This window comes from Notamacropus eugenii, chromosome 4 (assembly GCF_028372415.1).
Source record: "Notamacropus eugenii isolate mMacEug1 chromosome 4, mMacEug1.pri_v2, whole genome shotgun sequence".
NCBI lineage: Eukaryota > Metazoa > Chordata > Mammalia > Diprotodontia > Macropodidae > Notamacropus > Notamacropus eugenii.
Window position 1 is genome coordinate 298,872,521 of NC_092875.1, and position 144,179 is coordinate 299,016,699.

General features: G+C 36.4%; 3 long non-coding RNA genes across 3 annotated transcripts; all 3 read left to right on the forward strand.

Moving 5' to 3' along the window:
• Positions 1-1,412: 1,412 nt before the first annotated feature.
• On the forward strand, positions 1,413-5,745 carry LOC140501372 (uncharacterized). Its single transcript, XR_011966158.1, has 3 exons — positions 1,413-1,523; positions 3,244-3,404; positions 5,662-5,745. It is a non-coding gene; the product is annotated as an uncharacterized lncRNA (long non-coding RNA).
• Positions 5,746-18,361: 12,616 nt separating this feature from the next.
• LOC140501371 (uncharacterized) lies at positions 18,362-106,615 on the forward strand. Its single transcript, XR_011966157.1, has 4 exons — positions 18,362-18,452; positions 33,880-33,954; positions 34,127-34,398; positions 105,936-106,615. It is a non-coding gene; the product is annotated as an uncharacterized lncRNA (long non-coding RNA).
• An 8,097-nt stretch (positions 106,616-114,712) lies between these two features.
• LOC140501373 (uncharacterized) lies at positions 114,713-115,314 on the forward strand. The gene is made up of 3 exons (XR_011966159.1): positions 114,713-114,781; positions 114,886-115,013; positions 115,236-115,314. It is a non-coding gene; the product is annotated as an uncharacterized lncRNA (long non-coding RNA).
• Positions 115,315-144,179: the final 28,865 nt, after the last annotated feature.

Here is a 144,179-nt window from a genome sequence, read left to right on the forward strand (position 1 = left end):
TGTTTATAATTTAACAGTCACTTTCATTCATCTACCAAATATTTATTGAGTCCACTCTGTTTCGAGCATCCTTCTTAATGCTAGGTGGGATACCCAGTAAGAGTAAGACACTCTCTGCTCATCTAGCAGGAAATAGATACACAGCAAATGAATAGACTACAAAGCAGACAATGGTGGTCTCCATGCAAAAGGCCACAAAATTTCAGAAGGTAGAAGTGGATCTTGGTCTAGGAAAGTAGGGAAGGTTCCACAGAGGAGATGGAATTGGAGAGCTAATAGATGTAAATGTAGATAATAGGAGAAGAGATGCCAGGAGTAAAGACGAATGTAAACAAAGGTACAGAAGAAAGAATGCAGGTGATAAAAAGTAATCTGCTTTGGCTGGGGATTGTGGCTTGATAATATTTTTTAGCCTGGTAATTTGGGAATCAGATTAAGATTTATTCATTCAGAGATGTCAGTTTTGCTTTTACAATGAAATGTGTCACAGTTTGAAGTTTCTTAGGTCACTTGAATGGCTTTTGTCATGTTACTTTTTTTAAAAAGCAACTTAGTAGAGATATTTCTCCTTAAATTTGGATTACTATGTGAAAAATCATACAGTTACTTTTTTAAACATTCCTTTAAAAAGTTTGAGGAAAAATGGTGAGATTTATTTCCAGAAGGTATATACATGAAGACTCCTCATATCTTCTTAGCTCATCGATATCACAAAACAATGAACATGAAAGACTATGTAAAGTTCTTTCAGTTTACTGCCTTATATGAGAATTACACGGTAAACAATGTTTACTGTGACTTTAATATATATTTATGGAACATTTTAAACATTATAAGACAGATGACAAGAATTTAAACCTTCCCTATCATAATTGTTGCAATTTTTCTAGTGTGAAGGAGGAAAGTGATTAAAATTTGTCTTAAGATAGTGATATTACATGCACTGGTTCCAATCATTGGAATCTCTGAAGTTCAGAGAATAAGAAATGTAAGGAACTTGTCAAACTTTGTAGTCCTAATTCTGTCAATAAAATATGTCATTATGGGCTTTGTGTTAAACCACTGTCAATACAGTAAAATTATTTCAATTGACATAAAGTAACTTTTTTTGGGGGAGGAAGAATTTTTTATTTGCATGTTCCATTTTCATACATGATTCAAAGGGGTCATTCTTTGTGAGGTATCCTATGAGGGCATCTTTCCTTCTTTCCACAAGAACCTTTCTGGTACAGGATGGGGGGTTTTAAATTGATGTGGAAATTTAAAGATTCTTGTTGGAACACAGCACAAATTATTTATATGTTGAGATGTAGTTCATTTTCATCTTCAGTTGTCTCTGATGCAGCATATATGAAGCCATTGTTTTGTTAAATGAATATCACTCTCCAGCCTCTTTCCCCTCATAAAGCTAGGATGTTTCCATCGTCAGAGCCCAGGGGTTAGCATCAGCCTCACCCAAAATGCCCCTCAAGGCCCAGCATCATGGAATCTGTGCTGTGAGAGCAGACAAAGGAGAGAAGGAGGTAAATGTCTCATACCTCTTCATGGTCACATCCTCTTTATGAGTGTTGATGCCTAGGCCACAGTCAAGGTTGCAAGAAGAAGAGGGGGAGGGAGAGTAGTCTGGTAGCAGAGGGGGCCCAGACTATAGCTGTATGTTAAGATTAGGGGGAATTTTGCCTCTCCTCTCTAGGTCAGTCTTTCTGGTGGTAGCTTCCTACCTCTAAAAGTCTTCTCAACAGTGTCTGGTGTACTCTTTGACCTGCCCCTCTCAACAGAAGGAAAGAGTCATTGTAGAAGCAGTTCATATAGTCCCATTAGTAGAAGTGATTAGTAAAAAGAGAGTCCTAAGTACTTGAATTCCATCTTTGGTTCCCCAGATATAATAGTGAATCTTTGCCTTATCTTCTTGGCACCCAGTCCTCCATTACACTTTCCTTCTGTTTCTTCATCATGAGCTGATGGATTTTCCCAACCCGTCTTCTAGCACCCCTCTATGTATTGTTTGTCCTCATTAGAATATAAGGTCCTAGAGAGCAGGAACTTTTCTGCTTACTTATATTTGAATCCCTAATGCTTAGCCCAGAGCTAAATATTTAGCTAATATTTATCTAATCTAATCTAATCTATCTGTCTAATCGATGGTGTTAGGACTAAAGTTATTTTAAAAGCCATTAAGTAGAAGCAACCTATACCTTCATTATGGATTCTAACTATAGCTTATTTCCTTCCTACAGCTATGCTAATTTATGTATTTTCCAATTAGAGTTAATTTTGAGTCACTGTGCACACTGAAGGCCAATTCCTGGATGTGCTATCAGTAAAGTACTCTTTAGCATTCTTCTGGAATAGTGCTCATTTTCCTCAGAATAGCAGTTCTTCTTAGGAAAAAATTCATATAGATGATTTTAAAAATTATTTGAACTCCTAAGGGAGTTTTCCAATTGGCCAGACACTTTTGAAAATAAGTGCCAATTCTGGATTTTTGGCAGTCGTTAGCATGACATGGTCAGCTACAAGAGGCAGTTCAGGATAATATTTTAGCATTCAAATTTTATTTTGAGGTGAAATACCAGAATTATCACTTTTCTTTTGAGTGAAATCCAACACTTTTTTTCAATATGTGTAACACAAAGAAATGTATGTTACAGATTTTATATATATGTACATATATATATGAATATATATTAGAGATTCTTCTTAGGTTATGCTTGAGAGAAGGTGAGGCAGCTTTATGCATTGAAAATCCAAGTGAGAAGGTTCTTTGCTTTGTTCTTTTAATTCTCTAATTCATTCCTCTGAATGAACTGCCAGTCAAAGTTAATCAATGTTGTGGACCCAAGGTTTCTCTATTCTAGTTCATATACTGAAGTCCAAATGCTTCATTATTGCTTAAGTGATTTTCATTTGTATGTAAAATATTATGTACATAATATTTAGGAAAATTGAGGAAGGAATATATTTTTGTATATTAGTATGTAATGTATGTGTTTAAATTGCTTATTGATTAGATTTTTAAAAAAAGATAATAGTCAAAAGAAGTCTCAGTTTATGCAGCGCTCATTTTGAATTCTGCATTAAATTGATTAGATTTAGAAACTTAACAAGAAAAATTTGAGTTATTTTCAAATATTAAAATAACATATAAAGGTTTTAGTTAGGGATTACTTTTCTTATTATGTATAACAGAAGATACAATCAGTATTTTCCATTTCTTTGTTCCTGTATCTAAAATCTGATCAGCCGTCAAAGGAGAGAACAGAAAAGAAGAGGTGAAAAGTGACTGGAAGTTTGTTTCTACGTAAGATCTTCTCTCCGATAAGAACCAAGGCCAGCTACAGTTTGGATTAGGGCATTGGCAGGAATCTGCTAAATGCGAATCAAAGTCAATCTGGAGAAAAAAGGTAGGAAATCCCACTATAGGAAAAGTGAGAGGAGCCTCTGCTGACAAAACCCCTGGCACCACAAATAGGAAAGGTAGATAGGCAGTTTGCTGTGGCAGTTAGACTTGGAAATCAGTTGTGGAAGCTAAGAACAAAAGCAAAAGATAACATGGTAAATGTGGAGGGCAAGTGATTTTTTTCCAGGGGCATATAGAAAGTGTTCTATGTCTGTGTCCCATAAAATGTAAACTCCTTGGGGGAAGGGATTGTTTTATTTTTGCATTATCAGTGCCTAATACAGTGTCTGGCATATAGTAAGCAGATTATAAATACTGGAAGAATTTAATTACTTTTTTTTTTTTTTTGCTAGCATCAAGTAGCAATCGTGTACACACATTTATGATGGTCTCCTTACTAGAACAGAGAAAGAAAGGGCTTTTAATTCTCCATTTTATCTGAGAGATTAAGTATTTCTTAAAGACAAGAAAAAGCTTCTCCAATGGAAGGGACAAAGAGGAAGGTGAGAGCAAAAAAGTGACGCTTACATCACATTTGGCTTCAGGAGGTAACAACATGCACACTCAATTTGATATGAAAATCTATCTTACACTACAGGAAAGTAGGGGAGAAGGGTAGAAGTGGGGTGTGGGGAGATGATAGAAGGGAGGGCAAATGGGAAGAGGGAGTAATTAGAAGCAAACCCTTTTGGAGAGGGACAAGGTCAAATAAGAGGATAGAATAAATGAGGGGCAGTATAGGATGGAGGGAAATATAGTTAGTCTTTCACAACATGACTATTATGGAAGTCTTTTGCATAACTACACATGTATAGCCTATATTGAATTGCTTGCCTTCCCAATGGGAATGGGTGGGGAGGGAGGAAGTAGGAGAAGTTGGAACTCAAAGTTTTAGGAATGAATGTTGAGAATTGTTTTTGCATGCAACTGGGAAATAAGAAATACAAGGTAATGGGGTATAGAAATCTATCTTGCCCTACAAGAAAAGAGAGAAGATGGGGATAAGGGAAGGGAGGAGTGTGATAGAAGGGAGGACAGATTGGGGGAAGGGGTAATCAGAATGCATGGTGTCTTGGGGTGGCGGAAGGAAAGAGATGGGGAGAAAATTTGCAACTCAAAAATCTTGTGGAAATGAATGCTGAAAACTAAAAATAAACAAATAAATTCAAAATAAATAAATAAATAAATAAAGCCTTCCACTCAAAAAAACAAAGTGCTTCTTAAAATAAAAGAAGTTTTTCAATGAGAAAAATAAAGATGAAAAATTCTAGAGAGAAAGAAGGCAATTTAATCTTGTATCAAGATATCAGAGAGCAGAAGAAGAGGACAGATTAAAAGGCAGTCTGTTAGCAAACATTTATTGAGTGTTCACTATGAGCCAGGCACTATATATGCCAGCCAATGTGCTAAGCACTGTGCTAAGCAAAGAAAGGAAAATTTTTTTTAAATCAAACTTTTGGGTGCAGTAGTTGCTCTTGTCATATATATTGGCCAACATAATTTATAAATGATAGGGAAGCTCCAACTACATTGTCCCCCCAGGGATACTGTAGGATCTGTCAACTTCTTTTATTTCTTACTGGTGGGATATCCTAAGTTTATATTGACTAAAAATACCATCCATCAGCATCACTGGTGGTCAGAGTGACTTAAAGATGTCCAACATGTTTGCAAATATGATTATTGACAGTAAGAAAGGAGGCCTTAGAATAGTTTATAGAAATTCTGCAGTAATTAGTTGCTTTTCCATAACTATCATGCTATGTATCAGTGGACTCCTTAATTGATCCACTGCTATCCCAAGGATTCATCACTATATTTTTGGTAGTTTTTCAATTCTCCAGACTGCGTCACTTAATTTTCTGTCCTCAATTGCCATCAACCTCATAGTTTGCTTGGTATCTTTAAAGGAAAGTAATACAGTCCCATTAAGTTTCCAGCATATATTATTTTGTATTGGAAACTGCAACTTGATGGACAAATTGAATTGAGTGTCTGCAGTGGAAATCATGGATACAACTTTTACTTATTCATTAATTTATTTACTTGACACTTGCCAGGCAATCAGCAGCTAGGCAGAACAAAATGAAATAATGTCAAACAATTCCATTAATGTTATGTTGTACTCTCTCTCTCTATGAGTACAATATAACATATCCATCTATCTACCTATAGTCCTCTAGTAGACTAGACAAATAATTTTTTATGGAACTCACCGTTCATAGTTACTTGAATTTACATCCTCCATCTCTGCTTGACAGATGTGTTCAAGACCCAGTGGAAACCTGATTTGGTCAGCTAGAAGCATCTTCAGATCAAGGCTTCAACAACAAAGGAACAGGGTAAATGACTGGGAGACTGTAGTGCCAGTGCAATATTCATAGCACTTAGAGTGGCCATGGATATCCTGGTGTAATTCTGAATCCTGAAATACCACAGACTCTCCACGTGGAAGACAGTACCAAAACATTTATTCAGATACCAAAAAGCCAAATCCCAACACCAGGAAGCCAAATCCATCATAGTAACAAAAATCTATACACAATAACAATACAGATGATAACACCATCCCCAAGCCTCCCTGTGAGGCTTCCCACAAACAAGCTCCATTAAACAAAATCACAAGCAATTACTTTCACTCACACTAGCCAGCAGCCTGCATCCTTCCTAGCTCTAACTGACTGACCAATTTCCTCTCAGCTCTTCCCTAGCTTTGCCTCTTCCTGTTCCACCCTTCCTGTTCTACCCATTCAAATTCCTTCTACCACAGGCTCCATGTGACTCAGGCAGGTCTCATGGGCCTATTAATGAATGGGAAAGATGATGCTTTGATGCTCAACTCCTTCAGTACAAAATAGGTGAAGATAATGAATGGTAAGTATGAAAATATGAAAGAGGCCAATGTTTTATAGACTACATAGAAGCCACATGCCTACGTATCAATCAACCAATCAATATTTCCTAAGCATCCATCAAAGACTAATTTTTTTGTATTTCTTTGTATCCCTGACACTTACCACAATACCTGGCATATGAATGATTCTTAATAAATTCTTTTTCACTGACTGATATACTTATTATGTGCCAGGCATTGTGCTACTTGCTGGAGATAAAATTACAATGAATGAAACAATTCCTAACTACAAGGAGTGTATATCCTAATAAAGGAGACAATATGGTCATATGTAACCATATGAAGAATAAATGTAAGGGCAATAAATAGAAATACATATAAAATAGTTAAATACAAGTCAGTTTGTGAGGGAGGGCACTAGCAATTGAGGTCAGAAGAGGCTTCATACAGAAAGTAATGCTTGAACTATGTCTTAAAGGGAAAGAGGGAAGATGAAGAGAAGCTATATATTATCATTAAAATAAATTATATAATATCATTGTATTATATGTTATAATATATAGTAATGTATTTTATAGATACACATATAATATTATATATTAATTATTTACTATGTACCAGGCATTTTGATAGGCATTGGGGATTCAAATTCAAAAGAGAGAAAGTCTCTACCTTCAAGGAACTTATCATATTGTAATAGAGAGAAAGACAACATATATAAAGGAGTGGTGTCCAGGAAAGTCTAAAGTCATGGGAATGGCTAGTAGAGTCAGTTAAAGCAATTAAATGATGACCTCTTTCTAGAAGCAATGCATCAATAAGATGGTTATACCCAAAGTAAGAAGTGAAAGAGTACGGGGTGGGGATGGTGGTCAGTGGTATTGCATGGAAGTATAGCAGGACAATGGCATGGTTATGTGGTTAAGGTCAGCTAGATATATTTAACCTTACCAATCAGCAAGATCTCAGGTGAGTATTTGGCTTCATGGCGTCTGTTAAAAATGTTGCTCTCAAATTTTAGTGGATTAGTGTTACTTTAGGGAGTTTATGGGTAACACTTTTGTTTGTGATTATTGCCTAGTTTCAATATAGTTTATTTGTTGAATTTTTAATGATATTTTGACATTTGTATTTGTGATATTGTAATGGTAAGCAAAATAGGATCTTTTGCTGTTTTTGTTTTAGTATAATCAAGTGCCTGTGATTCAATAATGTGATCAAAGAAGATCTTCCCCACACATTAATGGGCCTGGGAAGATTTGTAGGATGGCTCACACCTTTTGTTAATGAGACACTAGTTCTCAAGGGCTGTGATGTGTTCTAGCTCTAAAAAGTGTATAAAGAAAGACTCTGAGATGAGGTTTTATTTTGGGACTTACTGACTGGAAGTGTTTGTTTCGCCAGACAACACTATGGGAAGCCACTAAGGAGCCCCTAGCCTTTGAAAACTCAGATGTTGGGTCTTTTCTCTCTTGTAACTATGTGTGTACGGTCAGACTGCTATCTGTCAATCTGTGATGTATGACAGACAATTGGAAGCCTGCCTGTTGATTTTGATTTCTTTTTATTTTTTCTGAAGTTTGGGGTGCAGATTTTTCCCCCAAACTAAGGGAATGATACATGTGCTTGATTAAAGTGATTGTTGACCCCTCAAAAGTTGCTTTTCTTTTAGAAAAAGATCAAAGAACGTATCAAAGAACCTGTGATAGCAGGCTATTACAGATACGAGAATTTGTAATATGTTAACTTAATGAAAAAATAGTATGCTTCTGATGTATGATTCTAGCTACAAGATTGTGTCTTTGTAGGTATTTGTTAGTTGCTAATTATTGCAACCTGCGGTGTGATTTATTGAACAATTTCCTCCTCTTTTTCTTGCATGATCTGCATTGATTAATAAGTCTGGGTACCTTAAAATCATCATCGCCATCATCTAAATCAGTCATGATTTCAGTTCCAATACTTCTTGCACTGGACCGTGCTACTGCTGGTATATGGCAAAAGAATAATTTTTGATTTTAGGTGACATTGTGAAAGAATACAAAGACAAACAAACAAAACAGAACAAAAAAGCTGAAAATTAGATCAGAAAGCCAAGGACTCTAATTATAAGTAAGTGGAGTGGTATCCAAGGGAGTAAGTAGAAGCATGGAGTAACTGTGTATAGTTTTGCACAATGTTCATCTTACAAAATTCTATTGTATGGGAATGCTAGAAATCCAGTATGTTCCCTTGTTTTCCAAATAAATGATTGTTTATTGTTTTCATAAAGGCAGAATGGTGTGTTAAGTAGAATACTTGATGTCAGGAAGACATGTTCAAATCCTACCTCCAATACGTTTTAGCTTTATGACCTTTAGCTCCAAAATGCTAAGGAATTCCATCATGGAAAATATATCTGTTCTTCTTTTGGTTGTTTGGGGATGAAGATTGTGAACCTGAGCTTGGGAGGTTGGCAATACTTGTCTGGGAAATACCCCCACCTTTTTGGAACCTCCTATCACCTAGCATTTAGATAAGTTTCAGAGGTGAGTTGGTTCCCTGTGCCTTATCAAATGATATTATTAAAGAAATTTGACAAGTATGTGTGTGTTATAATGGTAATTTTAAGTGTATTTGGGCACTGTCAAAGATAAGGAATGTAGAATATTAATGAAGTCTACCACTTAATTAGTATTAAAAGTTTAAAAATCCTAAAATTAATTAGTAAAATTCAGTAAAAAATAAATCGAACAATTTTACTTATTGATTTTACTGTTTTAGCCTAAATTAGGATTCTCTGAATTTCATCTCATTCTTCAGTGCTAAAGGTGACCCTTTCAGAGAGTCTATGAGATCAAAATTATTTTCATAAGAGCACTAAGATATTTTAATGTTTAACACGGCATATGTTAATAAATGGAACCCATATAAACAAAAGCCCTTTGTAGAGGGTTCTCAATAATTTTTAAGAGTATTGAGTGGTCATGAGTCCAAAGACTTAAAGAACTACTGAAACCATACCATTAAAGAGGAAGCAGCATCACCAAAGCAAGGGTGGTAACCATATCTGCTGGGGGTGAAACAAACTAACATAGATAGTCATATTATAATTTAACATATTCATTCTGAAATTTATTCCCTTTAGAATTAATATGTAGAATACTACATAGCCACAATGTCAGGTCTTCATTTTTTCATTATTTTTTATGCCAATTCAGTGTGTAATTACAAGAATTTATTTCTAAGCTTAATTGTACCATGTATTGTATTTCTACCAGTTGTGTTTTTATTGGCTTGTCTGTAGTTACTAAAGCATTTAATTAGGTAGAATTGATCAGAAAATGTTCAACAAAAAGTACTAGCTATCTTAAGGTTAAGAGTGAATAAATAGTATATCTGCCTAGGTTTCCATGTTTGTGAAAGCTTCTTGAAGGCTATTTTCCCCCCAAATTTGCTTTTAATATTAAAAGGTGAGAAAAAAAAGTAATGGTCTGACCTCTCAATCCAAAATTCATAAATATTTATAAATGCTTAGGCTCTTTTTTTCAGTGGTATTTACTGGACGTAACTAGGGCTGGATGAATAGTAATTTGAACTCTAATAGCATGTGGCTTTTTGACCTATGCTGTAATGTAATTGTACTCTGTTGCCTAAGACTTCTCCACAAACTGACTGCTTCATTGGGACCCTCTTTGAGGTGCTATTAAAGTTAAAAAAAAATCCCCACATAAATATAGCATACATAATGGATCCGCTGGCTTCTGAATCAGAGGGACTACTATCCGTCTACCTATGTCCATTTACCTTTAAGTGCCTGCAATTGGCTGGTGCTTCTTTCTTTTTAATGTATGAATGATGAATATATTTTATGTTTTCACATTTTCTATTTATATTATACAATTGATGGGTACTGAATTTTTCTCTACGTGATGGAGTCTATTATTTGACCCAATAATGAGTCTCTCGACAGTGGACACATTGCAATAGCACATCCCAGTGGTCTGAACAGTAAGGACTCAAGTTCTAATGTAGGCCCAGTTACTCTTTTGTGGCTGCAGAATAGCCATTTATTCTCTATTTATTTGCTCCTTGCTAATTCTTCAGGGTCTTAGTTGCACCAAATGCTATTGCTAAATATTTCCTTTTGTTTGTTCCTCCAAAGCAAAATGCAACTGTCTAGAAAAGAAAAGAAAAGAAAACAGCATCATTTTAAGGACAGGTTTCATGATGTAATTTGATACATGTGACAAATATTAAAATAATAATTTCCTTAAAATATTGTGAATTTTTAACCAGGAGTTCAACATTTCATTATGCCCTTTTCTAGATAGTTATTTGACCTCTAGCCCCCCAATGTTTTTGTTATTGATTAGTTAGTAGTGTGACTTTGGGCAAATGACAACCTCCTATTTTCAGTTTGTTCTTTCAATTCACTTCAATTCAATAATCTCATTAAAGGCTCAGTATCTGCAAGGTGTTAGGGTTACAAAGATAGAATCTTTATAGTCCCTGCCCTAAAGGAGGTTATATTCTACTGATGATACAGCACACACATACACAGACAAGTCAGTGCACATTTTAAACATAAATATTGTGCTAAGATGGATAAAACACCAGCATTTTTTGGGGGGGGGGGCACTAACAATGGTGGCGATTAGGAAAGGCCTCATGTAGGAGGTAGTGCTTGAGTTAAACCTTGAAGGAAGGTAGATTCTGGGAAATGTAGAGAATATTTCAAGCCTGAAGGACAGATGGCCCAGGGGTAGGAGCAGGAATATTATCCACAGAGTTGTTGTGAAGATCGAAAGGAGATAATGCATTATGCTTTGTCATGGTAAAGACTCAGATGTTATTTATTTTGCATATTGCTCATTGTGGCTTTATATAAGCATTATTAGGATTCTCTTATATAACGTGATGATCCTCTCGATTATGTGTCTGCTCATAGCAGGGGAAGTGCCAGATGAGCCATGGATCTATGAGCTGTAGTAATGAGTCTCAAACTGAAGGCTAAATATGTCACTGCTCTTTCATTGTAATTCAGTAATTAGTGGAATGAGAACTAGGATGTTAAGAGCTTCGGTTTGAATGCTGGCTCTGCCCCCTGCTACCTGTGCGACCTTGGGCAAGTCATGTGATATCTTGAGCTTCACTTTCCTTATTTATAAAATGAACAAGTTGGGCTAAATAGCCTCTGCAATCCCTTTCACTTCTAAATCTGTAATTCTGTAGTGCTTTATAAGTTCCTGTGTAAGATGCTGGATAAGGAGCTCATAATTGGATAGATACTAAGTGTGGGAAAGAGATGAGCCAAGTACACAAATAATTCAATTCCACAAGCTATGTGCAAACCACAGTTCAAAGCACAATGTGATCATTGTCATAAGAAAGTCATGAAATGCTATGGAGGTCCAGAGAAAGGAGAGATTACCTTTGGATAAATCAGGATGGCTTCTTTTCATCCCAATAGACCTTATGGAATCAATATTTGATATTGTCTATGAGCACAGAAATATTTAAATAATTTAAGGATCTATATTTTAATAGGGGAGGTACTTCCTACCCAGCACAGTGCTTGGCACATAATAAACACTAAGTAAATGGTTGTTACCTGACTTGACTTGTTAACTCCACTACTGCTGATCATAACTCCTTTATGCCTTAGTATATGCCATCTTTGTGAGTCACTATAGTTTAAAAAAATCCATGACTTAGTGGCCAAACTCAAAATGAGCCTTTGAATGTATCCAGGCTGGTTCTTAGGTAACATACAAACTATACTATTGGGCCTATGCTTGACACCCTTTCCTATTGGTACTTTAATGAAATAAACTTTGTGAATCAAAAGCTATCTCCATTCCAAAGTATCAGGAATAGTTAGTGGAGGGAGCATAAGAATACAGTGTTGAACTCAAATTTCTTAGCCAGTCAATAAACATTTATTAAATACTTCCTATATATTAAATACCTCTTGTGCTAAGAATTGGTGATACAAAGAAAGGAAAGACAATTCCTGCTCTCAGGGAGGTAACAATTTAATGGAGGAAAAAAGATGCAAATAACTATGTATAAACAAGCTATACACAAGATAAATTTTGAAACAACAAACAGGGCAAAGGAATCAGTAAAGGCTTTCTATAGAAGGTGGAATCTTAGTTGGGACTTGAAGGAAGCCAGAAGGCAAAGATGAGGAAGAAAGCATTCCATGCTTAAAGGACAGTCTGTGAAAATGCCCAGAGTTAGGAAATGAAGCATCTTGTTTGAGGAACAGCAAGAAGGCCAGTGTCATTGGATCACAACCTATGTGGTAGAGTGGAAATTGTAAGAAAATTAGAAAGGGGAAGGGAGGGCAGGTTATAAAGATCTCTAAACACCAATCAGAATATTTTGTATTTGATGATGGAGGTAATAGGGAACTACAGGAGTTTATTGAGCAGGGTAGTGATGTGATCAGGCTTGAACTTTAGGAAGATCATTTTGATAGTAGAGTGGGCAGAGATGTGGCAGGCAGAGCCACCAGCCAATTATTGCCAAAGGGTAGGCATGAAGAGATGAGAACCTATAGCAGAAAGCAGCAGTGTCAGAGAAGAGAATGGAGGGTATATGAGAGATGTTAGGAAGGGAAAATCCAGAGCCTTTGGCAACAGATTGGACATGTGATTTGAGAAAGAGTGAAGAGTTATGAAAGTCACCTAGGTTATGAGCCTGGGTGACTGAGAGGATGGTGTTGCCCTACACAACAATAGGGAAATTTGGTATGAGGCCGAGTTTCAGGGAAAGATAATGAATCCAGTTTTAAACATGCCAAGTTTAAGATGTCTACTTGACATCCAGTTGGAGATGTATTAAAGGCATTTGGAGATGTGAGATTGGAGGTCAGCAGAAAGGTTAGGGTTCGATAAGTAGTTTTGAGAATCATTAGCATAGAAATAATAATTGAATCCAGGGAGCTGATGAAATCACCAAATGAAATAATGTAAAAGGAGAAGAGGACAGAGCCCTGTGAGATAATTACAGTTAGCAGGCATGATCTGAATGAAGATCTCGCAAGGGAAACTGAGGAGAGGTCAGATTAGTAAAAGGAGAACCTGTAGGGAGTAGTTTCAGGAAAACCTAGACAAGACTATCAAGGAGAAAAGGGTGATCAATTGTGTCAAAGGCCGCAAGGAAGCAAAGAAGGATGAGTATTGAAAAACACCATTCAATTTGTTGATTATAGGACCATTGGTAGCTTTGAAGAGAAAAAGTTTCAGTTGATTGATGAGGTTGCAAGGCAAACTATGGAAGGTTAAGAACAGAATGAGAGGAAAAGAAGACATTTTGTAGACATTTTTTTCTCGAGGAATCCCTCAACAAGTTCTTCAGATTTTTCCTTGTAAATTCCTCTTATACCTATCCTTCTCTATTTCCATTTTCACTAGATTAGCATAGATAGAGCCTCATTGTTTTACACAGGAATTATGGTAATAGTGATGAAGTTGAATTCAGTTTCTCTTCCTTTTGGGTACTGCTGCCAGATCAATCTCCTTTAGATAAAAATTTCAAAATGTTGCTTCCCTATGACTTTACTTATGGCATTTCATAATGCCTGAAATTCAAACTTTTTTGTTTGATTTTATTTTTTAATTTAAATAGTATTTTATTTCCCCTTACTTACATGTCAAGAAAAATTTTAGCATTCATTTTTATAAGATTTTGAGTTCCAAATTTTTCTCCCTCCCTTTACAACCTCCCCTCTTCTGAAAATACTAGACGGTTTAATATAATTTGTCCACATATCATCGTGCAAAAACATTTCCATATTAGTCACAGTTGTGAAAGAAGAAACAGATCAAAAGGAAAAAAATAACATGAGAAAGAATAAAGTAAGTGAAAAAAACATATGCTTTGACCTGCATCCAGAGTCCATCAATTCTTTATCTGGATATGCATGGTACTTTTCTTCATGATTCCTTTGTACTGGTCTTAGATCATTTTGTTGATGAGAAGAGCTGACATTCGTAGTTGCTCATCACACAATGTTACTGAAACTGTGTACAATGTTTTCTTGGTTCTGCTCATTTGAGTTTGCATCAGTTTGTACAAGTCTTTCCAGGATTTTCTGAAATCTGCCTGTTTATTTCTAATTGCACAGTAATATTTCATCGCATTCATATACCACAGCTTGTTCAGCCATTTCCCCAATTGATAGGCATCCTCTCAATTTCCAATATTTTGCCACCACATAAAGGGCTGCCATAAATATTTTTGCACATGTAGTTCCTTTTCCCTTTTTTATAATCTATTTAGGATACAGACCTGGTAGTGGTATTTCTAGATCAAAGGATATGCACAATTTGGTTGTCCTTTAGGCATAGTTCCAAATTGTTCTCCAGAATGGTTGGATCAGTTCACCTGTTATATCTAAATCATGCACCCATTTTGACCTTATCTTGATTCACAGCATGAGATGTTGGTCTATACCTAGTTTGTATCTTTTTTTTTTCCCAGTTTTCCCAGCAGTCTTTGTCAAATAGTAAGTTCTTATCCCAAAAGCTGGGGTCTTTGGGTTTATCAAACACTAGATTACTATAGTTGTTGACTACTGTGTCTTGTGTACCTAATCAATTCCTTTGATCTACCACCCTATTTTTCAGTAACAGACAGTTTTGATTATTGCTGCTTAATAATGTAGTTTGAGATCTGATATTGCTAAGCCACCTTCCTTTGTGTTTTTTTAAAATATAATTCCCTTGATATTCTTGACCTCTGTTCTTCCTGATAAATTTTGTTATTTTTTTCTAGCTCTTTAAAATAATTTTTTGGTAGTTTGATTGCTATGGCACTGAATAGGTAAATTAGATTAGGCAGAATTGTCATTTTTATTACAGTAGCTTGGCCTACCCATGAGCAACTGATATTTTTCCAGGTATTTGCATCTGACTTTATTTGTGTGAAAAGTCTTTTGTAATTGTGTTCATATAGTTCCTGGGTTTGACGTGGCAAGTAAACTCCTAAGTATCTTATATTGTTTTCAGTTATCTTAAATGGAGTTTCTTTTTCTATCTCTTGCTGTTAGGCTTTATTGGTCATTTCTGTTTGGCTTTTAAGGATTTCTATAATCTTACACCACACTACTTATCCAGACTTATTTACTACTTTATTGAACATATACTTTCCACCTGTAAAAACCTTACCATTCTTCCAAAGCTCATTTTGAGTTTGCATTTTCCCTAAAGCCTTGCCTGACTATTATAACATTATTATCCATTTTTCTGAAGTGTATTTTATTGGGAAGGAATTAAGTTCGCTTGGTGTCTACCATGGTGGAAATATCAAGAATAATTTAGGCTTAAATATCAGAATTTGATTTGCCAAAATATTTTCTATTTGTAATCACCATCACTTAAGTGGTCAGCTTTTTAGAATGTCTAACAGACATTCTTCCCTTGGAAATATGTCTGGGTCTCTATCATCATTCCCATCTTTGATCTTCTTACTATTAGTGTTGTCATTTGTAAGTCATTCTTTAACTCCAAATACACATTTGTCCTCCACTGACATTCTTCAGATCTCCACAATCATCTTTTTGGCCCACACCTAGTACCATAACTATTCTGATTGACAGTAATTTGTATTATTAGTGCTTTGGTCAATTTGGGTCAGTAAATAACCTAGTCAAGTATGTAAAGGATCAGATGAGGTGAGGATTTATGGGAAAACTTCATAGGATGAAATGTAGAGGAGTTGTAATTTAATGTAGATAGAGAAAGTACCTATAATAGTGAAACCATGGGTTCATCAAAGTTCTAATGTAACAATCCTCTGCAAATCTTCTCTTATCTGCACTAACACATTTTAATATTAGCTGTGTTTTTAAACTGTTGTTGGATATTGATATGATATAGTATTGCTAAGTTAATTTGCAAAAGCAGGTTGACTTTTCACATTGCTTGAATGAAAAGAAATATATTTTCCCTGCTAAAAATGCTTGCCATTCTCCCACAGAAATTTTAAAGTTCTGAGATATGAAACTGAACTTTATAATTAACTGAATCACTGCCACAGACTATCCATTCTCTGTAATAGTTTAACTTCAGGGACAAAAATGACTGAAGAAATGATAAATAGCACACAAACAGTCTCTATTTGGATATATTTCTTCTTTCGTTCTGGTGTGCTAAATTGCTATTTCAGAGGACTTTGCTTGCTTTAACAATCTATCATTGATTTTCTTAAATGAAATGCATCACAGAAAGTGTGTCTGGTGCATAATTTCAGAAACCAGTAATACACATTATGGACCTGTCTTGAGACGAGCCGTCCTCTAACACTTATTTGCCCTTGAGATTTAGAAGAAATCATATCTCTAGTATTCACAATAAGGAACTAATTTAACTGAGTTCAAATTAGTTGTGAACAAATGGATTAACAAGCACCTTATTAAAATTTTAATTTACATTTCATTTATCACATTTAATAGAATCAACTTTGTTGTTTTGGGGTGGAGAGGATTAATTTCCAAGTGTAACTTTGAATCCCATTAATTTCACTTGTTTTTATTGATAGTTTACATATTTACCATAATTATGTAGTCTATGTAGCATAGAAATATGAGATGCATAGCTCAGAACTTTTGCTCATAATATAAGGAGGATTTAATTATCTAACAAATAAGAACTATTCATGTTTGTTCAGCTAGTGATTTTTCTTGCCCCTGTGAAAGTGCTTAATTAGTGTAATTTAAGACCTTTGAGCCATTCAGGCTGTACTCAGCCAGAAGCCTGTTTTGATTTCTTGAGGAGTGTCCTGGGTTCCATTGTCAGTGTTTTTTGACTTTAATTTTTTTTACTTATATGATTCAAAACAGTATTTTCCTTAGATTTCAATATTTCAACCTGTTTAATGGAAGTGTCAGTATTCTACCCATCTTACATGAATATTAGCAAAAGTTCCCATATTTTCATTTATAAAATGTTTTGGTGTCAGATTCCAAACTGCTATATGATTATGAAGGATTTATCCAAGGTGGGAGCATGTTTCCTGTTAAAATGTGCAAATGGTGGGTGTCAAAATGTTGTAATACTCTGGTGTTTAGCCTTATCACAGAGGGGAAAAAAAATCTGGAAATTAATCCTCTTTCAAATCAAAGCCCTTTTACATGAATGCTTGAACCTAAAACACTGCACTTGATGACTTGAATCGAAATGGGAAGAGACTCAGGCCTTTCACTTCTTGACATATCTTTAGGTTTGGCTTATAGTTGTAATGATGCTCAAACTGCTGGCTCATGTGAAATTAATGATTGGTTTTGATCCATTTTCAAATGCCTATCATGAGGCCTTGATGGGCATGAAGGCAGAACCTTAATCACTTTAGAGATTCCCTTTCTAGGAGCAGGTATATTGAAGGGTCTCTGTGCCATTTTGAGAGGTAGCAGACCGTTAAGACTTTTTTCTTATTATATTATCAAAATAGTAAAAGTGATATTTCATTAAAATGAGACAAGTGATCTAATTTTAATGGCAGCTACTGTTAATGTCAGGCACCCAGATATAGTTTATAATGCTTAGTAATTACAGCAATCTCTCTTCTTTTTTTTTCCCTAATTATTTCAGGGAAAAGAAGTAAAAGCATTAAGAAAGGGCACAAAAGGCAGCTCTATTGGATCTTTTTTGTAAAGCAAATAGCTTTCAAATCATTCCATTAGCTGTCATCAGAGTATAAAAAGAATTAATCAAAAATGACATCAATTTTAAGGGACTGCCAAAACCTCACTAGAAAAACAATTCCATCATAGAAAATAGAAAAATTAAGGGTACTGTCCTGATTCAGTTAAGTGATTTTACTTTTTTTTTCTGTTCACACATATTATTATTGCAGAATATTGTGTGCAAGACCAAGTGACTAAGATATAAAGCTCATATTAGACTTAAGGCAAGAATATCAAGTCTGCTGAGATGATTTTGCCATCAAATATACTATTCTCATTTAATTGAATCAGAAAAGTGTCCCTAATTTCTCTATTTTCCTGGATTGATTAATTTTTCATATGTTAGGTCATTTTTGTATCCAATTTAACTAGATTAATTAAGATTGTGTCTCATCTACTTTCTTCTCAATTTTAACTCTGTCCTTTATTGCAGATAATAGTTTCCCACTGAAGAAAATAAAGAGTCAGATAAATAAAGCTCAAGTCCTTACAAGCATAATGAAAATGGAAGGAGACAATGAAAGGTATTTTGTTGAATTTTGTCTGAATTTAATTGCCAATCTTATTTGATGCCAGCCTGTAATTTCATTCAACAAATATCTGTGAGCACTTGAGGCAATGTGGAATGGTGGATAGAGAGCTAGCTTCAAGTCCTTTGTCTGATAATTATTGATTATATGGCCCTGGGAAAGTCACTTCACTTCTCTATGCTTCAAATGACTTCAGACTTTAATAGTGGTTGGGGACTTGCCTCAATAGAGAGTGTTTTTAACTGGGAGTCAGGAAATCATAGTTCCAAAAATATCTAGCACCCAAATGGGCAAAGTATTGGGTGCTGAGGAGAGCACAAAGTGTGGGGTGCTAGGTGCCTCTTCTTAGGTAGCATGATATAGTGAAATGTCTTGGTTTGGATGTAAAAAGTCCTGACTTTGATAGTTCTGATAGCTCAATTCAGCAAACTTTAATTAAATGACTATCATATAGGGAACATTGTGCTAGCTATGTGACCATGGACTAATCACTTAAGCTAAACAGGTTTCTTCATTATAAAATGGCAATACCACCACCATTGCCACCACCAACTGGGTGGTTGTGAAGATCAGAAGAAATAATTTCTTTTAAGATTTTAATGAATATATACAGGTCACATATAATTTATTAATTTATTTCCTAAACTTTTGAACACTTCTTCTAACAAAATACTGTGTAACCACAAGAGATTTTATAATTTTCAGAGTACTTTCCATATATTAACATATACATTTTTCATATACGTTATCCTAATATCAGCAGGGGAGATCATTGTACTTTGAATCAGGAAAACCTGAGTTTAAGTTTTGCCTCAGATACAGTGGATGTGTGACCCTGGGCAAGTCTCTTAATCTCTATTTCAGTTTCCTTATCTGTAGGTGACAATATCAACCCCTACATCCTAGTTCTGTACCTGACTTTCTAGAATTAATCATGTCTCTGCTACTTCGACCTTCTCACAGAGTCTTGGACCTTTTTGCCCTGGAATATCTGACTATTTCTATAGCCCTGACTTTCCAGACTCCAAACCCATGCTATAAGACATTGGGTGTCTTATTCTACTTCGTTTTCAGCTTCTTTTTGTGTATTGTCTTCTTTCGAATGTATGCTTAGTGAGAACAGGGATTGTCTTTCTTTTTTATTTGTATATGTATCCCCAGTACTCAGCAGAGTGATTGGCACATGGTTAAGTGCTTAATAGATACTTCCTCCTGTCCTTCCTTGTGTCCATTCTTTCTTCCTTTGTTTCTTCCTTCATTCATTTGTTCCTCCCTCCTTCCCTCTATTGACTTGTAATGCCTTTCTCTCCTTCTTATACTTGAGCACTTGTATTTTTTAATCCAAGTTGAACTTGATAATTATCCTTATTAACTTTCATCTTAGTAGATTTGGCCCTTTGATCTATCCTGCTGGCATTTTTAAAATTCACGTTACTGTTGTCCCCCAACTTTGTGTTATCTATAAATATATGTCCATGTCTATATCCAGATGGATCCCCAGAGTGCTCCACTAAAGACCATTCTTTAAATTGGCAGCATTTCATTATTGACTACTCTTTGGGTCTAGTCATTAACTAGTTTTGAATATGCACAAATACATTCTAGTCTTGCCTACATCTTTCTGTCTTCTCTGTAAAGATGACATAAACAATTTTGTCAAATGCTTCACTAAAATCTGATATGCCATGTTTGTGAATTTCCCCAGATCTAGCTAATCATTTCAGAAAAAGAAATGTGGTTGTCCTTCCATGCTTTATTCTTGGTTAAGCTTTGTTGGCTTCTTATTCATGATGATACATCAAACTCAGCATGTTCAAAATGAAATTCTTCATCTTGCTTTTTTAAACAAACTCCTCAACCTCCCTGGTTCTGTTTATGGCAAATTAAAAGATCTTCCTTCTCCTTTACCTGCCACTCTGTTGATTCTATAACCATAATATTTCTTGAACCTGTCCCCTTCCTTCCACTCCCATTAACCTATCATCTCATGCCAGGGTATTCCATTTGCTTCCTACTTGCCCTTCCTGCTTCCAAATTTGTCTTCACTAGTTCATCATTCACAGAGCTGCTAAAATAATGCCACTTATGCATAAAATCTCATCTTAAAAATCTTTACTGACTCTCTGTCAAAAAGGGATTTCACCTCTTCTCCAATTCATGTTGGCCCAGAAAGCCTACAGACTTCAAAAAAGCATGAAGCCTCAGAACTCAGCTAAGGTCTACACAGAATCCTCTACAAGGGGAGAAATAGAACTTTAGATAGCTAGGAGTTATATAAAATATCAGTTTGCCACTTGTGTCTTCTGCATGTGTACCTCACTACCCTTTTTGCTTAAAATGTTTGCCCACTTTCCCCACAGACCCTGTGTGTATAAGTGAGAGAATATGCCTCAGAGTTTTTGGAGGGATGTTTTATAATTATAGTTTTTATCATACTATCTTAGTTAATACTTTTGCTAAAATCTAATTAAGTCTGACTAATTGAAGCATGATAGGAAGTAGATGAATGATAACACTAGGAAAGTAACTCCTCAAGGCTATCTCTAGGATTCTGAGAGTAGTACTCACCTGGCCTTTGGAGACCTGACTTGCTAATGTGAATGGAAGTTAGGAAAGTAATTCCAAAGTGGGTGCTGCATCGCTATTGTCTTAAAAATGAAATGCAAACTCCTTAGCTTGGTATTTACTGCCCTTTGCAATCTAACTTCATTTTTCCTTTCTGGCCTTATGTTACATTATTTTCTTTCTTTAACCCTCTATTCCAATGACATTGTACTACAAATTCTTTCCTATTCTCAATCTTCCATTTCCTATATCTGCAAGCACCCCTGCTCATCCTTACCTTTTGAAATCCTTCTTTTCTTTCCAGGATCCATTTGAGTCACATTTTCCATGAACCCTTTTATGATCCTCCAGCAGAAAGTATTCTCCTCATCTTCACATGTTGCAGGAGTACTGTACCTCATTCCTCCCTTTGCCCCTATCATGATCTCCTTGGCAATTACATACTGCTTTTGAATGACTGACCTTGGATACATGACTTTCTTTACTTAGGCAACCTATTTTTCCTGATTTTTATTTTATTTTTTTCAACAGCTCATACTGTGCCCTGAAAATGTTTCTGTATTTTACACATCAAATAATATTCTAATACCACTAACACATATTATAAAAAAAAAATCCCACCAAGGAAAAGATTTCACTTTCCTCTATCAAAGATAAATTACAGTGGTAGTCCAGTAGAGCACACCAATATAAGTACAGCGACAAAAATAATCACCAGCCCCATTTTGGGGTTTGCTGAGAGAATTCTGGGGAACTCTCTACACAAATACTTGATGACTAAGTTTCAGGCATTTAGAGGAAAGTGTCTTAAGACAGGAGCATCTGATTTTGGTTGAATAGCATGTAGGTAAATTAGTTTTAGATAAATGAACCTCAACTTGGCTTTAATTCCCTAAATCTCTTTGACCTTTAGCTAATAAATAGAAAGAGCAGTGGTTTTAGAATCAGGAGAGCAAAGTTCAGTTTCCCACTCTGTCACTTTCCATTTGTGTGCCTCTACTTTAACTGTACAATGCCAGGGCTGGAAAGGATCTCAAAAATCATCTAGTCCACTGCCAATTCATTTTACCACAGAGGAACCTAAGGCTCATAAGGATAAAGTGACTTGATAGAGATCACAGCTCACAAAGAGTCAATAACCAAATCACTTCACCTTAGTTTATCCATCTGTAAAATGAAGATAATACCAATACTACCAATTCCACAGCTAGGTTTAGTGTTTGCATTTTGCATGGTCACTCAGGGTAGAAAACCAACAGTTTAGTCACATGATTGACCTTTATTGCCTAGAGTCAATCATTGATTGTTCCTAGAAGAGTATACTAATCAATTTGTTGCCAATTTATCTCAGCAAATGCTTACAACGTGATTAGTATCTTTATGTTCTTAGAGAGTTTTTAAAAATTATAATTATGCATTTTTTGAACCAATATCCATTATATATTCTTACTGCAAGGATCTATGATGCCATCTACATGAGTATTTTTTCTTCTGCTGAAGACTTCCACCTTTTTATCCTCAGGAGCTGTTCTTTGTCGATGACTATTGCTGAAAACATATCCCTGTGATTCCCAACTTTCTGTCATAAGCCTTTCTAAATGTAATTAGTCTGGAATTCTGACAGTATTGCATCTTTGTATCTGTACTCAAGGCCTTTCTTGCTTTGGTAGGCCCTGCCTTGAGCTCATATTTTGTTGGGATAGCTTTTAAAATTTAAGATTGCTTTCCCATGAAGCACTGGAGTAGGACTTTAGTGGAAGACCCAGTTATGGGAAGTTTAGGCAAAATCAGGAAGTTTGTGGACAAGAAGGCATGTTCTGGAATAAGAATTCTTAACTTTTGAATTTTTTTCTGTCATGAACCCCTTTGGCAGTGTGATGAAGCATATGGCACCCTTCTCAGAAAAATGATTTTAAAAACATAAAACAAAATTCATAGAATTGCAAGGGAAATCAATTATATTAAAATTCTTTCTCTGCATCTCTGTCTGTCTGTCTGTCCATCTATCTATCTATCTATCTATCTATCTATCTATCTATCTATCTATCTATCTATCTATTTTTAAACTAAGTTTCTGGACCCCAGATTAAGAACCTCTATTCTAAAAAGAAGGTAAGAGTACAGATTCTGTTAATTGCTGTGATATTTCATTGTTCTTTGTTTAGTGGAAAGGTCCTGTACCAATTTTATGTCCAATGATAAGTGAACAGTACTGTCAGCTGTGCACTTCCACAGTTTCATTATAGATTTAGAACATAAAGAGATATAGCAAAAATGACTATCGACAGACATCCAAAACAGAGGGATGACCATTAAGATCTTTATGTTATATTCACTAACCTACTAGGATGTATCTGTACATAATCGGTTAGATCTGGGTTCTGGTTGCTGCTAAGCAAATGTAGACATTTTTCTGAGGAAGTAGCTCACCATAATTCTAAAGTTATCTGTAATGATGAGGCTTGGACAGCTAGGTGGCACAGTGGATAGAGTACCAGGCCAGAGTCAGAAAGACTCATCTCCCCCAGTTCAGATCTGTGACCCTGGGCAAGGCACTTAACCCTATTGGCTTCAATTTCCTCATTTGTAAAATGAGCTGGAGAAGCAAATGTCAAATCACTCCCATATCTTTGCCAAGAAAACCCCAGATAGGATCATAAAAGAGCAGGATATGACTGAAACAATTGAACAATAACAACAAAATTATTGTTTCCATTCTACAGATGAGGAAACAGGTTTAGAGAGCTAAAATGATTTGATCATGATCACATAGGGATTTATAAGCATTAAAAGCTGTATCCATGTGGATTAGAATTGGAACCCAGGTCTTGCTGATTCCACTGTTTCATTAGTTATGCTGTGTTGCCTCTTAGCTATCACAGCTGACTTTCCAAAGAGTTTAATTAATGACAAATGTAAGCCAAAGAGGGTGAAATGACAGTACAAGATCATGGATAATGAGTTTGGAATGTAGCCAATTAATCAGCACTGAAGTAGAATTTTTTCCCGCACAACTTCAAGTTTACATACAGAGCACTTGCAGATAATAGAAGTATCCCGAAGCCATAGATATTTGCTATTCAGTAAATTGTATGGAATACCCCTGAAGAGAGCCGAGATGATAAACATTTGAAAGTCAAAGTGAAACATGACTCCTCCAAGTCTCTGGTAGACTGCAGTGGGGAGTTTGAGGAGTGGGGGAAGTGGAGGAGAAATAAAGCAGCAATGACAAAATTAGAACACAAATTTCATTATTTCAGGTACTATTCATTGAAATATAAGTATGTTGCTGTACAAACCAAACTTATGACATGGAATTATAATGAAAGATTGAAAAGAAGCATATAAGTAGTCATGATTCTAAAGAATAAGAGGAATTAGAGGAAAAATACCTATTTTTAATTTAGAAGAAATGACTTCATGTCTGTAATAAATGCTGAATTATACATGGAACTGAAGTTTGCATCTATAAATTTTATCTAATAAATAAAACTGCCCTTGCTTTAAATTTCCAGGAGAAATATTTGAAATCATAAAGTTAGATAAGATAGAATCACAAAATCTTAGAATTTAAAGAACGCTAAGCTTGTCAAATATAATGTGTACCCGATCCATCCATCTCCCCTAATAATTGTTAGCTTTCAGATCTATAATGAGGGCAAGTAAGTATGGTACAGTGGAAAGTGGAATGAACTGAGAAGATCCTGGTTCAAATTCAACCTATTACTATTCACTACCTTTGTGACAATGAGAAATCCTCTAACTGCTCTGGGCACCAGTTTCCTTACCTGTTAAATGAGGGTATGGGATTCTATGACCTTTAAATTACCTTCCATCTCTAAATCTATGATCCTTTGTTCTCAGAAAACAACCCATTTAGCTTTTGTGTAACTAATTGTTTGGAGATGATTATTTACTAATTATTAATTTATCGTTACATTGTGAGTTTTTTAAGGGCATGAACTCAGTCAATAAACACTCATTAAGTGATCACTGTGTGCCAGGTACTAGGGACACAAAAAGAGGAAAAACATAGTCCCTATCCTCAAAGAGTCTGCTATCTAATGAGAAAGAAAACAAGTGAACAAACATGCAAAACAGGCTATATACAGGAAAAATAGGAAATAATTAAAGAAATAATTAGAAGAGAGATGGGAAAGGCTTCCAATAGAGGAATGGATTTTAGTTGGGACTTAAAGGAAAGTAGAGAAGCTAGTAGGCAGATATGAAGAGAGAGAGAGACAGAGAGAGCGTTCCAGGCATGGGGGGTAACCAGAGAAAATGCCTGCAGCTAGGGGACCAAATGTCTTGTTCATGTACAGCAAAGAGGCCAGTGTCACCAGACTGAGGAATATGTGGAGGGGGGAGCAAGGTAAAAGAAGACTAGAAAGGTAGGAGGGGGCTGGGCTAGGAAGGCCTTTGAATGCCAAATGGAAGAGTTTGTAATTGCTTCTCCTGGCAATAGGGAGCCACTGGAGTTTCTTGGGGTGGGGGGAGGGAGTGGTTAACATGGGTGGACCTACACTTTAGAAAAATCACTTTGGGGAGGAGGATGTGAATGGAGGATGAACTGGAGTAGAGAGAGACTTGGGGCAGGCAAGCTATTACAATAGTCTGGATGTAAAGTAATGAGAGCCTTTTCTAGAGTGATGCCAGTGGGAAAAAAGGGTCATATTCAAGAGACACTGCTGAGGTGAAAGAGACATGTTTTGGTAACAGATTGGATATGGGTATGTGTGAGAGATAGCAAGGAAGTGAAGATGATTCCTAGGTAGCAAGACTGAGGGACTGGGAGGATGGTGTTCCCTTTTATAGGAATAGGGAAGTTAGGAGGGAAGAGAGTTTTAAGGGGAAAAATCATGAGTTCAGTTTCGGACTTGGTGAGTTTAAGGTGTCTACTGGACATTCAGTATGATGTGTCTAAAAGGAATTTGGGAATATGAGACTGAAGGTCAGCAAAGAGGTTAGAGCTGCATAGGTAGATGTTAGAATCTTCAGCACAGAGGTGGTAATTAATTAAATCTATGGGACCTAATATAATCACCAAGTGAAGTAGTATTGAGAGAGAAGAGAAGAGGGCTCAAGACAGAACCTTGTGGAACACCTATGGTTAAAAGGTTTGATCTAGAATCAGCACTTCTTAAACTGTGGCAACAGTTTAAGTAAGGCTTCTGAACATACAACAACCAAAAATTAATTAAAAATCAAATGTAATGAATCTGAGGTGTTTCTGGCAGTACATGCCTGTGTTGCATCATGCAACTTCACTGTAGCCTTGGTTCTGAACACCGAGCATGTGCACTTTGCACTGTGCATGCCCTCATGCTATGCAGCGCCAACAAATGCTACTGAAATGGGAAAAGAGGTTATGGGTAGAACAAGTTCAAGAAACTCTGATCTAGATGAGGATCCAGCAAAGACTACTGAGAAGGCATGGTCTCATCTGTAGGAGGAGAACTATGAGAGAGCAGTGTCCTGAAAGCCTAGAGAGAAGAGAATATCACAAAGAGGTGATCAGCAGTGTCATAGGCTGCAGAGAGGTTGAAGAGAATGAAGACTGAGAAAAGAAGACTGGGTATGGCAGTTAATAGATCAATAGTAACTTTGAAGAGAGGAGTTTTGTTGCAATGATGAGGTTGGAAGCCAGATTTTAAGAGATTAAAAAGAGAGTGAGAAGAGAGAAAGTAGAGGGACCTGTTATAGATGGCCTTTTCAAGGAATTTAGCCTCAAAGGACAGAAGAGATATAGGACAATAGTTAGCAGGGATGAAAGAAGCAGTTAAGATTTTTTTTTTTCTTTTGAGGATGAGGGAGGCATAGACGTGTTTTAGGCAGTAGGGAATGAGCCAGTAGATGGGAAGAGATTGATATAACTGATAGAGTAAATATGGTCTATAGGGCAATCTTTTTTTTTCTTCATCTCCTTTATTTTTTTAAATTTCTTTAATTTCTTTATTTTAAGTTTTCAACATTCATTTCCACAACATTTTAAGTTCCAAATTTTCTCCTCATCTCTTCCCTCCCCCACCCCAAAATGCCAAGCATTCTAATTACCCCTACCACCAATCTGCCCTTCCTTCTAACATCCCTTCCTTCCTTTATTCTCATCTTCTGTTTTGTCCTATAGGGCAACATAAATTTCTATACCCCATTACCTGTACTTCTTGTTTCCCAGATATATGCAAGAACAGTATTCAACAGTTGTTCCTAAAACTTTGAGTTCCAACTTCTCCTACTTCCTCCCTCCTCACCCATTCCCATTGGGAAGGCAAGCAATTCAATATAGGCTATATATGTGTAATTTTGCAAATGACTTCCATAATAGTCATGTTGTGTAAGACTAACTATATTTCCCTCCATCTATCCTGCCCCCCATTTCTTCTTTCTTTTGACCTTATCCCTTCCCAAGAGTGTTGACTTCTAATTGCTCCCTCCTCCTATTGCCCTCCCTTCCATCATCCCTCCTACCTGCATATCCCCTTCTCCCCCACTTTCCTGTATTGTAAGATAGGTTTTCATACCAAAATGAGTGTGCATCTTATTCCTTCCTTGAGTCAAATGTGATAAGAATAAGCTTCATGTTTTCACTCTAACCTATCCCCTTTTCCCCCTCCATTCAAAAGTTTTTCTTTCCTCTTTTATGAGAGATAATTTGCCCCATTCCATTTCTCCCTTTCTCCTCCCTATATATTCCTCTCTGACCCCTTAATTTCATTTTTTTAGGTATGATCCCTTCCTATTCAACTCACCCTGTGCTCTCTGTCTCTCTGTCTCTATGTGTGTGTGTGTGTGTGTGTGTGTGTGTATAATCCCACTAATTACCCAGATACTGAAAAAAGTTTGAAGAGTTACAAATATTTTCTTTCCGTGTAGAAATGTAAACAGTTCAACTTCAGTAAGTTCGTTATGATTTCTTTTTTCCTGTTTACCTTTTCATGATTCTCTTGATTCTTGTGTTTGAAAGTCAAATTTTCTTTTCAGCTCTGGTCTTTTCATCAAGAATTCTTGAAAGTCCTCTATTTCATTGAAAGATCTTTTTTCCCCTGAAGTATTATGCTCAGTTTTGCTGGGTAGGTGTTTCTTGGTTTTAATCCTTTGACTTCTAGAATATCATATTCCACACCAAGCCATCACTGGGGGCTGAGATTCAAATCAGCTGCTCAGTTCCCTGAGGGGCTTTACCATCCAACCATCAATGTGGGCTGCTGTGGGAGGTGCTGCAGCCTGATGAGGCCTCTGCCACTGCCTGAGGCTGGAGGTAAGAGGAGATCCTGCTCCCTTCTCAACCAGCTGAAAAAACCCTCTCACTAACCTTTGGTGCCTGTGGGTTGAGGGATCTGTGAACCACTGCTAATGCTGCTAGGGATTCTGCCCCCAGGGCCTGCTTGAATCCTCCTCTCAGGGCCGTGCAGTTGGCCAACGCTGGACTGGGCTCCACGTCCAGTGCGACAGACCTTTCCTGTCAGCCTTTCAGGTCACCCTGGGCTAGAAATCTCCTCCACTCCGTTGTTCTGTGGCTTCTGCTAGTCTAGAATTTGTTGAGAGTCTTTACAGGTATTTTATGGGCTGTGGGGGAAGAGCTGGTGTATGTGCATCTTTATACTCTGCCATCTTGGCTCTGCCCCCACCTTTAAATATTTAAAGTCTACATTCATATTACCAAGGTCTCTTCTCCAGGCTAAACATCCTTAAGTTCATCCAACTGATTGACACATGACATGATTTTGATTCCCCTCAACTTCCTTGTTGCCTTTTTCTGGCCACATTGTAGCTTGTTAATTCTGTTCTAAAAGGGGATACCCCAAGCTAATGCATTACTCAAAATGTGGGTCAGAGTACAATGGGACTATAATCTCCATTGCTTTGGAGGCCATTTAAAAATTGACCCATTTTAGTATTTACACTCATAAATCTTGCATACTTTTATGTCTCGGACTTAGCACAGTGCCTGGCATGTAATCAGCACTTAAATGTTTTTCAACTGACATTCTTCATCAACTTAAAAAAAAATCTCATATACCTCGTAAGCAATTTCAAATTAATAACTAAATCCACAGACCTTATAAAGCTTAAGAAGTGGAATGAAGAAGCAGCAGGGCAAGATGGCTAGAGCCCACATATTTTGTATAGGGAGAACCAACAAATTCAAATTCTGTATCTCTAAAGAGTGAGGCAGTCTGGCACAGTAGGATGAGCATAGGTATTAGAGCTAGAGAACCTGAGCTGTTTGTCTTGGCCCTGTCCCTTACTAGATTGTGACACTGGGCAAATCATCAATTTCTTCATCTTAAAATAGGAAAAATTACCTAACTACCTCAGAGGATATTGGTGAGGAATATACATTTATTGAAAACTATGTATATAATTATTATTCTGGTTATAAAGTTTTATAAATCATATTCCTGGAAGGTAGTTTATCATAACTCTGTAAAGGATTCTGATATGATAGGGTGAGTCCCTAGAGAGTCCGTTGTTTATTCTCCGTGACTCTAGGGCCAGTGGAGATGGGTCTTCATCTGGGGAATTGATGGACTACAAGCCAGTTCTACGATGCATCCTTATGGTAGAGGAAAAGACTCCATCCCTCATAATCTGCAAAGGCCTTTTCTCCTCAGAACACACCATATCTTTTGGATATGAATATTTTATCCTACAGAATAAAAATTTCAATCCTTATAATACTGAATCCCCTAAATATTAATTCTTAATCAGTTGTTTTTGACCACTAGATTAAGTCTAGAAGCTTATATGGGTCCTAAATGATTTTCTACTACTAGTATTTGCTCTGGAACATTTTACAGAACAGACTTGTAGCTTAGGGTTTTTTGTCACCCAGATTGCCACTCAGCCTGCTCACACAGCATATTTTGATCTTAATATATGTTTTGGATGAGATTATCAAATGAATCATAAATACTGGTGTGACATGATCCCAGGTCTATCCCTACCTTAAAGTAAACGCAAAGGCTTTTTTTCTCATCAAAACCAAAAAAAAATAACATATAATTGCCCTTTAAAACTTCTGTGGGAAGACTAATTTAACAGTGGCATGTCACTTAAATACATGTCATTAAAGGCATGTGATGTTAAAAATATTCTATATACTCTTCTCAAAAGAAGCCAAGAAGTCTGCCACCCTTCTCAGTAAAATCAAAGTTTATGCAGCTGCATCAGCCTTCTCATATGTAAATTTGGCTTCTTGTCATGCAAACTAACTGGAACACATTGCAAAGACTTTAATTTAACTTTTAGAAAGTATAACTAGGTCATAATTTTTTAAAGTCTTTATGGAAATGTTAACAAGATAGAAATGTTTTAAGGGATGATAGTGGCCCTGAATGTTTGGCCAAATTAAGTTGAAATCAGATAGAAGGAAGGAAAAGTGATATATAAGAGAGGGAAAAATAGAAAATGTCTTGTAGCTGTTGAAAGACTTTCAGGGTTATGTAGTTTATACTACATTCCCTGACCAGTGATATCAATGGCTTTGTTAAATTAATAGTCTTGAGAAAATGGTATATACTTATGCTTAAACTTCATGTTTCTTTAGTTCTTGCTACAGTTTTATTTTTAGAGTAACTCATTTGTTTTGAGGAAATTATATTTCTTCATATGTTTTATAAAAATTATTAAAAATAGTTGGATTTCTGATCAGTTCAGCACAGTTATTAGCAATGCTAGATTATAGAACTGGGTTCTATACTTTAATGCACTTTTTCACTTGATAACAGTTAAGAGAACTGCATATGGTCTGAAAAAGAAAAATTTAAGTTAAATATGGTGTTCGTAGACAGTTCAACCTTATTTCACTGACAGATTTCATAGTTAGTTTTGGCTGTCAGAAATATATCTTGCGTTATGGAACTGACTGCCTTCTGTAATGCTGTTTTCTGCCCTGGATTCTCCCCCCATTCCCCAATCCCCAATTTTCTGAGTCCATGTCAATAGAGAACAAATTCTATGAGGTTCTAACAAGCTATATGTTTTTAAGTACAGTCTAGGTGATAAATTATTCCTTCCTCTGTGGAAATCAACTTATTTAAGTCCAGATAGGCTCATTACTACCAGTAGTCTGCCCACTAGGTGAAGAATTCTTTGGCTAGGAAAACCCATGAAATGAACAAAATTATAAAAATGCCCCTCAATCCCTTATGTCTCCCTTCTACTCTTTAGTGGTAGTATAAAGGGGGCAGGGGTTGTCAATTTTAATAATCAGTAACTTTTTTTTATGCTTCTCCAGTGTTTCAGAAGTGTTATTATTTTCCCCCCATGTCAACTCTATGAGCTAAAAAAAAGCAAGCATTAGTATTCTCATTTGGTAAATGAAATTATTGAGGCCCCCAAAGGAAAAGTGATTTCCCTATTGTTCCACAGTTAGTACATGGTTGAGACAGGACTTGAACACAAATATCTTGACTCTAAGGTTAGCCTTTATTCACTATGCAATGGAGTCTAAGAATAATACCTTTTAGATAATCTATAAATGACAATTTAGCTGTTGGTAATAAATATGAGATCTTTGTTCAAAAACCTACAATTATACATGCTATTGGAGGAGATGAGTTATATCAACATTATCATTCTTACTAAAAGTGAACCCAGAATATAATCAAAATGAAGTGGGCTGGTCAAGCACTGAGAGTACTAGATAACAGATGGATAGCCATAGAATTTAAAAAGCCCAGAAGAAAACCTATAGCACCTTGGATAGATGGTCTATGATGGATGTATAAAAGTATGTAGTCACAAATTAACTACAATGAGAAAGTATAGATGAATTGCAATCTGTACAACAGAAGAGTGTACTCTCTCCATATCTACTTTCTCCCACCTCTCCCCCACCAAAAAAAAAAAAATCACAGATCCGTTGATGTATTCAAATATGTAATGTTTTAGTGGAAACAATAAGATTACGCAGGGACATGTGTATATGTAAATCTTGTGATTTTACTTCTCTTTCCCTTAAATAAAAATTGATGGAGTTGGATTAAATGTCTAAGAATTTTCCAGTTCCCCAAAATGTTGATTCTACAGGTGAAGCATAGGATACATTCTATCACTCTGTAATAAGAACATACTAATCAATCAATTAATTAAAATTAATTACTTGCCGTGGGTCGGGCACGATGATAGGCATAGCATATCCATTCCTCCCCCTCTCCCTAGTCTTTAGGAGAAGAAGAATGAAGAGAGAATGGGAAATGATGACAGAGAGTTTAGAAATGTGGAAAAGGAGTTTTTTTGTTTGTTTGTTTGTTTTGGTAAAAGAATTAAGATGATGGTGTGGGAGACATGAAGCAAAAAGAGAAGATATGGAACAGCTCCTTTTGGGGAGAGTGATAGAATCAATTGGGGGGAAGGAAATGAATTGTCTTTATGCAGTTAATGCCCAGTTGGTATTAGTTAACATAAATTTATAGTGGAATGACTTTCATGGTTTCTTTCAGCTCTGTTCAGAAGCATGTGAATGGAAAAGGTGGATAGCGATAAACCAAGGTTGGAGTTTGAAAAGAAATAAGCAAGAATTAACCGAGGGCAAAATTTGAGAATAGAGGATCACGTATGATTTAATTGATTAGCTATAGAATATAGATTGGAAAAACATGGAGGTGAAGATAGACAGGGGTGATGACAGTATTGAGGGGTGGAGGGACTGAAGGTCACAAAAAGGATGATGAATATGTTTAGGGGGAGTAAGGCAAAGAGAGAGATGGATGTGTATTAAGTTATGGTCAGAAGAGCTTCAGAATTCTTGATCACAGAAGTGGGAGAAAAATTGTTGATGAAAAGATCAAGATTGTGACCATCCTGCAGAATGGCTAAGTTGACTATGAGAGTTAAGGATATTGAGGAACTGAAGAATAATGTGATAGAAGCACATCAATATATATGTTGTAGTTCCCTATTACAAGGGTAAAAATCATAGTGGAGAGGAAGACAGTGAGTTAGTCACTGAATTCTTTGATAAAGGAGGGAGAAAGAACAGGGGATTACAACATAACTTCCACCATGATTTGGAATGCATAGTATACTTGGACAGAGTTAATTTCAAATGAAGAAAATTAGAGTGATGTTGGCAGATAAAGCGTCTGCAATGGGGAGCATGGAGTATTTTAACTCCCTCTCCAGGACCAGTATTTTGGGTGTTATGAGATAGGATGTTGGTTACTGGTTGTCATCCTTCATTCTCAAAGAGAATCAAAATGACATCACTATGCTAGAGTCAAGTGTCAGTGTGTCCAGTTGTGGCTTATTACATCAATATAAGCTTGGAATGTTCTATCATAGGTTGAGCACAAACAGTTCATGTGAACATTTGGGGTGGATTCTCTAAATTTGCATATCTTGTATTTCTTTTGAGCTATTTCAATTCTATTTTGCTCATAGAGCACAGCTCTTTTTCTGATGTGTGCATGCCATGCTGAGCTGTCCTGTGCCAAAGTCTCCCATGTCACACAATCAATCCCAAAGTTCTTGAGAAATATCCTGAGAGTGTCCTTGTGTCATTTATTCTCACCACCATGTGAATGCTTGCCCTGTGTGAGTTCTTCATTTTGGCAAGCATATGTTTTGCATTTGAACAATGTGGCCAGCCCATTGGAGTTGTGCCCTCTGAAGTATAGTGCTTGGCAGTTTAGTTCAAGAAAGGACCTTTAAGAAAGGTACGTTTTCCTGCCAGGTGATCTTCAGAATCTTTCTAAGACAATTCAAATGGAAGTAATTCAATCTCCTGGCATGGTGCTGGTAGACACTCCAGATTTCCTAGGCGTACAGCAATAAATTCAGCACAATGGCTCCGTAGACCTTCAGTTTGGTAGTCAGTTTAATATCTCTTTTCTCCCACACTTTCTTTCAGAGCCTCTCAAACACTGAACTAGCATGAGTCAACTTCATTACTAATATGTACATCCCTGGAAAGTACACCACCAAGGTAAGTGAACTTATCCACAGCATTCGAAACTTCTCCATTTGTTGTAACTGATGGTTCCACATATGGATGGTGTGGTGGTGGCCGATGGAGCACCTGTGTTTTCTTGGTGTTGATTATTAGGCCAAAATAGCACAGGCAGCAGAGAATTGATCCATACTTTGTTGCATCTCAGCTTCAGAGGCTGCATTGAGTACACAATCATCGGCAAAGAGAAAATCATGCACCACCACTCCCTCCACTTTGGTCTTGGCTTGTAGCCTTTTCAAGATGAAGAATTTACCTCCACCTCAGTAGCTGGCCTTGATGCTGTGTTCAAGATGCTACCAGTGCGAAAAAGGATCACATGGATATCGTATTTGGTTCTATATCTGTGAGTTGTGAAGCACTACAGTCTTCAAAAGATTCAAGTTGAGAATTACCCAAAGGGCAGTGGAAAAGCATAAGGTAAGTGTAATCACGCAATACAAATAAAGAATTATGAAGAAATGGTGTAATAAAGAGGTGTCAAACTCCTCAGTGGCCTTGAGAACCAGATTAAAATGTAATTGGGAAATGACTAACAATATAAAAATGCAATAAAATAAAATTAATTTGTAGTTTTCTAAATCAATATGGAGGCAGCTAAGTGGCTCAGTGAATAGAGTGCCAAGCCTAGACTCAGGAAAATCTGAATTCAAATCTGGCTGTGTGAACCTGGGCAAGTCACTTAACTCTGTTTCCCTCCATTTTTCTCATCTTTAAATGGGGACAGAGAAGGAAATGGCAAACCATTCTAGTATCTTTGCCAAGAAAAACCCAAATGGGGTCACGAAGAGTCAGGCACAATTGAAACGACTAAACAGCAACAATAAAAATCGATATGATGCTCAGAGGGATTCATTTCTGTTTGAGTTTGGCACCAGTGTATTAAGGATGCCATCAAATATATGTGTAATTGAAAAGGAAGATATATTGGTCACATGTTAAGAGTAAAGGGTAACTGATGGACAGTCAGTATTTTCCATTTAGTATCCTGAAGAGTTCAAGGAGGCCCCTAGTCTGTTGGTGGTCCTCTTGTGATGAATTTCTGGGAGGCATATAGTCCAAGTTCTCCCTGGATGGGTGGGGATAATGAGTTATGATCAGCATTACTGAAGTGGGGGATTGCTTTTTTTTCTTTTAAGGCTTTTTATCATGTTCAATGTCTACTCTCCCTGAATTTTAGTTAGATTTGTCATGTTGGTACATGGGCAACATGGGACAAGAGAAGCTTAAAGATAAGGAGTTTAACTAAGCTGGAGGAATCTGTTAATCTAATATGATTGTGGGAGCTCAAAAAGAATATAAGATGCGCATGTTTAGAGACATCTCCATTCCAAATGATCAGGAAGACCATTTATGCTCAAAATGTGGTAGAGCCTTCTGAGCTCATATTGGTCTGATCAGTCTGCACTCTGTATGTTACCCTGATATAGTGATGTCATTTTGGTCTTCTTTGATTATGAAGCACAACAACTAATAGATCTATGAAGGCATAGTGTTAAGGTCAACAAATCAGTTAAGATTTAGAGGAGAAAACAAGACTAAAGGTCCAAATGAGTAAGTAAAATTTGCTGAGGAAGATGCATTATGTTTTTCTCACCACTAGGAAACATCTTTGTGGATGATATGCAGTTAGGTAAAGGGTACCGTAGCTGTCAGAAAAATGCTATGTTTTCCAAAGTGATTTATTTATTTATGTGGTAGTTGGATAGATTATATGCCCATATTATATTACCATGAGTTATTTTTTGGTAATAAAGTGTCAGGTTTCAAAATTTCTTTGAAACTACTGTAACTGATTCAGAAAGAATATTTCATAATAATATTCCCAATTCAAAGTTTTCTACAAGCATAGCCTTCATTTTTCATAGTCTTTTCCAAGGGCTAATATAACAATATTACCCCATGTAGTGTATTCTAATGTTTTGTGGGGGAAAAATGATTTCTAGTTCCTCCCTTAAGTGTATTTTTATCCATCTCCCTCTTGGGTTTTGACTTTCAACTTAGAGCATAAATTCATCTATCAGGGGTAAGTATAACTCTTAAGTACAGTTCCTAATATATTGTTGATGCCCGGTACATGTTAAATAATGATTATCGTAATCAGGGAAAAAAACTTAGTTCCCTGGAAACATTATTCCATTTCACTATGCTTCAGATTACATGTCATCCTAGTGGTATTACATGATAGCTCGATGATTTATGTGTTTTCAAATTTTTCAAGTATTCTACTATCTGACTTTATAGCTCTTTTGCCAGTTCCTCAGTACTTCCCAACAGTACAGATTTAATTTCTTCATTTTTCTCCTTAAAGACCAATATAGAATTGTTGTTCAACATCTCAGTCATTTTCAAGTAATCATAAATTTTGTGCCCCTTCTTGTTTATTAGGTCTACTTTCTCTCAATTATCTTTTCCCCAAATACTGTTCTTATAAAACTCCATGTTTTTTCTTTTTATCCCTTTGGCAAATGCTTTATTCTGCAGTATTTCCCTTTAGGGTTAAATTAATGCTGTGTATTCTCACTTGATACTATTTCCTCTGATTCTTTTTGTCTGGGGTTCTGTAAATCCAAACTTTAAAATCTGGCTTTTCCTGCATCTTTATCAAATGTTTTCTTTGTTTCTATTATTATGTAAGTTGTGCATGATTCACTCTGCTATAATTGTAAATTCTTGTCATTCATTTTCTAAACTCTTTGGTGTGAGTATTTCCTCTCAGTGGATTATTCAAGTCCTTCAAATTTTTGTTCTTGATGTCTAAAATTACAGTATGTTGTATTATGCTGTTAGAGGGTCATTCTTCCCTTATATCACCTTGAAAAGTTTGTATGCAGTATATCATATTGGAAGAAGAGAATTGTTCCCAGAGGTGGCTGGCTCTGGAAGTGAGTCTAACTTCAGGGCAGAGGGCAGAACAGAGAATCCAGCTTCAGGTGGACCTCTTCTTTGTCTGTAGGTGATGGGATTTAGCTATGGGTTGAAATACCTACATTTCCAAGTTTCAGAACAACTGATGACTATGGTACAAAAATTGATTCCCTCTTCTTTTCCATTTTGAGAATTGCATACTTCTAGCTCCCCTTTCTCTCAAAAGAGAGACTAGAACCCTATTAATACCTTTTCCAATATTTTAAATATTTTTTTGTTCTCCTGAACTTGAAATCAGCAAATATGAACATTTCTCTATATATAGAACAGAAAAAAGGAGATTGTATATGAAACAATGAATCTATTCCATATACCTCAACAGTTATCAAGAATTTTTCTCTTTTCCCCACTGTAAAAAAAAAAATTATCATAAAGGAAAAAAATAGTGGCAAAATTCTTGTAGCAAATAAGTATAGTCAAAACATATTCCCACATTGGCCATGTCCAAAAATCTATACTTCATTCTATATTTTAGTCTGTTATCTCTCTGTCAAGAGATAGGTAGCACTCTTTTTCTTTGATCTTCTGGTCTTCTGGATACATTATTGATTACTGTGTTGATCAGGGTTCTTTAAGTCTTTGAAAATTGTTCGTTTTTACAATGTTAGTGTTATATTATAAATCATTCTATTTCTATTCACTTCACTCTTTATCAGTTCATGCAAGTCATCCCCCGTTTCTCTAAAAGTTTCTATTTCTTAGAACACAATAACATCCAATTATATTCGTATATCAGAATTTGTTCAAAAATTTCCCTGATAAGGGGGTTGTGCCCCCACCTCCTTACTTTCCAGTCCTTTGCCACTGCAAAAAGCTTCTGAAAATATTTTTGTACATATTGAAACTTTTACTCTTTCTTGGTTCTTTTTGAAATATAGACCTTTTAGTGGTATTAGTAGGTCAGACAGTATGTACAATGGAAAGCATGTTTTATCCTTGGTCTTCATGATTGGAGTTCTCAAATCTTTCAAAGTTATATTTCTTTGCAATGTTGTAGACATTGTATCATTTTTATCCTAATTTTGCTCACTTCACTCTGTGTCAGGTTTCCCTGAATCTCTTTGAAGTCATCCCTTTAGTTATTTCTTATAGTTCAATAATATTCTATTACATCAATATACCATAATTTGTTCAGCCCTTTCTCATTTGGTGGCATTCCCTTACTTTCCAATCCTCTGCTATGACATAAAGTAATAGTATCAATATTTGTTCCTTTTTCCTTGATCTCCTTTGGGCATATGGCTGGTAGTGGCGTTCTGAACTCTATGTTTATTAAACATTTATATTTTTTAGAGGTTTTGGTGCCATAATCTTATAATAGTGCTTCTTTTTTATTTTCTAGCTCATCAAAAATATAATACTGTCTTAACAAATTTTTCATTTGCATTATTATGCTTCAGTTATTTCCCATATCTATTGCTGATATAGAATTCTATAGCTTTTTAAAAAAATATACTTATTTTAATGCTTTTAGATACTCATAACTTCCATTTTCAAGTTTTTGAGTCATTTTGATTTTCCTCAACTGGAAATCTTTTCTTGTTTTTCTGGGCTTCTCTTGCTATTATGGAAAGTACTTTAAAGAACTCTTTTCTAACATAAACCTTTACCATAACACTTCATTATGGCAGGAAACCTCTTAAGTTCTATAGAAAGACATAAAAGAATTTTAGAGGACTATAATTCTCACTTTGGTAGTGACTGACCTACTGTGTTAGCTTGTTGTATTTTCAGGTCCTACTGGCTTCTCATGTAGCTGAAATTCCTGTCTTTTTTTACTTCTTGAGATTGGTTTGGATCTTCCATTTATGTCATCTCACTTTTGACAATAAAGCAATGATTGATTGTTCAGTGATATAACTAATTCTGTTCTTAAAATTCACCACCCCTCCTAGCCACATCAGATCTAAAGCTGTATTATAAAGCAGTATTCATCAAAACTACAGGGTGCTGGCTAAGAAAGACTGGTGGATCAGTGCAATAGTTTAAGTACACAGGACATAGTAGTCAATGACAATAGTAATATAATGTTTGATAAATCCAAAGACTCTAGCTTCTGGGATAAGAACTCACTATTTGAAAATAACTGCTGGGAAAACTGGAAGATAGTATGGTATTAGTATTAGGCATAGACTTACACTGTATACTAAGTCAAGGTCAAAATGGGTACATGATTAGGCATAAGAGTTGATACAATAACCTGATGAAGAGAGCAAGGAATAGTCTACCTGTCAGATCTATGAATAATGGAAGAATTTATGACTAAACAAGACACAGGGAACAGTATGAAATGTAAAATGGATAATTTTGATTACATTAAATTTACTAAGTTTTTGCGCAAACAAAACCAGTGCAACCAAGATCAGAAGGGAAGCAGAAAAATGGGAAGCAATTTTTACAACCAGTATGTCTGATAAAGGCCTTATTTCTAAAATATATAGAGAATTGATTCAAGTTTGTCAGAATACAAGTCATTCCCTAATTGATAAATGATGAAAGGATATGAACAGGCAGTTTTCAGAGGAAGAAATTAAAGCTATCAATAGTCATATAAAAGTGCACTAAATCGCTGTTGATAGAGAAATGCAAATGAAAACAACTCTGAGGTACTACCTCACACCTCTCAGATTGCCTAACATGACAAAACAGGAAAATGATAAATGCTGGAGAAGATATGGGAAAATTGGAACACTACTGCATTGTTTGTAGAATTGTGAACTCATCCAACCATTCTGGAGAGCAATTTGGAACTATGCCTAAAGGGCTATTAAAAATGTGCATATCCTTTGATTCAGCCACTTTTAGGTTTGTATCCCAAAAGAATCATAAAAAAGGGGAAAGGACCCACATGTATAAAAATATGTATAGCAGCTCTTTTTGTGGTGGCAAAGAATTAGAAATTGAGGGAATGCCCATCAATTGGGGAATGGCTGAACAAGTTGTAATATGGTTGTTGTCCTTTGTCTTCAAAGAGGACCAAAATGACATCACTATTATAAAGTGAAATTTCAGTGTGTCTGACTATGGCTGGTCAGACCAATACAAGCTCAGAATGCTCTACTACAGGTTGGGCACAGATAGTCCACGTGAATATTTGGGATGGATAGCCCAAATTTATTCATCCTGCGTTTACTTTGTGCTGTCTCAGTTCTGCTTTGCTCAGAGAGTACAGTACCTTTTCTTATGTGGGCACACCATGCTAAGTGGTCCTGTGTCAGTGTCTCCCATGTTGCACAGTCAAATCCAAAGTTCTTGAGAGAGACCTTGAGAGTTCCCTTGTATTGTTTCTTCTGGCCACCAAGTGATCACCTGCCCCATGCAAGTTCTCCATAAAATAATCTTTTTCCAAGTGTACATTTTGCATCTGAACAATGTGGCCAGCCCATCAGAGCTGCGCTCTCACACCAAGGGGAGACAAGAAGGACTAATGTAACTCCTCTTCAATATTTAATAATCATCCCCAGACTAACTAGCTAAATCTCCATGGGGAGAATGTAGCATAGATTTCTGTGACAAAAAAAGGAAGTAGAATTCCATGAGTAAACATTGATTTGGCAAGGATTCCAGGCAAATACATCCATCCATAAAAATTGATATGTATCAATAGCATTCTTAACAATCCAACATTATTAAAGAAAAATAGAGTAAATACTCTGGCTACCAACAATTGCCAATATGTATTGGCTGCCCAGTAACCTAAAGAAGGTAAAAATACCTTATTTACTTCATTATGGGAGAGATTATACTGTCATTGGGGTTTGTAAATGAGCAGACAAGATCAGTCATCTACCTTTAGCAGTCATTGTAAAATTTCTGAAAGCGAAAATGAAAAGCAGAAGGTGGTGGATGTTAAGTAATAGAGGCATTAAAAATATAGGTGCAGGTGAGAGGACGAGGTACAAATGCTGTCACTGGTGTGATTGATAAGATGTAAGTCTGAACCTTCTGAATCATAGTCCATAAATTTCTTAAAGCTGGCCAAGAGTATAAAATGATGACAGCCTTTCACTTTTTTTAAAAGGACATTTGTTCTGACAGGATAGGGATGATTCTAACTTGAAATATCATCAGTAAAATTAGAGGGTTGGACTAGATGACCTCTAAAGTCCCTATTAGCTCAAAATATGATATATCATCCTACGTGCTTACAAATCTAGCAATGGAGGCTAAATCATAGACAATTACAAATGTAAAACCACTTGGGCAAAAAACTGGTAGTTGTTGTTGGAAAAAGTAATAGGATTGAGAAGCAATAGCGTTTTTCAATATGCTACTGTAACTATTATGTCTTTTTACTTGTATTGTTAATAGGAAGATGATTTTATTCCTCCTAAAATATATTATTTTCATATGTTACAAAAAAGGACATTGTTAAACTGAAATTGAGCTGGTGTTCTTGTCAACTTGGTCCTTGGGAAAAATGTCTGGATTCTAGTTTGAATCCTGTTTTTAGAAAATGAGTCCCTTTCCCTGTTTAGGAAAATCAGAGTTTTAAAAAGCTTATAACTGTGAGTTGCAATATTCCCATTTTTTTTGTTGGGACGGGGTTGAAAGGACCTGGATCTGTGGTTTCATTGGTGTAGGAAGTCTCCACTGTTGAAAAGAGCCATAGTAATTGTGATGGCCATAACCTATAAGAAGTATGATGTCAGTCTATAACATCCTGTAGAACTCTGGGTAAAGATTATCCATTCTTTGATCTAGTTCTATCTACTTTTCTTAGCCATCTCATCTACATTTAGGTTGTTTCCCCTTGCTTTTGGTCATAATATGATCTAGGAATATAAACTAATTGTATTTATAGTCTTGGCTAAGGAAGAGAACGGGACATTCCCCTCATTGAAGATCTTTAAGCAAGGTTACATGACCACTTATTGGGTATGTTGTAGATGGGGTTATTATTCACTGGACTAGATGTCTTAAGTCTATTTCCATGGTGTTATTCTGTTATTCTTCAGTAGATACTCTGTGGATGGGGAATTATGGGATTAGGGGTGTTTTTTATTTATTCACCAAATAACTTCGTGTATTGGACAGTTAATCTGTCGATGTTGCTTGTCTTTTATAAAAAGATACAGAGATTAAAAATTCTTTTTTCCTCCTGTGTTGTATAAAAAGAATTCAATATCCATACCCAAAATTTGTGACTAGATAAAAATTGAATTTTAACAAGATTTATTATAAATACGGAATTTTGGTTCTGAAGGCCAAATTCAGCATTGGCATTGTTAGGATTTTGAATCTGCTCAAATGTACCATGTACTTTCATTGTTTAATGTGTGATAGTTATTTTTAATTTTTCAGTGACTGTTACATTCTATGCTTCACTGCTATATAAAACCACCAATAAAATGTTGACATTAAAAAGGTGGACCTTTTTTCCAAGGGAAGTCTTGGATCATTAAAAAAAGTTTCACACCTTTATGTAGACAGTCCAGATCATTATCCTTTCCTGTTTAATTATGAGACCAATTGATTGTTTAAATGAACTGTATGTCTTAGATATACATACTAATAGATAATCTCTATTGGCTGTCCACCCAAATACATTAGAATTTATGCAATATACATTTTTTATTCATTTGGTCCTTTCTATAAGGTTGGTCAGGCCAAACTCTTGAGTTTGCAGATCTCGTTCATGAGGTTCTTCAATGTTTCAAGGCTTGACTTGATTCAACCCAGATTAGTGGATTCTGGGATGCTTGACCTCTATCACAGTGGTGGATACTTTTGGTGAATGCACATCTCCTTTGCCCAATGTTTTTGATCAGATGGCCATTGAAAAGTATTTATCTCGAATTATTTTGATGATTGGATAGGAGACACTTTTTTGAAAAAAAAATGTCTTCAAAACTTCTGGTAGCTACTGTCTAGTGGTCTCTAGAAGCTACCCCCTTGCCTTATACTATCTACACCATTCATTGAATTGAAAAATGGGAAATCTAAAGTGCATCACTGATATTATTTATATAAGCCTTCTTATTCTTTTCTAGTACCCTCAGTCATGTATAAATGGCTTCCATGATGATTTTGTAGAGGCAGGAAAATTGGCAGATTAATTGTTAGTTTTTGATGTTTATTAAGCTAACTTAAAAAAAAATTAAAGTGTATTATTCACACTCTCCCCCCTTCCCTCAGCTGGAGCTGATGCATTTGGTATTTTCATCAAATGATTTGCATATTGATCATGCAGCATCCTCACTATTGTGTGTTCTCTAGCATGGATCTCTTTATTTATTACCCAATATTACTTCTTTTCTGTTCTCTTTGTAACTGCTTCTACCTTCTCTGCTTTCTAACTTCACATCTGAGACTGTGATGTTAGGGTCCAAGTGTGATGGATCCATTGTCCTTGATGGTGAAAATATTTTATTGTAACCATCTTTATAGATAATTTCTATGTTCTTTTATTTATTGTCTTCCTTTTGTTTCCCTCCCTCTTATTCCCCTTTAAATGCACTTAGGGGGATTTTGTTTAGTTGGATCTAAGTATTTAAAACTTTGTTTAAATGATACAGAATAGATTGTGGTTACATATTTCTATTTTTATCAGTTACATCTTATGGTGCACAAAACATAGAATCTTAGAACTGTAAACACAGAAATCACCTAGTCCAACCTTATTTTACAGATGACAAGCATAAGTCACTCAGTTGAAAAACATTTTTAAAGCATTTAATAAATGAGCAGCTAGGTGGCACGGTGGATAGAGTGCTGTACTTGGAGTCAGGGAGAATCATTTTTTTGAGTTCAAATCTGGCCTTAGATACTTGTTAAGCTGTGTGACTCTGGGCAAGTCACTTAACCCTATTTGCCTAATAGGGATGGAGACAGAAGTGGCAAATTACTCCAGTATCTTTGCCAAGAAAACCAGCAATGGGGTCATGAAGAGTCAGACAAGACTGAAAAACAACTGAACAGTTACAAAATATGCCAGACATTGTGTTGAGCTCTGTAGTTACAGAGAAAGGCAAAAACACAATTCCTGTATTCAAGGTACTTATATTCTAATAAGGAAGACAACATATAAACCATTAGGTAGGTAGAAGATGTAAAGGGTAGATGGAAGTCGCTTTGAGAAGAGAAGGTATTGGTATCTGGGGGGAATCTAAAAAAAGTCTTCTGGGGTAGATGGGATTTGAGTTTAATGTATGAGGAAGTCAGGGAAATGAATAGATTGAGTCAAGGGGATAGAACATTCCAAGAGTAGGAGACGTGGATTTCAAAGGTGTGGAGACAAGAGATGGAACAACATGTCTGAGGAACTACAAACAGTTTAGTGAGCAGCAAGGTGACGCAGTGGATAGAGTACTGGGTTTCAAGTCAGTAAGACTCATCTTCTTGAGTTCAAATCCTTTCTCAGACACTTATTAGCAGTGTGACTCTGGGCACACTGTTTGCCTTAGGTTTTCATCTGTAAAATGAGCTGGAGAAAGAGATAGAAAGCCATTCAACTATCTTTGCCAAGAAAACCCCAAATGGGGTCACAAGGAACTGTACACAACTGAAAAACAGCACAACGAAGATCAGTACAGTATTTTCAGAATGGAGAGTGTATGTAAATATAAAGACATTAAAATGTAAAATATGAAGACAGTAAAATGTAAAGAAGACTAGAAGGATATAAAAGGGACATGTTTTAAATCAGGTTTTATATCTGAGTCATTGGAACTTAAAGAGCAGGAGGGTGATGAGTCAGACCTCTCTATACTTTAGAAAAATCTCCTTGGCAGCCAGGTAGAGGATAGCTTGCAGTGGGTAGAAGCTTATAGCAGGAAGACTTGTTAAAATGATCTTGCAATAGTTCTCATGGAAGGTGATGAGGACTTGTGCTAAGGTTGTGGCTGTGTGAGTGGAGAGAAGGAGAAACATATCAGAAATATCTGGAAGATAGAAACACTAACATCTGGCAGCATACTGAAAATGCAGAGCAAGAATGAAAATACCAAGATTGTAATGGGATGACTGGGAAGATGGTGGGGCTCATCAGTAGTAGGGAAGCTGAGTTATCCCTGAGATTTGTCTAAGGTTAAAGAGTTAGTTGGAGCATTACAGTTGGAGCCTCAATCCATTATTTCCCAGTTTTCTGTTTAGTGCTATCTAGGAGGATGCAGTTCAACTTTTTCACCTAATACTCATCTTTAATTCATTTGATTGTGCAAGTTTTCTTTTCAGTTTGCCAGTGCTTGCAACTTAAAACCAAAATAAACCAAGGCCATCTTTTACTAGTTAATAATTATTTCATTTTAGTGAATAAAAGATAGGTACACTGTGCAAAATGAAGCAGGTATACCTTCCTTAAAATTATTTCTGTTCCCTCCTCAATTTAGATGTAATATAATGGGTCTAGTGGTCACTCCCTGGCCTAATTATTTGTATTAAACAACTATATTTGTGCACTTAATGTAGTGCAGTTTTTGTTTAAAATCCGTGAATCTCTTCATTGGTAGGGATGAACATCTGTCATAGCTTTACAAAATTAACCCAAACATGTATAATGGTTATTATAACTACATGATCCTCTAAGAATTCTGATGAAACCTTTTCATATGATTAAACCAAACCATAGGATTATAAATTTTAGAAGCAGAAGTACTATTTGGTCCACAACCTTCATTTGAGGGTCAAAGAAACTGAGCCTCAAAGAAGTTGTGAATTATCCAAGTTACATTGCAAGTGACTGACAAGACCATGATTAGAAACCAATTCTGGGTCTTCCTACTCTTAAACTATTATTTTTTCCACTAAACCTTACTTCAAGTTTGGTTAAAGAGGGTAGTAGGGTGGGAAGGAAGTTATAGGAAAATCCTATTTTTCTCTTCATATCTCTCTTCTAGGAGGGGAACTAAAATATTAGGTAAGGTTCACCCCTAAAATAGTTTATGCCTTATTTGAAAAGCTGATTAGATTTATTGAAGAATACTTTTGAAGATTTTTTTAAAGCATTTCTGGGTAAAGGATGATGATTCAACAGTAGATATTTTTTTTAAAAAAGTTTTTATTTATTTATTTTTTTGTGAAGCAAACTTTTTTTGTTCTTTAACAGCTACTGGTCTATTTCCAAATAAGTACAAATAATTCCTATTGATTGACTCTGTAGCAAAGGCCTTGGTTACCCTCTGCTAGATCTTTATTACAGGAAATAGGCAGAGAGAAAGAACCTCTTAGTCTGTAAAAATCCTCATTCAATGCCCTAATTTTATAGACAAGGAAATGGAAGTCATGAGAAATGAGATGATTCATTTGAAGCTCCTAGCTAATAGGTAATATTAATCATAAACATACAAATAACACTTCGAGGCTTTCAACACGTTTAGTTTGACCTTCATAACTTTATGAAGTGGGTACTGTTATTCTGCACATTTTATAAATGAGGAAATCGACTCTGAGAGACGAAAAGTAACTTGCCCAAGGCCATTTAGCTATTAAATGCCTGAGTCAGGATTCAAATTCAGGTCCTCCTGACTCTAAGTCCAGAATGCTCTACACTGTACCACCCAGTTGCCTAGGTAATAGTGTTGGTATTTAAACTGAGATCTTCTAATGATAAAATTCAATTACTAGATATCAAAGCTCATTTTTATAAAAATAAGTTTTATTTTCCCTTTCCCACTTTTAGCAGGGAGAAAAATCATGCTTTTAAATGATGAAACATTTTTGAAAGAACATTTACATGTAAGGGAAAATTTCATAACAATTAGAGTTGTACAAAAGTTTAATGGACCGCTTTGGGGAGTAATAGGTTCCCTTAAGAGGAATTAAGATAGAAATCTTTGATCAAAGGCTGGATGACCACATCTCGGGGATGCTGTTGAAGGGATTTCTGAACGTGTAGGAGTTAGATTAGATGGTCTCAGAAGTCCTTTTAAACTCTAAGGTTCTGTAATTTCTATGTCACATAAACAGTAATTGTCAGGATCTAAAATAATCATTGTATCATATTAGTCACTTTCAGGAAAATATAAAATCCATCCTTTGGTATGCAAAAATACATATGCTTACTCTTTGATGTATAGTTTATTCAATTGTTGTTACCCAGAGAGGCATTTCTTTTGTAATTGCCATATGCCAGCTTGGTTCATCCAGAATTTTATCTTCCCCCAATGGTACTTGGCTGTGTTACATGATCAAAATTGTGCTAATATGCTACAATGATTTATTTTAGATCCTGACATGCTTTTAAATGATGAAATGTTTTTAAAAGCACATTTATATGTAAGGGAAAATTTCATATCAATTAGAGTTGTACAAAAGTTTAATGGACTGTTTTGGGGAATAATGGGTTCCCTCTTAGTAGAAGTCTTCAGTCTAAAACCCTTTGGTGAGACAGTGGGATGTCTATCCCAAGCATGTAAAGATTTCCCCCAGTGAAATGTGTGGATAAGAACAATTTGTTTCAATGGCCACGAAGGTGGCTGGAGCAGGTGCTGTGTTGTGCTTAGAGCTGTTCTAAAAAACACAAAACAGAACTGAATTTCATCATTCTTACTGAGCCAAGAATCCAGAGTGAATGACAGGCTCATGACAATGTGATGACCACTTGCAGGAAAGCACTATGCCAACATCATCAGTGTTGTCCCCAAAAGAGGACAAGATTATAATTCTGGGTGACCTTAATGCAAGATTAGGCAAAGACTACCAGAAATAGCAAGGATTGGGTGGAATAGAATCAGAAACAGCAACAGCAAAAGTCACTACCAAAGGCATATGTGTCTCATGACCTCTTCATTACCAATACTGTCTTCCATTTACCTAAACACAGTAAAACTTTGTGGATGCAACCTCACAGCAAACATTGTCATTTAATAGGCTATGTCGTTATAAGGAAAAGCGATAGCCAGAATGTGAGAGTGACAAAGGTCACTGGACTTATATACAATCTATATAAGCTAAATATTTCCATTCAACAAAAGTGGCAGCTCCAAGGCAAGATGATTACCAGAAGACTTAATGTCCACGGAATAGAGCACTTGTCCAGTTGGGAAGAGTTCATTGCTTACTTTGAGGGAAAGCTGAACCAACACATGATTGATAACAGTGGAGAAGTAAAGGAGTGGGCAGCTTTCAGAGATTTGTGTGCAGCACCACATTTGCTCATGTGGGTTGGAACACTTGCACATATCAAGGTTGGTCTGACAAAAATGGTGGGGAAATTCAGAAGCTGCTAATCAAAAAAACGAGAATTTCACATGGTTTACCAGCCAAAGAGGTCATCTGTCATTAAGATCTCATTTAACTTCATCAAAAATAAAGTGCAATTAAGGCTTAGAGGGCTGCAGATTCTTGGCTCAGTAAGAAGGCTGATAAAATTCAGTTTTATGCTGATAGTGACAACCCAAAACACTTTTATAATGCCTTGAAGGCTATTTATGGGTCAAAGACCTATGTCACTTCTCAATTACTCAGTGCTGATGGAGTGACATTGATTAGTGATAAGGACGTGATCCTGGAGAGATGGACTGAATGCACCCATAATATTCTCCATAGACCATCATCAATCAGTGCTGAAGCCACTGATTGTATATCTCAGGTTGAAGTTAATCTTTCTCTAGCCAAATTTTCAAATGAAGAAGTGGTTTTGAATGCTATTAGACTCCTCCTGTGTGATAAAGAGCCTGGCTCTGATTCTATTACAGCTGAAATTTACAAGGTAGGGGGTCCACTGCTCATACAAAAGATGATTGAAAATTTCTGGGATATATGGCAAGAGGAGATTATCACTCAGGAATTCAATGCCTCCATTGTCCCCTTCTATGAAGGTAAAGGAAATAGATTTTCTTGTGACCATCACGGCGGGGGGGGGGGGGGGGGTATTTCTCTCATAGTCATTACTGGCATGATTCTTGAGTCCTCTTTAATAGGCTAGTCTTCCTTAATAGGCTAATCCCTCACCTGGAAGATGGTCATTTACCTGAGAGCAATGTGATTTCTGGAATGGTTGTTACAGTGTTTACTGCCCAACAACTCTAGGAGAAATGTCAGGAGCAGAAGAGAGGTCTGTACACAACATTTGCCGATCTTTCACACTGTCAGTCATGAAAGCTTGTGGAAATTTATGGTAAAATTTGTTTGCCCAGAGCAATTCATCAGTATTGTGTACCAGTTTCATGATGGCATGTTTGCATGGGCATGGGAGAAAAAGGGCTGTGCTCTTGTTCCCATGCTTCTTAACATGCTTTCAGCAATGTTGTCAGAAGCCTTCAACATGGATGAAAATAACATTAATGTCAGTGTCCACACTGATGGTAAATTATTTAACTTGAAAAAGCTACAAGCTAAGAGTGGAGAGATGGTACATGATTTTTTGTTCTTAGATGATTGTGCACTCAGTGTAGTCTTTGAGGCTGAGATGCAACGAAGTATGGATTGATTCTCTGCTGATTGTGCTAATTTTGGCCAAATAGCACCAAGAAAACACAGGTGTTCCACCAGCCAGCACCACACCATCCATACATGGAACCATCAGTTATAGCTAGTGGAGAAATATTGATGCTGTGGATAAGTTCATTTCCTTTGGCAGTATACTTTACTGGGATGTACACATAGATGATGAGGCTGATGCATTCATTGCCAGAGCTAGCTCAGTTTTTGGGAGACTCTGAAGGAAAGCATGGGAAAGAAGACATATTAGACTGCCTACCAAACTGAAGGTCTAAAGAGCTGTTGATCTGACCTTATTGCTATATGCCTGTGAAGCCTGGACAGCATACCAGCGACATGCCAGGAAACTGGATTGCTTCCATTTGAATTGTCTTAGAAAGACTCTGAAGATCACCTGGCAAGATAAGATACTGGACACTGAGGTCTTTTCTTGCTCTAAACTGCCAAACATTCAAACTCTACTGCAGAGAGTGCAACTTCAATGGGTTGGGCACATTGTTCATTGTTTACCTAAAGACTACTTTATGGATAACTCAAACAAGTCAAGTGCTCAAATAGAGGTCAGAAAAAGCAATAACAGAACACTGTCCAGTTCCCTCTGAAGAACTTTGGAATCAATTGTGTGACAGGGGAGACGCTGGCACAGGGTTGCCCTGCATGGCATCCTGCATCAACGAAGGTGCTGTGTTCTAGGAGCGAAGCAGAGTTGCAGTAGCTCCAAAGAAACATTAAATGTTCAAATTTAGGGACATTTCCACTTCAGATGTTCATCTGTGCTATTTGTGTCCAACCTGTAGTAGAGCCTTAAGTACTCAGATTGGTCTGATCAGCCACAGATGGACACTGTTGGATACACTGTAACTCGACTCCAACATAGTGATGTCATTTTGGTCCTTTTTGAGAAAGAAGGACAACAACCAACCAATTCCATTAATGTCCACTTTTGCAGAGTGGGTTATAGTCATTGTTGTTTGTCCCTTGTTTCAAAGAGGATCAAATGATGTCATGAGGTGATATCTTTACTTGTGAGTGAATTGTGTTTAGGAGAGGAGGAGTTGTGCACAGTCAACAGCCTCACTCTTCCAGAACCATCAAAGTCCAGGGGCAAGACAAAAATCAGGACAATTAGAGATGGCCCAGGATGTAGTGGATGGCCTTGGAGCCTTCAATGTGTTCCCAAGCTTGAAGCACTCCATTCCAGCTTCAGCTTCCTTTATGGCTTTTGGATAAATTGTTCTCTTCCACTCATTCCTCTGGGGGATGTTTTCACATATTTGGAGTAGACATCCTACTAACTCACCAATGGATTTGAAGTCTATTGGTTATCCTCAACCTGGTGTAGCCTATCTACCAAGACAATTTTACTAGGATGTGGCTATTGCACATGTTACAGCTTCGTGGAGCCACGGGTGAAAGTTAGGTGAATCAGGTGGATACCAAAGATGGAAGAACAGCTCTGAAAAGGACTCAGCAAACCCTTATACAAAAGGTGCCAGTCCTCTTTGAACACTCCATACATCCTATGACTTGAATGTGGTTGACTCACTGACAACTAGAGTTTCTAAATATTGTCAATTAGTGATTCTATCTCACTATTGTAAGTGAAGCTTACATAAAGAAAGCACTGTTTTAGAAGATCACATGGAAAACTGTGATAGTTGAGTGGACTCTGGATAGTATTTAACTGAGACATAACAGTATTTGGATATTTTCAAGGGCCCTAGAAAGAACCCCGAGAATGTACTTTGTGTTGTAATGACATTTGGGATTAAAATACTTCATGTCACCAAACTGAAAACAAAGACATATTCTCACTACCTCCTCTTACGTTCTTCAAACACAGAAATCTCCCAGCAGGAGTTTGCCAATCAGCAGCCTACATTTCTTAAGTCCAGCTGTCAAATATTCTTTCAATTCAGCTGTTAAAGCAGGGGTGGACTTTGTTGTTAATAATAGACAAATTTATGCGTGTGTTGTGTGTGTGTGTCTGTATGTATGAGAGAGAGAGAGAAAGAGAGAGAGAGAGAGAGAGACAGAGAGACAGAGAGAGAGAGAGAGAAATAGAAAGTGATTTGTGTATTTTTTTTTTGACCTAGGAGCTCTCCATAGCCCTCAGCGGGTTCCGTTGGAGGTCTCCTCCCTCTCCTTAACAGGGCAGCATATTGCCCGTCAAAAGAAAGCACTAAACCTATCTGAACTGAAAAAAATAAAACAAAAGAAAATATCTAATTAATTCATCCAAGCTCTCTGATCTTGTTGGAGTAAGTACTGTGCTTGGTTGACAGAGCATTAAAGGGTGGGCAAAGTATTCTTTCTATATTTCTTTTTGGGAGAGAAACAGATTTTGCTCCAGACACCCTTTTCCTATGTTCCCCATTTTATTTATAGTAACATCACTTTATCATATTTAAGTATTTATAGCAAAGACTTTATAGAAATCTGCTTTTGCTGCATGTTTGTCAGTGCAGGGCTGATGCTAGGCAAAACTAGGAGATAGAATAACTATCGATTGAGCCTTCCTTTTGGGAGTCACCTACTATTTGGTAGAATACCATCTCCTCAGGTTCAAAATACCCTCATGTTTCCCCTAGTTATCCACATATTTCCCCATTGTGGTACCTCAACAATTAGAAATTTGATTTAGTATATGAGAGAACTTTCACAAGGTATCCGAATTGGTTGCAATCCAAAGATCTTGGTATTTGCTCCCTGAAGCATACCCATACTGACAGTAATTGGCCTTCTGCCGATACAAGAGCAACCTAACCTTTCAGTTTCTAAGAATGATGAAAAGTGAGAGATAATGAGGTGAAGGGCAAGGAACACAATGAATTCTATCCTTGAGTGACCAGTTAAATGTTACTTATTTATTTGAATGTATTATTGATGAGTTCCTTTTTAAAAACCAAAGTCACTTTTCCCATATCCCTGTCCCTTATGGAAACTTTTCTTATAAACAATAAAAATAATTAATCAAATCCAAGGGGCAGAGTTGGCAATATTCTGTACCTGTAATCCAATACCGTTCTATTTTGATGAGGCAAGTATGTTTCATCATCAGTCTCTTGGAACCGAGTTTGGTCATTGCATTTAGTTTCTGATATCTTAGTGCCGTTTTTATTTACATTGTGTAGTCATTGGTTATATCATTCTGCTTCTTCCTTGCCAATCAGACTGTAAAACTGTTCCTATGTAAATGAAGCCTTTTATTTCCATGACTAAAGAGGCAAACCCATTTTAAGAAATGACCTGCAACAAACCCTATGCCCCATTGTTTTCAGCAGTAAAAATAAGCAAGCAGAGTTTGAAATGCAATCAATAGTAATTTGAATTTAGACATAAATAGACAAATATTAGTTCAAATCATACGTCCACCTTGATTTACCAGTGAAATAAGAGAGAGAACTTGGTAGCAAGCACCACAGCAAGCTGATGAAAAAGGGCAGAACTCAAAAAGTTCATTGTGCTATACGATACATAATTTAATGAAATGAAATGAATTTAGCAAATATTTATTTAGTGTCTACTATGTGAAAAGCATTTTGCTAGGAAATAAAGATGTAAAAATGAAAAACTAATATCATCCTTGCCCTATAAGAGCTTACAATCTAGTTAACTCTAACTCCTTGGAAGGGATTAGAAATGATTGTCTAATTAAGTGTGAGGCACAGTGTTGGCCTGTGGTAGATACTTAATAAATAATTATTGATTGACTGTGATACAGACTCATCCTGTTATGGTAGATTCCTTTGAATTATATGTGGAATGTCTCCTTATGTGCTGTAATATCAAAGTATCCACATATTTCTCAGAAACTAGTAAGTTTCCCTAAATATTTTTAAAGAATCTTGACTATACTAATAATAGTGTCTAGACATCATTATTACCCATATTTCAAGGCCTGCACAGTCTCCCATGATCTCACCTATCACTTTGACTTCAGTCAAAACTTACCTGCCTTATCTTGCATTATTTTGGTTCCCTGTTTTTCATTAGCTTTCACAAAGTAAAATCATCTGTTAAAAAGAGCACTGATGTTGATGAAAGCCCGACTTTACCTTTACCAGAGATCTTTGCATTTTTGTAGTTGGTTCCTACAGATAATGTCCTATCTCAAGAGATCTGAATTTAATGCTGAAATTTCAGGCTTAGTCACATGTAAGTGGGGTGTAGGTTTTTGAACTGGGGACCCTTCAATTCATACAGCATGAATAATGTTCATCTCTGTCAGTGTGTAAAGTACAATCAGATCTGGAATTGGATGGGGAGATCTCTTATTTATCTGTTTCAGGAAGAAGTAGGATTTCAAGGTGCTTGGCAGATTCATAAAGGAGTCATTAGGAAGCCTCCTGGGAGAGAGAGAATACAATTAGTCAATGAAGCTAATGTTATAAACACACAGGACTTGACATATAGTGTGCACTTAAAAATGCTTGTTGATTGATTGAATAAATTGAAGAAGACAACATTTCAGAAAATGAATGTTTGAGGAGAGAAGCAAACAAGAACACATCCGAATGAGTAGGGTTAGACAGGTAGGCCTAAGGAGATGAATTGGACCTATCCATGAGATGTTGAGCAAATCACCCAACCTATCTGGGACTTAGTTCCCTCATTTGTAAAATAATGGGTTTAGACTAAGTGTCCTCTGAAGAAGTCCCTTCTAGCTTTAGTCCTATGCACCTATATAACTTGAGGAGACCTGTAAGAGAGCTTCAGAGAAACAGAAAAGGGCAGGATTTACTAACCCATTTGATGAGCGCCAACAAGGAATAAACTCCCTCAGCCAAGGTGCATATCTTGCATGATGAATGAGATGACATTTCAGGAAAAGATTCATTTTTATCCACTTTCTTTTACCATCCACTCATTATTTAATATATCTCCTAGATTTTGAATATAGCATCGTAAATAATAAGATGTTATAATATGCAAAGGAATCAGTGATTGCCAAGTGTTCTATGGAGGTGTGGGAGAATGACAGAGGCTGAATTTACCTGAAAAGGTTTAAAGTTTAGGGAATGATGATTAGCTCCATTATATCTTGATATTAGCGAAGCATTTGATACACTGCCTTACGAGTTCTTACTAGAAAAATAAATCCATATTGGCCTGGATGTGAACTACTGTCAAATGGATTTAAAACAGACTGAAGGGACCCTAAGCAAAGGGTAACGATAGCAATAATCATGAAAAATGGCAAGGGATTGAGTTAGGAACAGGGTGTGCAGCTGGCTGCTTTTATTTAAGATCTCTTGGTGAGGGGAAAGGCTGGATGAAAGAACCAATAAATGCGTACACAACACTACAAACCAGAAACTTGAGTAGTGGGAAATATTAGCACAGGTTGCTACTTATAGTGATCAAAAAACCACAGCACAAAATCTGCACATGTATATCATAAGTAATGATGCTGACTCTTTGTGCTTATCCAGATCAGGATTAATACTTGACTTATACTGATGAATATGGAGATGGAGTTAGGAAATGTAGATAGGAGGAAAGGAGAAGTCCAACAAAGGTCCACATTCACCAGGGAGTCACCTGAAAGGGTCATAAATTTACATTCATCACCTATCATGGTCTGTTCCCACTTAACACTCAATAATCATAGTAAATGATAATGATACAGGTGAAATGGTGATAAGGAATCTTGATCTACAAGATGGTAGATTGTGAGAGACAGCTCTGCTGTAGTAGGAAGATCACTGGACCAGGAGTCAGGATACAAGTTATTCTCTTGAATGAATAACAGTGGGGCTATGGGTGAATCGCTTACTATCTCTGGGTCTTAGTTTCCTGATCTGCAAAGTGAGGGAGCTGGCTCGGTTGAGCTCCAATGTCCCCCTCCAACCTAACATGCAGTGGCTTCTATGAAATAATATTGGTGTGCTCATGCAAATATGCCAGCTATGACTTCATAATTTGTAATGGTATTCAGCTTGACAATGTTTACACTTGTTAATGACTTCCTTTATGAGTGATAATTGATCTACTTCATTATCATATTAAATCCTTGATCATATGCCATTAGGTTTGATGTAATAAATGATCTGTGTGGTTTCTAGTGTAATGAACTAATTAGCCTAATTAAAATCAATATGTGTGCCAATATTATACTTTGAATCCAAATGCTCCCTCTGTATGTGCTGGCTTTAAACCAGCCACTCAGTAAAACGGATCTAATGCTGATTTATGAGCACTTGAGGAACGTGAGGCAGAATAAATTGCTCATGGTAGTAGAGACAGCATTAGTGAAGTACAAGATACTAAGTGCATTGTAAGGTCAGCCATGAGGGCGTACTTACATATGTAGTTATGTGCCACCTTAAACCCCTCCCTCATATATCAGGCCATCCTGGAGAAATCATTTGGCTGCAGTACTAGGATAATTACTTTGAACATGTACATATATTTTGTTATAAAAACATAAGCAGGATGAACGTGGCCAGAATATGATTATTATATAAACATGTCTATAGGAATTGACGTGTAGAATCTTGAGAGGTACTTTGGTGCAGTGAATAAAGTACTGATCATGGAATTAGGAAGACCTAGACTCAAATCCCTTTCTGACATTTTCTGACTGTGTGACCATGGGCAAGTCATTTGGCTGCTCTGAGTCTATTTGTAAAGTGGGCTTAATGATTCCTGTTCTACTTAATTCATGGGGTTGTTAGGTTCAAGTAAGATAATGTGCGTAAAGCATTACACAAATGTTAAAGTGTTGTATAAATGTCAGTTACTATTTTCAACAACTTTATTTCACTTTTCTCAGTTCTTGAGTACTTTAGTGGATCTGTGTTCCCCTTCATGTGGCTATGCCCTTCATTGGGAGGTTAAATCTTCCAGCAGCTCAAAACATTAATTCATTTTTTTTGTACCTTTATAGAACAACCCTGGAAGTAGATAGGAAGTTATGTGTGTTCGTACATTTTCCAGTTGTGTCCAATTCTTTGTGACCCCATTTGGACTTTTCTTATCAGAGATACTGGAGTTACTTGTCATTTCTTTCTCCAGTCCATTTTACAAATGAGGAAACTGAGGCAAACAGCGTTAAGTGACTTGCTCAGGGTCACACAGCTAGTAAGTGTCTGAGGCTACACTTGAACTCAGAAGGGTTAGTTTTCTTGACTCCAGGCCCAGAACATTCTCCATTGTGCCCAGATAGGAAGTAGATATTATTATTGTTATTCTACAAATCATGAAATAGAATCAGAGAAAATCAAAGAATCTTTGAACTAAAGAATCAGAAGGGAACACAGAGATCCTAGGATCATAGTTTTAGTTATAAGTGGCCTCAGAGGTCATTTAGTTCAACCCCTTTGTTTTATAGGTGAGGCAACTGAGGCTCAGATTATTTAAGTGACCCCAAATGTAGAATTCTTTTACTGTACCATGGTGCCTCTCAGATGATTCAGCACACCCCTTATCTTAGAAGAAGCCTCTCTTCTTAAACATCCACAAATACAATCTTCCAGCCTTTGCAGGAAGAGAGAGACCTCTAGTGATGGGGAACTTGCCATCTCACAAGGCACTTCATTACATTTTGAGACAATTTGAATCATTAAGATTATTTTCATTATAGAAACCTGCCTCTCTGAAACATCCACCTATTGTTCCTATTTCTGTCTGAGAGGTTAAAACAATTCTGAACCCTTCTGCACTTTACAGCCTTGCAAATAATCTAAGAAATACACGATGTCCTTTCTCGATCTTGTTTCAGCCAAAACATCCCCAGTTCTTATACAATGCTTGTAAAATTTCACCTTTTAACCCAGGTCAACCTTTCCAGGATATGCTATAGGGTATCAGTGTTCTTTCTAAAATTTGCATTTTAACAGAAGGTTCCTGCAGACAAATGATTTAACTCAAGGGAAATTAATCTAATGCTAAAATGTCAGGGACAATGACATTTGGCTCCTGAAACGGAACATTATAGTGCAGATGTGCTCTGACCAGCATTGAGTATAGGATGACTATATCCTTCCTCATTCTGGACACTTCATTTCCATTAACATGGTCCAAGCTTGCATTAGCTTCCCTCTCCCCGACCCCCCACATCACATGGCTGACTTGTATTAAGGTCACTATTAAAACCTGTTAAATCTCTAGATCTTTTCCACAGAAATCTTGTCGTACTCATGCAGTTTTTTTTTTGAAACGTGTATGACTTAAGGTTTCTCCTTATGAAACTTTATCCTACTACAGTTAGCCAATTGTTATCCTCTGAAGAGAACTTTCTGCATCCTGATTGTCCTTTTATGTGTCAATTATCCTTCCTAGCTCCATGTTATCATTAAATTTGACGAAAGATGCATCAGTGCAAAAAAATAATTGATAAAAAATTGTTGAAGAGAACAAAGCCAAGGAACACCATAATCTACCAGAAATGTCTTTCTAGGGTGAAATTGATTCATTAATTAGTATTCTTTGGGACAAGCATTCAATCCATTCTAAATCTACGCGATCAAACCAACGTCTTTCCATCCTGTCTACAAAGAGTTTGTGGGAGATTGCCAGATGTCTCACTGAATGCAGATATCTTATGTTTACAGCATCACCTTCATCTAGCAGGCTAATAACTATTAAGAAAGTAAGTTAGGTGAATTTAGCATGTCTTTTTCTTTAGAAACCCATAGTGGCTTATAGTTATTTCCAGTTTGCTATTGAAATGTTCACAAATCATCTGTTTAATAATGGATTTTAGAATTGAGTGATCATCTTCTCCATCATTTTTTGTTATTTTTCCACCTCAAACAGTTATTCTATCTCTCTTTTGACCTTTTTCTTTTCACCAAAATAGCTTTAAAGAATTATTTTTTATCAGCATTAATTACTAGCCTCAGCTCATGTTGGGCTGTAGTGTTTCTGATGTTACTAGTATTAAATTAAATTCAATCAAAATTTATTAAGTGCTTACCACATGTCAGATTCTTCAGTAGGTAATAGGAATATGAAGACAAAAATGAAACTATTGATTGCTATCCTCAGTGAGCTTAAATTCTATTGGGTGGAGGGGAAGATATGTCATGGACACATTTAAGTGTGAGACTTGGCATTATTATGTCCTAATTTTCCTTCCTTCCTTCCTTCTTTCTTTCCTCCCTTCCTTATTTCCCTCTCTTCCTCCCTCCATCTCAGTGCTAGTAAGAGTACAGCTAGAGGTTAGATCAGAAGATCAAACAATCCCTGGGATGAACTGAGGTATCTCTCCCACAGGACTAGCTCACCACTATTGAGAAAGGGATGCATCTAAGGGTCAAAGTAGAGAAGGATTACTGGGTTCCCTCTGTTAAATGTAGGAGTTCAGTGTTCTTCCAGGAGAGGAAGTGTACATTTTTCAAGAAGGTTGGAAATAGGTGGTCTACTGGTTTCTGGTTTCAACTGGGGCTAGGGCTTTCCAGGCACTCCATTTTCCCCACTCCACCAAGGTCTGAGCAAATCTATTGACAGGAGGAGGAGAGAAAGCAAGTCCTTACATAATATATATAAATTTATCATTTTCCCCCCTCCCCCAATTTGTTATTTATTTATTTTTGACATCCCTTTAAAATTTTTTTGAATTCCAAATTCTTTCCCTCTGTTCTGCCCCTTCCTCACCCATTGAGAAGGCAAGAAAGATATCAGTTATACATGTGTAGTAATGCGAAGCATATGTCTGTATTAGATATTTTGCAAAAAAAGCAACAAAAATAAAGAGAGTGAAAAAATGATACTTCAACTTGCACTCAGACTCCATCACTTCTCTTTCTGGAGTTAAATAGCATTTTTCATCACTAGTCTTTCAGAACTGCCTGAGATCATTCACAGTTGACCATTGTACAATATTACAGTTTCTATATGCAATATTCTCCTGGTTCTACTCACTTTATTTTGCATCAGTTTGTACAAGTCTTGCAAGGTTTTTGTGAAGTCATTCTGTTTATTATTTCTCATGACAATAGGAATATATATACATGTAATATATATGTATACATACACACACACACACACACATATATATATATAAAATGAGAGAGAGAGAAGAGGAGAGAAAGTGAGAGAGAGAGAGAAAGTGAGAAAGAGAGAATATATAGGAATGAGTACTGTATTTTATCAAAAGTTTTGTGCATCTATTGAGGTAATAATAAGATTTTTGTTGTTTTTATGTTGATATGATCAGTTATTCTGATAGTTTACCCTAATATTGAACTAGTCCTATATTTCTGGTATAAATCCCACCTAGTCATAGTGTATAATCTCTGTGATTTGTTGTTGAAATCTCCTTGCTAGTATTTTAGTTAAAAATTTTGGCTAAATATTCATTAGTGAAATTGGTCTATAGTTTTCTTTCTCTGGTTTTGTTCTTCCTGGCTTAGGTATCAGCACCCTATTTGTGTCATAGGACTCCTTTGCCTATTTCCCAAATAGTTTATATGTCATTGAAATGAATTATTCTTTAAATATATGGTTGAATTCATTTGTGAATCCATCTGGTTCTGGTGATTTTTTCTTTCAGGGCTCATTGTGACTTGTTCAATTTCTTTTTCTAGGATAGGTTTATTTAAGTATTTCACCTCCTCTTTTATTCATCAGGGCAATTTATATTTTTGTAAATATTCGTATATTTCACTTAAATTGTTAAATTTATTGGCATAAAATTGGGCAAAATACTTCCTAATAATTTAATTTTATCTTCTTTGGTGGTGCAGTCACCCTTTTCTTTTTTTCTATTGGTAATTTGACTTTCTTTTTTTCTTTTGTTAAATCAAATTAATCAATGGTTTATTTATTTTATTGGTTTTCTCCCATAAAACCAGCTCTTAGTTTTATTTGCTAGTTATTTTTTTTTTACTTTTAATTTTATTAATTTCTCTTTTGATTTTTCAGGATTTCTAATTGGTATTAAGTTGGGGATTTTCAATTTGTTCTTTTTCTGTTTTTTATTTGCATGTTCAATTTATTGATTTGCTCTCTTTTTTAATTGATGTAAGTGTTTAGAGCTATAAAATTTCCCCAAAGTACTACTTTGACTGCATCCCCCAGATTTTGGTATGTTGTCTCATTGTTGTCATTCTCTTTAATGAAATTGATTGTTTATGATTTGTTCTTGGACACTCATTCTTTAGTATTAGATAATTTAGTTTCCAATTAATTTTTAATCTATGTTTCCATGGCCTCTTATTGAATGTAATTTTTTAATTGCATTATAGTCTGAAAAGGATACATTTAATATTTGTTTTTCTGCATTTAGTTATGAAGTTTCTATGCCCTAATACATGGTCAGTCTATTTCTTCCTATAACTCATTTAAGTTTTCCTTTAAATATTTAGATGTTCTTTTAGTGGTAGGAAAGAATTTAAAATTGAAGGGATGCCCATAAATTGGAGAATTGCTGACCAAGTAATGGTATATGATTGTGATGGAATACCATTGTACTATTATATGAAATGATGAACAGGATGCTGTAACACCAATCATGGCAGCACACCTGAGGACTGCTGCTGTGAATAATTTTAAGTCTAATCACACAGTATAATGAACTCTCTATTTATTCAACAATAAACTAAACATTGTTCAATAAAGTAAAGCATAACATTCATAGCAACATCCTTAATCCATACCAAGTGTCTAAGTAAAGTCCTTTTAGTCCTCTTTCATCTTAACTTGTAGCTGACTTCCAAGTCCCATAGCTCTTCCTCTGTGGTCTGACCACTCCCCACTTTCACCTGAATTCTCATGTAGGCAGCTCTCTGCTCCTGCTCCATGTCTCAGCTCATAGGGACTGCTCCACTCCAAGCTCTCCCGGGCAGCTTCTACCTCTGGGAAAACAAAGTTCAACAGGACAGTAACAATCCTGACACACCACACCAGTAGCTTCATCTCAATTCACCTGCAAAGTCCAGAGGCTCTGTGTTAACAAGTCACTTCACTTCAACAGCTCTCAAAAGGGACTTAACCTCTTCATGGGCAGGTCTCTGCTCTCAGAGGTCTCCTCTTTCAGCTCGCAAAGGTGTCTCAGCTCTCTTCTTCTCAATGCTGGATCACCCCTTCAAGGCTGACTTTTCATGTCCCAGTTCTCTTTATATACAGTTTTACTCAACACCTTATTGGCTAGAACCCACATGAATGTATCTGATTGGCTAAAACTCAATCCAGAAAAATAGCAAAAGATCCTACTTCTCTTGCTGTTACTGTTACAGATGCTCTCAGAAAACCTGGACTTACATTAACTGATACAAAATGTAATGTGCAGAACCAGGAGAATGATGTACAGCAATATTGTATGATGATCAACTGTGAATGACTTAGCTAATCTCAGCAATACAATGATCTGAGACAGTTCTGAAAGACTTATGATGAAAAATGCTATTCATCTCCAGAGAAAGTATTGATGGATTCTGAACACAGATTGAAGCATGTTTTTTGAAAATTTTATTTTTCTGGGGTTTTTTTTGTGTGTCTGTATTTTCTTTTACAATCTGACTAATATGAAAATATGCTTTGCATGACTGCACACATATAACCTCTATCAAATTGCTTGATGTCTTAAAGAGGGGTTAGGGCAAGGAAGAAGAAAATTTGGAACTCAAAATTTTGAATAAAGTGAATGTTAAAAATTATTTTTGCATGTCATTGGGCAAAAAGTAAAATATTAAATGATTTTTAAAAATTGGATGATATGGCATTTGGTACATATTTATTTAGTACTGATATTACTAAATTGTTCATGGTACCTTTTAGTGAAATGTGATTTCCCTGCTTATCTCTTTTAATTAGGTCAATTTTTGTTTTTGCTTTGTCTACTGCTGCCTTTTTTTCTCTTGGATGAAGCATATTAGATTCTGTTCCAGCCTCTTATTTTTACTCTGTGTGTGTCTGTTTCAAGTGTGTTTCTTGCAAACATCATATTGTTGGATTCTGGTTTGTAATCCATTCTTCTCTCTGTTTCTGTTTTTTAGGTGAATTTATTGTGTTCACATTCACAGTTATAATAACTAACTGTGTATTCCCCTCCATCCTATTTTATCGCATTTATCCTCCCCTTTCTCTCTCTTTTTACCCTATTTCTCCTATTTTGCATCTGACCAGTCTCCCTTAATCCTCCCTCCCTTCTATTGCCCTCCCTCTATTTGTCCCCTTCCCCTCCTACTTTCCTATTGTGTAGGATAGATTTTTGTTGCCCAACTGGGTGTGTATGTTCATTCCGCTTTGAACCAATTCGAATGAGCCTGAGGTTCAAGCATTGCCTGACCCCTACTTTTTCCCTTCTACAATAAAAGCTCTTCCTTGTGTGTCTCTTTTGTATGAGATAATTTACTCCATTCTTAATTTGATTTGAGGTGAAATTTTAAGGTTGTTTGGAAGGGAATATTGGGAAACTTCAGACAAATTACTGCCTGTACGCCGTCATCTTGGCTTTGCCCCTTCTGTCACCTTAGATTGGCTATTTCTTTCCAAGATTCTCAAAGATTATTTCTAATTTGACAAGTGGTTTCTCTTTAATGGGCAGTTAGGTACAGCATAACAGTTCATCTTATCATTTCCTCCATCCTCTGACAAATGAAATTATCAACATAAGTCATTAATTGCTTTGCTTTTAGTTTAAAGATCAACTCAGCAGAGGTTGACATAGTTGAAGTTCCTCATTACTACTCTAGAATGCCTCCAAGCCAGCTTTGTAGGCTGCTTCTAGGACTTAGTATCTATTTCATCCTTCTGTCCTGATGGTCATATAGCTATTAAGTGTAGAAGTCTCTTAACTCCCAGTGTAGTGTTCCTCTGATGACTTTATGTTGCCTTTTCCATAAAAAAATATAGTCTATAATTGTGTCTAAAATATAAAGTAGTGTAGAAGCATAAACTTTAATTTGCCAATTATGGGAGTATATCCCTACATACTGAAAGTTTCCTTCTTTTTTTCCCTAAGCACTTGGTGAAAATTCTTGGCCAAAAATAAAATTTAACAAGGAAAATGGAACTTTGCAACTATAATATTGGTCTAGGCCATCAGCTCATATTCTGCACAAGACCTCATAGCTGCTACCAGCACATTCAAAAATTTGAATCACGTTAAGACTTTTCCTAAATGCCTTACACGCTTTTTTTTCCAGTATTGCTTGGCTGACCTAAGTTCAGGAAATAATTTATGTTGTTGCTTGGCTCATATTTTGAGGAGATTTTTCTGGGCAGTTTGCATATGAATCTGAGCCAATATATCAGGGGGTATCAGAGCTAACATAACTTTCTCCTAAGCACAGTCTTGTCTAATTCTTTTTCTTCCCCTTCCATCATTTCATGTGTACACAAGTTTAATTCTTCTAATTGGCATGATAGATTGGATCTAAACATAATGATTTTACATATGTATGCATATATATGTGTGTGTGAATGTGTGTATGTAATGACTACTTTAAGGAAAGTATAAAATAAGTGCCAGATGACCAAACCATTTTGACCACTACCTCATTTTAGATACCCCAGGACCCTATGCCCATGCACCCTGGAAATAGGAGTTCCCTTCTGCCTCCATAGCTACATGGCCTCTATAGTCAAACCTACTAAAGACCCAGAAAGAATGTCTTGTCATCAGAGTCCTTACCATTGTTAAATGGTTCAACGTCAGAAACAGATGGAGTTTCATCAATGGGAGCTACATTTAAGAAGCTATATCACAATTTGACTTGTTAAATTCTAAAACTACTAGACCTCTCCATCTAATTTGAAGCTGACCTCTCCCTTTTTAGACTATGAGCTCCTTAAAATAGGGATTAGTTTTAGTTTCTGTTTGTACCCCTAGAACTTAGGATACAGACTTGTATGTTGCATGTATTACGCATATTATGTACTCAATTGATGCTTTCTCATTGCATCATTCACTGAAGTCCAGAGCACAGAGAAGTCATTTTTGCCTTATGACATTAGAAAAGACTTCTTCGAAGAGGTGGGACTTGAGTTAGGACTTGAGGATTTTGACAGGCAGAGATGAAGAGAGATAGTAGTTTTCTGTAGTAAGAACAGCATGAATTTGTCTATTGTGATCTACAGTAAACTTTCACTAATTCAGATTCATTGGAAAAGCAGTGGAATTAATTAAATGTTCCAAATTAGACATATTTATTTTAAGTTTCACAGTAGTATTTCAAATATGTAGAGTAATTTCAACTAGTCTAACAAAGTGTTATTTAATAATAGTTGAAACTTCTCTAACAAAGTTCATCTGCGGGGGAAGAACTTTTAATGAATAAGAATAATTTGTTACTTGCCTGTCAATTATTAAATTGATGACAATGTCTAAAGTACAAGAAGGTTATCTGTAAAATTCATGCTCTTGAGTAGTTTAAATATCTCTTTGCAAATCTTGTATATGCAATTTAGTAAAGAAAAATATTTCTTTATATACATTGTAAAGATATATTTCAGCTTATTGTTCTCCTGAATTTTCACAAATTCCAACATAGATTTTACTGTGTAAGAAAAAATATAGCCAACTCTTTATTTCCACTGTTAATCTAAAATGGGTAACTAATATATTCTAACTTTTTCCTTTGAAATCCTTTACCCAGAGTTTTACTTTTCTTTATATCTTCTGTCCACTGTCATTATGAGGTAGCCAAAACACAGATAGCAAAGAGAGCCAGAAGAATCAGAGTACGTGGGTAATCCAATGAGTAGATAATCAACTAGTAGTAATCATGAATGAACAAAAATAAAATATATATCTAACCAGTGCAGGAGAAGCAATAAAAACTAGATTATTGCTGGAATTTAAGTGATTTTTGTTTAGGAAAATCTGATTAGGAATGGCTTTCTATTCATTGTTTAATGTTCTTTTTAGGCTATAAATAACACCAAGGAAGCAGAATAGAGAAAGGTCTGGGGCTCTTCTCTACTAGATGTGAATATATATTTTTTTTTTTATTCTAGTCAAATACTCTTGTAGCTTCCCCAGAACTCCAACTTACAAATGGTATTCCATCTAAGGTCATTTGTAAATCAGATATTTAACTTGAGATGACTTTTTCTCCTAAAAATAATGTTATTATGTGGTGGTTAGCTTCCTAGGCTAGCAGTCAGAAATCTAGGTATTTCAATATATAACTCAATTACTTTGATGTTTCTACAGCCTCAGGTTTTGCGAGTAAATTGCTTCCTCTGCCAGTGCAGACTGTAGCCTAGTTCAGTGGAAAGAGAGCTGACTCTGTGCTGAGGACCTAGTTTCATAGTCTACCTATGATACTTAATACCTGGATGACTTTGAGCAGTCACATAATCTCTCTGTGCCTCGGTTTCCTAATCTATAAAATGAATAGGTTAGACCAGATGACCTTTAAAATCTCTTCGAAGCCTATGGTCCTCCGCCTAATAGTGTCCATGAGTTACTATGCCCAAACTACTTCACTATGCTGCATTCTTTTGTAGTGATGGGTTTATGAACTTAGCTAGAATGGTTCTTGAATGAAAGTCTGCCACTTCACCTGAACTTTCAGTTCAGTTGAATCTGCCAAAACTTACTTTCCTTTGTCATAGTCTTTGAGAATCCAACCTTACTTTCACTTTATGATGCTATACTTGAATACACCTTAATGTAAAATTGGATTGTAATGTGGATATTGTACCTTAAATTCTGGAACTTAGGAGTAGGATTTGACACAAAAAAGGAAGAGGAAGAGCATAATTTTCATTTTCTTTCCTAGGTACAAAAGCAGCTTCTGGCAATATTTTGAAATAATTGGTTTACTTGTGGTATCCATTCCTTTCTTCCACACTTTCTGGTGTCCCCTACTTCCAGGCAACCCCTGTCCTCACGTTGCTCAAAGCCTTTCTTGGAAGCACCCTATTCAGGCTTATTTTCCCATGCTTTCAAAATGTTCCATCTTTAAAAATGACCTGTCTACCCTCCCAAACCCTGTCAAAATTACCTCATTGTAATATTAGCTAGGTATTCGGAGGAGGAGAGCAGTCTGAAAGAATTTATTAACAATGAACATTCTAGATGTCCTGGCATTTGCAAAGGGAATGGTATCACAGAATGTGAAAAAAATTGGGCAGTATTTACTTCTCTTTTTTTAAATTTTTATTCTTTCACTTCTGAGCCCACTTGTTTAAATACTTCAGTGATCTGTGTTCTCCTCAAAGGGAGTGCTCCCTCCATCAGCATAAACTGCAGCTCATCCACACCCTTCTCCTTCTATGTGATACTTGACCATGTTGTATCTTAGACACTTCACAGAGGGTCTATCTAATGTGCTGGAAGCTTCCAAGTTTTCCTACATTATACTGGCCCTAGTGCAGCATTCAGGCAGTCCATGTGGGAACTCCCATTGTTACTGTTTGACTGGCCTGCCTTTTCTGATCATTTCCTTTACACTCCACTACTTGCATATAGCTAATCATTGGAAATGTGCTATAGATTTTTATATCTGTCATGTGTTTTTCCTTTGCCCTTTGGTTCACCCACAACTTTAATTTAGTTTGGAAATTGTGTTATTCCAAGATTGCAACCATATAGCTTCCCTAGGAGAACACTGATGTGAAAAAAGATGGGGTTTTGTTTCCAGGAGCAGCTTGGGATCATTAAAATCACAGCACAATCTCCCATATGCAATCCAGAACCCAAAGATTATCACAAACCCCCAATTTTTATTTTTTTCACAATAGCTCTGAACCACAGTGGGGGCTTGTGAATTTGGGTGGGATCAGGGCAGGGCAAAATGTTTATATGTGGATCCTTTGTACTGTAAGTCAGAGATTGCCTACAACAATAAAAGCAGATGCTTAGCAGCATACCTTCATCCCATCTGCCATATGGTACCTTATTTTTCTCCCTGGGAAGGTCTTACTTTGTATGCATTTCTCTCCTTATAAGCTAAACTAGTAATATATTTCATATGGCATATTTAATTTTGTTGGGCAATAAAACAAAAACTGGTATTTAGGTAAAAATGAAAAATGAAGCCTGGGAGCATTAGCAGAGCCAATGAGTAAAGAAAGAAAATGAGAACAATGATCGTGAAACACAATAAGTCCAGGTCTGCACAGCAGAGTGAAAGATGTGGTAGCCCAGAAACCCTCAGAAGAGCAACTGGCCAATTTAGACAAGTTTTCAAAACCAAACAAAATGAACTCCTTTCAAAACCAGCCAACCAACAAAAACAAAAGCACCCAATTCTCTGAGTTGGGTTTTTACATATTCCACACACTCTCACCATTTCAGTTGGATTTCCTAAGTGATGCATTCGCCTCTCTCTCCGAACCTCTCTATGAGCTGTTTGTGTGTGTCCCATGACTGGAATGCTCCCTCTCCTTGTCTCTGCTTTCTGGCATCACTACTTCCTTTCAACACCCAGCTCAAGAACCACCTTTCATGCTAGGCCTTTCCTAGTGTTTCCCAGTTATTCGGTCATTTCCCATCCTTCTACCCCCAAATATTTTGTCTTTACTTTGTATATATTACCCATTTATTTATGTTTATACATGTTGTATCTACCTAGTAGAATGTAAAGTGCTTCAAGTCAGGGACTGTTGTCATTTGTCTGTGTCTATATTTCCAACCCATGACACAGTGCTTTGCACATAGTAGGCTTTTAAGAAATATACATGTACATGTGCATTTATTCATATATACACATATTTCTGGAAATTTTTTTTTCCATTAGAATGAAAGCTACCTGAAGGAAGGCACTGTTTAATTTTAGTCTTTGCATACACAACATGGAGCAGAGTGCTTGGTACATAGCAGACACTTAAATGTTTGTGAGTGATTAATTTGTTCTTGATTTCTACAATAAAGAAAAAGACACCATAAAACTTCAGACGTACTCTAATTGGGCAGTGTGACTGACCCATATTCCCTGAGTTATCACAACCAAATGTCATAATTACAAATAAATATAAAATAACAAAGGCTTAACACATTGAAGTTCTTTCTTCAATAGGATGATTGACTTTCCCCAATATCCACAGCTTTCTAAGGTACATGAACTGAGATGAGGTCATTGAATCATAATTCAGTATGTGAACAATGTAATTTCACAGAGGAATGTTATATTTCTTTTCACACCTAGAATGAAATTCGCGAGTTATATCCATTTTTGTAATGTTGTTGGGTTAATCAATTCAGTAGTTATTTCATTTTTTAATATTTCAGTTCATTTCAGAAGCCACGCTTTAAAACTTTTCACCCCTTAGGACCAAGTCTTCTGTGGACAGGATTAAATTCTTAAAATTTATTCCTAGGGGAAGCTTTAAAATGTTCTTCACTGATCTCTTATTTCCTAGTCATTCTTAACATGTCGTTTTACACCCAGCATTTTAGCTCAGTCCTTCTATTTTCTAGCTGAAAGTCCTACTCTGAATAAAGTATGTAGTATCCCAATTTTGGCCTGTTTTCCCCCTAAGGGCAGAGCTCTGCTATGCAAAAAGGAGAATTGTAAGTTCAAAGGTTTTATTCTATGACGTTTTTGTTGTTGTTTTTCAAGTAGATCACAAGAGTTGATCTGTTTTGTTAATGGGTCTTTGTTCTAATTTTATTTCATAAGTAGTTATCTTGTATCCATAAATGGCATTTCATGAATTTAAAAAAATTCATCATATCTAATTTAATCTTAATGAAATTATTTAACAAATGTTTATATGAAAAATATAATATTACATTTCATATATATTTATTAGCTATAAGGTAGAAAGATGGAAAGCAATTTTTCCTTCTACAGTTCAATTTTCTGAGTCATGCAATTTTTTTTTTTTTTTTTTGTAGCTAGACCTAGGCTGTGCTTTATTTTTTTTCTTTTTAATTTATTTATTTAACTTTTAACATTCATTTTCACAAAATTTTGGGTTCCAAATTTTCTCCCCATTTCTCCCCTGTCCCCACCCCAAAACACCGAGCATTCTGATTGCCCCTATCACCAATCTGCCCTCTCTTCTATCATCCCTCCCTTCCCTTGTCCCCATCTTCTCTTTTGTCCTGTAGGGCCAAATAACTTTCTATATACCTCATTACCTGTATTTCTTATTTCCTAGTAGCAAGAACAGTACTCTACAGTTGTTACTAAAACTTTGAGTTCCAACTTCTTTTCATCCCTCCCTCCCCACCCATTCCCTTTGGGATGGCAAGCAATTCAATATAGGCCATATCTGTGTAATTTTGCAGATACTTCCATAATAGTTGTGTTGTGTAAGACTAACTATATTTCCCTCCATCCTATCCTGCCCCCCATTGCTTCTATTTTCTCTTTTGATCCTGTCCCTCCTCAAGAGTGTTGACTTCTAATTGCTCCCTCCACCCATTGCCCTCCCTTCCATCATCCCCCCCACCCTGCTTATCCCCTTTCCCCCCACTTTCCTGTATTGTAAGATAGGTTTTCATACCAAAATGAGTGTGCATTTTATTCCTTCCTTTAGTGGAATGTGATGAGAGTAAACTTCATGTTTTTCTCTCACCTCCCCTCTCTTTCCCTCCACTAAAAAGTCTTTTGCCTGCCTCTTTTACGAGAGATAATTTGCCCCATTTCATTTCTCCTTTTCTCCTCCCAATATATTTTTCTCTCACCCTTTAATTTCATTTTTTAAAGATATGATCCCATCCTATTCTGTTCAGTCTGTGCTCTCTGTCTTTGTGTGTGTGTGTGTGTGTGTGTGTGTGTGTGTGTGTATGTAATCCCACCCACTACCCAGATACTGAAAAGTTTCAAGAATTATAAATATTGTCTTTCCATGTAGGAATGTGAACAGTTCAACTTTAGTAAAATCCCTTATGACTTCTCTTTGCTGTTTACCTTTTCATGCTTCTCTTCATTCTTGTGTTTGAAAGTCAAATTTTCTTTTCAGCTCTGGTCTTTTCATCAAGAATCCTTGAAATTCCTCTGTTTCATTGAAAGACCATTTTTTCCCCTGAAGTATTATACTCACTTCTGCTGGGTAGGTGATTCTTGGTTTTAGTCCTAGTTCCCTTGACTTCTGGAATATCATATTCCATGCCCTTTGATTCCTTAATGTAGAAGCTACTAGATCTTGTGTTATCCTGATTGTACTTCCACAGTATTTGAATTGTTTCTTTCTAGCTGCTTACAATATTTTCTCCTTGACCAGGGAACTCTGGAATTTGGCCACAATGTTCCTAGGAGTTTCTCTTTTTGGATCTCTTTTAGGAGGTGATCGGTGGATTCCTTGAATACTTATTTTGCCCTCTGGTTCTAGAATATCAGGGCAGTTTTCCGTGATAATTTCATGAAAGGTGATGTCTAGGCTCTTTTTTTGATCATGGCTTTCAGGTAGTTCCATAATTTTTAAATTGTCTCTCCTGGATCTATTTTCCAGGTCAGTTGTTTTTCCAATGAGATATTTCACATTATCTTCCATTTTTTCATTCTTTGGTTTTGTTTTGTGATTTCTTGGTTTCTCATAGTTATTAGCCTCCATATGTTCCATTCTAATTTTTAGAGAACTGTTTTCTTCAGTGAGCTTTTGAACCTCCTTTTCCATCTGGCTGGTTCTGCTTTTGAAAGCATTCTTCTCCTCATTGGCTTTTTGAACCTCTTTTGCCAGTTGAGTTAGCCTATTTTTCAAGGTGTTATTTTCTTTAACCTTTTTTTGGGTCTTCTTTAGCAAGGTGGTGACCTGCTTTTCATGCTTTTCTTGCATTTCTCTGATTTCTCTTCCAAGTTTTTCCTCCACCTCTCTGACTTGATTTTCAAAATCCTTTTTGAGCTCTTCCATGGCCTGAGCCCATTGAATATTTATTCCGGATGTTTGGGATAGAGAAACCTTGACTTCTGTGTCTTTCCCTGATGGTAAGCATTGTTCTTCCTCATGAGAAAGGAAGGGAGGAGATATCTGTTCACCAAGAAAGTAACCTTCTATGGTCTTATTTTTTTCCCTTTTCTGGGCATTTTCCCAGCCAGTTATTTGACTTCTGAGTGTCCTCTCCACACCCACCTGGCCTCCAGATCTGCCCAGCCAGCACTTGGGGTCTGAGATTTAAATGCTACTTCCCAGCCTCAGGGCTTTTGGTGGGGGTGGGGCTGTTATTCAGTGTGAGATTAAGTTCAGGTGCTCAGGTTGGGGCAGGGCCACCACATGGGGCTCAGTTCCCTCAGGGAGTTTATGCAGAGAACTTCAACAATGGATCTGAGCTCCTGCCTGCTTTGGAAGCCCTTGTCTACTGCTGCCTTGCTGCTGCCTCCTGAGGGGGCCTGAGTTATGGAGATACCCCACTCCCCTCTCAGTGAACTAAAAAGCCCCTCTCACTGACCTGCCTGTCGGTGGAGGGACCTGCGCTGTGGCTGGAGATTCAGTCCCTGAAGCCTGCTTGGATCTGCTCCTCTCGGTGCTGCAGGGCCAAGGCAGGGCTGGGCTTCATTCTGGGTCCAGGGTGCTATGGACCTTTCGTGTTGGTTTTTCAGGGCTCTTAGAACAGATATCTCCTCCACTCTGTTGTTCTGTGGCTTCTGCTGCTCCCGTATTTGTTGGGAGTTCTTCTTTACAGGTATTTTATAGGCTGTGGGTTTGGAGCTAGCATATGTATATCTTTCTACTCTGCCATCTTGGCTCCTCCCCCTTGTCATGCAGTTTTTTTAAGGGAATCTAGACCTGTGATTTCATTGGGCTGATTCCTGGTGTGGAAACTTCTTTCACTAATGCTGATCATCAATATGTCTGTAACTGATAGGGTTAGAGAGCTGCTAATGTACTATTTATAGTCATTACTGGTATTACTAGCCATATCACCTCCAATACATAATTTCTGAATTTTTTACAGCATAGATTCTCTGACTATGCCAGGACAGATTCTTTGCTTACCCATGTATACATTTTGCTTATGCCTGGAATGCCTACCCAACCTTTTCTTCCATCATTTTAAAACCTAAATCCAATCAGAGTCCTCTTCTAAGAAGCTGACTTAGAAGAGTCTCTCTCTCAGTACTGATCTCTGGCATGTATGTGTGTGTTTTTATCTTTTGCTTGTGTTAGTTGTTATTTTTGTTGATTACATTTTGTAACTGTCTCTTATGTGTGAATCTTGTTTTCCTAATGACCACAGAAGCTTCTCAAGAGCAGTGGTCATCATCTCTTTGCCACCTGTAATACTATGGCATACAGTATATTGCAATAAGCATTTAATAAATAATTAATGATGAAGTTAGCATTGGAATGGGAATACCAATAAGACATTATTAAAATGCTGTTTCTTATTGAACTTTTGTTTTAGTGTACACCTGTACTGTCTGCCTCATTGAGAATGATTTCAGATACTATAATGTAAAGTTTACTTCCATACTACCTGTTAAAAAGTTGTCACAGGTAGAAAGTTAGCTTGTTTTCAGGAGTGAAAATAAAGGCCAATTATCAATGTTCCAGAGCTTCAAGCAGTCAAGAATCACTTGTCTTTATTTCATTATCAGTTATGAGTTCAACCAAACTCATTATACCATTGTCCCCTTGAAAATTCAGTAGGATCATATATTTAGAACTGGAAGTGACCTAAGTAGTCATGCAGTCTAACCCTCTCATTTTATAGGGCAGGCAATTGAGGCCTAGAGTTACTTGCAGAGGGTCACACAGCTAAGAAGTTAGGATTTCAAAGCTAAGCCTTTCTGGCTCTGAATTCAATATGTATCCACTCTACCATATTTAAAATCTTTACAGGTACTTTTTAGTTTGCTCCTGGGTTATGACAAAGTTTCTATCAGTATGGTGAATTATTTTATAATAGCTAAATAATGTGCAGCTATATCACTAGAGGTTTAAGCCAGATAGCACAATGAGTAGAGCACTGGCCTTGGAGGCAGGAAAACTCATCTTCCTGAGTTCAAATCTTACTCAGACATTTAGGAGCTACGTTACCCTGGGCAAGTCACTTAACCCTTTTTGCCTTAGTTATCTCATCTGTAAAATGATCTGGAGAAGGAAATGGCAAACTATTCCAGTATCTTTGCCAAGAAAATCCCAAATGGGGTCATAAAGAGTCAGACATGACTGAAACAACTGAACAAGTAGAGTGACGATTTTATTTTCTTTTTCAATTTCATTTTTGTTTTTGATGTTTAGACTTGATGAGTTTATTTATACATATATAGAAAAGATAGTATTGGATCTGTCCCAAGAGAAGGCTGCCAGAAGGAAAAAGAGGGTAGAACTCCTCTAAATGGTGGTGGTGGTAGTGGTGTGAGTTCCCTTAACAAAAGTCTGTCCCTGGCGATGTTCCAGGGCCTATCATCTTTAAAACAACTTGCAATTCACAGAGACATATGGAGACCAACTAGGAGTTGCTGCTTTAATTTAGCAAAGTGAAGCACCTTTTCTTAAGCTAAAGGCCAGTGCTCATTTCCATAGCCAGAGAACCAGAGCACACCTTCCACGGGATGGTCCCCTGCTACTATATGAAGGAGTGTGCATGTAGCCGTGTACAATGAATCTTCCACAGACAACATGACATAATCTCTGCAGAGCTGGCCTCTGGGTCAAGAAGACCCAGGGTCCAGTTGTTTCTCTGCTACATACTAACCACATGACTGTGGACAAATCACTGAACTTCTCAGTGTCCTCGGAAGCTGTTTAAGACCATACATTGAAAGAGAGTTGTCAGTGTGCATTGAGAGAGAATTTCTTTATCAGGAGTTCCAATGAAATCATGTCTGGATGTTCCCCATACCTTCCCATAAAATTCTTCTTGAAAATATGGAGAGGGATGGGAGTAGGAGATAGAACCTGAATTTGTGATTTCATCAGTATAGATAACTCCAGGATGAGGAAACTTTCTCTATCACTGTGGGTTGCCACCTCCTCTGCAACTTTCAGTCAAGAGCTGCTTAGAGTGTCAAGAGAAGTAACTTGCCCTGTATTATAGAATGCTTAAAATGGAAACTGCTCAGTTCTATAGAGACAAGTGAAAAGTTCAGTGATTTTGTTTATTATGGTTGTCTTTTACTGGCTTGTATTGAATTATAGACATATTGTGTTTATTTATGTTATGATTATTAGTATCATTATTTTTAATTTGTGTCTCACTGCTTGCAGACTTCCACTTGATTGGTACAGTATGACAACAGGTAATAGATACAATAGCAGTAAAACAGTCATCATCACTGCTGGGACTAGAAACCCCTCCTCTTTGCTTTTTTTAGCCTTCCTCAGCTGGGAAGTTTTGACATCTGCTGGTTTGGGACATGGCTGAGCAGCTGTCAGCAGTGGGGTAGCTGCTTTCAGCAGCAGTTGGGATGGCAGGGTGCCAGCTTGTACCATCTGTGCGCCTGACATTTCATTCTAATTAACAGTAGGGTTAATTGTTCTGGCAGGCTCAAATGCAGTGTCTAACATTACCCAGGGGAAACATGTACAAGTACAGGAGTGGCAGGGAGCTGGGGACAGCCTTGCTAACAAACCTATCGGGGGAGAATGGTTAACGACGACCAATGATTTTACTAGCTGGCCACATGCAATAAGGCTGAGGTATTTTTTTTTTATTCTGATGAATTATGCCAAGCCTGTAATGATGTAGAAGGAATCAAGCTTAGAAAGGCTGAGACTGCTGCCTTGGGGCAATTTGCATGTTATTACTGCATATTCATACCTAATTGTGTTAGGCTTTGCTAATAGAGCAGAATGACATTATGAAAAATCGAGCAACTGCTTTATAGCCAACAAAGCCAGTGTTTTTTCCCGACACTATGAGTGCTGAATGATCATTTAGGCATTTAGTTGCTCAATATGACAAGCCTACCATTTGTTAGCTTGACATATTATAATTTATAAAGCGGTATTCTAATTTTACTTTTAGTTTATTCTCCTCATTTTATACAATATTCATGATAGCAATTTGAATGGGGGATATTCATAGCTATTGTGAGGAATTGTGATTCAAATAAAACTATATTTTGGATGAAGCATTGCCATTGTTTTATGATGTATTAATTTTAATGTTTAAATAGCTTTTTCATATGTTAATAGAACATAAACCAAGAGTTGATGAGAAGTCCTTATTACAGTGGTGCTCATTCATGCCTCTCTGGTTAATATCTCCACATTTCCATTCTGTACAAACCCATTTTTAGGGTGGCTTTGGACAAAGAAGCCGTCAGGTGGTATGGAGCCAAAAGTCTGCTTTTTTAGAAAAGTACCTACATACGGATTCACGGAACTTGGTAGCCGATTCTGTCTCCTGACTAGATAATATGCTTAGGAAATTTCAAGCACTATGGTACATTTTTACATTAGGCTACAATACCTTTTTCAAATTTTTTTATGGAATCTTAGAGAAGACAAAGAAGCAGATAATGAAGTTTTGGAAATCTCCATTTAAATAATGTCAAAGTATGTCTTCATTTTAATTCTCTTTCAGGCATGGAAGGTCAGAGTTATGTCCTTAATTTACCCATGTATATATGTCAGATCTGTGAGGTTTTTTCCCTCTCCAAATCTTGGAATCTCTTCCCTGGTGTATTTAGCATGTGCTGTAAAATCTAGACAGAGAGGAGTCAAGATGCAGTTTGTTGACTGGGAATGATGTTTCCAGAATTTGGGGGGCTAAATTCCAAGAGTTTTGGACATAAGGAAGTCATGCCTTATTTTAGGATTCTTTTAATAGTCTTTAGCCGCAGTATGGAATAGTGGATAGAGAGTTAAGCTTGGAGCCTGGATAGCCCAAGTTTGAGTGCCATCTTTGACTTAGACTGGCTGTGTGACTTTGGTCAAAACCCTCCACCTTTCACTGCTCTAAACATCTCTTTATGGGCGTAAGGTGCAGACCTGCATTAGTAGAGGAAATTTCCTGAACTGAGAATTCCCTATACCAATGAAGTTATAGGTTTAGCCCTATCTTTGTGATGTTATTCATCCAATCCAGTACAATAAGGCATTATTAATTGCGTACTATGTGCCGGGCACTGTGCTAGGTACAAAGGATATAAAGACAAAAATTAAGGCAGCCCTTTTATGCAGCCCTTTTATGAAAAAAGATCTTATTCTATAAGCTATGTGTACTACAATGTATGAGTCAGAAATGAGGTGCCCTTCTCTCCCCATTCCCCCTCCCACCCCCAGCTGTTATTCTTTTCCTTCAGGTTCTTTGTTTAAAATGGATTTATTTTACAAAATAAAATGTAGTTGGTTGAAAAAATATATAGCTTAGAAGCTTTTCTAACTAGTACTTAGATGTTCAAGGCATGGAATTATAGAAATGCTACATTTTTGTAACTTAATTATGTAGTAAAATATTGGAGGATTCTAATCCAAACACAGATGATATGGCTCGGTTAATTTATGAGAGGCAACTAAAATTATGGTTATTGGTTGGTAATTTCATGACTTCAGACAGAGAAATGTAGCGCCAACTTAAGCTTTGTTCTTTTTGTGGATAGTGCTAACTCAGATGATATAATGAAAACCTTTGTTAAGGATCTGAAGGCATAGCTCTCTGCCAAAATGTTTTGGATTGTGTTCAGGATAATTTTTTTATCACAGCTTTATGTTAAAATTTTTTATGAGATATTGTGCTGAACTTTGCTACGATATAGCCTTCAGGGTCCAAACCACTAGGCTGTGGTTTAGTGGGGATCCCACTACAACAGAGTTTCATCTGTACATCTCCTAGTTCCCCAAAATATGTAAAGTCAAAACCTTTAAAGGTGAAATGAGACCATACTCTTTTCAGAAGGGTAAGAAACTTAGGGATCCTAGTTGGAACTGCAAAATGCTGAACCTAAGCATGTGGCCTCAGGATACAATGATTCCTTTAAAAAAAAGTCAAGATAATCAAGAGTAATAGTCACAGTTGTTTTTCATTTTTCAAATTAAATAAGCCCAAACTTAACCTAACATTTTCATTTACGCAGCATTAAGTAAGGGTAATGTTATTGAACTTCTTTAAAAAATCAAAAATATAAAAAAAAATTAGCAGATATAAATTTTATCTAAATTATGCTAACTCTGTTAGCCTTTTGGCTGGTAATATTGATTAGATATAATGCCTTATTTGGCATATCTTTCTGTATCTTAGTCTTCAAAGGAAAATGTCATGAAGTCATTTATCAGAAAGACACAAACTAGTCAAAGGAGTAGCACTCCAATGATGTTCCAGTCATGACTCTTGGAACTAGAATTCCTGGGAGTGTGTGTGTGAGTACACACATGTATATATACATATATGTATACATGCATATACATACACATATGTATCAGAATTTCTCCACTGTCTGTAATTATTATTATCTAAAGGCATGCTCCTGTGTCGAATGTTGTGGTATACAATGGAAGAGTTAACAAATAGTCTCATCTACTCTAGAAGGTTTCTATTCAATACAATAAACATTTATTTTTTAGTATTTTCATGGCATGTAGGCAACCAGTATATGCAGCAGTATAATGAAAAAAGTGCTGGGCTTTGAATCAGGAGAGCCCTGGGTTCAAATCCCACCTCTAACAGCTGTCAGCATAGGCTTTCATAGAGCAGATCAGATGTACCTGACAACCCCTACTGGGGGGGCATTCCCATTGGCCCATTCTCATCTCCTCAAGTCAAAGGCTATAGCAGTACTTTCTCATAGAGTCCATATCCATTCACCCAGCCCACACTTTAAACTGCCTATATTTATTAATGTAACCAGTATTCTGGACCCTGTTTTCCAGAGGAGGGCCAACCCTATCTTACCTTCAGGGTTCAAGGAGTACACCTACAGGTTTGGGCTGTCTCTTCTCTAATATTCTTGGCTTGAACCATGGTTCCACTGCTTTTCTCCCACTGTTACATTCCAACTATGAGCTAAATATATTTTTTGTAATGGAAATATAATAGAGTAGTAGAGTTGTTTGTTCATGTAAGAAACCAGATTTTCTAAATTCAAATGTTAATTTTTTCCAAGTTTATGTGAAAAAAAGAAATAAAAAAGGAAAGAGGTGTGTCAGTGATTTAAGACCAGTGAGTACTTACTGTCCAGACATATATATATAGGAATATTTTTGTACAGGAAAGAAATTAAATAATATTACTAACACACCAACCTTTAAGAGTTTATGATGATCATAATTTAATTCAGCAGGCAAATATTAGGTGCCTACCATGTGCCAGAAAAAAGGAATAAGGGTTTTGAGAACAAAGAACATTGAATACAGCACCACCTTTGGAGCTACTTCTCCCAGTTGCGCATTTGTACCCAAGATTTGGAATCCCCAAAGGGTATTTGTCACTCCTGCTCTCTCAAGGTTCTATGGATAACTGAAGAACTGAAGCTTAGGAGTCATCACTCATGTGCTGGCTTGCAACAATCAACTAGTTGACCCTGTTAGCTTTTAAGAAAGAATTTACTAATGAAATATGACTTTTTGTTGCATCATACATCTCATCAATGTTCTCTGCTCTCAAAAGCCTCATTTTCTACTGACAATCATGCCTTGAACGAACATTCCCAGCATCTCTTAGTTCTGAGGTAACTAAAGGACTGTAAGTCCTGAGACTCCACTCAGGCACTGTTTTATTGTACTGTATATATGTGTTCCCATTCATGTATTGTAGCAACAATAAACCATTGATTCCAATTAGCTTTTAAGAAAGCACTTACTGAGCTGGTTGAGCAAGAATGGTTGATACAAAACATCACTTCCAAATCAAGAGCACATTATACTGTTGGACATAAAAGATTCCTGAGGCCTCGTGGTTCAGACTTAATTCACTGGTACTGATTCTTTTCTGCCGCTAGTACGTTCTTTCCCTCCTTTGCTTAGTGCCAGAGGAAGGAGAAACACCAACTCTTGCCTTTTAATCTCTTTAGATGCTGTGATGCTTACAAAGTCACTGCCTGGGTGTGCTGCTTACCCAGCAAATCAAGATAGAAAACAACAAAGAGAAAAAAGTAGCTATGTGTTCACAGCTTCTATTAGCTGAGTTGGAGATAGGGCGCTCTTCCCCAACCTGATTCAGGAGAGGCAACCCAAAGTAGTCCTGCTTCCTTACAGCTAGAATGAAAAATGAAGAGAAATGAGTGAATTACATCTTTTTGCATGCATACTAAGTTCTGGTTCATCAACCCTAAAATAATCTATTATTTTGGCCTTAGAGCCAATTAAAAGACTTTTCATAATATAAAAATTATAGTAATAGACAATTAGAAGACTTTCCATCTTTGACTTCTAACCCCCCACCAAGCCCACCAACTATTTCCATATCCTTATTTGAAGGGAAACCAGACTTGAAATAACTGCACATTCTTCAAGAACTGACTTTCCTAGGCCATTCCAGCCATGCTATATACACATTATTTTTGTGAACTAGTATAATTTAAGGCAAATGTCTTTGAACAATAAACAATGACTTTTTGTTGCATCACACATCATATGTGTTTTGATGTAACACATACCAATGTTATTTGTTCTCAAAACCCTTGTTACCTTGTTCTATTGATAATCATGTCTTCCAAACTTTAACCCTTGATTATTTTCACCGTCTACTTCCTTTGGTCCAACTCACATGCTGCTGCATAGAACTGGAGGAAGTCATAGTGACTGAGTCCACAAATTTATGTCATCTGTTCTCACCAGGATCCTCACTGTGGAAAGGCAAATCCTTTTACTCCTCCCTAATTGATTATCTGCTTCTCTGAACACAGAAGTTCTTCCAGAATGTGCTTCCTGCCTCAAGTCTTCCATAATATTCCTTTCCCATTTTCTCAGTTGAGGTTCTAATCTCCTATTCAGTAAAAAAAAAGAGACCATTTTTGAAGAGCTCCCACTTTGCCCCTCCTCATCTCATATATATCATTAGCTTCCGTGGGTTCAATTCACATGTCTATGCTGATAATTTCCAGATTTATTGATACAACCATAGTCTCTCACTGGAGTTCCCTTAGAACTTTGGCTACCTATTGGACATTTCAAACTGGTTTTTCCAATAGACACTTCAAACCCAATATGTCCAAAACAAAACTCATTATATTTTCTTCCCAATCTCACTCCTCTTCCAACTTTCCCTTTTTATGTTGAAGGTACCATTTTTCTCCCAGCGTGTCATTCTTGGCTCCTCACTCTTATTTAGCCCATATATATTCCACTTTTTATCTGCTACTCTGTTATTGTTCAGTCATTTTCAGTCATATCTGACTCTTTATGATCCCATCTGGGGTTTTCTTGGCAAAGACACTGGAGTGGTTTGCCATTTCCTTCTCCAGCTCATTTTCTAGATGAGGAAACTGAGGCAAACAGGCTTAAGTGAGTTGCCCAGAGTCGCACAACTAGTAAGTGTCTGAGGCCTGAACGTGAGTCTTCCTGACTCCTGGCCCAGCACTCTTACCCACTGTGCCACCTAACTGTCCTCCTACTTTGCATCTCCCAGGTTAAATTCATCACTTGTAATCTCCTCGCTATGCTGCTGATGCAAATCCTATTTGATACCACCTCCTTCAGCCTCCTTTCCCCTCCCATAGGAGGGTGGAGTACCAAAACACTTCCCAATTCCTTCTTTCATAACAGGCAGAAACAGAATTCTTAACTCACACCACTATACATCTGTTAACCTGCCCGATTTCATGGTTTCAACTCCATGGAACTATATACTCGTTGGTGTCCCCTTCACCTTCCCCCTGCTTTCCTGCCTCTTTTTTGTGTGTTATCTCCCCCAATTAGATTGTAAGCTCCTTGAGGGCAGAGGCTGTCCTTTTTATTAATTATATCACTTGTATCTCCAGTAGGTGCTTAATAAAAGTTTACTGGATTATTAAATTTAACTCATATACAATAAATTGCCAAATCTTGTCACTTCTACCTCTACAACATCTCTCATACATATCACCTCTTCTCCTAACTTACAAAATTATTGTCCTAGTTTGACCCATCTAATTACTCCCATTTCTACTCCATCCTCCATGTAGCTGCTAAAATGATTATTTTCAAAGAGTAGGTTTGACCGTGTGTGTCACCGTCCCCTCCTCAATAATCTCCAATGTTTTCCCATTACTTCCGGGATCAAACATAAAGTGCTCTGGTAAGCACTGAAATCTCTTCACAATCTCTTGTTTTCCTATCTTCCAGATCTTCTTGCACATTGTTCCTCTCTAAACACTGTATGATATAGCCATAGTAACTTTCCATTGTTCACATAAAATGAATGTTTTATAAATTCCTTTTGTATTTGCTGTCCCACATGCTCCTACTCCTCACATCCATCTTAGAGAATCCCTGAAATCTTTCCTGAGCTGGTTCAACCACTGTCTTCAGTAAGAGAGCCTTTCCTGGTCCCCCAGCTGCCAATGTCTTTCCCTAGAAGGTTTCTTTTAATTTATTCTGTGTGTCTACATATATATACGTATGTTATTGCCTCCATTAGAATGTGAGAACCCTTTATTTTAATGGAGGGAATAATCTGCATAGATCCATACAGACTCAATGAAAGGAAAGATGCTTATATTCTAATAGGGAAAGGGATTACTTTTTTGCTTTTTTTTTGTATGTCTAGTACTTAGCCCGTTGCCTAATACATAGAAAGTGGTTAATAAATACTTATTGATTAACTGGTTGACAGTAATGATGCTAATTAGCTTTATGATTCATACTCAGCTACTAGGAATTTCTAGTTTGGAATCTGGCTACAATATATTTATTAGCTGAGATTTAAAAAGAGCTATTAAAATTTAAATTCCATATATGCTTTGCATTTTGCAAGAATTCTATATTTAGGGCAAAATTAATTGCTTAATCAACTGATACATATATTTTCAAATTGAAACATCCCAATACAGAAGAATATGATTGTCACGTTTCATAACTATGTTCTTGCAAACATCAATGTTTATGTGCTGAAACAGAGCTTTTGCCTGATAATCACTATGTATGTAGGAGAACTTTAAATATTTAAAATGTTGAATGTTCATTTTCATTTACAAATACCTTTCCAATGTGCTCATACTGTTTGGTCTGATTTTTCAAATGACAAGATAGCAAAGTACTTTTCCATTTTCTAAATAAAATGCTACTTATTGAACACCCCATTAAATCATCATGTACAGAAGCTTTAAAGGCCAATTTAAAGACAGATGCATCTAAACTTAAACATGGAAGTAAAGAGAGACAGCATGATTCAGCTGGAAAAGCCACCATGTATCCTGGCATTTTACCTTGGAGTAGAAAGAGAGAAAAATACAAAATGAGTTCTGTGAGCTACCATTTCTAAGGTGTTGTACCTTTGAGCTCTTTCCCCAAAAGAATTAACCATGAAATCTTTTTTCTTTTTTTGTAGGATCTTCCTAGTCCTACTACACTGATGTTCCATAAGGTTTGGTTATCAATTTCTTTTCTCTCTCTACAATTTCTTCAGTAGCAATCTCATTTATCCATATTACTTTCACAATTATCTTTATACAGATGATTCCCACATCTTTATTTCTGTTATCTCTCCTTCTCTAAAGTTGCAGGATTGGTTCACTTTCTTTTCTAATACTTTTTTGAGCATGAAGAGAGTAGTGTCTGGTCCAGTTAAACAGAACATTTTCTATAGCATGCTACATCTTTATGGTCACATAACTTAATGTAAAAGTAAGGAATAAGATCCAGCTATTCCTATTGTTTAATGATCTTGCAAGGGCATTAACTTCGTTAGAATGTATGAGCTAAGTGGTTGTGGCACAGTAAAAAGAAATGTAGACAGCATCAGGACAACAGTTCAAATCTAATCTCACTTCAGAGTTTGCTTAATTGTGTGACTGGAGCAAATCACAACCTTAGAGAGTCAGTTTCCTCATCTATGGGGATAATATATTTTGGGAATGAGGTAGTGATTGAGTCAATTCATATTGTAAGATATCCTCAAATTTGATTTTGGCAATTATTCTCTCCCTCTTCAAATTTCCTTATATTTGCTGGGTACCTGTATTCCTCCAGTAGGAAGTTTACCCTCTGACAGCAGACTCATTTCTTTTAGACTTTGCATCCCTACCCTGACCTACTGCAAATTCACTCATATAACTAAATATAAGGTAAGACTAGAATCCAGATTTTCTTGATTGCTAGTTTTTTCCTTTTTTCCATTACATGACATTGTGTAATAGGTAACATAATTTTAAGTAAAGATTGCAATCAATTTAATTCAATAACTATTTGTTAAATATCTACTTATGTCAAAGGCTGGGAAAAGATAAAATTTCTAAATAAAGTTTCTATCCTATGGAGCTTACATTTTAGTAGGGAAATATTGTTTGTATGCAGATAAGTAAATGCAAGATTGAGTAAAGAAGAGAAAGAGTTTATGACTTGGAGGGATTAACAAAGTATGCATGTAGGAGGTGGTACCTGAATTGAACTTTGAAGGAAGATAAGGATGCTGAAGGGACCTAAGGAAAGTTTGTACTAAAAGCTTGGTTGACACCCTGTGAAGAAAAATGGAGATGGAAGATAAATTATTAATTTAATATAGAGCTAGTAGACCAGTTTGGCTGAAAAATAGATAAGAAGTAGTAAAGTAATATGAAGTAAGACTAGAAAGGCAGATGAGAGTCAATTTGTGGAGGGCTTTAAATGCCTGGTTGAGGAGTCTGTACTTTATTCTAGGGAAAGAAAATGAGGCAAAAGTTTTTGAACATGGGGTGGCATGGGCACACTTTTGCCTTAGATTGTTTTGTTGTTATGTAAATGGGTAAGAAAAGAGTTGAAGCAAGGAGATCAATTAGGAGATTGCTAAAATAGGTGAGGAGAGTCTGAACAAGGGTAGAGACAAGGGATATGGGTATCATCGTAAGGATAAGGATGTAGGTAATTTTCATATCTAAACTTTTTCTTCATGTAAAATCTATCATATCAATAATATCTAAAAATGCAAAATCTCTATGGGTGAGCTTGATATCATTTTGACAGACTTAAGTGCCTGGCAAATCTTCATCTTTAATTATCATGTAGAATTCTTTAAAAAAGTTCTTAACAGCAGATTGAAATAGTAAAAATTTATTTTGAAAGATTTCATCTAAAAATGAAAATTAAAGTTGACTTTGTTTCTGTTTTATGGATTTGGTCTGAGCATAAGTGTTGTTTTGTAAAAGAGATAGTTATATTTTATTGCAGTTGGAAAAAGGTTTTAAATTTAACATTTCTTATCCTTATGTATCTGTGGATTTGCCACATTTTTGAAAGAATATTTAATTACAGCACTTGCATTCTACCACACATGTATGGCTTTAGCATTCTTATTAAATATAAATGATTCTCGCGGGTGAATGAATACAGAAATGGAGAACAGAATCATGATTTGAAATCCAATTGCTATCATACAGCATTTTATAGTTTGTTGTCTTTTTATCCAAAGAATACATAGAAATGTTTTGTCATTTTTTTTCTCAAAAGAAAAATCTACTTTGGAATTTGAATCAAGGAGGTTACACAAATTGCTTACAATGATATTCTCATAATGAAATGTCCTGAAGATGGGGAACATTCAGAACAGCATGAAAAGGATGTGCAAATAAAGACGTAGAAAAATCTGAAGACTACAGTTCTTCTGATCTTGGTTGGAGTGAATGACTTCAAGAGAATATTGCCTTTAATTATGACTACTTGTGCCAAAGAAATCTACACATTTAGAAAAAATGGCGTTTTGTTACAATAATTGGAAAGATTGGTTGCCACTATTAGTAAATGTAATTTAGCCACTTCAAATAGATTCAGTAGTGCAAGATCTTCTAAAACAAACAATGTATAAATATTAATTCTCCTGGAATGCTAACACCTAATAGTAGATTTAATCATTTTTGAATTTCCTCATTTACATTTTCAAGAAGTTAGTTTTGTACTTTCTCTAAGCTAGCCTTGAAGGCAGCTGCCCAGAAATGTTCAGCTAGAAGAAAACTTTTCCTTAGTTCAAAAAATTAGCGATTCTACCCATATTCTCCATGGATGTTACCCTCCTGAATGCAGATCACATTTTTCTGTCTTCCAAATCACTAAGCTGAGAGAATATATGTTTCTCCCTATAGCAGAAGCATGAAAAGTTCCCTCAAACATACTAACTCACATGAGAACCTCATAAAAAGTAGGCATTTTACAAACTGATATAGTCTAATGGAAATAGCACTGATCAGGGGAACCAGGACATCTGAATTCTAGTCACATTTACTTAGCTATATGAGTTTTAACAAACTCATATATTAGCCCTTCATGCCCTCAGTTTTCTCATCTGTAAAATGAATTCTGAAATTCCCAGTTAGAATATTCTATGCTAGGTTGTCCTAAATGAAGTGTTATACATTGATTTTTTTCCCCCTCCCAAACATAGCTATTGATAACTTTAATACAAAATAAGGAATGGATTTATATGAATTGCCTTTAGTTATATTTTATATCTGGAGCTTCAATTATGAACTGGACATGTACTCTTGGCCCAAAAAATTGAATTATAGAAGGTATTGGGGGTATTTTGGGGTGTTAGGTTTAAAGTAATTTAGTTCTGGCTCTGACTTCCATTCACCATGTCCCAAACATCTTCCTGCAAAGAAGGAAGGAGGGCTAATGTTATGACAACACAACTTGGCCAACACTGATTTGAACCCATAGCTGGTCTGATATGGCACAGATATTGTAGGGTTGGCATTATACCTGTGTGGAAAAGAAGAGGATATTCTACTACATATTGGAGAGTTGAGAGAAAGATTGTTTTCCTATTTTGGTGAGTCCAAGTTCAGAGAGTTTCACAAGATCACACCATTAATCTTAAAATCATACTTGCATAAAATTAAAAATAATGCTTAAAAGTCAGAAACATACTTTTATTCATATTATGCCCTATAATATTAAATAATGAAGTAATGTATCAAATAGTTAAAATGGATAGAGTACATGTTTGTTGATGTAGAAAACATCCATGTTCATTGGCCCTATTTCCTCATTTTGGGGTACATTATTAGTAACAGCACTGTGATACAAATGTCGCAGGAAAAGCTGAGATAGAGAACCTGGCAACAGGGGCTTGTCTGTGGACCTGCCCTTTATGCAGCCTATGATACACCCTCTGATGATAAAAGGGAAAAGTGTAAGTGTTCTCCAGGGCATCAAGATTCAGATACTTGATCATCTGACTAGTTATGATCATCATTAGTAAAAACAAAATTGCTTATCACTTAAATCTTCATTCTCAGGGAATTTTTCATGGCAACTGGACAATTCTTTGGCAGACTAATGTTAGTTGAGGATATTGTAGCTAGATTTCTGCCTGGAAGTAGTGGGATGGCAAATAAAACTTCCGGCAGTCCTTTCTTGATTCTATGGTTCATATTACTTTATAATAATCAGAATCAGTTTATATTTCATACAAAGAAGCATGAGAGGATCGATTATGGTCATTTTAAATTGCCTCCTAAATAGCAGTTGTAAACCCAGAGTTGGAAATAGTGACAGTTTATGCAATCTACTGGTGAACCACACAATTTTTAGTATTCTGGGAGCAAAACACTTTGCAGAGTATATAATGTCATTGTTTTGAAGTCCCTTGAACTTCTCTATTTCATTTTCATGAATGTTGCATCAGGCTATGGGTGGCCACAATTGCCTCCAAAATTGCTTGTATTTTGGAATATCTATGACTCAAATAACTTGTTCAAGTTCGAAGGCTGTCCCATACCATGTCTTGAACTTTGATTTCCAGATATTGATTGTTAGACTCAGGTTTTCTATTTACTTCTCAGAGTGAACTGTTGCTCAGGAAACATAAGCCAAACCAAAAAAATTCTATGAATCATTACAACAACCTAGAGACTAGGCCAAAGGGTATTGTATTTCATATTCATTTTAAGTTATTCCAGACTTGGGTATGTTTTTTATTTTTTTAAATGAGATGACTGGGTGGAGTTTTCCAAGAGAGTGATTACTTGTCATTCATGTATTATGGAAACTGACATGTTTACTACCCTTTTCTGAAATCTGCTTATAATGTAAAGTCTTCTGACACAAAGAATCTAGTCAGGAATTCTTAGTCTGCTTGAGTTTCTGATTTGTTAATTAATATTTATTCTCTTAGATTTATCCAGTCTCGAGTAAATCCCTTCTTTGAAATTCCAGGTGATATGTCCTAACAGAAATGACTTAATGTGTATGAAAATATTAGGATTTTTTTGTTTTTCTTTGGCCATCTAAATGAGATAGTGGTTAGAATATTGAGCCTAGACACAGAAAGGTCTGAGTTCGAATCCAACCTCATATATTTTCTGACTGTGTGACCTTGGGCAAATCACTTAACTGCTATCTGCTTCTATTTAAGTAAGACCCATCTACCTCGCTGAGTTACTGATAGGATAAAATTAAATAATTCTTGTAAAGCACTTAGCACAATGCCTGGCACATAACAAATGCTTGCTAAATGCTTATTCTCTTCTGTTCCCTTTTTGCCTATTTTTGCTTAGTCATTCTTCAGTTGTGTCCTACTCCTTATTGCTGCATTTGGGGTTTTTTTGGCAAAGACACTGGACTAGTTTGTTATTTCCTTCTCTAGCTCATTTTACAGATGAGGAAACTGAGGCAAACAGGGTCAAGTAACTTGTCCAAAGTCACGTAGCTCGTAAGTGTCTGAGGCCAAATTTGAACTCAGGGCCTGACTCCAGGTCCAGCTCTCTTTCTACTGTACCACCTAGCTGTCCTTTTGCCTATAGAATATATTTTTTCAGGGGAAATAACTTTTTCCCCTAATTTTGCTGACTTCCTTTGGGTGTTGGTGGCATTATAATTTCTAAAATATTATTATGTTACGTAATCTTTTTTTTAGCATAAATCTTCCTCTCATCAATATTTGTGAAAATATGATATGTTTTCTTTTTTAAGTCAGTTTTTAGGTACTTGTGTTTCTTTTGGTGACTATCAAAATATATTTTATCTGTCCTATATAATCATTGTATTTATCAATTAAATCAATAAGCATTTATTAAATTCATGCATTGTGAAAGGTTCTAGATGCTTGGCATACAAAGAAGGAAAATTTCTGCTACCAAGGAACATATATTTTACTGTTTATGAGTTTATTAATGGATTTTTTTTTTTAAAGAAAGGAGCATTAGATTCTCCAGATCCTCTCTCACTTGTTTGGAAATTTGCGTTACCTGTGTTGGCCTGATTTCCAATAGATTCAGGCCTGTAATTGTTCTCAGTTGGAAAGATAATTCTATTACAATAGTGACAACCTGAGTTGGTCCAGTTTCTTCAATTCCTCTTTAATTAGGCTTGGAAAGAAGAAAATGCGGTAACATGTAAAATTGTAGAAACTATGACATCTTGTGCCATTAAGATCTTAGATGACTGTTCTGTACCTAAGTCAGAAAAATAAATCAACAATGACTCACTTCCAGTTGTTTTTGTGGGAACAACTGGCATGTCCACTATCACTCAAAAAAAGAAAGACTGAATGAAATATCCTGTATTTTAGAAAAGAAAAGTAGCAATGATCTTGATACATTTTGAAGGTCAGTAATGTTCAGCATAGAGCAATATGGGGAGAACAATAGGTCCTCAGAGAGTAGAAAACATGGTAGTCTCATTATCCATAATCTCAGCTGGTCACCATAGTAACAGCATTTTATTTTCCAAGTTGTGAGCTTTGTAGTTGTGTAGAATTCACTTGTTAGACCTCCAGGAACATCAGTGGCATCTAGTGGTTGAGACCTAGGCTGACTTTTTGCAAGTTGCTTGGGCTACTTCCCACATTATATCAAGAAATACAAACAACTTTAGCCATGAATTTTTAGTGAGATAAACCAAACTACTCCCTTCATTGTAATGTTATGAATAAAATGTTTCAAGACAATATGTTTCAAGGAAACATCTATAGGTTACAACAGGAGAAGGACCAAATACAAGGTAGGAGAATAATGTTATATCATTAAGCAAACTTGTCCACATCATCATATACTTTCATCCCAAGGAGCTCTGCAAGGGAACAGAAAGTCGAAGTTGCCAGGGGGCTGTGATTGGGCCTATCCTACCTTTTAGCATTAGCAAAGATGTGGGGGGAGGTGCAGTTTTCACAAATAACCAAAAGGTGCCTCTTCTAAACCAAAGGAGCCTTTAAACACCATATAGATTTGAGTCGTTAGTTATGCAACCACTCCCTGGAATCCTTATGAGAAAAAACAATTGCACTTTCAAGCTGGGAGTGTGACAAATATTCTAGGAGATTCCTGGTGTATCTAGAAGAACTGACAAGCCAAGGTTAACTACTTTATTTATGAGCTCCAATTTCACTACACCAACTTTAAATTATTAAAAAGTTATTGGATAGGGAGTAGATCTGTGATTTCATTGGTGCAGAAAGGACCTTCTTTTACTATTGAAAGTCAACACTTTTCTCTGCAATTTAAAGCTTTAGAGAGCTGCCTAGGGCCCTGAGAAATTAGGTTACTTACCCAAGGTCACAAAGCTAGTATGGGTCAAAGGCAGGACTTGAACCTAGGTCTTCCTGACTCCAAAGCCAGTTTTCTGTGCACTTTGCTAGGATGCCTCTGTGACAATTTTTTTTTTTATTATGGTAATATACTCAAATACTAAATTGGATGTGTGACCTTATCTGTGTTAGTATTCCCTCCAAAAATTCAGATTGTGACCTATTAGTGCATGTCTATCCTATGTGACTTTTGTCTGTGTTTATCAATAAATTCTCAGAGGGGGCCTACTGAACAGGCTGCAAGTCTTCCTCACTTTCTCTTGACATTTCAAATAAGGTAATGGAGTACACAGGCTGCTTAGCTTGTTATCCCTTATCCTTGCTGCATGATAAGTCCATCCCTTTTGTTCATGTGCAATGACGATTTCTTGTATTTGATAATATCTTTTACTTAGCATAGAACCTTTCACCTACTGGATTCTCAATATGTACATATATCTGTTGATTTACTGTATTCCGTGTGATGGTTTAACTTAAAAAATATATTAAAGGGGCAGCTAGGTGGCGCAGTGGATAGAGTACCAGCCCCAGAGTCAGGAGTACCTGAGTTCTATATTTACGAACTGTGTGACCCTGGGCAAGTGACTTAACCCCGACTGCCTCCAAAAAATTTGAACAAAATAAACATTAATATGGGCTATGGTCCTATGGAGCTCTTGGCATTATTAGACTCCTATAGTGTTATTAATGTTGGAAGTTAGAGTTGGGGCAGTGTCTCTACCTACTATACTCTAACAAAAGCCTCTGCTGAGAAGGAATGGTGGTGGTTGTTTTGGCTGCTAGGTTTAGCTAGGCATCCTTCATACTAAATCAGGTATTAATCCTATGATAATGTCAGGGGGCCTTGAAACTTGTGTACCTATGAGGATTCAGGTCAAATATTACATATTTATTTCCTAATTTATGAGCTTATGACATGCCTCACTGCTGGAGAAAGCTGGAGAAGGATGCCAATAATACCCATGAGTTGCTCTCTAAAAGATTTTTGCTGTTGGGGGCCTAGGGAAGGGAAATGTTAGCTCTGGTCTTATTTCTGTAACTCTAAGATTTAGTTGATGGCACAACTCAATGGTATCTTCCAGTTCTCCCACTGAGATAAAATCTATTTTTCCTTCTGAGGCCCTATTTACCAACCAAAGACTCTTATTATTTTGTCACTTTGTTTTTAGTTAAATGTGGCTATCTTCCAGACTTTCATCAGTGATTATACACATTAATTGCAATAAGTGACATCCTTTGAGCATCACACTAACGCTGCAGGCTAGGAATTTATACCCCCATTTTACAGACAAGGAAACTGAGGAAAGAAAGAAAGTGATTTACTCAGTCACACAATGCCCCTGGGAACATTTGAATTCAGGATTCTATTAATTCCAAGTCTTTAATAATGCAGACTGCGCATAATAGACTGACTTTTGTTGTTCCTGTTTGACTCTGATTTTATCAGCATAGAAAACCCCTTTCATCACAGCAGAGTATGGATTAGTAATTTACTTGTAACTTTCAGTGGCCCAAGAAGTACTTTGAGACTATATGGTTAGATGACCTGCCCATTTCTATGCACCTAGTATGAGTCAAAGGCAGGATTCAGATCTTTCTGACTCTGGAATGAACCAATCTACAATGCCATGGTGCTTCTCTCCTAAGTTAGCTCTAACTATCCATATGGTGAGTGAATGGTTTTACTCTTGTATCCTTATAATTTTATATTTATTTATGAAGTTATATTTGTGCTAATTGAATTTCACAGATGCTTCCCAGTTTGTTTTAACTTCTTTTCAATATGATGAAAATTAATGCTAAATATTTGATAAGGCACAATAATTTGGAAGGACTCTAATAAACCCTTTTAGTCAAAGCTTACAGAATTTTGATGAGTATTTCTTGTGCTTGGCTGACAGCATATGCATACTCAATAAATGGGTTTGGTTGTTTGATACTTGAACAGGAAGCAGAGCTGTGTACGTTGATGCTGTTATGCCCATCCCGTTTGTTTAAAGATGCTGCTTGGTTAGCATCATCTCAATATTAAAAGGCTATGGTTGATTCTTTTCCTTGGTATTAATTTCTGTATCTCCTTATAATTGATTAATGTTCATTGGTATGGTAAGGATGAATAATTTATGGCATACATAGCTCCTGGGTTATTAATTGTTTAATTTCAGAGAAAGTAACTATATATTAAGGAAATTCAAGTTGTCACTCCAAGAAGCCAAGTGAATTTATATACTCTGCTATTTCACAGTCAGAACTGAGGAGAGTACAACAGGCATACTTCTCTTTCCTACAGTGCTTATAAAGACAAGTAATGAGAAAATTTGAAGAGTTTTATTTTAATGAAGAAAAAAATTCCGCTTGCTACTGATTTGACTTGTCTGATGGCTATGTGTTGTGTTTGCCCCCCTTTCCCCCGCCCAACTTGTGTTATTTTATCCTGCTTCAGTGATTTTCTGTGCAGTGTTCCAAGTATAAAATGGAGTTAATTAAATAAATGATGCACATTCTTGAGAAGCAAACACAATTATATGAGAAAAAGAGAGAAGGATATCATTAACCTTAGGTGTAGATCTACCTCTTAAGAGCTCTTCACTTTGTTTTTAGTTAAATGTGGCTATCTTCCAGACTTTCATCAGTGATTATACACATTAATTGCAATAAGTGACATCCTTTGAGCATCACACTAACGCTGCAGGCTAGGAATTTATACCCCCATTTTACAGACAAGGAAACTGAGGAAAGAAAGAAGAGAAATTAATTTAATCTTCAGAGGTTAAACAAAAGACAAAATCTGTGACAAACTTAGTCATTTAAGCAGTATGCATGAAACAAATTAGATTAAATTTTGTACAAATAGCTGTTTTTTACTTTAATTGCAGTCACACTTACTATCTTTTAATTCCAGCTCTAAAAATCAATGATGAATGAGACATATCCTAACTTTGACCATCTGTTTGTTATTACATTCTAGCTGGTGAAGCAGCCTGGCATAGTGCCATGGAGCACTGGACTTGGAGTCGGGAAGATCTGAGTTCTGATCCTGCTTTAAGACACTAGCTGTGTGACCCTGGGCAAGTCACTTAACTTCACTATGCCTCAGTTTCCTCACCTGTAAATTGAGAGGGTTGGAATCCATACTTGAGTTGAAATTCAGTCTGAGATAATGACTAGATGAACAGTCCTGGGTAAATCACTTAACATCTGCCTCCCTCAGTTTTCTCATCTGTAAAATGGGAATAATAATAACACATCTTCCAGAGTTATTATGAAAAAAAATGAAGTAGTTATAAAGTGCTATGTCATCATAATCATCACCATTTTCATTAGCATTGTCTTTATTTAAGCTAAATATCCCCAATTTCTTCAACAAGTTTTATCATAGGATTCTCAAGATTTGGTATCTGACAATTGCACTCGTATCATCGCAGTGCCATTTAACCTTTTTTGGCCTCAATCTCTTGTAAAATAAATAAAGAAAATAAAGTTTGCCTACATAGTAAGATGATTAGACCACATGACTTCTAAGTTCCCTTCTAACTTTATGTCTAAGTAATTTTCTGTCTTATTCTCTGAAATGCTACATAAATGAGGCCAAAACATTTCAGGATTTCCTAGATTCACTAAGGCAGGAGGGAAAAGTATGAATAATTGTTGCTTCTCCTTAATACTTCTAGACCCTCTCTTTGCCATCTTTATTTGAGTTCTCCCTTTAGGTTTACTACTTTGATCTGGTCCATGGTTGTATACCTTCAGGCCTGTCCCTCTCCTTTCTGAAGAAATTCAGCACCCACTTTCCAGTTTTCCTCTTCATCCTACCCCTTGCCATCATACAAAAGGACTTCAACATATACGTTATTGTTCCATCAAACATTCTGACTTTTCAGTGCATTGACGTCCTCAGCTTTGATAACCTGCATCTACATTCTATCTCAAGCACATAGAGGATGGCCATATTCTTGTCAATATACAATTGCTCTACCTCCAAGAACACAGAACTCTGAAATCTCTCTGTCTGCTAACCTGCTAACTTTCCTCTCTCTTTCCAGTTCATTTCTCCTAAACCTCTTCTTCAATTATCCCATAAGCTTTAGTCCCTTTGCCCTTTTTGATTGTCCTGATATTATCCCTTCTCTTCCCTAATTCTGCTTCCTTCAAAGTCTTGACTGTGTCATTGATGGGTTTAACCCTGCTAATTTGTCCCCTCATTCTCTTGCTGCTCTTGTGTTGCCAGGCCCCAATTGTCATTACTACCAACATGTGCTTTCTTTGTTCCATACCTCTTCCATTTCTTCTAGGAAGAATTCATTATTTCTGCTAGTCCGGAGAGAAGTATTACTCTAGATTGTTTACCTTCTCCTTTAGGACAAACTTGTACTTTGTGCAAACGTGAATTTACCCTTGGCTCTTCCATGATCAATCCAGTGGCTTCATCTGCAGGAGTCAAAATATAGAATCAAGTACAAAGGCCTTAATAATCTGGCCCCATCTACATTTCCAGCTTTATTATGCATCAGTTCTCTTCATGTACTCTGTGAGACACACTTGGCCTCTTTGCTGTTCCTCACATACGAAGCTTTACCTTTCATCTCTGAGATGGATGAAAGAGAAAGGCACACGTATTCACTCACATTGTCAAGGAGTGTCTTGAATAGCCTGGTCTGTCCCATTCCTGGTAAGTCAAACTATAATTGTAATACAACTCATTAAATCCCCCTAGGGAGACACTATCTCAGTCTACCTGTCCAGTATCTTTCAAGGACTGGTAGAAATCTTCTTGGTGGAGTCACTTAATGGAGAATGATATATAGATTTTTGAACCAGGTCAATCATATTATTACCCCAGGTCTAAGATTTCTTGACTGTGGGAGATGTAATAGGCCCTCCCCAACCAGGATTTACTTTGGTATCTTTTGGTGTAGAAGCTTGAAGATAAGTGGTATGATCCTTCTTTTCCTCTAGAGAAAGTCCTGGACCAAAGCCCTAGTTTTACTCTTAGCTTTAAAAATACAGATTGTATGATCTGGCACGAAACACTTAACCTCAGGATCTTTAACTGAAAAGTGGGACTAATAATACCTGTGATATTTTTCCACAGGGATTTGATGAAACTCTAGTGAGATAGTTTCCATTTTCTTCCATTTTTTTCACTCTTTTGATTTTGTTTGTTTGATTCTTAATATCTCATAGAATCATGAGCTTCCACTTATCCAATTCTAATTTTTAAGAAAATATTTTCTTTGCTAAGCTTTTGTAATTCCTTTTCTATTTGGCCAATTCTACTTTTTAAGGAGTTGTTTTCTTCAGTGAAGTTTTGTACATCTTTTCCCATCTTTTGTGCTTCATTACCAAGCTGTTGACTCTTTTTTTTATGATTCTCTTGCATAATTCTCATTTCTTTTCCCAATTTTTCTTCAGCCTCTCTTATTTGATCTTTAAAATCCTTTTTGAGCTCTTCCAGAAGGACTTTTGTGCCTGAGACCAGTTCATACTTCTCTTTGAGGCTTTGCATTTGGCATTTTGACATTGTTATCCTCTTCTGAGTTTGTGTTTAGTAGCATTCTATAGTCAGGACTTCTTTGTTTTCTGCTCATTTCCCAGCCAACTTCATGACTTTTATAGTTCAGTTTTGCTCCTGCTGTAGAGGGGGCACTTTTCTGAGCTTCTTGTTCTGGGGGCCAGGGACCTCTGGGGTTTGTGACTTATCTGCAGAGCAGGAACTGGATCCTCACCACTGGTCCCCTGTGCTGTTGGTCTGCTAAGCCAGAGCCCTAGGGCCTGTGTTGCTGGTCTGTGCTGGAGCTATGGGTCTCCTGGTGGCTTGTCCAGTTACTGCCTGTGCTAGGCTGTGCTCTCCTTTTAGCCAAGTGAGATAGACCTTTCCTGAAGTCTTTCTAGGTTGTCTTGGGCTGGAAAATTGTTCCACCTAATCTTTTTGTAGCTTCTGTTACTCCAGAATTTTTTTTTAAGGTAAGATTTAAAGTTGTTTCAAGGGGAATTCAGGAGAGCTCAGATAACTTCCTGTCTTTTATCCACCATCTTGGCTCTGCCCTCTGGTTCTGGTAAAAATCAATGAAGATCTGTATATAAAGTGCTTTGCAAAACTTAGAATATTACATAAATAAATGTCAGCATGACATAGTGGGTAGAGAGAGCCAGCCCTGATGCAAAAAGTTACATTCAAGACTCTCTTCTGAAAGACACTGATTATGTAATTCTGGGCAAATCATTTAGCCTCTCTGTACTCTAGGCCAGAGGAGTCAACACATGGACAATTTAAACCACATTAAAATGTTATTGGGAGCTATTTAACAAAAATAGCTTAAAATACAACAAAACATAGGTATGTGGTTTTCTAAGTTAATATATGGCCTATAAAGATCCCAATACATGGTTTAGGGGCTCTATTTCTTTTTGAGTTTGGTTTCTGAAGAAAATATGCAGAGCCATAGTCTCTGGAGGTCAAGCAGAGGGTGGTGACAGAGAGCTGGCTTAGGTTTAGACAAGTCACTTTTTTTCCCCAGGGCTTCTATTTCATCATCTGTGAAATAATGAAAAAATATCTGGGTAGTCTCTAAAATTCCTTCCAGAGATAATAGGAGGAATCCAAATAATCCCCACTACTCTGCTGAAGGTAGCCATCTCAATTCTTGGCTTGGAGAGCTTGGAGAAATGGGGAACCACTGTCAAGTCAGCTTCTGCTGCCAAGTTATGTCAGGGAATCTTTAGGTTTCTGATTAATTCTCTGAGAGGTATGGTCAGGGCTGAAGAGCCATGTGGGATAAAAGCAGTGCAAGTAGACTACAAAGCTCCATATCACTGCAGTTCCTTGGTGCTTGGGGTTCTAAAACTAACCTTTGTAAGTACAATTGCATCCATCCCTTGGCCTACCTTCTGCATCTTGGGAATTCTTGTTCTTATCACTTGAATAAAATACGTGTCAGTGAACACATATTTCTGTCACATGTAATGAAGGATGATTTTAATCAAGGTGACATGATGACCAGGGACCTCCATGTAGGCCATCAGGGTTAACCATAAACTCTTGATCCAGCAAGTCCTAAAATGATGAATAAATGAATTGCAGTCAGTGAACTAGCATTTATTAAGCTCCTACTATATGTACTGTACTAAGCTCTGTGGATATAAAGAAAAGAAAAACAGTCCCTGCTCTCAAGTATTTCATAGTCTAATTCAAGGGGAGAGATGTATTTTGTAGTATGTGTCCCTATCTGGTTCTGAAGCATCACCTTATGTTTATCTTCTTCAAAATCTAATCTAATCTAGTAAACATTTATTAAGCACCTCCTATTTATAAAATCCTGAGCTAGGAACTGAAGGTACAAAGACAAAATGCAAAAGTGGTCACTACTTATAGAAAGCTTGCATTCTGCTGAAAGAATATAGCATGTAGGCAAAATTATGTTATTTGGGGGAGATGGAGTAGAGTATGGAGAACTTAGAGACAGGGTTCTTAGGAAATTATGCTCCTTAAAGGTTGCACATGGATTAGCCTTTAAGGAAGCTTAAAGATGTAGGGTAATGAGGAGTTTATTAAAGGCACTGAATCCAGCTCCTATACCTTCAGAAAGACATTGAATTGGGAGATAGAATGCCAGATTTTAAGAACAGCAGGTCACAATCATCATCGTCATCATACCATTATCATCATCATCACTTACTTTTTACATAATACTTTTAAGTTTGCACAATGCTTTACATATGTAGGAAGCTAAATTTTATTTGAAATAAGGGGAGAAGTATTATGTATTTGGGAATTAATTCGCTGAAACTCATATGAGAACTACACAAAAAACACTCTAGACTTGTGTGTAGTTAGATAAATTTAGAAAACTGTTGAATGAGTTTGGGGAGGCTGAGCTAATATAGTGAAGATATGAAACTACTAAAATCAATCTATGAAGATAATGCAATATCTATGAGATATTTCATATAATTAGCTAAAATAACATATTTTACATGGAAGAACAAGTCAGCTATAAAGAAAAAATAGGAAGAGAAAGTTATAATGCAGGAAAAATTGAAACTATCTGGCACTGTTGTTTTTTTTTAAAATAGTCTAGTTGAGTAGATTACATAATCATGACCTGTTACTGGATAAAAAAAAAGAAAAACAGAATAAGCTAGTAGAGTAGTTTAGATAATAACCATCTATCTAGTATTGGATAAAAAAAAAAAAAAGAAAATAGACCAGTGGAGTAGATTAGATGGTCATAACCTAGAGCCAAATCATGTAGTAGACTAGTGTTTGCTAACCCCAAATCACAAAACACTGGGGAAAGAATTCATTATTCAATAAAAAGCTGCTGGGATAATTGGATAGCAGTTTTCCCCAGAATGGGAATGGACCTTCCTTCTATTCTATATATATTGCAATGCATTCTAAATGGATCAATGATCTAAATACAAAAGCATGTGATAAAAAAAAATTGGACAATAGTGTAATATTTTTCTCAGCTGTGGTAAGGGGAACAATTCTTAACTATTTCACACCTAGGAGAAATTAAATGAGACAAAATAGAGGAATTTGATTATATAAAAGTAAAAGCTTTTGTGTGTCAAAAATAGAAAAAGAAGGAAGGAATAAGATGGTAAAGGGATTTTTTAAATAAACATTTCTGACAAAAAACTGACATCCAAAATCTGTAAGAAATTGGTAATTTTATGATTAAAGAACCATTCTTCTCTAATAAGAGGGTAGTCACAGGCCACAAATGGGTAGTACTCAAAAGAAGAATCACACGGTAATAAACATAATGTAAGGTCTTCAAATATTCTAATAAATAGATAGTTATAAATTAAGAGAACTTGGGCATGTTGTACCATATACCTACCAAATTTGCAAAAATACTAAAAAATGATAAAATTCAGTGCTAACACATCTATGGTGAAACAGCAATGCTGTACCCTACTGGCTAAGATATGAGTTGCTTTAGTCTTTTCTGGAAAGAATGTTGGAATGATACAATTAAAGACGCAACAATAGTCATACTCCAAAGATTGTTGTTTTAGGCACCCCTGGGGTACGTAATCCCATGAATCCAGCTACTGTGGGATTCTAGATAGGTTTCAAAAAAGGTCAGTCTATTTAGAAAATAGTCCAACCAGCATAATTTTATAGATATTTAGAACAATGGATTGTATTACCAATATAGTGACTGAGTTTGGAGGTGGGAGGAGTTCAGATACACGGTCAAGAGTGTACATACTGTTTATCTATTCTATGGCAGATTTTAAAAAGTTTTTTTTTAAATTTAATACCCAGCACATTTATATATGCAGCCTCTAATCATTTGTCTTGACAGTGTTTGTGGTCTTGGGTTTAGTTTTGGAGAAGTGAACTCCTGATCACCTAAGGTGATAAAAATCCTTCTCATATGGAGTTAGGGCCTTGGTGCCTATCTGAAAGCTATTTATGTCACTGTACGTTGCCTATTGACCAGTTATGTTTCCATATGGAGGTGATAGGGGCCACATCTAGAAAAGATAATTGCTGCCACATTCTTGTTGCATTAGGCAATTCAAGCCACCTTTTATTAAATGTTAATGTTTTGTAAGTGCTCTATTTTTTACCAGAATCAAATCTAATTTAAGAGAATGTTGTCATTAGTCCTGCCTCTAACAGGGATCTATGATAACAAACACTGAAGCAAACAGAAAACAAAACAAAAAGCAGAAACAAAAAGGTAGAATCACTCATTCAGGGATTGAAGAAAGTTTATCAACGTATTTTCTGCCATGAGGTATAGTGTTTCAAAAGGCCTTACATATGATATCAAGGCATAAACGCCAATGGAGAATACCTTTATTCCAATTCAGGAGAAGAAATTCTGGAAAGAAAAGAAGGTAGGAACAAGTAGATTGTTACTCTGTGGACAAAGAGGACCCAAGAAATAATTAGAACAGTCTTGGGTACTCTTGGACGCTTAGGCATGGACAGCCCCTCTACAGGAAGGGAAGGAAGGGAAAGCAAAAGATGAGTCTGAGATTGCTGAATTTCTGATACCCCAGGATTAGTCACAGGGCAAAACCACCAGCCTCACAGAAGGCAGTGGATAGCAGTGGCCCTGCTCACTAAAATTAAGCAAGGAAGTTCGTCACAATCACTACAATTTTTTCCTTTTCTGGTGCATCCAGACAGATATGGTTGCATACTTTCTTTTGGCAGAAGTGGAGATGAGAATAGATCATAGACTAGGGAGGATATTCTCAGTATAATTGGAATATGGTTCAAAGGGACTGAAAGTGAAAGGTGGAATAGGTGATAATTAGTGTTGCATATTTCTAGTAGTGCAGGGCTATAGAATCAAGGGAATAGCACCGACATTTGGCTAGAGTATTGAGGGGGAGCAGATAATGAGAAAGAGACTGGTGAATCTTGGGTCAGGCAAAATTGCCATTCATTTCCTCAGTCAGAGGTCTGTGAAAACATTTTATGACCAATCTGTCCCTCCTACCATGACTGTCCTTCCTGTTCTTCTCTTTGAAACCTTTCTCTCGCTCTCATTTAGCCACCTACCTGTAATTATTGATTTAAGCTATTGTCTCTTTTCTTGTGCATACATGGGTCATATCATAATGAGGGTATTGGGAGAAGGGGTGGAGGGTGGCAGAGAGTTGCCTGGGAGATTAGGTAGAGAAAGTTTTCACACTCTGCTGAACTGCTGAGAGTTCTGTGACTTGAATGAGGTAGTCCATCTCTGGTCCTCTTGACAGACACTTGTCATTTCCACAAGTATGGATGTATCCTATCAATCTAACCATTCATACAATTTTTTCCCACTGGGCATAAACATTAGCTTGACACATACTGCAGCAAACCCCTTCTCCCTACCTCCTTTCCACCCCGCACCCCCAAGACCTTGTAACGACAGTTTCATAGACACAGATCCATGCTGTAAGCTGGAGACTTTCCATGATTGCTTCCTCTAAGCATAAATGAAGTTCCCATAAGTCACACTTTCCCACCTTTTCTAAATTATTGAGCTGTGGTGTCAGGGAGCCCACTGCTAGTAATAACTGCTCAACCTCTCGCTGCCCTCCCAGCTGTGGGAGTCTCTGTGATGCCCCCCACCATCCAAGACTCTAATGAATCTTCCTCTAGTTAACAGCAATCTCAGGGCTACAAGCATTCCTTTTTACAGTGTAGACTGATCCCAAAAGAACAAATGGTGATACCCTAACCTAAAGGTCCCTAGTACAAATAGTAATAGCTTCCATTTCAAGTCATGCTTTATGTATTTCTCTGCAGTGTATTGTCTATTTTTCTTTTGCAGTATATTTCAGAGTTTCCTTGTAAATAAGAATAAGAATGAGGATTGATCAAGTCAATCATTTAATCACTCAGTCACCCCACCTTCCAAAATTGCCTGATAAGATGGTATACCCAGATACCTTGACTCAATGAGAACCCCTCTAGTGGAAGGGGAAGGGAGAGATAGGAAGGGAATAAGCATTTATATAGCACCTACTAAGTGCAAGGCACTTTACTAGTACTTTACAAATATTAATCTCATTTAATCCTTGCAACAATCCTTTGAGATAAATGCTATTTTATATTTGAGGAAACTGAAGCAAATGACTTGCCCAGGGTCACATAGCTGGAAAGCACCTGAGGCTGGATTTGAACTCTGGTCTTCCAGACATCAGGCTCAGTGCTCTAACCAAGATGCCTCTAATTACCTCTACTGAATCAATTAATCAAAAACTTTAAACTAAATGTGCCAAGTCTGTGATGATTTAGACAGCTTTGAAAACCTTTGAATGGAATGGGGTGACTTTGCACAGGAAGTATATTCAAATTGGTGGTAGAGACTTGGTTGGGGGCAGCTAGGTGGTGTAGTGGATAGAGCACCAGTGCAGGAGTCAGGAGGACCTGAGTTCAAATCTCACCTCAGACACTTGACACACTAGCTGTGTGACCTTGGGCAAGTCACTTAACCCCAATTGCCTCATCCTGGGTTATCTCCAGTCATCCTGATGAATATCTGGTCACTGGATTCAGATGGCTCTGGAGGAGAACTGAGGCTAGTGACCTGCACAGCCCTCCCTCACTCAAAACAAAGTCAAGTGCAAGTCATGTCATCATTTCTCTGATGGCATGGTCTTCTTCAGCAATGAAGGACGAACACACAAAAACTTGGTTACATCTGTGGATCTCATATAAAACAAGCAAGTTTGCATTTGGAGAAAATTTTGGTGTCTGACAGCTTAATGATGGAAGCCCTATATTCTTTCTGCAACAAGCATTTATTAGGTACCTACTATATACCAAATGTGTTAAACAGGAATACAAAGAGAGGCAAAAACAGTTCTTACATTTCAAGGAACTCATAGTCTAATGGAGGAAGAAAACATACAAACAACTATGTACTAACAAGTTAGATATAGCAGAAATTGAAGATTGTTGTTGTTGTGTTCATGTTTCATTTTCTAAGAGGACCACGACATCAGAGAAATGATGACACGACTTGCACTTGACTTTGTTTTGAGTGAGGGAGGGCTGTGCAGGTCACCAGCCTCACTTCTCCTCCAGAGCCATCTGAATCCAGTGACCAGATATTCATCAGGATAATTGGAGATGACCCAGGATGCAAATGGGAGACCTTTGCCTTTTAGGCTAAGACCTTTTCAGGTGCTCACTTAAAGTGAGGTAATGACCATTTAGTGAATAAGCCTCTTTAAAAAGTATTCAGGGATGGCCTCTTTAAATAGAAAATAAAAATAAATAAATAAATCAAGTTGAGAGGGGCAGGAACCTCAGGGTTGTTGTTTCCACTAGAAACAGTTACTACTGACATTCACTCTAAGCCAGAAGGATCCAAAACCAAGCACTGAGTGGAGCTTGGGCCGGGACCCATAGTTGTTCAATCTATGGGTTTCAGCGTGCATTGGGTCTAAGTGGGCAACTCTGACCATCAAAATTTACCTTCTTTTGGAGAGGAGAAAGAAGAGGAGAGGGAGAGTTTGAGAGAGAGGGTGAGCTGAATTACCCAGCTAGTTGGGTCCCCATTAAGGCAGCTCAGGCTACTCACAGGTTGTGTTCATCCTTTATTTTCGAAGAGGACCATGACATCAGAGAAATGATGACATGACTTGCATTTGACTTTGTTTTGAGTGAAGGAGGGCTGTGCAAGGTCACTAGCCTCACTTTCTCCTCCTGAGCCAACAAGTCAGATACAGCACAAATTGGAGATAAGCCCAGAGGAAAAGGCACTAAGATTAAGGAGGACTGGGAAAGTCTTCTTACAGAAGGTGGGCCTTTAGCCAAGATTTGAAGGAAGTCAGGGAAGCCAGGAGAGAGAGATGAGAAAGGAGAAAATCCCAGAGAAAATGTTCAGAGTGGGAGTTGGGCGTATTTTATGTGAGGAACAGCAAGGAGACTAGGTCCCTGGACCACAGAATATGCGGAGATATGTAATTGTAAGACGCAAAGGAAAGAAAGGGACCAGGGGACGAAGCCAGATAACTTTATAGGGAGTGACTGGTATTTTTGAACAAGAATATGATATGGTCAGACCTGCACTTCAGGAAGATTAATTTGACAGCTGTGTGGAGGATAGACTGCTGTGGAGAGAAACTTGAGGAAGAGAGACCAACTAGAGCATTATTTGCAAGTCAAAGCATGAGAGGATCAGTGTGTCCAAGGCTAGTGATTGTGTCATAGGGGAGAAGGAGGCTTACATGAGAGATCTTAAGAAAGTAGAAACAGCAAGACTTGGAAAGAGATAGTTGGATGATGGACAACGGAAATAGAAACAGAAGTGATAATATGATCAGAGTGTGTCATAGACTTATATTTGGGCTAAAAAATAAACTTTAAAGAGAAAGATGAAAAAGTTACATCTACATGTTTATCTGGGAGAAAAAAGGTATGTTTTATTTAGTTATTTATTTTGTGGACTGCAAACTCAGTATGAGTCAGGTATGATATGACAACCAAGTAATTGAATGTATTCTTATGTTTCATTAAGGGAGGCATAGTGTCCATGTTTAGGGACATGATAGTCCCATTTTACTCTGTCCTTGTCAGATGACATCTGAAGTATTATGTTCAATTCTGAGGAATATTTTTTATTTATTTTAAAGTAATGCTTAATTTATACTTTTCATTTTATAGCACAGTCCTTTTTGGATATAATCTTCTAATTCCTCCTACCAATATCTTCTCCAGTAAGAAAGAAGGAAAAAGGTTAAAATTAATTAACTCACTAATTATATCTGACAGGTATGTGACATGCCACACATATATTCTCCTACCTCAGCAAAAAATAAAAAAAAGAAGTAGGTGTATTTCCTCATCTCTTCCCTAAGGCTAAGATTGGCCAACATAAGTCTATGATATAAAGCTTTGTCTGAATGCAGTTTTTATATCTATCCTTTTAGTCCTTGTATATATTGTCCCTATATTTTAGGAAAGACATTGCTAAATAGGAGAGCATCCAGAGGGAGGCAGTCAGGATTGTTAAAGTCCTTGAGATTATCCCATAGGAATATTAGCCTGGGGCAGGTAGGTGGCACAATGAATAGAGCTGGGCGTGGAGTCAGGAAGATCTGAGCTCAATTCTGACTTGACCCTTGCTAGCTATGTGACCTTGGCCAAAACAGTTGTCTGCTTCAGTTTCCTCAACTGTAAAATGATAACAGTAAGAATTCTTACTTACTTACTTACTCACTCTTAGAGTTCTTGTGAGGGTCAAGTGAGAAAATATTTGTACAGTACATAGCATAGTGTCTGGCATATGGTAAGTGCTGTATAAGTGTTAACTATTTTTATTAGTTAGTAGTGGAACTGGTGTTTTTTCATTTAGGAGAAGAGCAGACTTAGAAGGGACATGATAGATTGTAGATTTAGAACACACGTCATGTGAAAATGAGATTGGACTTGTTTTTCTTGGATTCAAAGGGCAGAAGGAGGAGCAGTGAATGGGTAGAAGCAACAGAAGTATAGATTTTAGGTTTTATATAAGGGGGAAAATATCCTAACAATTAAGAGTCATGCACAAATAGAATTTACTGCCTTGGGAAGAATTAGGTTTCTTGTCACTGGAGTCTTCAAACAGAGTTTGGGTAACCACTTTTAAAACATTTAGAAGAGATGCTTATACAGCTATAACCTACATAATAGAATTCTCAATGTGCTCACAAAACATTCATTTTTAAAATTTAGGGCTTGCTTTGGTTCTGTTATGAAGGCCATATTTAGTTGTTTCCTTGCAAAAGATGTTACATGCTGTCTGTGGCTCTGCAGCTTTAACTGGATCTCAACCTATTGCCAGGATGGTGTGATATGTCTTAACAGATAAGAGGTCAACCAGGTCTTCCCATGAGTATTCTCTGTTATTGCAGTATTCAGGGCTAAATCACACTCTAAACATTACTCTACCGTAAAATCAAACCCACCTTCATCTATTCAAAGCTCTCTGACGTGTACATATATACATACATATGTATATGTATTTATATACATAATTATACATACACATAGACATAGTCCTGCCATTTGAAAATTGCAGTGAATAATTTATTAATAAATTTTACTTCTAGGTAAATTATTCAGATGAGAAATGAGTTAGTTAATGGTTGTTTTTCTTTGTTCTTAAAGAGAACCAAAATGACATCACTATGTTAGAGTTAAGTTACAGTGTATATGACTGGATGATCAGTCCAATATAAACTCAGAATCCTGCGCCACAGGTCGGGCCCAAATAGTCCGTGTGGACATTTGGAGTGGATTCTCTAAATGTGCACATCCTGTGTTGCCTTTGAGCTGTTTGAATTCTGCTTTGCTCATAGAACACAGCACCTTCTCTGATGTGGGTGCCATGTGCTGGGAGGTCCTTTGTCTCCCATGCCATGCAATCAATTTCAAAGTTTTTAAGAGAGACTTCAACAGTGTCCTTGTATCACTTTTTCTGATCACTATGTGAACTCTTGCTTGAGAATTTAAATACATTTTCCAGAGCCATACTGTGTATGACCAAAGATTCCCTCTCTCCTTTTATCAGGAGAACTATACTTCAGTTTTAAAGTGTGAAAGGAAGTGGGGAGGAGTATGTAGGTAGATGAATAGGAAAAGAAGATATTATGCTTTCCTAGGAAGTTTTACTCGTAGAGTTCAAAGCCTTTAATTTTTTTTTATTTTTCTTCAATATAAAAAATATTTTACTACTTCTTGGTTAACTTTTCAAATGTCCATTGGGTGTTATTGACAAATAAGAAGTTTGGGCTATTTTTCTGACTGCTGTGTCTTTTCCTCTCACAGGACAACCTCAGACTGTGACTGCTGTTACTCCCCTTGCTAGGAATAAAGCTAAAATTTTAGAATTCAAGTGTTCACACATTCTTTGGTCCTAATGACTGTGGAATTTTGACACTACAGTGTCGTGGTTTGACCAAATTAAAAAGTATGTGAGCATAGCATGAACAATTATGGTAAATGAAAAAATGCTGATATTTAAATGTACCTTGTGATAGAATACAGTTTTAGGAGAGTATCAAGTCACACACACCATTTATGAGATATTTAGAGAGTTTGACTTTTTAAAAGCTAGTTTGCATTTCATAATGTTTATTAGTGAATGGGAATTTTTTTTCCTATATTGAATAAGTATTTCTTGGCAGGCAAACTGTGCATAGGTTTCAATGAGCTTCAATGAAGTGCTTTCACATTCCCTTCCCACTGAGTTGAAAACCTTCTTATATTCTCTCAAGTGTGTTTCTTTTCCCATGGAGGTTGTCTTTGTTGAAAATTGCTTCCTCTTCTCTTGATTATTGAATCAGATATTATAGTCAGTTTTTCAATACTTCATGGAGTGTTGGTGAAAAATGAAATATAATGAGTGTGATTCTCCTATATTTTGAAGTACCGTGTAAATTCAAGGTTGTGGGATTGAATGGGGCTACAATTGAAGTATGGAAAAAATAAAAAAAGAATAAAGCTGATCTTCTGCTATTCTTCTGTTCACCCCCTCCTCCAAAATCTTTCTTTTTATGCTCTCCATACCCACTACAACCACAGAAAGCCTAAATAAAATTGTTAGATATGTACAATTTGTAGCTCTCATCACCCCTACCGTCCTTACAATCCCTTCACCTGGACCATTGCACCCAGGAATTTCAAGCTTCCCCATGCTCCAAAGCCTGCAATTCATGTTCTGATTGTCTTTCTTCCCTTTCTCTCCCAAAGTACAATTAAAATTTATCTATTGCGGGAGATGCTTCATTATCTCTTAGCAGTAATAAGATGAAATCAAAGCCCCTAAAATTATTATTGAAACACAATACCCCTCTCTGTACTCATTCCACCCCTACTTGGCAAAGAATTGTAAGATTATAAAACTCATGAACACCCTAATTTAGAGTCCACCAAGGTACCCAACTACAGCATGTTTCTTTTTCATAAATGAAATTTCCTTTGTTATCATGAATTTAATTGTCAACATAATTATCTCAATATGCAAAGGACAACAGAGATTCTTGTATAACCATAAAATTTTGAACTTTTCCATGTATTTTAGACATAAGAGAAATAAATGCCACAAATAGCTTTGTTTCTGATCCTTTCATCATTTTTGGACATACTGTTCTACTCTGTTTCTCTGATTCCTGAGTCTTTGTCAATATTACCTTCAAGATTACCTTTCTGGAATGCTCTCTTTGAATTGGGAGGAAGATGTTTGAGTGCTGGTGCACCTCTGGAACTGATGATATGGTTTTCACCGTTTTTTGTTCATCTTGTTTTCCGCTGGCACTATTAATGGTTAATGAAATCGTCAAGACCTCTAGCAAAGCAAACGGGAAAGGCATCACCATGAAATCTGAATAATCCATAAACTGCATTATTTCACCCTTGAATAAAAGTGTTTATGTTTTTCATTGAGAGTTGCAAAAATGTACTAAACTGGATAATCAGCTGAATATTCTTTTATCTAGTGAAAAAAAATGTGTTCCTAAAAGTCCATATGTAAAAAAAGAATATGAATATGTCTCTGTAAATATTTTTATAAGATGATATGAGTTCATGACTCATTCATACATAATAGGATTCAGAAACTGACACAAAAATATCTGAACATTTTACTTGTGTATCACTTGAATTAGACAAATATTCTTCACTGGAACTGTTTTTGAAATCCATCCTGACTTTCATATCAAGATTTTTTGAAAGCAAGTTTACCAAACCACAATTTTTTCTACAGATGTACTACATTTGTAATTCAAATAAAAAGGCTTTAGTTTATTGAGAGTTGGTTATAACTGATGAAACTGTTAGTACTATGTCTCAAGAGGAATGTCTAGTAGACACAGTCAGCTGTCTTGAAATATTATTACTGAGGATCAGACATTAAAAACATCAGCTGATAAGGTGAAAGCAGTTTGCCAATCTGATTTTTAAGAATGTATTTCTTTTAATTAAAAAAAATTCTCTGAAAATATACATTTGATTTTTATGTAATTAAAGAAAGAATGTCAGCTTTTGCTTTAGGCCAAAATTGTCCTTTTTAAACTTGCCTGGCTTTTAGAAATTTCAGTATTATCTAAAAATTGCTTGCATTTAAGAAAGCATGCATTTATTTCCCTAAATTGGCAGACTCCATGTTACTATGCAGTGCTCAGAAGTGACCTACTACATTATTGTGAGGGTGGATCCATTTAAAGAGCAAGCAAAGCATCTATGGCAAATATAAGTTTACCAAAACATCTGAAAAGCAAAGGAAAATTTAGAAGTACGAGGAACATGTTTAATTGTGTTACATCCAATCCCACCCATGCTCATACATTAGAAAGGTGGTTTAATCACCCATAAGAAATTACTAGCTTCTCTGTTGGTGAAGCATGACATTTCAATTGCACAGCCAATAAAAGAATTACATGAAGAGGACTGGAATGATTTACTGTATGGAAAGCAACAAGACCAAGGTTACCATGGTGAACTACCTTTCTGTGCATACAAGGTCAAGTGAGAGTGACCCACCAATGGACAACCTTTAGTTTTAACATATTAATATATTGCTCCAACAATGGTTGGTTTCTTTCTTAAATAATCATAATGTGGATGATGGTAATAATGATGATACATACCTGTTACCTCTGTTGTTGTCATTTTGCTATATTTTCAGAATCTACACATGAAATTTAAATAGTTAATTTTCTGCATTTCCAGCATTTCTCTAGAAAGTCAGCAGAAGAAGATCTACTGGAAATGTACGTTATCACACTTTCTTGGCCTTGTGTGCAGGTTTAAAAAAATGTGAACAGGGTTTAAATATTTTTAATGTAACCTGAAAGAGATTCCACTTGCATTGTAGCTTTCCATCTTAAACCAGTATCTTCTTTATGGCACATTATGTCATTATTCCCCAGGGAAGGTGTGGCAAAGGGGATATACTTCAAGCCATAGGTATATGTGTTATAACAAAATTAATGTATTATTAGAACACTTAGAACAAATGTTAAAGACCTGGGAAGTTTCCATATGGTCTTTTGTATCCCCAGAAATATTCTATTGATTCAAAATCAGTTAAAAAATGAAGACTATACTAAGAAATGTCTCTTGAATTACACATGCTGTAAGAAAATGAAAGCCTATGGGTTATGAATCTTGGATTTAAAGAGGCAATCATCAAATATTTAAGATGAAAATGCAGTAACACATGCTAGCTGTCATGTGTAAGTTTGGTGAATGTTATGACAAGGTTTTTAAAACATTCATAGTTGGAGTATTTTTATGAAAATATTCATTAATTCAAACAGACATTCATATCTGGCAACCTGCATTACAATTGCGATTTCTAGTTGTATGAGACGTCGTTGTAAAGGCACGAAAGAATGGGTGAAATATATAGCAATCATGTTTAAATTATACATGATAAGGCATACATATCTGTATGTTGTCATATTATGCATTAAATTTAGGTCATAAATCAGGTTGTTATAATTCTGATGTCGCCGAAAGGCACAAAATATGACAAACAGGACTAGGCATGTAGATATTATCATATTCAATAATTCAATGAGCATTTGTTTTATGTAAATTAACTTCTGTTAATAAAAATTACACTCATTTATAATGCCACTTCTATATGATAATTAAAAAAATGTCTTTTTTTTCTGGAAAATCATTACAAAACGTGAATAATGCATTTGTTTAATATCTTTATAAACAAGATCTTACCATCAGATTAGTTCTGGAAATGAAAGCATTATTGATTTCTGTAATAATTGTATAATATTGCTACACTGCAGTGCTGAAGCTGCTAATCTCATTTTGGTGGTGAACTCTGTGCATTTAAAGCAGTGCTCGAACTCTTGAAAATAAACAACATTCTTTTGATAGAACCTGTTAACGTGGAATCTGTAGGAAAAAAATACCTTTGAAAATACAAAGAAAAAAATCACATCTAGAAAGTTGGTGAAAATATTTACATTTCATCTCTCAACATTGTATCCTAATAGCTTTTAAAATAATGTTGAAGGATAGCATATTCAACCCCAGTTATATACATAACTCCCAATGTCCTTGGGAGTTGCATTCAGAAATAAGGGATGAGTGAACTCCCTAATGCCTGATTGAAATCTGGGAAAATATACATATTGGGAATTGCCACTTTAACTGAAAAAGTATTTCTTTTCCAAGTAATTTGTTCTTACATATCATGGTATATATTCTTTCTTAGGAAACGATATACTGTTCTTTCACAGAAAATGGCCTTTACCCTGTTTTAATTTCATCATCAGAATCATCAAAAGCATTTAAGAAGCAGTTCCCTGGGCTAATCGTGAGCTTTTGTTTTTATATTGTTAGTGGTGGTGTGAACCTGTGTTTTATCAAGGTAGAGAACTCTTAGTGTGTAAATGCCCTACACAAATGCAAAACTCACCTGTGAATTATTGTTTTAAAGAGATGTCTAGGGCATTGAGAAATAAATTGGGTTTCTCATGATTATATGCCAAATATACCTCAGGGGGAGGATTTAAAACCAAGCCATCTGCAGTCCAAGGCTGGTACTCTCTTGCCATTTACCTAGGTAAATTGTCAAAACATTATAAAAAAAGGCAGATGACCTGTACCTTCTAGGAGTTTACAAAATGAAATTATTTGTCAAATTTTGAACATTAGAAGGAAAGGTCTCCCATTTAAGGTAAAGGACAAATAAAGTCACAAGTAAAAATGACATATCAAAGAAATGACACAAGCTAAGCATATAAATAGACTAAAAATATAGATAACATCTAATCATTTCTTAATAAGGATAGGAAAATTACACACAGTTGTGTAGCTGTCACTATAGAGTTTTCAAAGCACCTTCACACACACCAGTTGTTGCTTTGGATTCCTACAGTGGAGATTTAAGCAGGGCAAAGATTATTGTCTCCATTTTTTTTCATAAATGAGGACCCTAAGCATTGGTGAGGTGTAGGCACAGATAGTAGATGGAGGAGCCTGGGTTAAAATCCTGGCTTTTTAGTACCTAGTCTGGTGCCGTTACAGAAATTAGGATATTTTACAGGTACATTATTAACCTTCCAAAGTTGACTTTAACTGGGGAAGGCAACCATGCCTCCGCAGAAACCTACAAAAGCAAAGCAAAGCATGGTGCCAGGGGCTAAGGATGCAGAAGCAAAAGTAAAGTCTTGTCTCATCTCAAGGAGCTTGAATGCTAGGCTGGATACGTTAGTGACTCCATCCACAAGAAGCTTACATTTTTAGAGAGCCTTACAATTTACAAAATGCATTCTTCACAAAACTCTGTAAGTTATGTTATACAAGTATTACCAGCCTCATTTTCAGGTGTCATGTCAAGTCTTACAAAGACTCAGCATAGTACTGTGGTAAGAACATTAGACTAAATATTGGGAAACCTAGATTTAGGCCAGATTATTGTCACTTAAAAGCCACATAAACTTAAATTCATCATTTAACTTCACTGAGTAAGTTTCCTCACCTGCAAAATGGGTATGATAATTAATGCTTCCCCTGCTTACTTCACAGAATTGTATGAAGGAAAGAAAGTCTATAACTGAAAACCCGGTGACAATTGTAATGTGCTATTCCACCTTAAAATGTTTGCTACAATTATCTGTAATTTACCCTAGACAAGTAATCAATACGGCAAATGTAAGGACAGGCAACTGAACAAACTTTGAAAGAGTATTAGATGATTTTAAAATTAGCATGTGCAAATAAATTTATTTAGAGCAGTGGTAAATGAACTAGAAATTTCATGCTTTAATGTGGTCAGGAATGGGGAAATTATTACCTTCCCTCAGATTTGTTGGTGGAATTCATGGTAGAAGTGAGCTTTCAGGAACCCGTTGCTGGGAGAGATCATTGTTCAATTTTCTTGAATTATAAGAACTTTATTATATCTTGTCTAAGGCCATTGGCTTTAACTAAATGCTTGGCTGTAAAGTAAAACTGGTCACAGTTGACTGCCCCTTGCCTAAGATGATAACTTTAGCAGCAATCTGAAATGAAATTAGGAGACTCAGACTTATCCCAGAGACAATATAATGAGATTAGTAGAAATTATTCTCTGAGTATATTTGATTTTTTAAGTTGCACATGTGGTTCTTAGGACCGATGGGAAAACATTTTTTGTGAGTTTGAGTTACAGCTGAATTCTAAGTTAGAAATTGTAGTTTTAATAAACTTTATTTGTTAGTAACTGGAGATAAACACACAGAGACACACTCACAGATACACAACTCATACACAATTAGCACAAATACTAAGTAAAGATTGTACCAAAACAGGAACTTACTTTGTAATGAGAAACATATTTATTTGGAATAGCATGGATCGATAGTTCTCTAGGTTTTGTTGTTAAAACTCCAGGTGACAAAGGAATAATTTCTTCCATACCTCAAAGTTTCATGATCCCATTGGTATGGTTGGTTGCTCTACCAATGTAGATAGCAGCCTTTTTGGGATGGATAAGAGATAGTCATAGAGTCCTTCCCTTTCCATCTTGGTGGGATTGATACCATTTGGGATGAGAATGATGTTACTACACAGGATCATAGAATTGTAGATTGAGAGCTGGAAGGCACCTTGGAGATCACTGAATCCAATTCCCTTTTATGGATGAGGAAATTTAGGAATGAAAAAGCATTAAATGTCTTAATGGATAAATATCTGAGGTAGGATTGGAATACAGGTCTTCTATGCAAGACAATTGCCCTGTCCGCTACACCATATTCTGAAGTGTCTTAGGACTCAGGGTCACTTCCAAAACATGATGAGGGATGAGTAGGACTTTATTAGAACAAATTTATGAGGTAGGGTTAGCCTTATTTGCTAATTGTTTTTCTATGACATAAACAATAAAGAAAAAGGCTTTGCTGATGGTCTTAATATAATTAAATGTTTTACTAAACAAGTCTTTCTTTTAAACATGGTTGAAAAATTAGTACCAGTGCCTGAATACAGGGTATTCATTTGGGGCATGAATTGGTCTAGATGGCTAAACTAATCCTTACAACTCTGGAAATCTAGAAAACCTGTGACTAAATAATATTTTCTGTGTGGTTTATGAGAATTTCACAGCATTTTGGTATTGTGTAGTTTAATCATAAAGCTGCTTATTCTGACAGAAATGAATTAATTAAGAAAACTCCAAATGGACTCAATATTTTTCACTATTTCCTTACTAAGAAATCTTGATTCTTGATATCAGGGGAGGCAAGCAGACTTTGATTGACGCTGTCACTAACTAGATGTATGATTTTTGTCATTTAAAGTTCCTAGTCCTCAGTTTATGTTATTTAACCTCAATGGGGCTTTCACCACTACAACACAAACCTTTCTTAAAGTCTGACTCGCAATCACTCTACAGAAGCCACTGTAATCCATTTCCTTTTCCTTCAAGTCCCCAAATCCAAACCCCAATCCTATTCTTTCAGGAGAGAACCTCCTACTTTTTCAAGAAGATGAGAATAACCATATTTTGAACTTCCTCATCTTGCCTTCTCCATGCCTCCAAAGCTTTCTACTCCTTTAATAATCCTTTCTTCCTTTGTTCAAGAAGGAGTACAGAAGTAAAAGGTTGTCCTTGGTAAGTTAACCTTTCCACTTATGCTCTTGATTTCTCTTCCTTCCTCCTTTTCTTGCCTTCTTTCCCTCCTCGTTCTCTCCTTCTCTTTCTTTCTTTCCTTCCCTCCTCCCATCCCTTCTTTGCTTCCTTCTGTTCTTTTCTTCCTTTCATTTCTCTTTATCTAGATATTCCTTCTTTGTTCCCTACAAATATGCTTCTCATCTAATTCATATAAACACTTCATTTGGTCATATTATGCCCTTTAGGCAATCAGCCCAGAATACTGTTCTTTTTCATTGCTAAAATCCAACAAAAATATATATTCTTCACTCAGTACCACTTCTTCTTGACTGTTCATTTTATGAAGACCTAGAGACCCTTGTCATCAATGTGCCAAAAGAGGACAAACATCATTCTGGGTGACTTTAATGCTAGAGTAGGCTCAGACTACCAGACTTGGCAGGGAGTCCTAGGGAGGAATGGAGTTGGAAACAGCAACAGCAATGGTCACTTACTCCTGAAGACTAAGTGCAGCTCCCAGTTTATCTGCACCTGCTGCTTCATCACTTGCCTGTTGCCACATGACTTTGAGGCAAAATAGTAAAATGGTATGGGTGATGTCTTTTGATTCGTGTGTAAATTGGATTTAAGTGAGGCAGAGTTGCACGAAGTCATCAGTCTCACTCTCTCCTCCAGAGCCATCATAATCTGGTGGTAGGACTACTCAGGGCTGATGGAGCCACATTGATTAGTGATAAGGACATGATCCTAGAGAGATGGGCTGAACACTTCCATAGTGTTCTCAACAGATCATCATCAATCAATGCTGAGGCCATTCGGGTTGAAGTCAATCCCTCCTTAGCTGAACTTCCAACTGGAGAAAAGGTTTTGAGGGCCATTAGGCTCCTTTCACGTGGCAAAGTACCTGGTGCTGATTCTGTTCCAGCTGAGAGTTACAAGGTAGGAGGACCATTGCTCATATAAAAGCTGACTGAAATTTTCCAGGTTTTATGACAAGAGGAAGTTACCTCCCAGGAGTTCAAGGATGCCTCCATTGTCCATCTCTACAAAGGTAAAGGGATTAGATTGTCCTTTGACAATCACAGGGGGTGGGGGGGGGGGTGTCTCTTTCTTAGTCATTGCTGGCAACATTCTTGCTACAGTCCTCCTTAATAGGCTGATCCTTCACCTGGAAGATGGTCATCTACCTGAGAGCCAGTGTGGCTTCAGAAAGTGCCAATGAACAGTCGATATGGTGTTTGCTGCCCGACAACTCCAGGAGAAAAGCCAGGAGTGGAACAGAGGTCTGTACACAATGTTTATAGATCTGACCAAGGCCTTTGACACTGTTAGTCATGAGGGCTTATGGAAAATTATGTCAAAATTTGGCTGCCCGGAGAAGTTCATCAGTATTGTATGTCAATTTCATGATGGCATGTTTGCTGGGGTTCTGGATAGTGGACAATGCTCTCATGCCTTCCCAGTCACTAATGAAGTGAAACAGGATTGTGTGCTTGCTTTTTTAGCATGATATTTTCAACAATGTTGTCAAATGCTTTCAATGAAGATGAACACAGGATCAAGGTCAACTACCGTACTGATGGTAAGTTCTTCAATGGCATAATTTGGTAGTCCTCAAAACTAACACATACTTTTAGTCTATTAAGAGAAGTGTAGCTTCCAAGAATTAGAAAGTATTTCTACTTCTTCCGTGACAGCAGTCTCAGTGGTGAACTAGCCATCTGTTAGTTAAAACAAAAGCAGAGGACATTGTACTAGAGAAATGATCTTACTCCTGGGAAATTTATGTAGCCTTCAGCTCTCTACTTTGATTGAGTAGTAAAATGAATAGTCAAGAAGGAGTGGTACTGAGTGAAGAATGCATTTTATGTTGGATTTTAGCAATGAAAAAGAACTGCATTCTAACCTGATTGCCTAGAGGGTATAATGACCAAATGAAGTGTTTATATGAAACAGAGGAGTTGCACTCTCTGAAGCATAGTTTGAATGCTTGACAGTTCAGCTTGAGCAAGGGCTTCAGTGTCTGGTACCTTATCCTGCCAGGTGATCCTCAGAATCTTCCTAAGACAGTTCAAATGGAAGCGATTCAGTTTCCTGTCATGGTGCTGGTGGACTGTCCATGTTTCACAGGCATACAACAATGAGGCCAACACAATGGCTCTGTAGACCTTCAGTTTGGTAGTCAGTCTAATACCTCTTCTCTCTCAAACTTTTCTTTGGAGCCTCCCAAACACTGAGCTAGCTCTGGCAACGTATGCATCAACCTCATTGTCAATGTGTACCTACCCTGGAAAGTACACTACCAAGATAAGTGAACTTATCCACCACATTCAGAACTTCTCCATTTGTTGTAACTGATGGTTCCACATATGGATGGTGTGGTGGTGGCTGATGGAGCACCTGTGTTTTCTTGGTGTTAATTATTAGGCCAAAATTAGCACAGGCAGCAGAGAATTGATCCATACTTTGTTGTGTCTCAGCTTCAGAGGATACATTGAGTGCACAATCATCTGCAAACAGAAAATCATGCACCCACACTTCCTCCAGTTTGAAAAGGCTACAAGCCAAGAATACCTTGGTAGTGTACTTTCCAACTCATTGTATGTTGAGCATTAGCTTTTCTAATATTATGTTTTTCAGTTCTCTGCCACAGTGATTTTAAAATAGCCATTTAATGTGGCCTTGATTTCACTGTAAACATTTCATTTTTAAAATATTAGTTGGTTGATGAGTTTCCTATACATCCACATGAGTGTTTTTCGATAACAACTTGATCCACATTGGAATTGCTTGCTTTTGTGTTTTCAGAATTTCATTCTTGAATATCTCACATTCTCCTTTGACTGGGCTGACTTCCTTTATTGTATTTTATTCCATGGAATTTTGTATTTTTCAACCCTTTGAAATGTGCTTTTCCCAAATCTAGAATCTATGACCTGATTTCCTCCCTCCTATCACAAGCATCTCATGTTTCCCCAGGGTTACCTTTATTTACAATCCAGCAACCAGTTCAATGAAAATTAGATTCACTATGAAATTTCCCCTTGGTTGTTCTCCACTTCCTATATATGGTGGGTTCAGCTATAAGTGACATATGCTGTCCAAAAAAGCACCAGGCTATATAAAATTGTGCAATAAAAAACCATAGGGCTTATGGGAAAAAAAATCAGAAATACTGCAATAAATAGTCTGAGACCTTGGGTTCCACTACCCTAGGTTGACAAAGTCCCTCAAGTTGGGAGGCCATAGTGGAAGGTTATGGGGTCAATGCAGAACATTCCTCCTCTGCCCGTATCTCCTACCGTATCAGAAGACAGACAATAAAAATAGCGTTGTACTTGACAAAGACTTGAGGTTTACTTATAGAAGGGTTGTAGCTTGTGAGTTATTGCAAAGTGCAAAGTTTTCTGCATTCTTGCTGTTTCTTGTGGAAAAAACAACACAGAAGCAAACTCAAAATTTGAGGTATACTCAGAATGTTCCCTAAAATATCAATCGATTGAAACAAATTAATGTATTTGAAGCAAGTTTTGTAGCAGAACAAAATTTTAAAATTCTGACTCATTTTCTAGTACGTTTTTGTGCCTTCTAAAATCTTGATAAATGATAATTCAGAGAAAACTATATATGACTTTGAATTAGTCAGTCAACAAGTATTTATTAAGCACTTAATATGTATCTGGCACCGTACTATTTGCTGTGTATACAAAAAAGGCAAAAAAACCCAGATGATTTCTGTCCTTAAATTAAAGTGGGAGACAATGTGCAAACAATTATATGTATAGAAGATATATGGTGTGTAATACACGGAAGGTAATCTCAGAGGTAAAGCATTTTCTACCAGCCATACTCCTCAGACTGCACTCCACTTCTACCCGCACCAGGTGCATTATAGGCAACCCCTTTTCCCCTCTCTTTAGAGAGTTGTCTTGCCCCGTTAGATTTAAAGCTCTTTGAGGGCAGGGGCTATCTTTTCTTTTTCTTATTTGTATAGTTAGAGTTTAGCTTAGTGCTTGGCACATGATAGGCATTTAATAAATATTTATTGCATTGCATTGTGTGTTGTAAAACACTAGAGCTTGGACAGGAGGGAAAAGGGAGGCACTATATAAAAATAACCTCTTGAGGAAGGTGAAACTAGAGTTGACAAGATTTCAGAGGAGCCAAGAGATACGAGTGAGGAGGGAGAGCTTTCTAGATAAGGGAGAGTCACTGATAAAAAATGCTGAACAGCATTCTGAGCCATAATGGACCTCAATTAATTTGTGAAACTGGATGATATTTCTGACAAAGGGAAAGTGGGGATCGATACGTTGTTTAGGAGCAATTGCTTAACTTTAATTTTAATCAAACTTTAGTAAAAGAAAAAAATGTTAAAAGTCCAAAATATTTAATAGTTTGGTTGATTGCTCTCACTTTAATTACAGTTTAATTACAGATCACAGATACATTTCAATATCGGTAAGTCTGGCTGATAATTATAGATCACTACAGGGTGCAGGAATAATCAACAAATTCTCTTCTCAAACGGTTCTTACTGATATGCCTTATCGGCAATTTGGAAACGTGTGGAATACTCCTGGGATCATTACCTGTGAATTGTTTCTTCTTTTATTTTTTTTTATCTTTTTAGGAAATGGAGTTTATCTTATTGTCAAAAGATTTAAATTCATGAAAATCAAATTGCCATAGAACTCTTATAATCAGAAATGAGATTTCCTGAATTACCAATTACCAATTGCTGTTTTGTCCTCGTTCGTTGTGTTCTTTCAAAGATTAATCAGAATGTGTATAAGTATACATAATTTATAAAATAGCAGAGACCTGTCCTCTGTGTGCGCGCATAGCTCTGGATGTTATTTCAACAGAGGGAGAATAGTGAGCTCAAGTCATTTCTAATTAAAAATAAAAATCCCCCAAGAAATATGGATAGTATTAAATTCAGCTTTTTCATAAGTGAAATGAAAATTAAATAGCTAATTTAGAATACATGTTGAGGAGTTCATGTATCAAAAAGTGTTTGTTTCCTTCTTCCACATTATTTCAAAATTATAATATGGTCTTGTTGTACGGATATGACACCATTGGCCCATCATTATTTAGAAATGAATCCTTGGGACCTGAAGAAATCACCACACTAATGTGGAGACACAAGAGGCTCTGCCCCTAGTAGAGCCTCAGGGCATACTCACGGCTAGTGAGCATAACAAAGATAGGGTCTCGCAAACATCACAGAGAGGGAGTAGCTAGATAGTGAGTGGGATAGGTTTAGTGAAGACTTCTCAGATTGTAGTTCTTCTCCCAGGGGTGAGGTAAGACTGATAGGCTCAAGGTTACTATATTTTTAGAACAGAATAATTCCATATAAGGATATAAAACTATGTAGTACATTAGGGTCTCAATGATTGGATAAAGTTTACCTAATTCTTCAATGTCTTCATTTCAAAAGGGATTGGTTAGATTTCGTGTCTAGAATGTAAGATCATATTCTCAGCTAATGAGAATAATGGTCAGTGGGGGGAGGAGGGACTTGCGTTAGAGTCTATATAAATCACTGCCTTTTCTTTGTCTTCAGCTTTCCTACTCCTACAGGTGAGCGCCGCTTCCCGAGAATCGAATAAATCTCTTTTCTGTCATCACTTTGAGAGGCTTCTGAGTAATTGATTTATGTAGGGACCTGAGCCATCCCACACAATAGGAAGAAATCCAAGAGAAGATAGTGCTCAGAAAACCCAGTGGTAACAGAGAATAAGGAGAAGGTAGTTAATAGTATCAAATGCAGCAGAGCAGCCAAAAGGATGATGATTATGAAAAGACTTTTAGATTTGAAGGCAGCTAATTGTCTTAGTGGATAGAGCCCTGGGCCTGAGTTCAAATCCAGCCTCAGACACTTAGTAGCTGTGTACCTCTAGGCAAATCACTTAGCTTGTTTGCCTTAATGCACTGAAGAAGGAAATTGCAAAACCACTCCAGTTTCTGCCAAGAAAATCCCATAATGGATGGGGTCACAGAGAGTCAGGCAAGACTGAACAACAAAATTAGATTGGATAATTAAAGGATCAGTTTGAAAGGAATGCATAAGTGCTCATCTTCACCTTTAAAGCTCATCTCTAGTATTGCTTCTTATGTGAGTCCTATCTTGATATCCCCAGATGCTGGTGCCCCCTGAAATTACTTTACATTAACTTTATATATGCTTTACATATACATATAAATACATATATTATTTCCATTTGATAGAAAATATGCTTTTTGAGAACTAGGACTATGTCATTGTTCATTTATTACCTCAGTGCCTTACAGGGGGGCTAGAGCATTGGATATGTTGAGGTTTAGGGGTACTGGGACCCCAAAATAGCAACATAAGGGTCCTGCCTTGAATGAATTTGACCCAAGCCTTTTTTTAGCCAAATACAAGGTTTATTAGAACACTGGTCAGGGCGACCATGATTCTAAAAATCCACAATATGGGCAGACTGAATCTTTACCATTGGCTTGATTTGTAAGGAATCTGAGCACCTTAATGGAGGCAATATGAATCTTATATACAGAAAGTCTCTGAAAAGGATCTAGTAGTGGCCAATTAGTCTGGGGTGACCAGGAGGTAACAGAGAAGAACTGAGTGGCCTAGAGGAACCCCAAGACCTGGACTATATGGCCAAGGAAATGGGGTCTAGATGAATTCAAAGGTGGGAAGTAGCTGGAGGTAACAGATAATGAAGGGCTGCCTTAGGTTCTAGTTAACCAAGAACTGGGAGATTGGGCCTAAGTCACAATGAAAGACCAGTTAAGAGGATTACTGGGATGGGTTGATGCCTCAGACAAAGGCCAGAGACTTGACCATGTGGGAAAATTCTAGGGGAGTTGGGGGGAAGGTTTCCCAGGGCCCATACCCCATTAGATATGCTTAATAAATGCTCATTGATTGGTTGTTTGAAGAAGCCAACTAATATAATTCAATACACCAGGCTTTGTTGGTACAGAGATTCCCTCCACTGATGTAGATTTCTTCCACTTTACAATTCAATTTAGGTCACTAAATATTTATTAGTGACGTATTATTTTAGGCATAGGAAGAACTAATGAGAGAATTATCATAGCCAGAAAAAAATCATTACCTTGAGCCAATCTGGCAGCAGATCTTTCCCAGTGTAGCTAAGTTGGTTCTTAGATGACAGACATCTTCTGTCACCAGGTCAGAACTTGAAGTCTTCCCAACTGGCTGAGAGGTGACAGAGCTTGTACTTTTCTGGCATGGTTTTCAGGACCGTGGGGCCATTATCTCTCCACGGTGAGTCATCAAACTAGGACTTTCATGTTGAATAACTTGTACTTTCATTTTTCAAGTGAAAACAAGCAACCTAATTAATCTTAAATTGGCTAGAAAATTTGCAACTTTTTGACAGTGATATCATTTAGGAAATATATTACTGGAAAAGGAAGTGGAGAAAGATATAAAGAACAGAGTGGGCGGTGGTATGCTAGATTAAGATTCACAGTTTAAATTGTGCTAGAAAATAAAATATAGTCTATTGAAGAGACTTGTTAAGGATCAAAATGAATGCAGTCCTAGGAGGGACATGATGGGTTTTTTTGCCCTATTAATATTCTTGCTCAAAGGAGCATAACAGTGGTCAGGGATAACAAAACCACTTTCCAGATGTAGCACCAATATCCAATTTTTTTTAAAACCTAAAGAAGGACCTCCAGCACACTTGAGGACACCCTCTGGGGGATGACCAGTACAAAGGTATGGGTAGGAGTTAAAAGGATGACCAGTATATAATAATTGTGACCTATATTAATAAAGGAAATACACATATCAATGAAATTATGGATCATTGAAGTATTCAACTCTGATTGCTTCATTGTTCTTAGAATTGTTGGGCTTTGCCTCCAATATGTTTATATTTTAGTTTCTTGCTTTAGATTGTGAAAATAATTTTTACATTGGTACATACTACAACTCTGTTCTTTTCCATGAAAAGGAACTGAAATGTGGATTTTCATTTTTTGCCACTGAATGAGAAGGAATGTAACAAATATTTGTTACATTTCTCTTAGGAGAAAAAGATTTCTTGAGTGCCTGTTTTCCCTAAAAAGGAATTAATTTCTAAAGCCACATCCCTCAATCTTTTTTTTTTTCACTAGCTTCCAATTTATAAGTAGCATCTAAGACTTAAACAACAATAACATCCATTAACACCACCACCATCTGAACAGTATTCATGATTTGTACTCTCATAATTTACTGTGAAAAATCCTGTAAATTATTTTTTCATCAGTTAAGGTTAAGTCTATAGTCAACTCATTGACGTCATTCAGAATCATAAGGCCAGAGCTATCTACAAAGATCCCCAGAGGTCATGAAGTCTAATCTTGTCATTTTAGAGGTGAATAAGCTGAAATACAGAGAGGTCTAAAAGCTTGTTTAAGGTCACATAATTAGTATTGGCAGGAATTGAACCCAGGGCTTACTGAATCCAAGTCCAGAACTCTATTATGCCATGCTGTCTTTACTGCACTCATTTACAACCCCCAGACCCCAGCCAAATAATAAAATACCTTACCAAGAAAAAATCTTCAGTAGAACAAATTTCAGACCTTTATGAAAATTCTCTGATGAAATCACTACCTTTTCACAAAGATCTTCAGCAAAAGAAAGTGCCTTTTAACCTTGGCTTCATTTGATTGATTCATTTAGTATTTTATTGTCTTTGTTAATTCAACTTGAGCAGATTTTCCTTGTCTTCCCTTGTGTGTCCTTCTAAATTCTCACTTTTTTATGACTTATTTTGTAATGATGATATAATTGAATTCTTTTTTAATTTGAAAAGTTTTCTCTATGAAATTTTCTTTCCCAGTATTTAAAACATATATAGTTTCCCTCTTCTCTTGAAACACATAACCATCAGTCAATCAATAAGCATTTATTAAAGCGTATACTATGTGCTTGGCATTGTACTACATTTTGGGGGCACAGAGAGAGGTGAAAGATAGTGCCTGACCTCAAGAAGCTCACAATCTAGAGGAGAGACAACAAATAGCTATGTACAAATGAAATATACGAGACTTTCATTTTTTCTTGTAGGTATTATCAAGAACACAGGAAGTAAAGTTTATTGATTTCAGGAGTTAACTTCTAATAAGAATCATATAGTTATAATTTCCACAAAAATTATGATGCAAGTTTGGCAACAGTGAGTCAATGGAAAGTGCAGCCATGCTAGATTGGCATGATTGACCTAAGCCATAAATGATGATGATGATGATGACAATGATGAAGAAGAAATTATAACTCATATTTATATGGCAAAGTCCTTTGTTCCTAACAGTTTTGTGAAATTCCTGGCATAAGTTTCACTATCCCCATTATACAGATAAGGAAACACACTTGGAAATATGATCAAAGTGATTTTCCCAGATTTACCACAGTTCATAAGCTTTGGAACTGAACTCAAAAAACTAGATTTCCTGACTGCAAGTCCAGAATTCCTCCTGCTATATCAGGGCTACTCCTCAATAATGTAATGAGTCCCCTTCACAACACTTCTAAGCAGTGGATATCTAGTCTTTTAGTTAAATACTTGACTTCTATGACTGTAAAATGATGGGGATACAAGAGATAACTTTTAAGATCCTTTCAGACTTTGTGACTCTCTGACATGAATGACCTGCAGTTATAGGAACACCCTGCTTCTTGGGAAAGCTCATTCCATCTTTTCATTGCTTTAACTGTTAATTAGTTTAGTTTTTCTTTATCTAAGTGAAAACTGCCTCTCTCTTATTTCAACCCATTACCCCTCATTAAGCCCTCTGGCATCAAGCAGAACCAATTGTTATTAATTTGCAATATCATATATAAATATAATACTATTATATGATATGGATCTGTATGATTTTACTTAATCCAGTACAATTATTTTGTAGATATTTTTTATGTAAGTAATATTTGAATCTTCAGTGTTTGTTTTCAGTTCATACTTAGAATTTACCTTAATCTTTTGGAAGAGAGAGAAAAAATGTTAATTATATAATCTGTGTGGATAAAGTTCACCAAAGTTGTTATAAAAGGCCTATCAAACCACTGCTTGAGTGCAGTGCCTTAGAAACTTCCTAAATGATCTTCTTACATTTCGTATAAGAAAACCGAGGCCCAGAAAAGAATATCTTTTCCAAGGTCACAAAGTGAAGTTAGCCAGAAGAACCAGGATCTAAACCCACACCTCCTGACTCCCAATTCCATGTTCTTTCTGTTATACTGCAGACAGAGACATAATTAAGGTACATAGAAGAAAAGACTAATAAGAAAATGTTTATAGCTACCAAATTGGGAATAAGTTTGAGTGGAGAAAGATGTGAAGGACAGAGTGAATGGTAGTATTCTCAGTGGAAATCAACAGTTTAAATTTATGTTTAAAAACAATTAAAAAAAGATGTACTATGGAGGCTTTTTCATGCCTGTGGTCACAGAATCATTATGACAACTTATTTTTTTCTACTGATATTCTTGGTCACAAGATCATAGGATCATAGACATAGAGCTGGAAAAGTACCTTGCAGTTCATGGAGCCTAAACCCAGCCTTTTCAGATGAAGTCACTCAAGCCCAGAGTGACTTTTCCCCAGATATAACGCAAGCACCTTGAGACAAGTACTTGTTGGATTCTTTGTATGCCCAAGACCTAACACAGTACCTGGCACATCATAAGTCTCTAATAAATACATGTTGATTGGTTAATTGATGACTCAAGATCACACATCTGTTAAGTAGATATTAAAATCTGAACCTCACTCTTCTGATTCCAAATCCAGCATTTATTCTACTACATCCTGTTGCTCAATTTTAGAGATGGGAGGCCAAGTTCAACTGGCAGGCAAAGTAGTCATCTGTTTGTTGCAAAGATTGCTTTTTTTTTATTGAATATTAATAAGCCAACATCTTCTTTATCCCATACATTCTTCAAAACACTATGAATTTAATCTTTCTGATACAATCATGCTACTTCAAATGGTTCGTTGTTGCCTACTGAATCAAAATCAGATTCCTTAGTTTCTCATTCTTGGGCATGAAAATATTATGAATTATTAAAGCAATGTCCTGGCTAAAGTCAACCAATCAGTCAATCAATCAATCAATATTTATTAAGACTTTACTATATGTCAGGTACTGTACTGAGGACTTCTTATTCAAAGAAAGGTAAAACCAGTACTTATCCTCACAGAATTTTCCTTCTAAAGGGTGAAAAAGTGCTTCTTTCCTGCTTTATTTTTGGTCCTTAGTTCTTGAAGCTTATGCCTTTGGAGTATAAAATTGAAAGTCCTGACAACTTGGAAAGGTGTGGGCATGGTGACAAATTTCTGCCTGAAGGCAACACTGTTTAAGGTCAGAGCTCAGCTTATGTCCCAAAAGTTGGCCACAAGGTGCTTCTTTGCTTTGGCATCTCATGGAATTCTGCTATGGTTTACAAGGATTGTCCTGTACAGTGACTGAAAGGTGCTACATTGAGGAAATCATTGTAAGGTGAAGAAGAGAAAATTCAATGGAGACCAACGATGGGCATATATGTTTTGATCTTATTCTGATTTCATAATTGTAGGGGAAATCCCAGCAAAGAAATAACTCCTTCAGTGATACAAGTTGGCAACTGCTCTGAGATTTCTAGGTCTAGGTGGTTCGGTGGATAGAGTGCTAGACCTGGAGTGAAGAAGACCTGAGTTCAAATGTGACCTCATATACTTAACTAATTGTGTGATCCTGGGAAAATCATTGGACCTGCTCAGAGTGTGATGACTGATTTTGATAGACTTAGCCTTCTCAGCAATGCAAGGTCATAAAACAATTCCAAACAGCTCATGATGGAAAATAACATCCACATCCAGAGAAAAAACTGTAGAATCTGAATGCTGAGTGAAGCAGACTTTTTGTTTTGTTTTGTTTTTTTCTTTCTCATGGTTCCTCCCATTCGTTCTAATTCTTCTGTACAATGGGACTAATGTGAGAACATGTTTAATAGGAATGTATATGTGGAACCTATATCAGATTGCATGCTGTCTTGGGGAGGGGAAGAAGAAAATTTTAAACTTATGGAAGTGAATGTTGAAATTGAAATTATTTGTTGAAAACAAATAAACTTTAAAAAGTCATTGAACCTCTCCATTTGCCTCAATTTCCTAATTTGGAAAATGGAGATAATAATTACACCTACTTCCCAGGGCTGTTGTGAGGATAAAATGAGATAATATTTGTAAAACTCTTAGCACAATGCCTGCCGCTTGTTAGGTGTTATATAAATGTTAGTTAAAATGATGATGATAATGATCTTACAGAGTACGTCTAGGACAGTTAGAGGCTAAGTGATTGCACAGGATCCCATAGTCAGTATGTTTCTGAGATATATTAGAACCCAGGTCTCCTTGGCTCTGAGGTTATCTCTCTATCAGCTTTATTACTCTACCTGTTACACTTGTATAGGTGTTATGTGTGTATAAACGCATAAATCTGTAACTGTGATAACAGGTTTTTAAAGAAATCGTTAATCATTTACTTTAAAAATAAGACTTAAAATGGGTATAGAACATATAGAATGAGAAGTGTTTGGAGTTATTCTAAGAGATGATTATGGGAAAACACTAAAAATAACTGACATTTATGCAACACCTTATCATTTGCAAAACATTTTATATACCTTTTATACCTCACACAGCCTCATACAACCCTGTGAAGTAATTACTACAGGTAAAGTTATTCTCATTTTACAGATAAGGAAATTGGGTTGCGAGAGATTGTGATTTGTTCAATGGTCACACAGCTAGTTAGTCTCAGAGATTGAATCTGAACCCAGAGCTTCCTAACTCTAGGTCTAATGCTATTTCCCATACCACACTGTGTCTCATTTGGAAAAACTAAGGAGCTATACAGCTGTGATGGATTTCTTGCTAAATATAAGGCTGCAAGTTTGAAAGAGCTTTTTGTATTTGCTTAGGATTTAAAATGAGGTGTTACCTGGTCGTGAAGAAGAGAGAGGGTGAAGACAAAACTAGCTGTATTTTATATATATTTATATATGCATTTTATATATATATATATATTTCTCTCTCTCTCTCTCTCTCTCTCTCTCTCTCTCTATATATATATATATATATATATATATATATATATGTATGTATTTCCATATGCCATGCTTTCTCTATGTCTGAAGCAAAGTATAGAGAGAATGATTTAGGAAAGTAATTACTGATATATTTTCTTTACAATTTATAATTTGTAACATGTAGATGATAGCAGTCTGAGTATAATACAACTGATTGAAAAATATCTGTAATGACGCCAACCTTGAACAATTTATGGACTCTTACTTAGAACACTTGAAAATGGACCAGTAGCTGGATGCTCAGAGCACAGAGCTCAGAGTGTACCCTCTGTGTAAATGGGTAGAAAATTTGCCAAAGGCCAAGACTACATGTCTTTTAATCTTGACCTCCATAGCTAGTTCTTTAATCCTTATATACTATATGCTAATTAATGTCTTCTTTGGGAAGAACCTGGAAATGCCAGTTAGAAGAGCCTAGGAGAGATACCTTGCCCTGGCATCCGGAAACATATGGCTATAATTATAGTTTTCTTTATATTAATAAATGAATCCACAAAGGCTGGATTAATGTGTTGTTATTTGTTGCTTTGTTCCTTTGACCTTTTCTTGAAAGATAGTTATATTAATTCCTAAAAATGCAAGTATTCCCTTCAATTTCTATTCTTCTCATACCCCTCAAATAGCAGCTTTCTCTCAGACGTAGATTGCTTATGTATAGATCCTAAGATTCTACAGCTTCAGGTAGAGTGATCCCTATGAACTGTTCCTCCCCTTGAAGTTATTCCTGGCTTTCTGTGACACTATGGACTGCTAGGCTTATAGTTTTACTGGATGCTTTGAACTTTTTCCAAATCTTCAGTCCTCTTCTTTTTGTTTCAACTTAGACTTACACAGAGAAAGTCAGAAATTAATGATCAATTGTAACAGAAGTGAAGAGATCCAGATATGCTCTCTAAGAATGGACAATTTCCTCAATTATTCAGACTTGCTGATTGAAAAATTTGAAGTTAATCACTTGAAACTTTTTAAAGATTCCATATCTCTGTCTCTGTTTCTCTATACCTACATATCTATACATACAAAAGTGTGTGTATGTGTGTGTGTGTGTTTCAGTGTGTATAGCAGAGGATTGAAAGAGTAAGGAAGACAGTACTAATTGTGTGACTGAGTAAGTCACTCAATCTCTTTTTGCTTCAGATTCCTCATAAATACAACAAAGAGGTTGAAATCAATGGTCCCTAGGCTCTCTTTCAGTTCTGTTTCTATGATCCTATGATCAAAAAGTAGAACCACAAAATATCAGAGCTGAGAAGGTATGGCACCAAAGTGATATTCAGAGGGCCCTCGGCAATCATGAATATGCTGGCCCAATTCTGAATCATGAGATACAGCAGACTCTCCACATGGAAGTCAGAACCAAAACATTTATTCGGACACCAGAAAGCCAAATCCATCATAGTAACAAAGAAAGCTATACATAATAACAATATGGAGGACAACACCATTCCCAAGCCTTCCTTCTGTTAGGCTTCCCACAAACCAACTCCCTTAAACAAACACAAACAGGCTCTCTCACTTATGCTAGACAACTGCCTGCTTTTCTGTCCCTCAATTCTGACTGCTCTGGCCACGTTTTCTCTCTGCTCTGTTCCTGCTCTATCCCTTCCTGTTCCATGTGACTTAGACTTATGTGACTCAGGCTTCTATGTGACTTAAGCAGGGCACATGGGCCTATTAATGAATGGGAAAGATCTTTCCATTTAAATTACTATTATAGAAGGACAATAGAAGAACCAGTCACTTAATTTTACCAGTAAGGAACCTGAGCAAGTCGACGCAAAATGAGAGCCATAAGGATTAGAATCTAAAATCAAAATTGCCATGTATAAACAAATATGAAGAGAATTTTGCACAAATGGATAAAATGATTACATTACTTTTTTAAAAAAAGAATTATGGATTTAGATGTTGCATACCATCATAGATCTAGAGTAGAAGGAACCTCAAAGATCCTCCACTGTCAATCCAAACATCTTATTTTAGATTTCAGGCAACTGAGGACCATAAAAGTGAAATGACTTGACAGTCATACAGTATCAGAGTTGGGATGTGAATGAAGTCCCCTGATTCCAAAGATGGTGCCTTTTCCACTGTGATTGTTAAAAGATCTCACTGTTTATATGCCACTGGAAATACTTAAACAATTTGAAATTGAGGACTTTTTCTTCATTCTTGAAAAAATTCAGTGGCTCTTCCCATAGTATTTGTTTTGATTTTTAACAGACTTCTCTGTTATGTGTTATCAAATTCTGACATTTCTTCCTTTGAAATGCCACTCAGATTTCTTCCCGTCTTTCTGTTTGCCATTGCTATCACTTTCTTTTGGTAGGTAATGTAGGAAATGGAACATAGGACTTAGAATTAGAATTAGAAGACTTAAGCATAAATTCTGCCCTCTTATTAACTGTGTGACCTTAACCTCTTTATTCCTCTGTTTCCTTATCTGTAAAATGGGGAAAATAATAATACTTAATTCATGGAGTGTTTGTGGGGAATAAGTCAATTAGCATATGCAAAGTGCTTTGTAAACCTTATAGTGTTATATAAATGCTATTATTATTATTAATAATACTTCTATGATTACTTTTCTGACTCTTCTGACCCACCTTGATTTTTCCCTTCTTGTAACTATACCACTTATAATATATACACAGAATTTTGTTTTTGATTCTATATTGACTGTTTCTCTTCTCCAGTCACTATGTCTGTGTTATATTCATCTCCCTGATTAGATTACTTTAAGACAGACGCTAATCAACTCCAGTACCTGTCTTATTTTCCCCATAGTTTAGCTGTTGCTTTCAATTAGAAAGTTGAGGTAGATATAAATAAAACAAAAATTTCAGTGTCCATATTTCTGTCATGGGCATCACTGACATTCAGGCTCAAAACCTCTGGAAAGCCTTCTACTCTACTTTTTCCTCCATTTTTTCCATTCATTCACTTGATTGTCATTTTAACAGGTCAAGTGCAGTAATTTCAACATGGTATCTTGTATTTCTTACCTCCTGTCTACTCATGCTGCCTAGCAATTTGGTCCATATCCTCACTATTATAATAGTCTCTATACAAACTAATCTTCCTAATGCTGAAACCTGCTCAGACACCTTCAATCATTTCCAGTAGCTTGAAAGATAAACTAGAAATCCCACAGCTTATTATTTATTTAAAATATTCTCTCCATAATCTGGTTCCAACTGGGATTTCTGGTTTCCTTTCATAGCAGTCTCCTTCTTGTAATCTGCAATCCTTGACTCATTTCACATAGGCCTTATTCTTTAGAAGATAAATGTTATATATGTTCAGTGGTTGAAGCTGTTTTCTTTATTCAAGGCTCAGTTCACAATGGCTACCACCCTCCTCCCCTCATCTTTACCAAGTCTTCCCTGGTTTCTCCTCATGAGAGGAGTCCTTTTCTTATGACATTTTTGATTTCTCCTCTATAATCATCACATTTTATTTTTTATGACCCTTGTTTTGTGTAATTGTCTTAGCCCTTTCATTAGACTATAAGATCACTGAGGACAGGGGCTATGTAATATTTTTTATCTTTGTATGCCACAGAGCTTTGTATAGTGCTTCACACATGGTCACTACATAATAAGTGTTTGTTGAATTATTGGATTCTGATGATAAAATGAAAAAGAGTAGGTTGATATCATGATAGGAAGGGCTATTAATAGCAGACTCAAGAGTTTAGACTTCATTCCATAGGGAATGGGAGGTCACCAGGGGCTTTTAAGAAGGGAAGGGACAGGGTGGAAGCAATGTTAGAAGAATATGAATTTTGTAGGAAGGTGCAAGATGGATTAGAGGTCAAAGAAGCCAGGGCTTTGTGACTTGTTAGGAGACTTTTTTGCACTAGGCCACTTATTGAGTGATAAAGGCCTGAAATAGGGTGCCAGTAGTTGCAAATATTGTCCATTGAAGACGATTTGGCATAGCGTAACTATGGACTGGTCAACAGATAGTTAATGCTCAACGTATAACTTTCTCTCCTTGCCTGAAGTTCAACCATTTAAAACTTGTGCTGAGAGAGAGTTGTTATGCTCTGCAGATAAATGACTCCTGAAAGCTGCCAGACTTATCCCTTACATGCTCTAGCAATGTCTGAACATAGCCACATTTTGAATAGTTTTCTTTCAGAATATGAAACAACTTCTTCAAATACACATTAATTGTCTGCAAAAAAGTCATTTTATAAATTGAAGATGTGTTTTACAGGACCTAAGGCCAGTGGAAAAATGCTTTAAGCAGCTTGTAATCTATCCCTTCACGCTTCCACACCCCATCAACAACAAGTCTTTCTTGATTCACATTATTTATGAAAAATAATATTCTACATCTTTGCTGACAATATGTATGTGAAGTTTTATCCTCGTGCAGTTGAAAATGACAAAGATACAATACCTCTGAAATCCAGATTTATAACAGAAGGCCTGACAGATCTTGAACCAGAGATAACACATTACAAACCTTAGAACTATGTATTTCTTTTATAATTTTAAGATGTTATATTCAATATAATTTTCATTTATCTACCCACCTACCCAGGGTAAGAAAACAAAATTATTGCAAAATATTTAGAGAATAATATAAATGCCAAGTATATAAAACCTCTGGAGTACAGTTATAAAATAAAAAAATAATTCACATTAAAATGATCCTTATCACTTGAGATAGGTCAATAAATTTTCATACTTGGGTGAAAAATTTATACGTTATGAGAAATACAGGAATGAAAATAATATAAGAAGGACTAGTACACACTTGTCTCTGGTTACTGAAATCCCTCATGTATGCTGCACTAGGGATCCTTTCTATAGAATTAACTTGAAAGTGTGACTGCCTTTTAATGAAGTCCTTGGATGGGATCCAATATAGAGTCTCATTGATCATATTGAATAGATTTGAATCATTTTGAATCATATTTTATTTTCACATAATGCAATAAAAATTATAGTTCCCAAAATATTCAATTGAGTACAATTTTAATTCAGTTTCTATAAATTTGTATGCCAAAGTGGGTAAAAATCTCTCATTGTAAAATGACTAGTTAACTTTCAGATTGATTAAATTGTTTTCTTTGTAAATACCTAAAGTATTTTTAAATTTGAAACTCATAAACTATCCTATATACATAAATTTAGAAATACATATTTTTACATGTAGCATCCACTCGAGGTCATTTCCCAGCTCCCAGCTGTACTTCTGACTCTCTGGACTGTGCCACCATAATTCAGCTTCCTTCTGATTTTAGAACTTCCTTCAGTCTTGGAGCCTCCTCAACTAGGAGCATCTCTCTGCCACACTGGGCTCTTTTCCCCTATTTGTACATCCTTTTTTGAGAGCCTTCGTTTTGGGTCTGACCCTATCTGTCTGACTGCTCTTTCTCAGTCTCTTTTGGTGGATCTTCATCTAGATCTTCTTCCCCAAGTGATCTTATCCATTCCCATGGAAGTATTTATGGAGAGAGAAGAGAAAAGTGTCCAGGACAGGATAATGTGGGACATCTATATTTAGTGGGCATGATCTGGATGAAGATCAAAAGTCTATACCCATTCAAATTATGTCTTATTTTATATATCATTCATCAACTAAAAAAGTTTTCTCATGTTTTTATATATTATTTTAGTATAATTTATGCTTTTTGACTAGGTTGTTAGCCTTTCATGGCTTACGTATGGATCAAGAGGTAGGCAATAGGGCACATTTCCCTCCCCTTGTCCCATTATATCAAGGAATGACCCCACTTCAAGATACCGTGTTCTAAAGGCACAAACTTTCCCATTCCCCGACAGTCTCCATTGCCCAGCTTCTACCAGCTGCTGTATACAGACTCTCAACTATATACTGAGTACTCCATCCCTACCCCTGCAATAGATATTCTACTATCTCTCTACATTCTGACTTTGGGACTCCACCATCTTCTTAATCGGGGCCACTTTCCCTGTCATCACTTCCTAAGATCCTTAGGACTTTTCCATCTGCCTTATGACTTTGTCTGTCAGACCCTTGTAACACCTGGTCTTTCATTCTGTCATAAACAGAACCTTTATTTGTATATTATCTCCCATAATTAGAGTATGAGTTTCTAAAAAAACAGAACCAGTCTCACTTTTCTATGTGTATCCTAAGAACTAAACACAATACTTGGTATATGGTAAGCATTTAAAAAATGCTTTCCCATTCCAGTCCTCTCCCCTCCACTCCATTCTATTCCATTTCACTCCATTCTAGTTCATTCTGTTGCACTCTACTCCACTCCATTCCATTCCACTTTCTTCCATTCCATTTTGCTTCCCTTTGCATTTCATTCCACATCATTCCATTGCACTCCACTCCATTCCATTCCACTCTGTTCTACTCCATGGTGTTCTATGTGGCCTGGACCACAGATGAAGGCAGAAAACACGGTGCAAAGCAAGTGCCCTACTTGGCACTTAAGAGTCATGAGATGGGATGTAAAAACTTAAACAGGGTTGATGGTAGATACCCATAGTGTATGAAGGATATGGGCTTATTATTGCACAGTGTTCCTGAAGAGGCATCAGAAGAGTGATAAATGTTTAGAGGCAACAGCAGTAGGCTTCTCTCAGGATGGTGAAAAATCCTATATGGAGTTAATAAAACAGATTCCCAGGGGCCAGAAGTAAAGGGTTGGTTCATGTAACATAGCAACTGTGGAAAAGTAGGATCAGCAAGCCATCCAGAGGGCAGAGATGAATTTATGATTGAAATTAAAAAACAAACAAACAAATAGCAGCAAATCTATCACATTCCAGAATAGTGTCAAATAGCCAGGGTCAACTTGTTTCCCTCAAATGAATGGAGCTTATCCTGACTAAATTTAGGGAGCCCAGAGATACACCTGATTCCCTGGTCTTTACAGAGTGCTTAATAAGATAATAATAATGATAGTAGTAGTTTTAAATTTATTGAGAGGCATAGCTCCAGGAAGGAGGTGAGCAGTGCCACCTTACCTTGCTTTTCTCATTCGGAGTGCCACATCTCAGAGAGGATACTAATAAGCTAAGTAACAGAGAGAAGAGGACAGTTCATTTGGTAAGAGATCACACCTTATATGGAATGACTCAAGAAACTGGGGTATTTAACCTGAGAAGACTCAGGGGGAATATCATAGCTGTCTTTAAATCAGTGAAAAGAGCTGTCATGTGAAAGAGGGATCAGATTTGTTTGGTTTTGTCCTTGAAAAGAGAACTAGGAGCAATAAATAAAAAGTTAAAGGGGCAATTTTAGGCTGGTGTAAGAAAAACCTTCCTACAATTAGAGCTAACCAAAAGTGCAATGGACTTCCTCACACACTGACTTTCCCTTCCCTGGAGATCTTAATGGCAAGAATAATGATAGCAATACTATAATCTGCATTTACATAGTTCTTTAAGGTTTGCAAAGCATTTTATAAATATCCCATTTTATCCTTAAAACAACCCTGGGAGGTAGGCGTTAACATTATCCCCACTATATAGATGAGGAAACTGAAGGAGAATGCAGTTAAGTGACTTGCTCAAGATTACCCAGGGAGTAAGTATCTGAGACTAGATTTGAACTCAGGTCTTCTGAACTGCATGTCTAGCATTCTATCTACTCTACTACATAGTTGCCTCTAAGTTGAGAAAACATCAAATTTAGGGATGTTATAAAAGAAGTTTTCGTCCAGGTCAGACCTAAATGACTATGGAGGTACGTTCCAATTGTGAAATCTGTGGTTCAATAGATATAACTGGCATCTAAAACCACAGAATGGTGAGATTTACAAATATGCTTTCCTCAAAAGAATCCAGTGAAGTTGGCACGGCAAATGTAATTTTTCCCATTTTTCAGACAAATTCAAAAGAATCAGCCATGCAGAGAGTCTAATTTAAATTAAATAGAACAAATTTGTTATGGACCCAATTACTGTGGTTTCATGGCTACCCCAAGAAGGAAATTCCTCCTGGGATGCAAGAGGAGGAAAGGAAAAAGTAGATTGTGGAGATGACAAGGTAGGGAATTAGAAGAGGGGAGACAACAGCGGAACCAAGGAGCAAGGGATTAAAGGGTGAGGAATAAATGATACACTAGAGCAATGGGGTCAAACTCTGTCTGAGAAGGGGTGCAAGCATTTAAGGGATGGAGAAAGGGGAATACATTTCATTAAAGGAGAAAACTGGAGGATGAAGACATTGATCTTTACGAACAAAAGTATAGGAGCAAGGGGTAGGAAGAGTATTAGATTAGGAACCATAATTCAGAAAATTAAATCCAACATTTATTATGTACCTATTAGAGGCAGCTACCTAGCACAGTGGATAGAGAGATAGTGTTGGCCCTAGAGTTAGGAAGGTCTGAATTCAAATTTGACCTGATACAAACTAGCTGTGTGACCCTGGGCAAGTCATTTGGCCTCTCTCAGTCTCAGCTTATTTATAAAATGAGAATAATAGCATTTGTCTCCCAAGGTTGTTGGGAGGATCAAATGAGATAACATTTGTTAAGTGCTTAGCACAGTTTCTTTTGAAAAGTAGGTGCTTAATAAATGCTTGCCTCTCTCCCACTATGTTCAGAACATTATGCTAGCCAGATTTAAAATGAAATGATAAGTTCCTGCCCTGCAGGGAGATACTCTGACAATGTCAATCCTATGCATTAGGAAGATTATTTTATTAGCTGTTTAAATAGAGATGGGGCTGAAAGCAGTAAGAACAGTTAGAAAGCTAATATGATAATCCAAATGAGAGGTAATGAGGGCCTGAACTAAGGTCTGCTTACTGGAGCTCTTCTTGGTGCAGGATATTTATGCAGACAACACTGCATATTATGGAGATAGAATGAACAGTGTCTTGGTAACTGATTTGATATAGAAGATAAGAAAATGGAGAAAGTCAAAGATGACTGAATGAATTGAAAACTGATTGATTGGGAGTTCATAGATTGGGAAGTTGGGGGGAAGTTAAGGCCTGGAATAAGATAATTGGGTTTTGACCATGTTTAGATATATATACATATATATATATGTATATATATACATATATATATATGTGTATATATATATATTCAGGCCTCTCTGGGAAGGGTCTGCCTATCTATCTGAACTGGGGGAGAGTGGTCTGGATCTTTGATTTCATCCCTGTGGGGAGCTCCTTAGGTGGAGACTTTCTCCATTGATGAACTCAAGCCAGAAGACAAGTCTCTCCTATCCAAAACAGAGAACAAAAAATATTCTCTCAGAATTGAAGGATGTTCCCTGGCACCCTATGTACTAATATTACTATACATGACTGAGGTCCCTTTTAATAATTAGGACTCTATTTGGGGACAAATAGGTAGCTTTGTGGCTAGAAAGGTGTAGTGCCAATGCAACATTCCTATGGCAACCATGAACATCCCAGCGCAATTCTGAATGGTGATATACAACAGACTCTCCATATGGAAGACAGAACCAAAACATGTATTCAGACACCAGAAAGCCAAATCCATCATAATCTATACACAATAACAATACAGAGGACAGCACCGTCCCCAAGCCTTCCATTCGGCTTCCCACAAACCAGCTCCCTTAAACAAATCACAAACAGGCTCTCTCACTTGCTAGACAGCTGCCTGCTCTCTGACTAACTTCCTCTCAGCTCTGTGGTAGCTCTGCCTCTTCCTGTTCCACCCATTCAGCAAGTTCCTTCCACCACAGGTTCCATGTGACCCAGGCAGGTCACATGGGTCTGTTAATGAATGGGAAATATCTTCCCATTAAGAAGAAAAATGACATTAACAACAAGAAAAATACACCATCAATACAAATACCATGCATTATCAATATAAAAGGACTCAGGATGGTTTTAGAATTTAGTATAGCAATGATTTCTAAGGAGCCATAGCTTATAAACTCAATATGTTGGAAGTTCTCATAGCCAGTGGACTAGATTCTCTTTTTCATATCTCTACCTGACCAGCTACTTCCTTTTTTCTCAAACTTTGCACTCCTGAAGTTGATATCCTTATTACCAGCTGCTTGCCCTGACCTGTGTCTTGTTAACTACGGGGCAATCTCAACTGCTGTCCACTTGCCCTTTACTGACTATGCCTCAGATTTCTAAGTAGGATAATAATACCTTATTTTTCCTTAAAACATCAAATAATATTTGTACTTAAGGGGTACTTTGTCCCTGTTCTTTGGGTTTGTAATTTATGCACACACACACACACACACACATACACACATTCATTTATTTATTTATAGAGTACTTCGATGTCTTTCTGACTTGCATCATATTAAGGAAAGAGTGAGAGATGAATCAGTTAGATGGGAAGTGAAGAGACAGCAAGTGTATCTATTACAGGTTAATGGGAAAGGAGGAAGAGAATTAAGTTGGAATTGAACAGAAATGCTAGTCGAGTACTGAGAGAGAGAAATTGAATGGTACTAACAAATGTTAAGAATAAAAGTGGAGAAAAAATCCAGAGGAAACTAGAAGTAGGGAGTGGGGAGAGGTAGGTGTGCAGAGTTAGAAACAAAATCATCCTGTGAAAAAAATAATTAATGTGTGATATCATTTTATAACTATTTATAATGGCTAGTTGAAAAAAATTTCAGTTTAAACATTTTCTTTATGAATAGAAAATGAAAAATGAGCATTAAAAATGAGCAAGACCATTATGGACAAAATACTGTTAAAACAACTCATAAGCCTATACTCCAAAGAGATCAAAGAAAGAATAATGAATAAAGAATAGAGGGTAATGAGAAAGAATAATATGTACAGACTTATTTTTAGCAGCTCTTTTTATAGTGGCAAAGAACTAGAAACCAAGGAGGTGTCCATCACTGGAGGAATGGCTGAACAAATATATGTGAATGTCGTAGAACATTATTTTTGTAAGAAATCACTTTGATGGTTTCATTGAAACTTGAGAAGACATTAATGAAATGATGTAAAGTGAAATGAGCAGAACTGGAAGGACACTTTATAGAATAACAACATTGTAAATACAGACAACTTTGAAAGACTTAAGAATGTGGATCAATGTAATGGACAAAGCTTTCCAATGAACTCCTGATTCCAGAGGACCGATGATGAAGCATGTTCTTCAAGTCCTGACAGAGAGATAATGGTCTCAAAAGTAGAATTATATATCTATATCTATATATCTTTTGGATATGGCCAATGTGTGCATTTATTTTGCTTGACTATATATATTTATTACAAAGGTTTTGTTTTTCTTTTTTTTCATTTTTCCCCCAGTGAGAGGAGAAAGGAAGTGTAAGGAAAAGAAAAATAGATTTTTAATTAAAAAAAAAAGATAAAAAATAACATTGTACCCTTGTTCTATCTCACAAAATCAGATGATAGACACTTTGTTGTGGCACAAAAGAATGGTGGCATGGGCTATGCATCATTATTTTAATAAATACTATAGATGTATTTCATGTCATATTTATTTCCCTCATCTATCTATGCCAGAAAGTCATCCCTTATTTTAATTAAAAAAAATTAGAAAGAGAAAAAAATTAGCAAAACCATTCAATATATCAAAAAAGTCTTCAGTTATATGTAATGTTTCACATAGGCTCCCACTTCTGCAAAGGAATGAAGGGAGATATCTTCTCATACCTGTTTTGGGGATCATTTGGTCATTATAGTTTTACACAATACAGTTTGTTTTCTGGTTGTTGTTACTTCAATGTATATTGCTGCAGTCATCATTTATAGTATTTTCTTGGCTATGCTTACTTCACTTTTCATCAGTTCATATGTCTTTCCCTGTTTCTCTGTATTGATAACATTTGTTGTTTCTCATATCATAATACTATTGGAACTTTTAACCTTTTGTTCTTTATGAACCTCTTTGGCAGTCCAGAACAGCCTATGAACCCCTTCTCAAAATGTTTGTTGCCTATGAAGAACATGCAAAATTTCAGTTAGAGATTAGCAAAATAAAGATGATTTTTTTTTTCTTATCTAAAATCATGGACCCTTGAAATCTATCTGTGATTCCCTTGAGAGCTTGTGGACCCTATATTAAGAACACTCCATTACATTCATGTACTGTAATTTGTTTAACCATTTCTTAATTGATAGGCATCTATTTTGTTTCCACTTCTTTGCTACCATAAAAAATGCTGCTATAAATATTTTGGTGAATATAGAACCCTTCTTTTCACCAACATTAGTCTATGTATTATAGAGGAAATAATTTGCCTTAGTAAAGAAGCCAGAATACACACACACACACACACACACACACACACACACACACACACCATCCCAAGACCACTGGCTTTTCTTTTTATGTAATGATTCTTTTTGATTAGTGGACTTTTGAAGGCTTCTTAGTTATTTTGGATCTATCTATCTATCTATCTATCTATCTATCTATCTATCTATCTATCTATCTGTCTGTCTGTCTGTCTGTCTGTCTGTCTGTCTGTCTGTCTGTCTGTCTATCTATCTATCTATCATCTACCTATCTATCTAATCTATCTACCTACCTACCTATCTATCTGAACTGAGAGAAGAGTGGTCTGGATCTTTGATTTCATCCCTGTGGGGAGCTCCTTAGGTGCTCCCTCCATTGATGAAGATTGGCAAATTCCCTGAAACTTAAGAGTCTTAGAGATTTGCCTAGGGCATTGAGATGTGAACTGATTTACCTGTGATTACACAACTTCATGTGTTGAAGTGTGTGTCAACAACATTTTCAGATATTATTCACTCTTTGCAATAAATTTCTAGTACATTAAAAAATATATACCCTTCTGTCTACCCTTCCCCACCCCCAACTCCTCATGACTCTTTGAACCTCATCATAATTGGGTACCACTAAGACAGTATTTTTATAAGTGACCTGGGACCAAGTCTCTCTGCTGTTATTGGCCATAGCACAAAAAACCACAGGCTGTAGTAGTGTTTTGTGTTGATCTTGAGAAGAACAAACAAAAAAGAGAGGATAGCAAGAGTTGTCATTAGTGTGATGGTCATGACAGCCTTGATATGGATTTGAAATACCTTTTCTACTTTTACATTTTGTTCATGACTTGCAATGATTAAGGTCACTTCAAAACAAGACTGTAATTTTATAGCATAATTTGTAAATAGGCTCCCCCTCTCTGGCTTATAGCAATAGCATTTTTTCACCTTATTCTAATACCTAGAGTTTTATCTCTGATATTTCTTGCGTGGATAAAGGAGTGTCTGAAATTATAATTCTTCTTCTTCATGTACAAACATTTCTTGGAGTTTTTTCTAACTGAACCCACTACATTGTATGTGTTTGCTTATTTTGAATTTCTTCCCAGAGTTAAATCTACCCTAAAGTCTTCATACTTATTTTAGGTATACTCCCTCTTTCTCTGTATTTTTTCTGTCTATACTCCCTTGATTATCATTCCAGAATGGGCAGGACATTGGAAATCTTCTACCTAGGGAGCAGACTGAGTTCCATAATGAAAGCCAGGAGACTTTGATTAATGCCATTTATTCTTTAATGGCCCATTTTAAATCATGGCCACTGGGGGAAAGATTCTCTCTGTTCAGTTAGGACTGTGGTTCATCTGATTCACTTAGCCTAGATGCTAGTAGGATTTGGAAGGTCTTTCATTTCATAGGAGGGATAGGTAGCAAGGTAATAATGCCCATTGCATACATTACGAATTTGTTACAGAAGAGAGGAAATTACCCAGTCAGGACAGATAAGTCTCTGTAGCTTTGTATCCGTATTGTAATAACCACAGAGTTTGTCTTAGTCTGAATAGAGCTCTAAGTTATTAATTGTTTTAATGATTTCATTGATTTCTGTTAATCTAGGTAATGTGCCTTGCTAAACTTGGTAGTTTATTTTGCTTTTCAATTAACCTTTTACTTTTGCTATATCATTTTTTATTAAAAACAAATGTTTTATCTGCATTTTAATGATATGAATATCTTCCCTTAATATGAATTATACTCAGCAATCTGTACAGCAATTTCCCTGAATATTTCAGGATAATGACATAGAAAGTAATGACTGGATATTTTCATTGCTGGTCATTACCAAAATGAAAAATGTTTTAAAGAAACTACAGAAAAGACAGAACATTTTCTTTATTAGTGATAGAAAGCTTTAAAGTTTTTAATTGTGAAAGAACATTAATTGAGTTTAGGAAAAATAGCATTCTTCATTAATTTCATGTCGATTTTGAAAAATCACCATCAATTAATATGATGAAATATTTTGTTATAAACTCTTTGAAATATTGAAGGAGTGTTTGTATTAGCATTTTTTTTAAAGAAGAAAGGTGCATCCTTTTGGTCTGTAATTTGCATGTTTATAAGTTATTTCAGTAGTTTATATAGAGATAATTATGTGATATTCAAGCACACCCTGACTAATTAAACCTTTAATTTACTTTGACAGATGCAAAGATATCTATGTGCTCTGTAAAGGCTTTCTTGAAATTACCGGAATAGGAGGAGGAAGCACGCTTACTTCTGATCATTCCTCAGGATTCACTTTTTCATGCACTATTTGTACAAATTAAAAATTGTTAATAGAGAAATGTTGTAATTGATTAGCCTGTGTATGTTTACAGCTCACTTTAATTGCTTAAAAACACCATTTGTCAGCTTCATGTTCTATTGACAAGCCTATCGATTTATCCGATTTTGGCTTTGTCTTGTCTCTCGTACATAAAACTCACATATGCAGTTCAAATGGGAAATGACTGTATTGATTTCCTTAACTTGAGCCCAAATGCTAAAGATTTTTGGATAAGCTTTCTCATTACTTAAGCCAAAATCAATAAGAAAGAGCATCTTTTAATGAAAGAGCAGTTTGAGCAACGTACTTCAGAAATGGGGTCCTGTTCATCCTTTGCTTTACAAATCGATCTTCCAGGTTCCTTAAGTGAAGTCCAATTGGTTGACATTGTGGTTTGTCTTTGTGTGTAAACTTGCAGCTTCAGAAAAGAGAAGATGAGCTACAGAGACGGCAGAAAGAAACTCTTTCTCTTCGAGAAAAAAGGAAGATGAGCTGCTTGCTGAGGTACAAAACCTGGTCCTGAAATGCAACACAATTTATAATAGTATATAAAACAATTTTTAAATCTTGCAACCTCATATTTTCTGCCACTGTGGTGTGCCATCAGAGGTGCATAAGTAGGTGTGTTTGAATTCTTACTGTAGCTTTAGTATTTGTTGTTGTATACTTGTTTCATTTAAATATTTGTAGGATTATCTCAGCTAATGGGGGTATAAACTAAATTCAAGAATACATTGTTACATCAAGCTATTTTTAAAGTAACCTATATATCTAACCAAATTTCATTTTAGCAACAAATTCAAAAATGTCTAATTTGCAAGCTTTTGAAAGAAAACTGGAACATCAGATCTGTGCTGTAGAGAAATAATAGTGTGCTAAATTTGAACCGTAGCAGAATAGACTTAGGCATATAGCACAAGTTATATGGGCAGGCCAAACGTCAGGTACTGTACTAAGATATCATTAACTTCCTTGAACTACATAAATTAAGCTGATTATGTCTTCACTTAATTAACTGAGAATGACCTATTGATGTATAGGCAGAGTAAGATAGAGACCCATGTGCTGCACTGTACTAAATTTATTGGTTTTCAATTAGTTCTACCATTGTCTGTGACTATTGAGGAAAAAAATGAGCTTTCTTCTATATTCTCTTCTATGCTTTTTGTACTTAGCAGGTTATTATTTGAAATCATACTATAAACAAATTTTTGAAAGATTTTTCAGTTTATCAAGAGCATGGTTATTGTTTTCAATTCCATAGTTTAAAGTAAGTGATTGTTTTCTCTCATCAAATCTCCTTTGGTTTATTTAGATGAAATATATAGACTCATTTATTTATCAACATTATAACATACAATGCTAAAAATTGTCTGAGATTCATTGTTTAAAATTTGTTTCAATTAGGAATGTCTTATTTTTAAAACATAAGTCCTAACACATTTGTGCCACTTTCTCTTTTATATATTTAAATTAACTTATTATATAGATGTTGATTTATTGAAGCATTGATTTAAAAAACAAAGAGTATTTTATATTTAAGGATAATATGCTATTTTAATAAGGTTAAGTAAAACATTAGTACTTGAACACAAGTAGAAGACAACTGGTGCTTTGGAAGAGAATTCAAAATTATATCAGTGTGGTACATTATTTTTTTAGCTTTTAGCAATATTGCTAAACTTTGTACAAATATGTCATCCAGGATTTTCAAATACACTAGTGAATTAATTGGCCATCTTCTCAGTGCAGAAGGAAGGAAAGACATATTATAAGAAGAAATCCTACTTATAGATGTCTCATGATTAAAATTTTCCTCTCTGATCAATCCAGAAAAACAGGAGAATTAATTCTTTCATTTGACAGAAACACATAGTTTTCCATTGAATGAAAAATATAACCATTAGTGATGATACATAATTCAGAATGAATGAATGAAAAAGCATTTGTAAACTGCTCACATAATGTCATGGTCTCTAAAATGCACAGGACACGAAAGACAGTTCTTGACCTTGAGGAAGTAATATTCTAATAGAGGATACATAGGTAAGTGAGTAGTTGTCCAGTAAGGAAGGCTTGGTCTGAGGAGTCCACCCATGTGTATAGGGTAGTCAATTGACACGTTTTTTCCAGAAAATGATGGTAATATTGATTTATTTACTGTGCCTAGAGCAAGAAGAGTTGGAAGCTGGGTTTGAGTGGACATTCATAGGAGTAGAAAGATGACAATATGTTCTGGGTGGACTACTGGGTTGGACATAAAAGTAAAGCCAGATTTAAGGGGTAGGGAAGCCTATTGGGTTCCTATCTCTGGCCTCCTGGCTCAGTGTACTGCTTGACTAGCACATGTTCTCTATTATCTTCTAGTCAATAGTACTATATTTTCTAGAATAGTACAGTTCAAATATTCATAGTTTGAGTAATAAATTGGTTGGCATGCGTTCACTCAGTACCTGCTGTGTAGAGGGTCCTAAACCTGCTTGTGTGCCCCAGGCTTTGTAGAAGAAACCAAGGAAACACTATCTCTTCCCTTAAAGATTTTGCAATATTGTTAAAGATATGAGACACATACACAATAAAATCAATTAACAATATCTACCTGTTGATTACCTGATAAATATTAACTATGTGACTTTCGGCAAGTCCCTTAAACTCTTTGAATTTCAGTTGCTTCTTTTTAAAGTGAAAATAAGTAGAAGACAAGTTAAGAGGCCAGGAACTAGATCAAATGTTACCTGGACATCTAATCTAATCATCTAATGATAGGATCTCTGATCCTATC